General features: G+C 42.0%; 2 protein-coding genes and 3 long non-coding RNA genes across 9 annotated transcripts; 4 read left to right on the top strand and 1 right to left on the bottom strand.

Annotated features, from left to right (window-relative positions):
- The first annotated feature begins 5,777 nt into the window (after positions 1 to 5,777).
- fbxl15 (F-box and leucine-rich repeat protein 15) lies at positions 5,778 to 10,404 on the top strand. Of its 4 annotated transcripts, none has more exons than XM_088323991.1 (4): positions 5,778 to 5,838; positions 6,691 to 6,847; positions 7,922 to 8,424; positions 10,173 to 10,404. In XM_088323991.1, the coding sequence occupies exons 1-4, from the start codon at positions 5,813 to 5,815 to the stop codon at positions 10,375 to 10,377; spliced, it is 891 nt and encodes a 296-aa protein (XP_088180117.1). In that variant the 5' UTR covers positions 5,778 to 5,812; the 3' UTR covers positions 10,378 to 10,404. The 4 variants fall into 4 exon arrangements, with proteins under 4 accessions (XP_088180117.1, XP_088180119.1, XP_088180118.1 ...); XM_088323993.1 differs by having other exon boundaries at positions 5,786 to 5,838; positions 6,636 to 6,847; XM_088323992.1 differs by having other exon boundaries at positions 5,791 to 5,838; positions 6,694 to 6,847.
- A 36,394-nt stretch (positions 10,405 to 46,798) lies between these two features.
- On the top strand, positions 46,799 to 51,441 carry LOC148347886 (uncharacterized). The gene is made up of 4 exons (XR_015847825.1): positions 46,799 to 46,874; positions 47,600 to 47,695; positions 49,676 to 49,800; positions 51,350 to 51,441. It is a non-coding gene; the product is annotated as an uncharacterized LOC148347886 (long non-coding RNA).
- Positions 51,442 to 52,718: 1,277 nt separating this feature from the next.
- On the top strand, positions 52,719 to 53,582 carry LOC148347885 (uncharacterized). Its single transcript, XR_015848181.1, has 6 exons — positions 52,719 to 52,833; positions 52,953 to 53,007; positions 53,099 to 53,174; positions 53,267 to 53,295; positions 53,390 to 53,458; positions 53,526 to 53,582. It is a non-coding gene; the product is annotated as an uncharacterized LOC148347885 (long non-coding RNA).
- Positions 53,583 to 54,142: 560 nt separating this feature from the next.
- Positions 54,143 to 55,326, top strand: LOC148347884 (uncharacterized). 2 transcript variants are annotated; one of them, XR_015848114.1, is made up of 5 exons: positions 54,143 to 54,179; positions 54,287 to 54,329; positions 54,397 to 54,522; positions 54,583 to 54,650; positions 55,274 to 55,326. It is a non-coding gene; the product is annotated as an uncharacterized LOC148347884 (long non-coding RNA). The 2 variants fall into 2 exon arrangements; XR_015848113.1 differs by lacking the exon at positions 54,143 to 54,179 and having other exon boundaries at positions 54,218 to 54,329.
- A 3,607-nt stretch (positions 55,327 to 58,933) lies between these two features.
- LOC148347883 (paired box protein Pax-2a-like) lies at positions 58,934 to 128,214 on the bottom strand. The gene is made up of 11 exons (XM_088324286.1): positions 128,085 to 128,214; positions 117,851 to 117,912; positions 113,528 to 113,706; positions 112,102 to 112,299; positions 103,420 to 103,499; positions 103,240 to 103,359; positions 81,820 to 81,995; positions 76,985 to 77,093; positions 62,392 to 62,493; positions 61,252 to 61,338; positions 58,934 to 59,922 (listed from the first exon to the last, which is right to left on the bottom strand). Exons 1-11 carry the CDS (start codon positions 128,212 to 128,214, stop codon positions 59,846 to 59,848), a joined length of 1,320 nt encoding a protein of 439 aa, XP_088180412.1. The 3' UTR covers positions 58,934 to 59,845.
- Positions 128,215 to 144,074: the final 15,860 nt, after the last annotated feature.

Below are 144,074 nucleotides of genomic sequence, written 5' to 3'. Positions count from 1 at the left end.
CCTTATTTTAATCACAGAAATGAATGAACGAATGAAAACTTGATTCAAACATTAAGATAAAAAAACAACAAAAACAAGAACTCAATAACAAAATAATGTTGCATAATATGTTCGAAAAGGGGTAGTCAGAAGCTCATTTTCCCTATGAAATACACCAATGATAATAACAACAATAGCAATAATATTAATAATAACAGTTATGATATAACAATAGCAACAATAACAACAAAGTTAACCTTAGTTCTAGACGCACTATTCCAATCTCTCGTATCACCCATTTTCTTCATCACTGTATTCCGCCAAGAATGTTTTTTTGTATTTAAATTTGAACAAGTGAATAGTTGGACAATCGTCTTGTTAATTGTTCCAAAGTTTGACTCCGAACACGGAGACACACATACTTTTCCTGGTGGTTCTCACCTTTGGGATTATGAATTTACTACAGCCCCTTAAGTTATAAATTCCCTCTTTCCAAATGCAAATTTTATGGATGTTTTCTGGCACACTGTTGTTGTTGACCTTAAATAGCAGTTGTGCAGTGAAAAATGTTACTAAGTCATGCAATTTTAATACTTTGGACTGCAGGAATAAAATAGGAGTATGATCTCGATATCCTACCCTGTGTATGGTTCTAATTGCAAGTTTTTGGAGGATAAAAAGGGGCTGAGTCAACTTTTGTCATTATTGCCCCAGACTTCAATTCAATTCATGTAAAACATGGAACTGGAGTGCCACGTCCAATTTTGTTGTCACAATATATTCAACCCATTTTGTAACAATGACAATTAAGGTAGATTCTACTCTATTCTATTTAATTGATGAGATTTTCAATACCACATCTGCGTTTTCAAAATATCTGCCGTATTGTATCTTCAACATCCTACACGACATAGTATGTATCGACCTTAAGTGTATTTGTGAAACACAATCGTACTTGTTGCGTGTTATCGGTTTTGCAGAGACGAACGGGACAGGTGAAGAGAGTCCAGTTTACGAGGCGACCCCCCCCCCCCCCCCCTGCGGCTCGCTGATGGCCCGATGACGCGTTCTTCCCCTCATCAAGTGAGTCTGTTTAGTCCTCGGCAGGGAGTGGGTGCATGCGAGCCGTGGAGGAAGCCCATCATGCAATTCCCTCACACAAACAGAGTGAGGGCCAGTGAAACCCAACCAAAAGTTTTGCATCAATTCTTCTTTTGCAAATGCATCCCCCAAAAATGGAATTGTTTTCATTGTTGAGAAGAAGGTTGTCAACTCGTATGCACTGCGATTAGAATAGAATAGAATAGAATCTACCTTTATTGTCATTGTTACAACTCGGGATGTATTGTGACAACAAAATTGGACGTGGCACTCCAGTTCCACATTTTACAGTGAGGATAAGGAAAACAAAGAGATAAAGGCGTGGCACTCCGGGGTAAACATTAGGGCTGGAACGATAATGGAGGCATGAAAGTTTCTCACCCTTTTTGGTCGTCTTAAGTCGTGAAAAGGTGGTGTTAGCATGTATGCAATAGTCAAGTCATTTTTATTTATATAGCCCTTAATCACAAAGAGTCTCAAAGGGCTGCACAGATCAAAGACTATTGCAAACTATTTTTACAGACTATTATGACAGCATCCCCTGATCTGAAACCAACATGAGAGCAAGGAAAAACTCAAAAACCTCAACATGAGGAAAATGAAGAAACCATGAGAAGGGGCCGCACATGTGGCAATCCCCATTTCAGGATGACCAGGCCAAAATGGATGTTGCAATGGAAACTGATATTATACTTGGGAATAATATCACCTAATGGAAGCATGTAAATGCTGAAAAAAAGGGGGCCAAGTACTGAACCCTGCAGGACACCACAGGCCTCCAGATTTCCACAGTTTAGTGTGGCAGATTCCTCCAACGGAAGATATAGTTGAATGTCATCTGTGTAGCAATGGAAACGGATATTATAATATCACCTCATGGAAGCATGTCAATGCTGAAAAGAAGGGGGCCAAGTACTGAACCCTGAGGAACACCGCAGGTAACACTAAAGGGCTCAGATGTCATTTTGCCCTATTTAACACTGTGCGTCCTATCTAAAAGGTAGAATCTGAACCATGAGAGGACGGTTCCTGATAGACCAATCCATTTTTCCAACCGTTCTATTAAGATATTATGGTCCACAGTGTCCAAGGCAGGGAAAAGAAAGGGAGCAGAAGAAAGAAATCCAAAGAGAAATAGAAAGACAGAAGGAGAGAAAAGAAAGTGTGAAGGATAGGAAGAGAGAAAGAGAAAAGTTAGAGCTAAATAAGTTAAAAAGACAGAGAGAGAGAGAGAGAGACAAAGAGCAACATAAGCAGAGAAAAAGAGAGACACAGAGAGTGAAACAGACAGAGATAGAGTGAAAAAAGGGGGTGGAAAAGACAGAGAGAGGGAGAAAAAGGGAAAAAGAGAGAGGCAGTGAGAGAAAAATAGAGAGAGTGTGAGAGAGTGAGGGAAAAGGGGAGAAAGAGAGAGTGAGAGAAAAAGGGAGAAAGACAGAGAGAAAGGGAGTAAGAAAGAGTGAGAGAAAAATAGAGAGAGAGAGAGTGAGAGAAAAAGGGAGAGAGAGAGAGGGAAAAGGGGAGAAAGAGAAAGTGAGAGAAAAAGGGAGAAAGAGAGAGAGAGAAAGGGAGAGAGAGTGTGTGAGAGAGAGAAGGAGAAAAGGGGTGGAAGAGAGAGAGAGAGAAATAAAGAAATATAAGTACAGCATTTGTAAGAGGCACCTGGCTTTGGCAACATCAAGTGGACCTATTTTAACCTGCAGCTTGTTTTTCTCTTGCACTTCTCTGAGTGTTGTCTCGCGGGCCGGATTCCGTCCCTTAGCGGGCCTGATCCGGCCCGCGGGCCGCCCGTTTCACACCTGTGGGTTAAGAGAAGGACGCGGACCTGAAATGTGTCTCCAAAGAGAGAATCACTCGAGCGCAAAAGTGACAACTGGGGTCAGGTAGCAGTCCCGAGAGTAAATGTTGTTGTAGTTGTTGTTTTCTTTCTCCATTTGTGTTTTTTTTAAAGGGCTGGAGGGGAAGTTCTTCTGTCTTCTACTCATTGCCTTTACAAACTAACAGGTGGGGCCACATCATGGCCAATAATCAGCCCACAGCGGGGGTCTCTGACTTTGCCCAAGCTGGGGTCCCGGTGAGGTAGGGCCAAATGGGCTTTTCCACAAAAACATTCAGCTCTTCTCAAAGGGAAAGGGATTTCTATCGATCCGCTAGGATATACGAATGATACAGTAGAGCAGGGGTGTCGAACTCCTTTGAACTCGGGGGCCACACCATAGAACAAACATTCTGTCGGGGGCCGGACGAGTAGACTCAAGAGAAAGAAAAAATGAGAGAAAAAGGGAGGGAAAAGGAGAAAAAGAGAGAGAGGGAGAGAGCGTAAGAAACAAAAGAGATAGAAAAGTCATGAGAGAAAGGGAAAGAAAGGAAGAGGAAGAAAGACATCCAAAGAGAAATAGAAAGACAGAAGAAGAGAAAAGAGAAAAGAAAGCGTGAAGGGTAGGAAGAGAGAAAGAGAAAAGAGAGAAAAGGAAGTGAGAGCAAAAGAGGTTAAAAGCCACAGAGAGAAAGAGACAAAGAGCAACAAAGGAAGAGAAAAAGAGAGACACAGAGTGAAAGAGACAGAGTGGGAGAAAAGGGTTTGGAAAAGAAAGAGAGAGAGAGAGAAACAAAGAGAGAGAGAGAAACAGAATGAAAAAGACAGAGTGGGAGAAAAGGGGTGGAAAAGAGAGACAGTGAGAGAAAAAGGGAGAAAGAGAGAGGGACTGCGAGAGAGAGAAAAGCAAAGAGAGAGAGAAACAGAGAACGAAAGAGACAGAGTGGGAGAAAAGGGGTGGAAAAGAGAGAGAGAGAGATAGAGAGTGAGGGAGAAAGAGAGAGAGAGACTGTGAGAGAGAGAAAAACAAAGAGAGAGAAACAGAATGAAAGAGATAGAGAGTGGGAGAAAAGGGGTGGAAAAGAGATGAGAGAGAGAGAGAGATAGAGAGTGAGAGAAAAAGGGAGAAAGAAAGAGAGATAGAGAGAGTGAGAGAAATAAATACAAGTACAGTGTCTTTATAAGAAGCACCTGGCTTTGGCAAGATTAAGTTGACATATTTCAACCTGCAGCTTGTTTTTCTCTTGCGCTTCTCTGGGTGTTGTCTCGCGGGCAGGATTCAATCCTTTAGCAGGCCTGATTTGGCCCGCGAGCCACCCGCTTGACACCTGTGCAGTAGATGAAATTTATGGTGCCGTGGTACACGTGGAAACGACATCATGAGCCTCACAAACTATTTCCTATTCATCTTGTAATTCACTATTTTTACATAGGAAACGCCACCTCGACTTTTTGTTTTTGTCCTTACTACAAACTTCTTTCACTGACAAACAACCCACCCAACAGCAGCGATATTACAATTAAATAGAATAAAATAGAATCTACCTTTACTGTCATGGTTACCAAATGGGTTGAACATATTGTGACAACGAAATTGGACGTGGCACTCCAGTTTCACATTGAACAGTGAGGATAAAAGAAAACAAAGAAGATATAAAGTTCCCACCGATCCTACGCACGTTGAGTTGGTGCAGCCGCTTTTGTGCCGCGCATCGCGTGTGATACGTAAAAGGGGCGGGGCTGTCGTCTGCCCGTCGTTCCGATTGGCTGAAAACGGCGCCGTCGGATCGATTTTTGTGTCCTACTCGTATGTATAGCGACCTAGGTGTCAAACAGGCGGCCGGCGGGCCAGATCAGGCCCGCCAAGGGATTGAATCCGGTCCGTGAGACAACACTCAGAGAAGCGCAAGAGAAAAACGAGCTGCAGGTTGAAATAGGTCAACTTGATGTTGCCAAAGCCAGGGGCCTCCAACAACTTATATTTATTTCTCTTTTTCTCTCTCCCTTCCTCCCCTTTTCTCTCTCACTCTTTCTTTCTCTCTGTCTCTCTCCCTTTCTTTGTTCCTCTTGGTCTTTTTCTGTCTTTCTACCATCTTTTGCTCTCTTCCTTTTTTTTTCGTTTTTCTCTTTCTCTCTCTCTCTCTCTCTCTCTCTCTCTTTCTCTTCCATTTTCCTTCTCTCTTTCTTCCTTTCTCCTTTCTCTCCTTCTCTCTTTCGCTCTATTTTTCCATTTTTCCCCTCTCTCACTATTTCTCTTTTTATCTCTTGTTTTTCATGCTTTATCTCTCTCTCTCTCTCTCTCTCTCGCTTTTTTCTCTTTCTCCCTTTCTCTCTTTCTTTGTCCTACCTTCTCTACTTCTCTCTCCCTCCCTTTCTCTTATTTCTTTCTCTTATTTCTTTCTCTTTTCTTCTTTCTCTGTATTTCTCATCTTCCCCCCCTCTCCCACTATTTCTCTTTTTATCTCTTGTATTTCATGCTTTCTCTCTCTCTCTCTTTTTCTTTCTCTCTCTCTCTCTCTCTCTCTCTCGCTTTTTTCTGTCTTTCTCCTTTTCTCTCTTTCTTTGTCCTACTTCTCTACTTCTTTCTCCCTCCCTTTCTCTTATTTCTTTCTCTTATTTCTTTCTCTTTTCTTCTTTCTCTCTAATCTACCCTTCCGGCCCCCGAGACAACGTTAGTTCCAACGTGTGGCCCCCAAGTTAAAATGAGTTTGACACCCCTGCTCTAAGTGGTCAATGATGACACACTGTCTCTTTAAAAACGCTCGCTATGCTTTACGCAGACTTTTCCGGTGGTAAAAAGGTTGCAGTTGCAGACGCCGACCTACAGGTGGCAGTAACTCAACGAACGGGATGTTTTAGATAAAAATAGTGGAGTCGACGAGGAAGATGCGTTAGTCGTAAACGCTCAAGTTAGAAATGGAAGACGAGGCAGAAAGTACAACGTAAGAGAGATTTTAACGTATTTTCCAAGGTTTTTGGGCAGGTGAATGGCGAGGCACTTTTGACTATCGTCCCGTTGTTTCATTTGTTTCTAACGAGTGCATAATATACAAGAAATAACTATCTACGGCAGGGGTGGCCAACCCGGTCCTCAAGAGCCGCATGTCCTGCATGTTTTGGAGGTTTCTCAGGTGATGCAAATTTTAAGATTGTTTGCAAGCTGTGCGGGAGCTTGATAATGACCCAGGTGATTAGGATCACCTGTTTTTGAACAGAGAAACTCCAAAAACATGCAGGACATGCGGCTCTTGAGGACCGGGTTGGCCACCCCTGATCTACGGAGATACATAAACCGGTGGCTTGCCAAAGTCCTCCAACGACAAAAAAATATACACGAATATGGGTAGGGTTACTTTAACTTGATTACTTTCAATGACTTTTGATTACTCCAATAGCAAATATGCTAAGAAAAGACAAAAGAAATTAAATATGAATAAAATGACTCCATTTTGTGCAGGCTTGGGGAGTAACGGAACACACGGAACGGCAAAAATGATGTTTGGATTGATTTTCATTTTGTTTCTGTCGCATTTGATGTTCGTTTTGCCGGAGATCAAGGCTAGGAGAGAACGCTTATCACGCCTTGTGAGTCAGCATTTTATTCACGTTTAGTTTCTTTTGTCTTTTATGAGCATATTTGGTATTGGAGTCATCCAAAAGTCATTGAAAGTAATCCAGTTCAAGTAACCCTACCCAACCCTGGAGACAAAGCATAGTTTTCTACGGATGTCGTTTACAGGAGATTAAAGTTCTTCCAGTCCACGGCGTGACTGTCATGACTCCTATCTCTCCAGCAGATGTCGTCTGTTGACTTTACCCTGGGAGGACGTTCTGATCCAACGAATATTATCCCATTTACCTTTGAGACAGCTTGTCTCTTTGCAAAGGGTGAGCAAGCAATTCTGCATGCTCATCAGGCTCTTCTTTGACGAATGCACGGATCTTCAGCTTGTAAGTATTCATGTTCACCAATGTTCCCTCTAAGCTACTACCCAGAGCTTTTCCGCGCACAAGAAAATCTAGCCAGCTCGTGAAAATCAGGGCTCCAAATTGCTAATTAAGAAGCCAATTAAGACAAAGTTACAGTGCATGAAGGTAAAATACAAGGGTTGCCCTAAAGCTGTGTTCTAAATCCGGTATTATGAAGTCAAGGTCGAAATAGAACTAAGTTGAGTAACGTCAGTAGAGTTTTTTCCAGAACCGGCTTCTTTGGATCAGCTCACTAAAAGGAACCGACTCTTTCGGGTCCTAAACGGCTCTTCGGGTTGTTTTTGCTTCTTTCACCCCTACACGACCAAATATGATGTAAGATTGTGCACAAAATGACTTAAAGGAAGGGGGAAATAGAACAAAAAAGAAAAAAAATACCAAAATGAAAAAGTAGTGAAAAACTGGGAAAAAAAGAAACTAAAGGAGAGAAAGAGAAAAAAAGAGCAGGAAAAAAAGCCAGAAGAAAAGAAAGAAGCAAATAAAGGGAAAAAAGGTAATAGAGAACAAAAAAGCAAGAAAAAAGTAACAGCTAGGTAAAAATAAACACACTGGGATTTTTTTAAAAAGGAGAAAAAAACCACGGAAAAAAGAGGAAAAGGTTTGTGTCCGAAGAAGCCGGTTCTTGAAAAACTCTACTGACTTTACTCAGCTTTGTTCTACTTCGACCTTGACTTCAAAATAACGCATTTAGAACACAGCGTCAGGGGAACCCGTGTATTTTTCCCTTCATGCACTGTAACTTTGACTTAATTTGCTTTTTAATTAGCAATTTTGAGCCCTGATTTTTGTACAGTACAAACGTCTTTTGTTCCTTTATCTTCTTTACTTTCTTTTATCCTCACTGTTAAATGTGAAACTGGAGTGCCACGTCCAATTTCGTTGTCACAATATATTCAACCCATGTTGTCACAATGACAGTAAATGTATATCCTATTCTATTCTATTTTCTGAGCAAGAACATAAGCGGAAATTCAAACTGGAGTTGAAGAAGTGTTGTTTCTCGAGGAGACCTTTCAATGTTTTTCCTATTCGCAGGTGGGACCGTACATTCCTAAGGAAGCTTTTCATTCCCTGGTGAAGCACAACACTCATCTACGCGAGCTTTCGCTCCAGAGCTGCTCCTCCTGGCTCGCCGACGAAGACCTGCTGCCCGTCTTCGGCCGGAATCCGCATCTCCGGAGAGTGGACTTGAGCGGCTGCGTGGGCCTTAGCCGCCACTCCCTGGCGGCTTTGTCTCTGAGTTGCGTCCACCTGCGGCATCTGAGCACGGCCGGATGCCATTTTGTGGACGGGACGTCCGTGAGAAGCCTGGCCGACCGCTGCGTCGAGCTGCGCTCGCTGGACCTTAGCGCTTGCTCTCGGCTGAAGGACCGGGCCGTCCGTTACCTGGCCGGCAAGTGTTTTGGCTTAAGCCGTTTGTCTTTGGCCGGCATCGAAAATGTGACGGGGGAATCGGTAGAGGAGGTGGCCAAGAAGTGCAGGGCTCTGGAGCATCTGGACCTCAGCTACTGCCTGCGGGTCAGCGACCGGGCAATCAGGTAGTACAAAAATCATGATTGAATGAATGAATGAAAACTTGATTCCAACATTGAAATAAAAAACAGAACAAAAACAAGAATTCAACAACAAAATAATGTGACAATATGTTTAAAAAGGGGTAGTAAGAAGCAGATGCTTATTTTCCCTACCCCTTCATCTTCCCTATTAAATACACCAATGATAATAATAACAATGGTAATAATATTAATAATAACAGTTATGATATCACAATAGCAACAATGACACAAAATTAACCATAGTTTCTAGGGCAGGGGTGTCAAAGTCATTTGAACTCGGGGGCCACACGATAGAAAAAACATTCTCTTTGGGGCCGGAATAGTAGGTGAGAAACAAAAGAGATAGAGAGAGAATGTGAGAAAAAGACATAAAAAAAAGATGTAAAGAAAGAAATGTGAGAAACAAAAGAGATAAGAGAAGAGAGCATGTGAGAAACAAATGAGAGAAAGAGAGAGCGAGAGAGAATGTGAGAAACTAAAGAGATAGAGAGGGAGAATTTGACAAACAAAAGAAATAAGGAGGGAGAGAGAGAGAATGTGAGAAACAAGAGCTAAAGAGAAAGAGAGAGAATAGAAAGGGAGATGGAGAGAAGGGAAAAGCAAAAAAAGAAACAGCAAAATAAGGTAAAAAGACACAGAGAGAGACAGAGCCGAAAGAGGAACAAAGAAAGAGAAAAAGAGAGAGAAATACAAGTACAGCGTTTGTGAAAGGCACCTGACTTTGGCAAAGTCAAGTGGACCTATTTCAACCTGCAGCTCGTTTTTCTCTTGCGCTTCCCTGGGCGTTGTCTTGCGGGCCACATTCAATCCCTCAGCGGGCCTGATCTGGCCCGCGAGCCGCCTGTTTGACACCTGTGCCTTTAACATAGAAAATATGGTACTCGATAGTCCTGTAACACTGAATAAATACAACCACTCTTAATATTTTTAATGTGAAATATCCATGACGACATGTGCAACTGAGCCTCGTCTGACTGCATGTCACCGGTTGGTAACCAAATCAGTAGCACTTGGCATGGGATTTAAACAGTTGTTAGGGAAAAAACTATATTACAAATGTAGCGTTTACCAAATTGTTCGAATGAGTTATCTGACTCCATTAACCAAATACAAACTTCATTCTCCTAACAATGCATGCTCTTTTCTTAATTTAGGGAAAATATTGACAAGAGACAGGCATTTCCACACACGGGCAGATTTATTTTCTTAAAGTATTTAACTAAGTGAATTCCATCGAGTTTAGCCGAATTATTGTCGAATTAGTCTGATTAGTCTTCGTCGAGCCTCCCGCTCATGATCTCCCATCTCTCTTCTTCCGTCTCTCCTTCCGTCTTCCGTCTTTTCACACGTCGGGGCGTCGGCCACCCCCCATGGGCGGGCCAGGTGCCAGCTTCACCACCTCCTCGCCGAAAGGCGCCGCCATGTCTAAAAAATTCACAACAAGAAAGCTTATCAGCCAAACAATATCACCTTTCCCATGTCAGCCTTTGTCCCCGTTCTTGTTGTTCTTCTGTAAACATCATTCTTGTCTAGGCTACAATGACCTGCCCCACAGCCAGTGAATATCTTTGCTATTTAAATGTAATTTGTATTTGATCGTCAAAAATCCCCCTTATAGTCAAAAATATATAAAATCCTTCACAGTATTAAAGAGAAAATAAGAATTGTCTTGTGTCTCCAGAAGATTTGCTGACCGCCTCAGTAATCTGAAAGTGTCTCATTTATCACAGGACGGTAGCAGAATATTGCCCCAAGCTCCAGACTTTGAAAGTGAAACACTGCCACCATGTGAGCGAATTCAGCCTGGAAGCTCTTCGCAAGCGTCACGTGCTGGTGGATGTCCCTCGGCCACCTTCCAGGGATTGGCTTTTCCTGGACGATCGCGCTTCTTCCGTATGTCACTCTCCGGCTTTAACCTTTGGTTACTCTGGTTGATCAACAAGAAAGGTATTTGGTATGCTCCCTGTGCTTTGGTCTTCTGGAAAGCCACGCATTGAAAAACCAAGGTTTGGGAACAAATCGTGGACGCGCGAGCTATATTTTCTATGGATATATTTCAACTGCGGATCAGTCAAGTCAAATCTTAACAAGGGCTTGGCACGCCCATGGGAGGAGCCGGGACGCCATCTTGCGGGGAGACGTGAGCCGATAAGAGAAAGCTAAAGGACTTCTATCGTGAAGTTCATCAGATTCTGCGATGAACAATAGAAAGTCTGGTATAGACTCCGTCTGCAATGAGAAAGGAGAAAAATCGTCATTCAAGTTGGAACATTGGCTGGGGTTTGCATTTACCTCAATCTTAGATGATGAATTGTTAGGTGGATCATGAGTCACATCCAAGGAAGGACTACTGGTGATATCGAAGTGTGATTATCGTGGAGCAGCCCGAGCAATATGCCTCAAAATATGTAAAACAAGATGCAGGGAGTCTTGGCGTGAGAGGGAGAGCTTATTTAATTATCTCCATCAGCATACGTACAACAGAGGTCTCATTCGTCTTCAGAGACAATTGGCTTTTTATATCCTAATACATCTCGTATTACTTTCGCCCGTCCTCGTCGCGATGACGCACGTGTTTATCTCAAAATGCACGCTACCAGACAGAATGTTTTGTCCTCTTTCCATTTTCCCAATTACCCAATTTCCAAGAACTGTTGGGGTCGCCTTGTCCGCCCGTTCCCCGCCATGAAGAACTTGGCAAAGAAGAATATTATTCCTTGGCAGCCCATGGCGATTATTAATAACATTCGCTGACATTTACACTTGGGAGAAACAAGCCGGGAATTTCCCGTTTTAAACGAATGCGTTCTCCGTATGCTCGACTCCAATAATCAACATGATCTCTGGGAATAGTTTGGTCTTGGTCATTGAACGGGGGGCTTCTCCACTCCCGTCTTCGGCCTGGTGGCTGGTGTCACAAAAAATGGGGAAATGACACCGGCGCAACAAAGCATCAATTGCAAAAATTCAATGTCTTACCCGATGTTGTCGGATGCAGACTAGATGCATTGGACAATGCCTAGAATAGAATAGAATAGAAGCCTAGTCGGGGAGCAAAGTAGGGAAAATTTCTTTTTTCACCTGTGTCACACGGAAGGATACGGTCAACAATATTGAGATTCGAAGTCACATTCATTTGCGACAAGTAGTCTCAAAAGCCTATACACACTACAGCAGGGTTGTCAAACTCATTTGAACTCGGGGGCCACACGATAGAACAAACATTCTGTCGGGGGCCGGACGAGGAGATTCAAGAGAAAGAAAAAGAGAGACAAAGAAATAAGAGAAAGAGGGAGGGAAAAGGAGAGAGGGCAGGAAAAAGAAAGAGAGAGAGAGATAAAAAGTCGTGAAAGGGGGAAAAGAAAGGGAGAGGAAGAAATCCAAAGAGAAATAGAAAGACAGAAGGAGAGAAAAGAAGGGTAGGAATGGAGAAAGAGAAAACAGAGAAAAGGAAAAAAAGGAAGTTAGAGCAAAATAAGGTTAAAAGACACAAAGAGAAAGAGACAAAGAGCAACAAAGGAAGAGAAAAAGAGAGACACAGAGAGTGAAAGAGACAGAGCGTGGGAGAAAAGGGGTGAAGTCAAATTGTCAAGTCAAGTCAAGTCAATTTATATAGCCCTTAATCACAAAAATGTCTCAAAGGACTGCACAGGATTACAGTTACAAAATGACACAATGACCTGATCTTAAACCAGCATGCGGGCAAGGAACAACTCAAAAACCTCAGTGTGAGGAGAAAAGAGAAACCTTGAGAAAGGACCTCACATGTGGTAATCCCCCTTCCAGGATTGACCAGGGTGAATTACAATTAGCATTACTGTACACATAATAGTAAACATAAGGTAAGATAATGAAAATGTCCGGAAAGTGCATGACATCAACGACGCCCCCAGCCTGCAAACCAGTCCAGAAAGTCTATGACGGCCACGACGCTGCCTCCCGTCTCTGCCAGCCGGTAAATGCAGGGGTTGACATGCTGCAGGTCAGACGCCGGTCCGCTGACCCATCCCAAATCATCCTTCTCCTTCGTATCAGCCAGGCAGGCGTCGGAAAGAGACAGGACAAAACAGAATATGAGGTGGGCATCAATCATAAGCTCATAAAAAGAGAGATTGAGAGAAATACAAGTAGAGTGTCTTTGTTCGAGGCACCTGGCTTTGGCAACATCAAGTTGCCATTTTTCAACCTGCAACCTGCAGCTTGTTTTTCTCTTGCGCTTCTCTGAGTGTTGTCTCGCGGGCTGGATTCAATCCCATAGCGGGCCTGATCTGGCCCGCGGGCCGCCTGTGCACCACAGACTATCAACTGCAACCATCCCCTGATCTAAAACCTACACGATGGCAAGGAAAAACTCAAAAACCTCAGCTTGAGGAAATGAAGAAACCTCGAGAAGGGGCCGCACATGAGCTAATCCCATTTCCAAGTTTGAGAAAAATGACAATGTCATATTGATGTCCTATTTCCCATTTTTACCAGTCTTGCTCTTCTTTGCTTCCAACTTTGCATCCCTGCTCAAGTCACGCTTCCTTGACTGGGGAATGTGGACTGAAGCAGTGGCCGCTAAGGAGAAAAAAATGAAAGAGGACATCCATAAAACCAAGTTTAATCTTGAGTCATTACCTTTATTACCTGCAACTGAATCCCGACCTGATCTCGGTCCACCGAACGGGGGCTTCTCCACTCCCGTCTTCGGCCTGGTGGCTGGTATCACAAAAAACGGGGAAATGACACCGGCGCAACAAAGCATCAATCGCAAGAATTCAACGTCTTACCCGATGTTGTCGGATGCAGATTAGATGCTTGAGACAATGCTGTCGTCTAAAAAGACCCAAAAAACAGAAACGAAAAGACAAAAAGTCATTGTTGATCCCCAAAACGGCTGCACCATTTACAGTGTTTACATTTGCTAGCAGTAAACAAGATTTTAGCTCGTATCGCATTTTCCGGACTATAAAGCGTAACTATAAAACCCCAAATTTTCCAGAAATTTTAAACGGTGCCTTATATACGCACACTGACAAATACAGTAGCTAAAATTGGAAATGCATAGCTACAATGAAACGTACTGCATACGGTAACTGTTTTACCTTTGAGAAACCTAGTTTTGTCACGAGGCGGGGTGGAAGGGGCTGTCACGAGGCGTGGTGGAGTGGAAGGAGTGATCGGATCGGACCGGAACGGAGGCAGGAGGCAGGAAGGGAGAACTCAATTGCGTAACGATCCAAAACTTTTATTGACCAAAATAAAAGTTGTCCACAACTCTGGGACATGACAAAACAAACAGTTGTTTCTTCCAACTCAACTAAACTAAACAGGACAAGGCATAACAGAACGGACAATGTTTAAAACTAAAACAGGACAAGGCATAACAGACCGGGGAATGTGTAATGAGCCAGCGCCCGCCGAACCCACAACCCAGCCTTAAGTAGCAGACCAGCAATCAGCTGCAATCAGCTGATCTGCTCCAGCTTGAGTTCGGGGGCGCGGCAGACTTGTCGTCACGGCGACCGTGACAAGTTTAGGAGTGTCCCATAGTGGTTAACATGTTAATTGTTGCTAAAAGGGAAACAAAGGAAGCACAAAACTTCAGATTCAGATCTACTTTATTGTCATTCTTGTACACGTGTATACAGAACGAAATGTCGATACATCTGACTCGCACAGTTTCCTTGAATGTACAAATATACATAAAATGTTGTATTGAGTTGGAGTATTGAAGTACTAATAATATACTAAATAATGATAGCTATGTATAGTATTATACAGTTGTGCAAAGAGTGCAAGAGGAGCAGCTAACCAGATGTGCAAAATGGGCAGTCAGGGAAACAAGTCACAGTTAGATAGCTTAACTGTAGATGAGAACACTATAAAGACCAATGTTGACCGTCTGGAATTTTGTCCCAAATGCAATAAAGCGCGTTCCCTTTTTGTCATATCTCCTCTCTGCGTATTTTTTGGGTCGACGCCCAACGACGATCGCTCCAAAACTAATGATCTGCTTATGAGGTAGTACAGTGAAATATTTGACATCACTTCATTTTCAAACTTTTTAGGTTTATGGCGACTTTATAAGGGTTGAGACCATGGTCTGAATCAACAGACACTTAAGAACAGAAGTCAGAAAAAGAATCCACTTTATGACCATTGTACTGCGACAAAGAAATGACGCTTGCACTTCAGTTGATCAACAAAATAAAGACCAATAAATATCAAGTATTAAAATCTAAAATAGAAACCATACCCAGGTATTGCACCTGGAACCAAAGTCCTGTTCTTTGGGACGTGGTTCAGAAGCGGTACAGTACTTAGAAATGAGCACAGCGACCATTCATGAATGAAATCCTTTTAGTCCATGTCAATTGATGTTGTATTTAAATGTATTATTTTTTTGTGCAACACTAGCTCTTTCTTTAGTTTGTGTAAAGCCCAGGGGGCTTCTTTGGCATGCCCATGGGAGGAGCCGGCACACCATCTTACAGGGAGACGTGGGCCAATAAGAGAAAGCTAAAGGACTTCAGAGGAAGGCTTCACACAGACGCCAACGTCACTTTGGCCGTCTTCGATGGAGTACACTCAGTTCTTCTGTTAGGGCAGGGGTGTCAAACAGGTAATACGTGGGCCAAATCAGGCCCGCTAAGGGATTGAATACAGCCTGCGAGACAACGCTCAGAGAAGCGCAGAAAAACAAGCTGCAGGTTGAAATATGTCCATTTGATGTTGCCAAAACCAGGTGCCTTGAACAAATGCTGTACTTGTATTTATTTCTCTCTTTCTCTCTCTTTGTCTCTTTCTCTGTCTCGCTCTTGCTCTCTCTCTCTCTTCCACAACTTTTCTCCCACTCTCTGTGTCTCTTTTTCTCTTTCTTTGTCTCTTTTCTCTCTGTGTCTTTATGCCTTCTCTCTTGCTTTTCTCTTCTCTCTTTCTCCCCTTCTCTTTCTATTTCTCTTAGGATTTCTTTCTTTTTTCCCCTCTCGCGCGATTTATATTTTCATGTCTTTGGATTTCTTTCTTTCTCTCTCTTTCCCCCTCTCTTACTATTTCTATTTTTTATCTCTCTCTTTGGATTTCTTTCTCTTTCTTTCCCCCTCTCTTACTACTGTATTTCTATTTTTATCTTTCTCTTTGGATTTCTTTCTTTCCCTCTTTTTCAGCCTCTCCCACCATTTCTATTTTTATCTTTCTCTTTGGATTTCTTTCTTTCTCCTTTCCCCTCTCACTATTTCTATTTTGATCTCTTTTTCTTTGGATTTCTTTTTTAATTCGTTTGACTCCCCGTCCTAGATAATGCCGAGTCGAAAATTGAATTATTCTCCTGCCGCCACTAGAGGTCAGTAAAGAACTATAGTGTTGAAGTCCATGGATTCCTTTAAAACAGGGCTTTCAAACTCAAACGGGGCTTCAAGTCAAGTCTACCGAAAACAGATCTAATAACGCAAGTCATATTTTCTTATGTCTGTCAAAAAATCTTTCATTTTCAATAGGCACAACAGACAAATGTCCCCAGGAGAAAATTCCCGATAACATGGACACGAAATGAAAGCAAAAGTGGGCTAAGACGATAGCAATTTTCTCATTTTTTCTAAACTCAACTTCCTTATTAGGCTTGTTTCTGTTTTTCCCGCAAAGGAAATCGAAAAGGAGTTCAGTGTGTTCCTTATTTTCCATCTTGTTTCCTCACTTTTATCATTTGACCCCTTGGACTGTTTTATTCACGACTGGCTAATAATGTTGCAGTTCTTTGACATCCACAACCTTTAGGGCAGGGGTGTCAAACTCATTTCAACTCGGGGGCCACACGATAGAACACACATTCTGTCGGGGGCCGGACGAGTAGATTTGAGAGAAACAAAAAGAGAGAGAAAGAAATAAGAGAAAGAGGGAGGGAAAAGGAGAGAGGGCAGGAAAAAGAAAGAAAAAGAGAGGGAGAGAGCATGAGAAACAAAAGATAAAAAGATGTGAGAGAGGGTGAAAAGAAAGGGAGAGGAAGAAAGAAATCCAAAGAGAAATAGAAAGAAAGAAGGAGAGAAAAGAGAAAAGAAAGCTGCAAAGGGTAGGAAGAGCGAAAGAGAAAAGAGAAGAAAAGGAAGTTAGAGCAAATTAAGTTAAAAAGACACAGAGAGAAAGAGAAAGAGCAACAAAGGAAGAGAAAAAGAGAGAACGAGAGTGAAAGAGACAGAGTGGGAGAAAAGGAGTGGAAAAGAGAGAGAGAGAGAGAAATCCAAGTAGAGTGTCTTTGTTGGAGGCACCTGGCTTTGGCAACATCAAGTGGACATATTTCAACCTGCAGCTTGTTTTTCTCTTGCGCTTCTCTGAGTGTTGTCTCACGGGCCGGATTCAATCCCTTAGCGGGCCCGATCTGGCCCGCGGGTCGCCTGTTTTACACCTGCGATTTAGCGTCTCCTCCACGACTTTATTCATGAAAATATATTTCTGTATTGATTTGAAAAATAAGACAATTATTTATTTAACACAACATGAGACTCACCAAAAGTGGGACGCCTGCCATCTTGCTACTGCGGGCTCAATCAATTTAACGTGCACAGTGGCACAAAATCAAGTGATACAATCAATCAAGGGTCTAATAAGTTGGCAAGGCTTCTAATAATCGATTTGAATAAACGGCAATAGATTTATGCAATTACGCGTGTACTTCCCACGGACGGCAGAATCACTTTTCCATACATTGCTTTCTTTAGCGATCGCTTCCCAATGATCCCTCCACTCTTAACGTCGGGGACGTTCTAAAATAAGCTAGCCGGAGCACAAAGTCGGATTTTCCCTTACAAAATACAAAAACACCATTTTTTTTTTCCAAACGTGTTTATTGATGTAGTTTAACATACCGTATTTCCGCACTATAAGGCGCACCGGGTTATAGGGCACACCCCGAAAAAATAGTTTTTGGTCCAATTTTTGACATACATAAGACGCACCGGATTATAAGGCGCTACAATGGGAACGTGGACAAAACAGTCAGATAGTTCAGTCCAACTTCTTACCCCCTTAACATTCCCAAAGCTTGCAAAGACGCAAATACGTGTCGTAGACACGTGCGGATGCGGTGTCCGTACGATCTCACTCAAATGCATCCTTCCAAATATCATTCGGAAGGTTAAAGTCTTGGGATTCAAGAAATGCCAACCATTCCTTAGTTTCTATTTTCTTTTTCGCTGGCAACTTTACTGTGCATATGACAATAAACACTTGGAATTGAGTTGAATTTAAAAATAGACACTCCATTCCATCCATTATCTGCACCGCTTATCACAGAAACATCGAGTTCAGTCTGAAACAAGATACAGGGATAATATATATAGCCGGAGTAGCTCACCGAAGTCGTTGTGTTCATAATAATGTGCAGCCAATGTCCTCTTATATCCGTGAGTGTAGTAAATCCAGGAAAATAAAATATTTACAAATAGAGTATAGTAAAAAATGCTTTCTGTATGCCGTCAGCCACGTGCTATACGCATTCATCTTTTTCGGCCAATCGCAGGCTTTGTTTTGCCGTTCAAGCCAATGCCAGCCTGTAAATGATAAAAAGGATCCTCCCCTTGACCTCCGAATAACTTTAGCCAATAGTGACTAATTCAAATGATGATTGACACATTGGTTAGGAAATGAAACGCCGGTATATAAATCCCAGCATACGCCGCGGACGACTTCGCCTTCGGGGGAAAATCGAGTCGGCGGCTGCTTGCCTTAGTTGCGAGACTTTGCCACTTAATATTGATCCATATATAAGGCGCACTGTATTATAAGGCGCATGGTCAGCTTTTGAAAAAAATAAAGGCTTTTAGGTGCGCCTTATAGTGCGGAAAATACGGTACTATATTGTACATGGGTTTCCTTATATCATATATATTGTAAATGAACATTCTGTTGCGAGACACTGAGTTGCTCGACATGAATGAGGTTTATTATTAAAAAAAAGTTCAAAAATGAAGTCGCTTGGACGTTCACCGTAGAAGGAAAAAATACATGCAAATAGAATGAAGTAGAATAATACATTTTCTTATTCAAATTATTCATTCATTTTCTGTATTAAATTATTGTCGGTAATATACTGATTAAAGGGATAACCACAAACCTGTCTTTTTTCATTTTTTCTGAACTTGTAATAAAATGCATCAAAGCGTACAGCGCGGCGGGGAAGTGGTTAGCGTGTGTGCAACACAGTTCTGAGGTCATGGGTTCAATTCCAGCTACCAACCTTCCTGTGCAGAGTTTGCATGTTCTCCCCGTGCTTGCGTGGGTTACCTCCGGGCACTCCGGTTTTCTCCCACATTCCAAAAACATGTTGGTCAAAATTGTCCCCAGGTGTGAATGAGTCAGTCTCTATGTGCCCTGCGATTGGCTGGAAACCAGTTCAGGGTGTCCCTTGTCCACTGCCCGATGATGGCTGGGATGGGCTCCAGCACCCCCGCGACCCTACTGAGGATAAGCTGTGCAGATGATGGATGGATGGATGCATCAAAGCAAGTGAGCCTTTCACTACACAACTACCGCATGAAATCTGATGTTTTTTTAAGACCACGTGTATTTCAAATGGACTCAATCAACCCGCCTGTTGTTTTCGGATCAGAATGACTTACGGCGTTTTCATTCATGTTCGGCCATTGCGACTCGATGATCGTATCCAAAGAAAATTCAAAACTATGTTGTGATGGGTTTCTGACACGCTTCTAGCTTTTCAACGACATGGGGTTTGAAGTGTCATTCCTGACCCAGGACATCTGAATTCGGGGTGGGCGGATGGATCCAAATATCGATATTATTGATACTGAGCAAGTACTCAAGGATTGAATCGATACTATTTACCTGGGATCAATACTTGACGCTTCTGCCAATTTCCTCAAAGAGCCACTTATATATGCGGATAGCGGCAGTCCTTTTCTCTCTCACCTCGGGCCCTTGGCATAGATACTGAAATGGAGGGGACCAAGTACTAAGCCCTGTGGAACGCCACAAAAGGCTCAGAGATCAGAGTACTGTATATGTTGCACAATGCGTCTTATCTGAGAGGAAAAATTGAAGCAATGAGAAACCGATCCAGTTTCCCAGCCCCTTCTCGAGTCTTCTTCAATTTCCTCAAGCTGAGGTTTTTGAGTTTTTCCTCGCCCCGTTGTAGGTTTCAGATCCGGGAATGCTGTTATGGTGGTCTGTGCGGCCCTTTGAGACTTTTTGTGATAAAAGGCGTCACAAATAAACAGGGTTGGGTAGGGTTACTTTAACCGGATTACTTTCAATGAATTTTGGATTACGCCAATACCAAATAGAATAGAATATACCTTTAATGTCATTGTTACAACATGGGATATATTGTGACAACGAAATTGGACGTGGCACTCCAGGTCCACATTTTACAGTGAGGATTTAAGGAAAACAAAGAGATAAAGGAACAAAGAAGATGTTTGTACTGACCTTGTTGTATAGGTTTTCGTTTTCCTCCGGAGGGGGGTGTATGAGGGGGTGAGGGACAGACAGAGATGGCCGGATCCAACTAGATGGGCGGATATTCTAATAAAAGACAAAATAAACTAAATATGAATAAAATGACTCCATTTTGTGCAGGTTTGGGGAGTAACGGAATACACGGAACGGCAAAAATGATGTCGGCAAGCTGTTTGGATTTCTTTTCATTTTGTTTCTGTCGCATTTGATGTTCGCTTTGCCGGAGATCAAAGAGATCAAAGCCAGGAGAGAAAGCTTACCACGTGTTGTGAGTCATCATTTGATTCATATTTAGTTTCTTTTGTCTTTTATTAGCAGATTTGCTATTGGAGTCATCCAAAAGTCATTGAAAGTAATCCAGTTCAAGTAACCCTACTTAACCCTGCAAATAAACATGACTTGACTTCATGTAGGCCTAGATTTCTGCTTTCGCTCTGTTCGCGTGTGATCGGAATGATGCATGATGGGAAATCCCCAGGCGGCAGACGCATGCGCACAGTAGCCTCAAAGCGCTCCCTTCGTTTGCAAGGAAAAAAACCATACCGAGATAGAGGCTACCGCGGCGAACTCGTTTGACTCAATCGATTTGTCGTTTGGTGATAGTCTGTGTTGACAAATTTGCGTTTTTCCGTACGGTTTTTCTTGTTCAGGTCTTAAAACGCATCCTAAACCTACTTTGTACGGCTAAAACCTACAGCTTGACGGGTATGGAGGCGCTCAACCCCCCCCCCGAACACGGCAAATATCAGCAGCGCGGGAACATTGACACAGCGCGCTCGAAATCCGATTATGTATGAGCTGAATGGAGTCCACGCTTCCGAGGAGACTCCGTCCTATTAATGAAGGGGACGCCCTCGGGCGCATACCCCGGCCCGCGGGAAGCTAATCTGCCGTGCAAATTAAATCCCGACTCGGTGCGTGTTGAGCCTGCCTGGCTAATGCCGTCCATTAGGCCCTTTCCACTTATTTTGAGATACGCTTGGAGAAGGATCGCCGCTACGCAAGCAGTGGGAGGCAATTGTGAGAAGTTTCTTCCTCAGACCCCTTACCGTTCTTGTGAAATTGCTCTGAAATCCCGATCCAAGACGTAACCACGGTCCGTTAGATGCTGTTCTTGACCCGAATGGACACTTTTGGTCCCTTTTGAAAGGGAACACTCTCAACGTTTTGTCCCATTTATCCATCCATCCATTATCTGCAACGCTTATCCTCAGTAGGGTCACGGGGGTGCTGGAGCCAATCCGAGCTATTATCAGGCAGTGGGCAGAGGACACCCTCAACTACCTGCCGGTCGGTCGCAGGGCACACAGGGACAGACAACTCACCCACACCTAGGGACAATTTGGAATGGCCAATTACCCTGAAATGCATGTTTTTGCACGGGGAGAACATGCAAACTCCACACAGGAATGTTTGATCTCATGACTTCAGAACTGTGACGCATACTATGCTGCCCCCTATATTGACTATTAGCCAAAATAATGTAACGTAGTGCACAAAATTAACATCCATTATTTGCACCACCTATTTTCAGTAGGGTCAAGGGGTGCTGGAGCCCATCCCAGCTATCTTCGGGCAGTGGGCAGGGGACACCCGCAACTGGTGGCCAGACATTCGCATGGCACACAGAGACAGACAATTCACTCGCTCATTCACACCGAGGGACATTTTGGAATGGCCAATTACCCTGAAATGCATGTTTTTGCACAGGGAGAACATGCAAATTCCACACAGGAATGTTCGATCTCATGACTTCAGAACTGTGACGCATACTATGCTGCCCCCTATATTGACTATTACCCAAAATAATGTAACGTAGAGCACAAAATCCATCCATTATCTGCACCGCTTATCCTCAGTAGGGGCACGGGGGTGCTGGAGCCCATCCCAGCTGTCTTCGGGCAATGGCAGGGGACACCCTCAACTGGTTGCCAGCCAGTTGCAGGGCACACAGGGACAGACAACTTGCACATTTTGGAACAGCCAATTAACCTGACATGCATGTTTTTTGGAATGTGGTAGGAAACCGGAGTGCCCAGAGGAAACCCACGCAAGCACAGGGATAACATGCAAACTCCACACAGTAGGTCCGATCTCATGACCTCAGAACTGTGCCACACCTGCGCTAACCACTGTGCCGCTGTGCTTTCCTTGTAATTGTTAAATGCTGCTATTTTTCCATCTATTATCTGCACCGCTTATCCTCAGTAGGGTCGCGGGGGTTGCTGGAGCCCATCCCAGCTGTCTTTGGGCAGTGGGCAAGGGACATTTTGAACTGGTTGCCAGCCAGTCGCAGGGCACCCAGGGACAGACAACTCATTCGCTCATTCACTCCCAGGGACAATTTGGACCGGCTAATTAACTTAACATGCATGTTTTTGGAATGTGGGAGGAAATTGAAGTGCCCGGAGGAAACCCACGCAAGCACAGGGAGAACATGCAAACTCCACAGAGGAAGGTTCGATTTCATGACCTCAGAACTGTTCCGCACACCCGCTAACCACTGCGTTGCCATGCTGCCCTGTTTTGTCCCACCGCAACTAATATTGAGTCATCTGAGTTGGAACACACATAAATAGTTTGTGTAGCATGGGCATCTCCCCCCCGCCCCCCACCTAGCTGGATCCGACAATCTCTGTCTGTCCCTCACCCCCTCATACACCCCTCTTTGGAGAAAAACAAAGCCTGCAACAAGGACAATACAAACATCTTCTTTGTTCCTTCACTTTGACAATAGCATGAAGCCTGACCTGGTCCCAGGTCAAATTTGATCACAATCTGAAAAACTAAACATAATTATTTTGCACATGTTTTTTTAACAGTAGGCCTGGGCGTTTCCAAAAGTGGCCCTTTAGAGACGACCAGTTTACAACCCTAAAACCTTTGAAACCTCTGCCGATTTGACTTTGGGGAATTTTCTTTTTGTTTTTCAATTTTTCCCAAATCAAGCACCATCGCACCTTCGCTACATTAGGGAGCAGTGTAAACCTGAGATAGATAGAGAGATGGATAGAGATAGAGATGGAGTTTTATGGGTTTTAACGCACAAAAATGCGTTTATTCGGGGAATCGACTCCTCGCCCTGAAGAATTCTCGTGCCGACATGATGAGAGGGCCCTATAGTGGATGCAGAGCCGGAGCTAAGGCTAAGCGGCCAACGGCGCTATAAGCCTTCGGTACCGTCCGTAATCATGGTACCAAATAAGAGCGAGGAACTGTCTGTGCTGCTGAAAAACATCAAAGCGTACAGGGAGTGCCGTTTGCCGTGTTTCATGGAAACGTCTAGCATCCCGGACGCTAACGTGAAGCTACCCAGCTTCAGCGATTTTAGGACAGACAGAGACACTTTAGCCTGCGGGTAGCGAAGAGGTGGCGGACTCGCTATCTACGTGAACACGAGGTGGTGTCCCCCTGGGCACAAAGATTTTCAAAGATTTTTGGCCTAGCGTGTGACGTCATCCACTCCGCTGTTGCTAATCGACAACACAGCACCCCGAGGTCATCCTGTTCATCTGTTCATAAACAACAAAAGGATACTGCTGGTAGTGTGAATTTCCCTACAGGGATGAATTAACTATCTATCTATCTAGACATCTCTCTATCTAGACATCTCTCTATCTCTATCTATCTATCTATCTATCTATCTATATCTTTATCTTTCTATCTTTATCTATATCTATCTATGTCTATCTATCTTTATCTATATCTATCTATATTTATCTATATCTATCTATGTCTATCTATCTTTATCTATATCTATCTATCTTTATATCTAACTGTCATGGACCAGAACAAGCACTCGGATCCAATAGCGTCAGTTAAAGGATTTATTTGGACAAGGTTCGGTGGAGCAGGCTTGGGACGTCGTCTCTTGGTAGCCGAAAGCCTCTTTGGACGATATGGCAACTCCGTGGTGAAAACGCGTGACGAGTAACGTAGCAGGTAAGTCGGTGGCCGGGACGGAAGAGTAGATCGTAAACTTTTAACAGACAAGGGTCAGGCAACGAGAATCAGACTTGGAATACACAAAGGGATCGTGGTACCTTGAATGTTGGAGGCTCACTCAGGGAAACGAGGAGTACACTCGAACGTCCATCTCTGGACGCTGACAGCTTATGTAGAAAGCTTCCACCAATCAGGAAATCGCGTTCCAGCACACCAGCTGATTACCTCAGGTGGCTCCAGTTAGGTAATCACGACACTAACTCTTATCTATCTATCTATATCTCTCTATCCCTCTATATCTCTATATCTATCTATCTTGACATCTATCTATCTATCTAGACATATATCTAGATATCTATCTATCCATCTCTATCTATCCATATCCATCCATCTATTTCTATCTATCTTTATCTCTATCTATCCATCTATATCTATCTTTATCTAATTCTCTTTATATATATCTCTATCTATGTCTATCTCTATCCATCTCTATCTCTCTCCATCTCTCTATCTCTACTGCTATCTTTATCTCTATATCTATCTATCTATATCTCTCTATCCCTCTATACCTGTATATCTATCTATCCATCCAGATATCTATCTTGACACCTATCTATATCTAGACATCTATCTAGGCATTTATCTATCTATGTCTATCTCTATCCATCTCTATCTCTCTCCATCTGTCTAACTCTATTGCTATCTCTATATCTATCTATATCTCTCTATCCCTCTATCTCTCTATATCTCTATATCTATCTATCCATCTATCTATCTAGACATCTATCTTGACATCTATCTATATCTAGACATCTAGCCATTTATCTGTTTATCTCTCTCTATCCATCTATCTTTATCTCTCCATCTTTATTTCTCTCTCTCTCTCTCTCTCTCCCTCTACACCAATGGCTGCCTGAGAAGAATGGGTCCTGCTCACCAGCGCTTTCACCTGCCGCCCTCAGGGTGGAGATACCGGTCAATACAGGCCAGGACACCTAGACCGGCCAATAGTCTATAGCCACAGGTTGTAAGGCTATTGAACCCCACCCACCCACACGTACTTAGGACATTAATCACACCCACCCACTGACAATACCCCAACTGCTTGCAGTATACGATCAGAATTCCCGAGAGAACGGTGATGACTGTACGACTAATCGCAGTCTAGCATTAACTGGTTTGAGTTTTTTGGGACCGTCTCTGCAGATCTTTGCGAATGAACGATCGGTCCAAGTTTCCGTATCGGAATCGGTAACGGAATATTCTTAGTCGTCCGTATACGAGCCGAGTCACCGCGGAATCCGATCCGGACGAAACGAGTCCCTTCCACAGCCGACGGAATATTCGCCGTTTATCCGTCACCGGGGCTTCTCCGACAAATAGATATAAATAAAAGCTGGAGTACGTGCACCTCCTTTCGAGCGCGATGAACTGGAAACGGAGCGCCGCGCGATCGATAGTTCCCGTTTGATCCGAGAGTCGGCTAATGGTTTAACCACGACTTCCAGGATTTTTTCCTTTTTCTTTCTTTTTTTTAAATCCGAGGCCGTCGTTTTATTCGACCGTTCCTAAAGACTGTTTGGGAAAAAAACGATATTACAAATGTAGCGTTTACCAAATTGTTCGAATGAGTTATCGGACTCCATTGACCAAACACAAACTTCATTCTCCTAACAATGCATGCTCTTTTCTTAATTTAGGGAAACATATTGACAAGAGACAGGCCTTTTAACACGGGGGCAGATTTATTTTCCCAATTTAATATTAAGTGGATTTCATCGAATTTTGCCAAATTATTGTCGAATTAGTCTAATTAGTCTTTGTTGAGCCTCCCTCTCATTCTCTGATCTGATCTCCCATCTCTCTCTTTTTTCATCTTCCGTCTTCTTTTTCACAAGCTGGGGCATTGGCTCCCCCCCCACGGGCAGGCCAAGAACTCCCTACGTCGCCACCTCGTCTGACCGGTGCGTCACGAAGGCCCCCCCCATGGGGGGCGGGTCAGGTGCCAGGTTCACCACCTCCTCGCCGAAAGGGGCCGCCACGTCTAAAGGAAACTCATATCAGCTCAAAACAATGCCAAGCGTTTATCAAAACAAGGCCTTATTCCCTCGTCAGCACCCCGCTATCAAAATTCCGCAGCCAAAACACTCCGAACTCGAATCGGCCTCGAATTTAAGCCTCCTCTGTGAAAAATCTTTATTGCATTCAATATCTGTAATTTGTGTATAAAATCCCTTATAGTTGAATAAATACAATATTTAAATCCTTCAAGACAAACATTTGAAGCTTGCAAGCGGAATGTAAAACTAATGTGTGTGACACTTTTTGATGCAAACCCACAGAACAAACTGTAAACACACATGCCCATCATTAAAGTTCCCAGAGCAATTTGAAGGACGCTCCATCTATCTAAGTATGGAGGGGCGATTCTGCTAAATGTACATGTAGGAAGAAATCGTTTGCTCTATGAATAAATACCTAAATACATGACCTGTTTTTGTTTGTATTTTTTCATGTATTTTGTCGTGTATTTAGTTTTTTCTCATTTATTTCTGTATTTTGTGCATTTTCGGCGGGCTACAAAAGATTTCTGGCTCCATTCGATGCCTGTACTAATGGCACTCGTTTAAACTCATCCGTCTACATATCTCTAAACTCCACTATGGCCAAACCAAATAGCTGTCTAGAGGAGACCTGCATGGAGGAATGGGCCAAAGTACCAGCAACAAAAGTTACGGCAAAAGTTTGGCCTACGTAGAGCCGACAGAACAAAGTATCGAAATGAAGCTTCGGTATTTATTTTCCATCACCGTTTGCAAATACATCCTTTCAAAATATCGTCTCCCGTGGTCATGGTTTATTGACGTGGCAGGCCTCTCCTATATTGCACAATTAGCGGTTGAATATGTATTGGCCCCAGCGGATGACAGGATTGCTCCTTTCTAGAAGAGAACCGCCATGACACTTTTGAATCGGGCTTCTCGCCTCAAGGCGCATAAAAAGAGAAATGGAGGGCGGTTGACCCCCCCCCCCACCGCCCAGCCCCTGTTCCTTCATCATACAAGCGACAAAAAAACCCAACGAATCAAAGGCAATTCCCAGACGGGTGCTTATATCCGATGCGGCCCGCGAGTTTCCCCCGCCAACAATGTAGCCTTTTATTTGCCGCGCTCGCTTTCGATTTGGGGCCGATGGCAGCTGAAGGAGGCACGTGGGACGCTGTCTCATCACTGACACTTACCCTTCTTATAGGCGGAGGGGGGGAACCCAACCGCTCCCCCCGACCTCCTTCCTCCCGACAGCCCACACTCATCGATCCCACGTACAACCCGATGATAGCCGCGAGGGTTTGGGGCGCACTCATCCCGACAGCGTCTCGAAGAACGTCGCGTGGATTTTACGATCGGTAAAATGAGTCCTCCGGCGTAAGGGTCGGGAACCTACGGCTCGTGAGCCAGATATGGCTCTCTTCGCGAGTACTTCCGGATCCTTCCAATTATCGTGCCGGCGTGATGAGGGGGCCCTATCGTGGCTGCAGAGCCGGAGCTAAGGCTAAGCGGCTAGCGGTATTATAAGTCTTCGGTACCATCCGTAATCTTGGTAAATGTGAACTCTCTACCAAATAAGAGCAAGGAACCGGCTGTGCTGGTGAAAAACATCAAAGTGTACAGTAACATGGAGCTACCTGGAGCTACCCGGCTTCAGCGCTGTTAGACAGAGACACGTAAGCCTGCGGGAAGCAGAGAGGAGGAGGACTCGCTATCTACATGGACACGAGGCGGTGTCACCCTGGGCACAAAGATCTCCATCTGCTGCAGGCAGGGACGTCCAAGTTTTGGCCTAGCGTGTGACGTCATCCACTCCGCTGTGGCTAAACTACAACACAGCACCCCGAGGCCATCCTGTTCATCTGCCAACAATCGACACAAGGATACTGCTGAATTTCCCTACAGGGACAAATAAAGTATCTATCTATCCGTCTCTCTATCTATTTCTCTATCTCTCTATCTCTCTATACACATCTCTCTCTACCTCTCTATCTATATCTATCTATCTTTATCTATTCATACGTCTATCTCTCTACCTCTCTATCCATCTATATATCTATCTGTGTATCTATTTCTCTCTCTCTATCTTTCTCTCTCTATATCCATCTCTCTCTACCTCTATATCTATATCTACCCATACGTCCATCTCTCTACCTCTATCTATGTCTATCTCTCTATTTCTATCCATCTCTCTCTCTCTCTCTATCTCTCTATCTCTCTATCTATCTATCTTTATCTATTCATACGTCTATCTCTCTACCTCTCTATCCATCTATATATCTATCTGTGTATCTATTTCTCTCTCTCTATCTTTATCTCTCTATATCCATCTCTCTCTACCTCTATATCTATCTATCTCTACCTACCCATACGTCCAGCTCTCTACCTCTATCTATGTCTATCTCTCTATCCATCTCTCCCTCTCTCTCTCTTTCTCTCTCTCTCTCTATATATATATATCTATCTATCTTTATCTATTCATATGTCTATCTCTCTACCTCTCTATCCATCTATATATCTATCTGTGTATCTATTTCTCTCTCTCTATCTTTATCTCTCTATATCCATCTCTCTCTACCTCTATATTTATCTATCTCTACCAACCCATACGCCCATCTCTCTACCTCTATCTATGTCTATCTCTCTATCTCTATCCATCTCTCTACCTCTCTATCCATCTCTCTCTCTCTCTATCTATCTATCTATCTAGATATCTATCAAATGTGTACTTAGCAATTACAACCATAAAGCGTGCAAAGCCAAAATGACAACTCGTAGGGTTCGGTCAAGGGCCACGGTCTCCACTACAGTTTCACAGCAACATACGGCGTTTGGATGTACATCGCTAAGGAATCCTTTGTATGGAAGCTCATCAAACAATACATGTTCACTGCAGAGACGCTTTATGTTGAAAACCCACAGAACAAACTGTAAACACCCACGCCCGTCATTAAAGTACCCAGAGCAATTTGATCAGGTGTCCTTTATCTTTTTACTGTATTTTGTTGTTTATTCTGTCGTTCATTTCGCCATGTCTTGTATTTCTTGGTGTATTTTGTCATTTATTTATGAATGTATTTTTGTTGTTGTGTATATTGTCAGGTTTTTCCTCCCTGTATTTTGTTGCATATTTTGGTGTGTATTTTCCCCCCTGTATTGCATCTTATATTTCGTCAGTGTTTCATCATTTATTGATTTTGGTATTTATTTTCTTGTATATCGCGTCCTGTGTTCTATACTGCGTGTGTCATGGTTGCCGTGGCGCCCAATTGGTCCCGCCCTTTTGGCGCCAACTGGGGCTCATTGACCGATTGGCTTCCCTCCGATTTAAGATCATTGCTCTCATTCACCCTTTGTCAGTCCGTCAACGAACTTCTGCACCTGCAAGACGTAGGTTCTGACTCTTTCCGGTATGCTGTTTGTTTATCCTGTCCGGTATCGATCCCGTCTTTTCCGTCCTGTTTCGATATCGGTCTCCGGTCTCCAGGTATGGTTCCTGTCTATCTCGTTCTGTCTGATATATCTCCAGTCTCCTATATCTGTTATCAATCCTGTTCTTTCCGGTATCGACACCCTCTGTCCGGTATCGGCTCGTGTCACTGGTATCGATCTGGTCGGTCTCAGGCTTCCTGTTGTTCCACGCCAGACTTCGGTCTTTCTTCTTCCGCCCAGCGATCGCCGAATCACTGGCGTTTGTGAGAAACGTTACGCATCTGGGTTCTCCTTCTGTTCTGGTGATTGTCGTGTATCCTTTCCTGTATTCTGTCAGGAATTTTCTCATTTCTTTCTTTCAATGTTTATTTTGGTGAATATTCTGTCACGTATTTTGTCCTGTAATGAGTTATTTATTTTCTCGGTTAGTTTTTTCGGGTATTTAGTCACCAGAAAATGGGATTCAAATGAGGGGGCGGGTCAAACCGGCTAAGCTGTTCTCCTATTGGTGGATCGACTGTTTTGTTGAATGACGGGTGATTAGCTCAGGTGATTTGGATCGCTATGTCGTGACAAAGTACGGGACAAAATGCATACATTAACGAATACGCGGCATTATCTATTTTGCTATCGAGCCATTCATTTAAGCGTTTATTCATCGACACGGCATCCAACCTTAGTTTGTGTGTTTACAGTTTAACAAGGCGGACTGTCGGATTTGCGCGTTCCTCATTTTTTGTACTCCCGGTTTGGTTTTTTGCTTTCCGAACGATCGCCTCTGAACAAACCACGTCAAGGATTTCAATCAGACGTTTATGGTTTTTTCCCTAGCTTCCCCCGAATCTCATTATAATAAAAGAGCGTTTTCCAGTCGGACCGGTAAAACGGCGCCCCCTCCGCTTCCCTCCTCCGCCCGTTCATTTTGATTTCAATTAAAGATCCCCAGTGTGACTGTCGGAGAGAAATCGCCTGCCTTTTTAATTAGCCACTGCGAGTTGCTGAAAGCAATTGTTCTGTGGGTTTTTTTTTCCCCCTCAGCGCTTTCCAATTGATGAGCCATTTGAGGGTCTTCCATGCTTTTGCACGTACGCAGAAAACCGCGAGTAGAGATGGGAATTCCCACTATTTTTATTTATTTTTTTCAGCTCGCTGAAAAGAGCCGTCTCTTCGGGTTGTTTATGTTGCTTTCGTCCCTCCATGTGTCATAATTACCCATGCGATTCACCGACCGCCGCGGGTTCCGATTGGCTCCCTGTCACTATTTGAACCCTGTCCTGTCAATCCCCTGTTGTCAGTCCGTCTGCTAACCTCTGTTTTTCAAGGCAAGCCTTTTTCGACCCCTGACTCCTGCCTGTCCTGTTTTTTCTCCTGCTTGTCTCCTACTATGACCTGTTTTGATCCCGACCACGTCTGCTCTCCCGTTTCGACTTACGACCTGTTTTTATTATATCCCGACCACGTCTGCTCTCCCGTCTCGACTTACGACCCATTTTTTCATCCGGACCACGTCCGCTCTCCCGTCCCTGCTCACAACACGTTTCCGACCCCGACCACGTCTCGCGCTCCCAAAAACGAACTGGAAACGAACGATGTGAAAAGGTGAAGCGACTGGAAGCTGTTGAAACGGCACAACGGTGCTTTTTCACTGCGAGTCAAATGAAAATGCTACAAAGGCGAGCTACGAGTACTGCAAGTACTGCAAACCTTTGACAGAGGGTGAAATGATCAGAAAGAATGCCAGGCATTTTCAGCTAATAGTTATAAAAGAAGAAAATCCATCTAAAACGGGCATACTTAAAATCATTTTCTGTAGGCCTTCAAAAATAAGTGAAAATTGTCAAGACCAGAATAGAGACAGGACCCACTTGCGTGCGTTTCTCTTAGTTTTATTGGGAAGAAGGGAAAGGATTGCACACACAGTGGTCGCGGGGAGCAGGTTGCTCAGATGCCGAAGTGGTAGTGTCGAGAGCGGGAAAAACAGGTCAGTAGCCGGGACGGGAGAGCAAAAATCGTGGTCGAGATCAAAAAACGGGTCGAAGCCGGGAAACAGACGGGAGAAAAAAACAGGTTGGAGTCAGGGTGTAAAAAGCTTGCCTAGCGTTGCTGAGGTTCACAGACGGACAGACAAAAGGGCACAGATAGGAGTGGGTTTAAATAGTGACAGGGAGCCAATTAGGGTCAGAGGCAGTTGGTGCCAAAGGAGCGGGCACAGGTGCCTGGCATGAGTAATTTTGGCAAAAATGGGCTCTTCCCATTTGAGAGAAATGTCTGCCAAGAGAATATGACACAGTCAATAATCTCTTAGGAAGGTTCTCCACTTTTGACGTCCTCCCCCCATATTTGGGTCCTCCCCCTGACCCCAGTGTGGCGAACGCCCGGCACAAAGATGCCCACCCGGAGGTTAATGCTCCGGCCCTGACCCCGACCCCCCTTCCGACAAACTCTGTCACCGCCCCGCCCGGAAAAGATGCTCCTCCCCCCCTACGGTTCCCCTACATCGTGTGCTTCTCGACCCGTCCAACTTCAGGAGCCGCCGTCTCCGTCCCGATGACGATTCCCGAGGTACGATTTTGCCGTTTAAAGCTGAGACGGTATGACCATTTTTCCAAAAGTCAAAACGACCGGAGACACCCAAAACCTGGGGTGTCAAAGTCATTTGAACTCGGGGGCCACACCATAGAACAAACATTCTCTCGGGGGCCGGACCAGTAGATTCAAGAGAAAGAAATAAGAGAAAGAGGGAGGGAAAAGAAGAGAGGGCAGGACAAAGAAATAGAGAAAGGGAGAGAGAGAGAGAGAAAGAGAGAGGATGTGAGAAACAAAAGAGATAAAGAGAAATAGTGAGAGAGAGGGAATGAAAGAGATAAAAAGAAATCCCCAAAAAATAGAAGGAGAGAAAAGAGGAGAGAAAAAGAGAAGGGGAAAGCAGGAAAGAGCGAAAAAGAGAGAACAGATAGAAAAAGAAAAAAAGGAAGAGAGCAAAAGAAGGTAAAAAGACAGAGAAAGAGACAAAGAGGAACAAAACAGAGGAAAGGCGAGACAGACAGCGTGAAAGAGAGAGACAGAGAGTAAGAGAAAAGAGAAGAAAAGAAAGAGAAAAACTCAAAACATCTATCTAGACATGTATCTAGACATCTATCTATCTATCTATCTATCTATCTATCTATCTATCTATCTATCTATCTATCTATCTCTCTTGGTATCTATCCATATTGGTATCTATCTATCTAGACATCTATCTTGACATATATCCTGACACCTATCTAGACATCTATCTATCTATATCTATGACACCTGTGAGGTAAACAAAGGCTGGTCCTTGGCATCGGTCACTGGAGGGGTGTCCAGGAACCTGTCACAGACGCTTTTCAAAGTAAAGCTCCTCTAAATTGACTGAATTTTGAATAGGCACATTTTGTTCAGAAACGCGACAAAGTAAACCTCTGAAATGAGTCTCGACAACATACATGAGCAAAAAATTATATTTTAATCGCAAATGAAGACTTTGGGGGGTGTTGAAATTTTACAGCAGGAGGGTCTTGTCACTTCCTGTAAAAGAAGGAAATGTTTGTTCTGAGCCCTTAGAGTGCAGTTCATGGTGGTGCATGTCGTCCAAACCTTTTCAAGATTCAACCAAATTCGGAAAAACGGAAAGGGTCTTGTGTGACAGGGTGGTGAGTCTTTCCTGGTTCTTCCATTTTTTCAATAGAGTCTGTTTAAGGCATAGGTGTCAAAAAGGGCGGCCCGCAGGCCAGATCAGGCCCACCCATGGTTTAAATCCGAGCCAACAGTGAGAGAAGCGCAAGAGGAAAATGAGCTGCAGTTTGAGATATTTCCCCCGGATGTCACACAAGCCAGTGAACACTTGCAAAACAATTGTGGTCATAGTTCTCCATTTCTCTCTGACTCTCTTCTTTTTTATTTATTCCTCCCTCTTTTTCTTTCTCCTGTTCACTCTTTCTCTCTCTTTTTCTCTTTTCTCTATTCCTCTCTCATGCTCTCTTTCTATTTTCTCTTTCTCATTTACACTTTAATTCTTTCTATTTTTCTTTCTTTATCACCCTCTTTCCCTTTTTTATCTCTCTCTCTCACCTCACTTTTTCTTTTTCTCTCTCTCACCTCACCTCACCTTGTCTCTTTTTCTCCTGCTGACTCTTTTTCTTTCTGTCATTTCACTTCTCTTATTCTTTTTATCTTTCTCTTTTTTCACTTTCTTTTTCTCTCTTCATTCATTCAAGTCAAGTCAAGTCATTTTTATTTGTATAGCCCTAAATCACGAAGAGTCTCAAAGGGCTTCACAGATTGTTACAATTCCCCCCTTCTTCTCCATTCACATTTCCTTTCTGCTCTCTCTTTTTCTCTCACTGTTACTCCGTCTCCCTTGTTCTCCCTATCTGTTTATCGCTCTCTTTTCCTCCCTCTCTTTCTCTCTCTTTTTCTCTCTCTCTCTTTCTCTTAAACTTACTAGTCCGGCCCCCCCCCCCACCCCCCCCCCCCCCCCCCCCCCGTGAGATTTTTTTTATAGAATTTGTGGCCCCCGGCTAAAACCAATTTGACACCCCTGTTTTAGGGGAAACCCTTACTGTAGTCTCATTTTTTTGCTATGTGTTTCCAAATACTACAAAAGACTATTTTTAGCGTGTGCGCCTTATAATCCGGCACTAATTACAGTGCGGTAAATAAAACCCGGGGTCTCGGCGAATTGACCAAACAGTAGCCAGGTGTTATGAAGTTAACTTCTGCCCTCTGGTGGTGGCTGTCAGAAGTGTATCAAATACATCAATGACAATAAAGACACTTCTCATTCTAGATCAGGGGTGTCGAACGCATTTGAACTCGGGGGCCACACATTTTGTCGGGGGCCGGACTAGTAGATGGAAGAGAGAGAGAGATGAAGAAATAAGAGAAAGAGGGAGGTAAAAGAAGAGAGGGCGCAACAAAGAAAGAAAAAGAGAGAGAAAGGGAGAGAGCGTGAGAAACAAAAGATAAAAAATCGTGAGAGAGGGGGAAAAGAAAGGGAGAGGAAGAATAAATCCAAAGAGAAATAGAAAGACAGAAGGAGAAAAGAAAGCGCAAAGGGTAGGAAGAGAGAAATAGAAAAGGAAAAAAGGAAGTTAGAGCAAAATAAGTTAAAAAGACAGAGAGAGAAAGAGCAACAAAGGAAGAGAAAAAGAGGGACACTGAGAGTGAAAGAGACAGAGACGGAGAGTGGGAAAGAAGGGGTTGGAAAGAGGGAGAGAAACAAAAGATAAAGAGTCATGAGAGAGGGGGAAAAATGGGAGAGGAAGAAATAAATCCAAATAGAAATAGACAGAAGAGAGAAAAGAGAAAAGAAAGCGTGAAGGGTAGGAAAAGAGAAAGAAAGTAAAGGAAAAAAGGAAGTTAGAGCAAAAGAAGTTAAAAAGACACAGAGAGAGAAAGAGACAAAGAGCAACAAGGGAAGAGAAAAAGAGAGACACAGAGAGTGAAAGAGACAGAGACAGAATGGAAGAAAATGGGTGAGAGAGAGAGAGAGAGAGAGAGAGAGAGGGAATGAGAGAAACAAAAGAGATAAAAGGAGAAAGAGAGAGAGAGAGAAAAAAAATACAAGTAGAGTGTCTTTGTTGGAGGCACCTGGCTTTGGCAACATCAAGTGGACCTATTTCAACCTGCAGCTTGTTTTTCTCCTGCGCTTCTCTGAGCGTTCTCTCGATTCAATCCCTTAGCGGGCCCGATCCGGCCCGCGGGCCGCCTGTTTGACTCCTGTGTCCTAGCTTAAACCGACAGGAAAGGTAAAAGTTCCCTTTCCTGCCCAGTTATTTGCAGGAATGGATTTGCGAGCCCTAGTTTGGAGTCTCGTAAACAAAAGATTGAAATAGAAGAAGAAGAATCCGTCTTGTTAAAAGGCCTTCTGCTCATAAATCAGGCGGCCGCGGCAGAAAGAGGCTTGTCGTTTAAAGGGACAGTGTTTTATTCGACCGCTAGATGGCGTTGAACCAAAAACGAGTGCTAAAAAGAAGCAGAATGCCAAAATGACCCAAAAGCGCAATTGTTTATCTTTTTTCACTTTTTCTTTTCTCATTTTTGCTGCTTTTCTCCATTCTTCTTTTTCTCCCCTTTTTGTTTCCCCTTTTTCCTGTCTCCTTTTTGCGTTTTTTTTTCTCCATTTCTCCTTATCTCCCTTTTTTGTTTCCCCCCTTTTGCCTCCTTTTTGATTTTTCTGTTTTGCTTTCCCCTTTTTTCCCCCCTTTTCTTGTCTCCGTTTTGCCGTTTTTCTCCGTAACTCATTTTCTCCCTTTTTTGTTTCCCCCTTTTTCTCTTTTACTTTCCTCATTTTTGCTGTTTTTCTCCATTCCTCCTTTTTTCCCTTTTTTGTTTCCCCCTTTTTTTTCCCCTTTTCTTGTCTCCTTTTTGCTGTTTTTCTCCATTCCTCCTTTTCTCCCTTTTTGTTTCCCCCTTTTTGCCTCCTTTATGTTTTCTCCGTTTTGCTGTTTTTCTCCATTCCTCTTTTTCTCCCTTTTTTGTTTCTCCCCTTTTTCTTCCCCCATTGTCTCCTTTTTGTGTTTTTTCTTCATTCCTCCTTTTTTCCCTTTTTTGTTTCCCCCTTTTTGCCTCCTTTTTGTTTTCTGCGTTTTGCTGTCTTTCTCCATTCCTCCTTTTCTCCCTTTTTGTTTTCCCCCTTTTCCCCTTTTTCTTGTCTCCTTTTTGCTGTTTTTCTCCATTACTCATTTTCTCCCTTTTTTGTTCCCCCCCTTTTTTTCCCTTTTTCGTCTCTCCATTTTGCTGTTTTTCTCCATTCCTCCTTTTCTCCTTGTTTCCCCCATTTTTTTCTCTTTTTCTCGTCTCGATTTCCCCCCATTTTTGTATAATGTATCATAAATGCACATTTTTTGGACTGACGGGTAAAGTATTTAAAAAATGCAAGTTTATATGATAATACAAGTATTCCTTATTTCAACCTACGCTGTTTGTTTTTTCACATGAATTCTCTTCTTTTATTTTTTTCACCTCAAGGAGGCGCTCAATAATACGCACTGTCCCTTTAAAGTCTGAGCAGCAAAAAATGGAGCAGGCAAAAAGGCAGCTACCCCCAAAGGGACCCTGATCGACACACAAACTCCCTTTTAATAGACTTACACCTCATTTGGCCACTAAAGCTTGTTGAAGGGTCCCCGAGGACCCCGAGGAGGGAGGGTGGGGTGGGGGGGGGGGGGGGGGGCGCTTCGGAGGGAGGGGGGCCCCGCTTCGGAGGGATGGCCCCTCAGAGGTCACTTGAAAGCAGCTGCGGCGAAAGGGGGAGCTCCATCAGAGGATTCACGCCCAGAAGGGGGCCACACTGTGGGGGCCACACTCACTGGGGCCGTTTTAACTGGTCCACTAAAAGGCCAAATCTTTTGAAACGGTAGACCAGGTTTTGAGCACAAGAGGGACAGCGTGTCCTATTTGATCACGAGTTGACGCAGTATTGTGTAGTGCGTCAGAAAACGAGTGGTACGAAGCAAAAGGAAGAATACAAACTACAGGTACTCCAAAACTTACCATTTGGTTTCTTATTTATTTATCCGTTTACTGCATCTATCTACAATATCTATCTATAGTCGCTATCTATCTAGACATCTGTCTATGGTATCTATCTATGGTATTTATGGTATCTATCTAGACATCTATCTAACATCTATCTATGTAGTCATCTAGACATTTAGACATCTATCTATCTAGACATCAATCTGGACATCTATCTAGATATCTATCTATCCATCTAGACATCTATCTATTTAGGCATCTAGACATCTATCTAGAAATCTGTCTGGACATCTATCTATCTAGACACCTATCTAGACACCTATCTAGACATCTAGACATCTATCTATCTATCTATCTAGACATTGATCTATCTAGACATCGATCTAGACACCCATCTATACATCCACCTATCTATCTACCTAGACATCTTTCTATCCATCTAGACATCTATCTATCTAGACATCTATCTGGACATCTATCTAGACATCTATCAAGAATCCTATCTAGACACCTATCTATCTATCTAGACATCTATCTATCCATCTAGACATCTATCTATTTAGACAGCTAGACATCCATCTAGACATCTATCTGGACATTTATCCAGACATCTATCCAGACACTTATCTAGACATCTATCTAGACATCTAGACATCCAGCTAGACATTTATCTGGACATCATTCTGGACATCTATCTAGACATCTATCAAGAAGCCTATCTAGACACCTATCCATCTATCTAGACATCTAGACATCCATCTAGACATCATTCTGGACATCATTCTGGACATCTATCCAGACATCTATCCAGACATTTATTCAGACATGTATCTAGACATCTAGACATCTAGACATCTAGACATCCAGCTAGACATTTATCTGGACATCATTCTGGACATCTATCTAGACATCTATCAAGAAGCCTATCTAGACACCTATCCATCTATCTAGACATCTAGACATCCATCTAGACATCCATCTAGACATCATTCTGGACATCATTCTGGACATCTATCCAGACATCTATCCAGACATCTATCCAGACACTTATCTAGACATCTATCTAGACATCTAGACATCCAGCTAGACATTTATCTGGACATCATTCTGGACATCTATCTAGACATCTATCAAGAAGCCTATCTAGACACCTATCCATCTATCTAGACATCTAGACATCCATCTAGACATCCATCTAGACATCATTCTGGACATCATTCTGGACATCTATCCAGACATCTATCCAGACATCTATCCAGACACTTATCTAGACATCTATCTAGACATCTAGACATCCAGCTAGACATTTATCTGGACATCATTCTGGACATCTATCTAGACATCTATCAAGAAGCCTATCTAGACACCTATCCATCTATCTAGACATCTAGACATCCATCTAGACATCCATCTAGACATCATTCTGGACATCATTCTGGACATCTATCCAGACATCTATCCAGACATTTATTCAGACATGTATCTAGACATCTAGACATCTAGACATCTATCTAGACATCTAGACATTTTTCCATGTACCTAATGCAGTGTCTCATGACTTTAGAAGTCTTGACTAAAGAAGGGATTACAGTTCGTCCCAAAAAGTGAGTCTCGATCAAACATACCAACGATGGCACTTTCTTTTGAATTCCGGAGAAAAAAATCTTTTTTCTCGACGAGCCTCGTTTTCGCGAGTCGATTGTAAAAAACGTACGCTGAGCGTGTTTCTCTCCTTTATGAGGCGCGAGGCGCTTCGGATTTCATCCGGATTTCAATCCCGGATGAATTAAGCTTGTAAAATCCGTCCCGCCGACGATAAATGTCAACGAGCAAACATTCTCAAGGACACTCGCCGATAAACTGAAGCTCGGGCGTATTTATATGCTGTGCTTCGTCTTCTCATTGCCGTTTTTTTTCTCCTTCAATGACGTCCGAACACGCAGAAGCTTCGTTATTTACTTCTCACCAAAAACCACCAAGTTCCGGTGGTCCTCGAAGTCCCTGGAGGAGGAGTTCCAGGGGTGAGGGTTAGACCCTAGGACACGGGTGTCAAACGGGCGGCCCGCGGGCCAGATCGGGCCCGCTAAAGGGATTGGATCCGGCCCGCGAGACAACACTCAGAGGAGCGCAAGAGAAAAACGAGCTGCAGGTTGAAATAGGTCCACTCGATGTTGCCAAAGCCAGGTGCCTCCAACAAAGACACTCTACTTGTATCTCTCTCTCTCTCTCTCTGTCTCTGTCTCTTTCACGCTCTGTGTCTCTCTTTTTCTCTTCCTTTATTGCTCTTTGTCTCTTTCACTCTCTGTGTCTTTTTAACTTCTTTTGCTCTAACTTCCTTCTCTCTCTTTTCTCTCTCTCTTCCTACCCTTCGCGCCTTCTTTTCTCTTTTCTCTCCTTTTGTCTTTCTAATTCTCTTTGGATTTATTTCTTTCTCTCCCTTTCTTTTCCCCCTCTCTCACGACTTTTTATCTTTTATTTCCTCACGCTCTCTCCCTCTCTCTCTTTTTCTTTCTTTGTCCCACCCTCTCTCCTTTTACCTCCCTCTTTCTCTTATTTCTTTATCTCTCTTTTTATTTATCTTGAATCTACTAGCCTGGCCCCCTAACCCTAACCCCTAACCCTAACCCTGCTCTAGAACAGGGGTGTCAAACTCATTTGAACTCGGGGGCCACACCATAGAACTAATATTCTCTCAGAGGCCGTACTAGTAGATTAGAGAGAAAGAAAGAAAAAAGAGAGGGGGAGAGAAAAAGAGAGGGGGTGGTACAACAAAAGGGAGAAAGAGAGATAGAGAAAAAAGAGAACGGGAGAGCGAAAATGTGAGAAACAAAAAAAATAAAAAGAGAAATAGTGAGAGAGGGTTAAAGAAAAAGAGAAAGAAAGAAATCCTAAGAGACATAGAAAGAGTGAAAAGGAGAAGGAGAGAAAAGAGAGGGAGAGAAAAAAGGGGAGAAAGAGAGTAAGGGAAAGCAAGAGAGAGAACGAGAGAAAAGGAAAAAAGGAAGAGAGCAAAAGAAGGTATAATGACACAGAGAAAATGAGACAAAGAGAGAGAGGGAGAGAGCGAAAGCCAGAGATACAAGTACAACGTTTGTTGGAGGCACCTGCTTTGGCAACATCAAGTGGCCCTATTCCAACCGGGGCCGGACGAGTAGATTCAAGAGAAAGAAAAAGAGAGATAAAGAAATAAGAGAAAGAGGGAGGGAAAAGGAGAGAGGGCGGGACAAAGAAAGAAAAAGAGAGAGAGGGAGAGAGCGTGAGAAACAAAAGATCGTGAGAGAGGGAGAAAAGAAAGTGAGAGGAAGAAAGAAATCCAGAGATAAAGAAAGACAGAGGGAGAGAAAAAAGAAGCGAAAAGGGTAGGAAGAGAAAAGAAGGAAAAGGAAAAAATGAAGTTAGAGTAAAATAAGTTAAAAAGAGATAGAGAGAAAAAGAAACAAAGAGCAACAAAGGAAGAGAAAAAGAGAGACACAGAGAATGAAAGAGACAGAGAGTGGGAGAAAAGGGGTGGAAAAGAAAGAGAGAGAGAGAGAGAGAAAGAAATGAAAGTACAGTGTCTTTGTTCGAGGCAACTGGCTTTGGCAACATCAAGTGGCCATATTTCAACCTGCTGCTTGTTTTTCTCTTGCGCTTCTCTGAGTGTTGTCCGGCGGGCCGGATTCAATCCCTTAGCGGGCCTGAAGTAGAGGCTTCCTGGCGGTGTGGACAAAGGTCTGATCAAAACCACTCCTGCCATGTCGTTGTGATTTTTCATACTGAAATCGTTCCCAGAGGCTTGATGAGCTCCTCTTTTTTTTTTTTTAATGACAAGAAAAATGCATAGAAGGGACAATGTTTCTGAAAAGCTATTAATAGGTTACGGCACCGGATTTGAAGTGCGCTATCGTGACTTCCTGAAGTTGAGCGGAGGTTAAGTGGTCCCCGGGCTCCCCCCAAACATGACAGCTGGGGACTCGACTGTTGCTATGGATATTTCCCCCCCCCCCTTAAAAGCCCCCGACTGCTCATTTGAGACCATACAAGTCTTCTCCTCGGTGTGAAGGCGTCACCCCGCTTGTTGTTCTTGCCCAGTTTGAAAGCGCATGGAAAATGGCTCCGGGGGTTCTCAGACGCTTAGCCGGGATTTGGAGCTGGAAGCTTTCCCGGAACGGACTACGGCGCCGTTACCATTGTTTGCTTTCCCGACATTCATTACGATAAAGAAAAGGGTTTTGTGGGAAACGCATCTCCATTTTGTCTAGCATTGTGTGACGAGGATGATTTCGGATTTTTGCAGCTATTTTTAGACGGAGGAAGTAAATCCACATGGTTATGGAAGACCAATCCTGTCCTATGTACAAAGAAATGGAGGAATCAAGAAATAGTTTAGTTAAATGAGATCATAAATATTGGAAGTAATACTTAAAGTAAGTGGATTCCGTGCAGAAAACCACGAGAGAGAAGTAACTTTGGAATGGAAAAGTGTAACTTTAAGATGTTGTGGTTGAGCGATTTCAGGTATAACTGGCAGTACCAGGCCACCAGTAGGAGGGATCACCCGACTGAAGTCCTGAACCTGTCACGCCAGGGGCGTAGGGCACGGCAGGGACAAGGGCAGACGTCAGGTGCAGACCTCTGTCACGGGGTCGCCCAACTGATGTCCTGAATCCGTTGCGGCAGGAGTATGGCGGGGATAACGCGGTAGTCGGACGCACAACTCTGTCACAGGGTATCTCGACTGACCTCCTGAACCTGTTGCGGTGGCGTGGTGCAGGGTTCCGGTTCGCCCCCACACAATCGCCCTGTGTTTGCCTGCCCAGAGCCTGGAGACTAAGAGGGCCGGGAGCACGTGTGGGCTTTAGGGATCGAGCAGGGCGGCCAGGTCATTGGTGGTTTCAGTACCACTGCAGGGTCACTGTGTCCGCTCAGAGGTATGTTGCCTCCTCCCTAGGGGAACCCCATACTTGGTCCCGTCCTCTTGACGGCGGCAGCTCGTGGGTTGCCCCAACACCCAGGTCGGTTTACACCCATCCCTGACCCTGACTCCTGCGCCGTCTTCCGCACGACCGCCTCAGTTCCACTCATAGTCCAGGTTTAGCTGCAGACAGGGCAGAGGACAGTACCCCCATTGGTGCTAGCACAGTCCAGCTGCCCTTGCAAACCTCATCCGCCAGATACGTAATACTTTCCCCGTTCCAGTGGCGTGGGGCTGCGACACCCCAGACAGTTCCGGTTCACCCCCACACAATCACCCTGTGTCTGCCTGCCCATAGCCTGGAGACAAAGAGGGCCGGGAGCACGTGTGGGCTTTAGGGATAAGGGAAAGCAGTCACTCCACTGCGCCGGTGCGGCCGGGTCGAGCAGGGCAGCCAGGTCATTGGTGGTTTCGGTTCCACTGCAGGGTCGCCGTGTCCACTCACAGGTGTGTTGAATCCTCCCTAGGGGAACCCCATACAGCTTGTGGGTCACCTCAACGCCCGAGTCAGTTTGCACAAATCCCTGACCTTGACTCCTGCGCCGTCTTGCTCACAACCAATTTACTTCCACTCATAGTCCAGGTTTAGCCGCAGACAGGTCAGGGGACAGTCCCCCTCATGGTGCAAGCACAGTCCAGCTACCTTCCCCGCTCCTTCAGCAAGGACCTTAAAACCCTGCCGTCCCAGGCAGGTGTCTGCTCCTCGCGTCTGTATGCTTGAATAGGTGCGCTAATTGTCTTAATTTTGACGGTTGTGGTCTTAAAAAGGTCTTAAAAAGTCTTCAATTTGAATGGAGCAATCCTGGGCGATCCCTGGTAGATACAGATGGCCCAAAAAGTTTCCCCATCCCCGAACTTTGTTGATTTATGTACTCGACTACGAGGTTCGGGTCTCGCCAAACTCTGGTCCACCGCTCTTGTTCTAACTTCTCAGGCCCCTTCAAAATTGTTTCCCCAAACTCGAAATGGACGGCTTTGAGCGAGCGTGGCGGGCCCGTCTCCCGGTGACCTCTAATTCCCGGCTTAGGCTGAAATTTGGGCCGGCGTAATGAAAGGATCACGGCGAGACGGCGAGCATGCGATGAATGTTGAAATTGCTTTAGCCGCATCAGAGTACACGGCTCCCACGGATGACTCCGAGGCTCCTTTACGCCCGTGACCCTAATCCCCCGTGATAAATGAGCATTAAGTCCAAGTAATTGCTCTCATGAACATCTTATATCTCTATTTTTCATGGCACCTGCTCTTGACGCTTTTCGGAGGGGAACCGAAACAACCGGTTTTACATTATTTTCCAGCATTCTTCATCGTAGCCTTCTTTGCATGTACTCCACTCTTCCAAAGTTTCACTTAGAACCTCCAAATGATATCATCTTAACCTTCATATAATGCTGCATTATATAGCATTGCGGACCTTTGGTAGTGTACCTTTTCGTTTGTTATCTGGAGAAATTTCACACTCCACATCCAGAAGAACCTTCTGGATCAACTTGAAGGCCAATACTTGCATAACATGCAATATTCATCTATTCTTTTTTTCTTCATTCTCAGATTTAAGCCAGGAGATGGCAGCAACAAATAAAAAAGTTCCTAAGTCCATTTAAGTCGAGTCCTTTTTATTTTTTTGGCCCTTCATCACAAAGAGTCTCAAAGGGCTGCACTGACCACAGACTATTGCAAACCAAAGACCATGATGACACCATCCCCTGATCTAAAACCTACATGATGGCAAGGAAAAACTCAAAAACATCAAGTCAAGTCCTGTTGATTTGTTTGGCCCTTAATCACAAAGAGTCTCAAAGGGCTGCACAGACCACAGATTATTGCAAACCACAGACTATTATGACCACCATCCCCTGATCTACAACGGACATGAGGGCAAGGAAAAACTCAAAAACCTCAACATGAGGCAAATTAAGAAACTTTGAGAAGGGAGAGTCTCTAAGAGCTGCACAGACCACAGATGATTGCAAACTACAGACTATTATGACAGCATCCCCTGATCTAAAACCTACATGAGGGCAAGGAAAAACTCAAAAACCTCATTGTGAGGAAAATGAAGAAACCTTGAGGAGAGAAGGGCTGCACGGACCACAGACTATTATGACAGCATCCCCTGATCTAAAACCTACATGAGGGCAAGGGAAAACTCAAAAACCTCAAGTCAAGTCCTGTTTATTTGTGACGCTCATAATCACAAAGAGTCTGAAAGGGCTGCACAGACCACAGACTATGATGACACCATCCCCTGTCAATATCTTCATGTTGGGGTTTCGAGTTTTTCCTTGCCCTCATGTAGGTTTTAGATCAGAGGATGCTGTCATAAGAGTCTGTGGTTTGCAATCATCTGTCAGGTCCAGAACAGAAACAGGACCCACACACATAACATTCACCACACTGTTTTATTGAAGGATCGGGAAAGATCCGGTGTTTGCTCTCGTACTTGCCATGTGATCTGAACACAGAAGTGGATCTTTGGTGATGGCGGTGTCAGGGATGGAAAAACTGGTCGTTAGGGTTAGGGTTAGAGCAAAGCGCGGTCAGGGTCGGAAACGAGTCGTAAGCCAGGTCGGGATTGTAGACGTAGTCGAGAACAAAAAGGGGTCGTAAGCCGGAACGATAGAGCAGACGTGGTCGGGATCAAAACAGGTCATGGTCAGAGACAAACTGGACCAAAAACAGGACGGGCGGAAGTCATGGTCGAAAAAGGCTTGCCTCGTATAAATAGAGATTTGCAGACGGACTGACAACAGGAGAGTTACAGGCACGGGTGATTCACATCGGTAATCGTGTCTCAGCCAAGTTTTCCTTTGCAAACTCTCAAGATTTCATTATCCCCAAAAAACTGTAGTGACATTTTCAACGAAGTCGGGAACGACCGGAACTCGTGACCGTTTTCCAGGAAGACGCCGGACGGGTTTTGGCAGCCGACAGCGGTTCCTTTCCCCGAGGAGCCCGTCTGCCAATAGCGCTCGCATTAGAGGAAATTTGTACCCCGACCCGACCACGCAGAGACCGAATGCCATTTCTCTGGCTTTGTTTCTTCGTAAATAGCGATCGGGGCAACAGGACATATTCTGTCCGGATATTTCACGAAGATGCGTATCCCAGGAGAGATTGCATCTACGACCTTTGCAAGGTTAGCTCATGAAACGATCTTTGTTTATGATTGAGACAGGATGAGAAAAAGCCACCAAACTATGTCTAAATACCCAGAAAAGGATGGCCAAAGCAACTCTTGAGCAACTCCAGGAGGGAGACAGATTGGAAGCCTGAATTTGTCCTTTTTGCGCCGTCGCTGCTGCTTCGGAGTGCCTGCTTGATGGCCTCCGGTCTTTTCGGGTGACTTGCTGAGGTGCCCCTTGCTCCTGACTCCGTGATGACTTTGCATCAAGTGCATTCTCTCTCTCTCTCTCTCTCTCTCTCTCTCTCTCTTTCTCTCTTTTTCTCTCTTTCTCTCTTTTTCTCTTTTTCTCTCTTTTCATCTCTTTCTTTCTCTTACTGTCTGTCCGTCTTTCTTTCTTTTTCTTTCTTTTTCTTTCTTTTTCTTTCTTTCTTTTTCTTTCTTTTTCTTTCTTTTTCTTTCTTTTTCTTTCTTTTTCTTTCTTTTTCTTTCTTTCTCTTTCTTTCTCTTTCTTTCTGTCTCTCAGTATCTTTGTCTCTTTTTTTGTTTCTTTCTCTCTTTTTTTCTTTTTGTTTCTTTTTCTCTCTCTCTTTGTCTCTTTTTTTTTCTTTTTCTCTCTTTCTCTTTCTCTCTCTCTTGTCTTTGTCTTTATCTCCCTCTCTCTCCTTTTTGTCTCTTTGCCTTCCTCTCTTTCTTTCTTTCTTTCTTTCTTTTGCTCTTTCTTTTTCTCTCTCTCTTTTTTTTCGCGTTCTCTTTCTTTCTCTCTTTCTTTCTCTCTTTCTTTCTCTCTTTCTTTCTCTTTGTTTCTTACTCTCTTTTTTTCTCTCTTTGTTTTGTTTTCTCACTCTTTGTCTCTGTTTGTTTGTTTTGTTTCTTTTTCTTTCTTTCGCTCTCTCTCCCTCTCTCTCCTTCTTGTCTCTTTTTCTTTCTTTCTTTCTTTTTTTTCACTCTTTCTTTCGCTCTCTCTTTCTTTCTCTTTTTCTCTCTTTCCTACGGCGTGTTTTTCTCTCATGACCCCCACCCCGCCCCTACTTTTGGAGCGATTGATAGCCCGAGCCGATGATCTCCAATAGAAAAGTCATTATGGGACAGCGGGGCCGGCGTTGCGGGTCTCCCTTGGCTTCAAGTAATAGATTTTCCGCATCTGGAGAGAGAAAAGGCTTTGCCTTTAATCATTTACCGTCTATAAGCCTCAAACCAAAGGTAGATACAAAGGCTCTTTGAACTCAGCGGGGCATAGTCAACCTATAGGTCAATATTCCGTTTTCAACTTTTGAAGGACACCTCAAACAACCCACCTGATTTGACGATCAAACTCAAGTCAATAATCGAACTTTTCGAGTATTCATAGTGTCCTAGCGATATACCGGTTTTTCTTACCTGTCGTTCAAACAGCCTTTAGATTCCCGGCGGCGGTTTTCCTCACGCTATCCGAAAGACGAATCCGCTCGCTGATCTCGAGCGACAAAGTCTGTTCTTACTCTTCGGCTCAAAGACTCGGAGGGAACATTGCCAGGAACCCAACCGGCTACGAAAAACTGCAGACTTTGAGAGGAGCACCGGTGTATGGGGATACTCCATTGACAAAATAGTGGTGTAAGGGTGTGGACCGAAGTCAGGCAGACCGGGTGGTAGAAGTTTAGGAGGAACTCGGGAAGGAACGCTTTTCCACGATGATATCTCGCCTCCCGTTATTCTCGAGAAACCATAGTTTTACTCTATCCACTTTTGCTTCGATTCCAGGATCGACACGACGCAGTTTTTAATCGCTGTTGGCGTATTTTGTCAAAAAGTGCAAAACCGCATTTTGTTTTCCCGTGGTCCCCGCTTCGTTCCGCTTTCAAGAGGGTTTCTCTGATTTCTTGAGCTGTTCTCACCTCTGTCCTGTCTCATTACAGACGGGACGCAGGGAACATCTCGGCCCGTAGAGTCTAACGGGAGGAGACGGGCGCGAGAGGCCGGCAGCCTTGAGGTGAAGCGCCACGCAAATTCCTTTCTTTCTCAATCTTTTATTCTCTTACTTTCTCTCTTTTGCTAACTCTCTTCTCTCTCACTCTTTTTTCTCTCTCTTTTCCCTTTCTTTCCTCTCTCTTCTCTTCTCTTCTCTTTGCTTCTCTTATCTTAGTGTAACAATCTGTGAAGCCCTTTGAGACTCTTGGTGATTTAGGGCGTCACAAATAAAAATGACTTGACTTGACTTGACTATCTTCTTTTCACTTTCTCTTCCCTTCTCTTCTTTTCCCTTTCCCTTCCCTTTTTCTTCTCTTCTTTTCTCTTCTCTTTTCCTGTTCTTTTCCTTTTCTCTTCTCTTCTCCCGTTCTTTTCCCTTTCTCGTTGGTTCTCTTCTCTTTCTCTTCTTTTCCCTTTCTCTTCCCTTTTCTTCTCTTTTCCTTCTCTCCTCTCTTCTCTTCTCTTTTCCTGTTCTTTTCCTTTTCTTCTCTTCTTTTATCTTCTCTTCTCTTCTCTTTTCCTTTTCTCTCTTTTTTTCCATTATTTTCCTCTCCCTTTCCCTTTTCCTTTTTCTCTATTTTTCTTTTTTTCCATTTCTCTTTTCTTCTATCTTTCGCTTTTTCCTCTCTTTTTTCCCATTTTTCCGAAAAGACAGAATTCACGTAAAGATCCATTCTCCCCTCTGGAACACCGGAAGCGTTCCCTCATAAAACGGACCCGACTTCTTACCTAAATGTGTCTTTATAGAATGATCCCGGCAGCGGGGCCCCCCGAAAATACCCTGCGCCCCCCTTGCTTCTCCCGTTTGTTCCCGGGTGCATCCGACCGCACCGAGCGTCGGACGTAAGTAACCGAGTAGAATTTTCTCCTCACTTGGCTCCGCCCACACAAATGGAAGCTGCCGTAATTTACAATGTTGTTAGGGGGACGAGGGGGGAGGGGGACCTCCCTTATTATTCTTATTATTGTGAAGAAATAGGCCTGAGCGTCCTACGACCTTCTCGGCAAAAACGACACGGGTTCCCTCTCCGGTGCGGCGTTTTAAAGTCAATATCAGCAAGAGATTGAGTAAATAAAAGCAAGCGTGCACGTGAGCTGGAGTTCTTGCGAGAGAGGCGGCAATATTCTATCATGGTTTTATTATTATTAAATATGAAATCATTTATTATATGATTTATTCTGTTATTTTTTTCAAATTCTAGTTTTCGTAGACGACGTGACCTATCATACCTACGTCAATGTTGTCGTGCAAGATTTTTTGTTTTTTCGAGAGAAGCGGCTCATTCGGCTCGGCTCACTCAATAGAGCTGGCTTTTTTGGCACCCGAACGACTCTTCGGATTGACTTTGTGTCTCTTATCCCGATATTACTAATTAGCACGGAACATTAGGCACACAGCGACTTAAGAAAGGAAAAAAAGTGGAAAACGACATAAAAATGTATGAAGAAACAAAACAAGTCATAAACAAAAGAGGAAAAAAACAGGAAGGGAAAAGAGGGAAAAAATGTAATAGTAAAAAGCTAGGACACAAAGGAAAAAAGGCAAGTTACAATTAAAATAATAAAGGAAACTAGAGAACTAAAGAAAAGGCAAAAAATATAGAAAACGAGATAAAAATGTATAAAGAAACAACAGAAGTAATGAACAAGAGAGGAAAAAAAAGGGTAAAAATGTAAAAGTAAAAAGCTAGGACACATAGAAAAACTAGAGAACTAAATAAAAAGCAAATAAAGTTAGAGAAAAAAAAAAAAAAAAAAGAAAAAAAAAAGGAAAAATGTAAAAGTAAAAGCTAGGACACAAAGAAAAAAAAGCAAGTCACAATTAAAAAAAAAAAAGAAACTAGAAAACTAAAGAAAAACAAAAAGGGAAAAAAAGTGACGAAAAAGGAAAAAAAAGGTAAAAAAAAGGGGAAAAATGTAAAAATAAAGAGCTAGGACACACAAAAAAGCAAGTCACAATTAAAATAAAAAAGGAAACTAGAGAACTAAAGAAAAGACAAAAAAGGAAAAAAAAGAGACAAAAAAGAAAAAAGGGTAAAAAAAAGGGGGAAAATGTAAAAATAAAGAGCTAGGACACACAAAAAAGCAAGTCACAATTAAAATAAAAAAGGAAACTAGAGAACTAAAGAAAAGGCAAAAAAAAGGAAAAAGATAGAAAAAAAGAGACAAAAAAGAAAATAAGGTAAAAAATAAAGAATAAGAAAAAAAATCTGGAAAAAAGACATTTTGGGGGGTATCTTGATTTTATCGCCTGTTTGCTGCTAAAACTCTTATTTTGTATTTATGTCAAAGCAGTACGACAGTTGAGGTAAGCATATATGATTTGTGCGGTGAGTGGGTTCAGGTGTAAAGCGGCATTTACTCAATTGATAAAATAAACAAATGACATGTTTTGCCTCTGCTTGCTCGTGAGTGAAGGTGTTTGGAAAATCCCTTTTCATCAAGTGTAGTTCGTTAAAATCCAAGCTAAATATTTGGCGCTGACATTTATTTACCGATTTACCGAAATCGAGAGAAAAATGTATAAAGAAACAACCGAAGTCATAAACAAAAGAGAAATAACGGGAACAAAGGAAAACAGGAAGTAAAAGGGGAAAACAAATAAAAGTAAAAAAGCTAGGACACAAAGAAAAAAAGTAACAATGAATATAAAAACTAGAGAACTAAAGAAAAGGCAAGAAAAAAGAAAAAAAATAGAAAAAAGGAGAGAGAGAAAAAAAAGGTAAAAAGAATAAGAAAAAAGACATTTTTGGGGGTCTCTTAATTTGATTGCCCCTTCGCTGCTAAAACTCTTATTTTGTTTTTCTTTATTTATGTCACAAGTGTCAAACAGGCGGCCCGGGGGCCAGATCAGGCCCACCCATGGTTTAAATCCAGCCCGCAAGACAACAGTGAGAGAAGCGCAAGAGGAAAATGAGCTGTGGTTTGAAATATTTCACCCAAGCCAGGTAACACTTGCAAAACAATTGTGGTCGTATTTCTCCATTTCTGTCTGACTCATTTTTATTTATTTATTTCTTCCTCTTTTTCTTTCTCCTGTTCACTCTCTTTCTCTCTCACTCTCTAACTTTTTCTTTTTCTCTGTCTTGCTCTCTTTCTATTTTCTCTCTCTCATTTACACTTTAATTTTCTTTCTTTATTTTTTTCTTTCCTTTTTTGACCACTCTCTCTCTCTCACCTCACTTTGTCTCTTTTTCTCCTGCTGACTCTTTTTCTTTCTGTCGTTTCACTTTTCTTATTCTTTTTATCTTTCTCTTTTTTCACTTTCTTTTTCTCTCGATATTAATTTCCCTTCTTCTCTTTTCTGCTCTCTCTTTTTCTCTCACTTTTACTCTGTTTCCCTTGTTGTCCCTATCTGCTCTCTCTTTCTCTTCAACTTACTAGTCTGGCCCCAGTGAGATTTTTTTATAGCATTTGTGGCCCCCGGCTAAAACCAGTTTGACGGTTGAAATAAGCATATCTACATTTCATATTGTTGACGTCGGTTCAGGTGTAAAGCTGCATTTTCTCAATTGCTAGAATGACCCAACAGCATGACGTGAAGGTGTTTGAAAAATCCCTTTTCATTGGCAATTATAAATGACAAAAGCATCGTCGTTCAAATCCAAGGAGGAGGAAATTCTCCCGGGTGGCGCCGTCTTCCACTCGAGCGTGGAACTGACGTGCCCTCTTCTTCCGCGTTGCCCTGCTCTACCGTTTCTCCGTCTCCCCTGACAAAACACCGGAAAGTCCCCCGAGGTCAGGTTACACGCTTCGATTCTTCTCCACCTCTTCCCGTTGTCTTCGGTCCTCTGCCCGTCACCTGTTCTCCCGTTCCTAATTAGTCACGTTAAATTAATCATGGGCGTCGTCTTCCTTACAGGGTACGCCCGCGAAAACTCACGTTCCGAAAACTGGTTTGGGAACAGATGGGTACCGTTTCTTTAAATGAGATGAAATGCAGGTTAAATCTATCTATATAGAGTGGCTTGCGAAAGTATTCGGCCCCCTTGAACATCGTGCCACATTTCAGACTTCAAAGATCAAAACAGAAAACTGTCATTTCTTGTGAAGCATCAACAATAACAATCACACTTTATTGGATAGTTTCAACTTTTTGAACAAATAAAAAAAGGAAAAGTGGCTGCGCAAAATAATTCTCTACCTCTGGAGGGCGTGATGATTTCTATTCGGATCAAGTGCTATGCTAATAAGGTCATGAAGGCGGTGATATCTTGGGTGGCTTTGGGTCGTTTGAATGGGGAGACAGGTTTGATTCCCAGCCATCCTGAGTAGAATGTCAATATGTCCTTGGGCAAGACACTGAACCCCTAATGCCCCTGGTAAGCAGGTAGGTCACTAGGCATGGCTGACTTCGCTATCGGTGTGAGTGTGTCAATGGGGAGAGTGTGAAGTACATTGTAAAGTGCTTCGGAGTTCCCCGTGACTGGTTACAGCGCTATATAAGCAGTCTGTTTACCATTTAAGGAAATGAGTTGTTCTGGTTTGGGTTGACAGGTGAGCTACGTCGGAAAGGGTTCGACAGAGACAAACCATGATACTTGAGGACATCGTGATAGTAGAGGACACCAAGTAAGTAGAGGATACCATTATAACACCATGAGAGTAGAGGACACATTAATAGTAGAGGACACCATGATAGTAAAGGGCACTATGATAGTCAAAAACACCATGATAGTGAAGGACACCATTATAACACCATGATAGTAGAGAGCACCATGATAGTTGAAAACACCATGATAGTCAAGGACACCAAGATAGTAAAGGACACCATTAAAGTCAAAAACACTATGATAGTAGAGGGCACCATGATATTTGAGAACACCATGATAGTCAAGGACACCATTATAACACCATGATAGTAGAGGGCACCATGAAAGTCGAGAACACCATGATAGTCAAGGACACCAAGATAGTAAAGGACACCATTAAAGTCAAAAACACTATGATAGTAGAGGGCACCATGAAAGTCGAGAACACCATGATAGTCAAGGACACCATTATAACACCATGATAGTAGAGGGCACCATGATAGTTGAAAACACCATAATAGTCAAGGACACCAAGATAGTAGAGGACACCATGATAATCAAGGACACCAAGATAGTAGAGGGCACCATGCTAGTCGAGAACACCACGACAGTTAAGGACACCAAGATAGTAGAGGACTCCATGATAGTCAAGGACATCAAGATAGTAGAGGGCACCATGCTAGTTAAGGACACCATAATAGTCAAGGACACCATTACAACACCATGTTATTCAAGGACACCATGATAGTAGGGTTCACCAGAGACAAACCCAGAAGATGAGAAGCAGGATCTAAATGAAGCCCCATCATTCTATGTTCTGTTTAGTAAAGCGACACCGACGTGACGGAGCGCTCCGTCCCAGCTGCTCGCCGTCCTCCTGTTACGCCCAAACGTAGCAGCAGCAAGACAAAAGCTCGGATGAAATATTTAAGAGCGCGACACAAACGGGGAAAGATCAAACTGCTCGGCTCGATCGGCCGATCGGATTTCTCTTAAGGAAAGAGGCAAGGACCGGGGAGAAGCGAGTCCTTTGGAAAATGAACCCTGGACGGTGGGGGGAGGACAAAGGACAGACAAAAGTCATAGAAAATGTTTCACGTGTAAAAAGAGAGGACAAATAGCGCACTTTTTCTCAGTGTTCTCATGTATTTTTTCCCCTTTAACCGTGTTGCCAGAAACATTGACAGTGTCTGTCGCGCCTGCGTCCACCAGAGGGCGCCTATTCGGTTCGTGACCGGGGACAGGTGTGTCCAATCACCCGCACCTGTCCCTCATTAGACTGACCCTTCATAAGGACATTTTGGACACTGTGTCAAGCGATTTGCAATTCTTTCCCCTTTTTGTAGTTTCATTCCAATTCATTTGTTTTTTGTTTCTGGTTCTTAGTTTTCCTCTTGCGTTTTTGGCTTTGGTGATGATTTTGTCATTTTTCAGCACATCTGACTTCAGGTAAGTCAATGTTTCTTAATTATAAAGAAAAGATGTGGATTATATTTTTAAAATCAGCTCGTCTTTTCTTTTTTTTTTTTTAGTGACCAAAGACACCATTTTGCTCTTCATTTTTTGAGATTATTGGGAAGCCGTAGCAGCAAGATGGTGAGCAATGACGTCATCTGCCTTGAGGTGAGGCCCATTTGATGCAAAATGAATTCAAGTTTCTTCATTTTTTTTTTTTTTAGTTTTTAAATTTGGCTTGTCTTATCATTTTTTTCAGTGACCAAAGGGACCCATTTTTCTCCATTGGGAAGCCGTAGCAGCAAGATGGTGAACAATGGCGTCAACTGCCCTAGGTGAGGCTCATTGTCTGCAAATTGAATGCAAGTTTCTTCATTTAGTTTGATTATTTTTTTCAAATTGGCTCGCTGTTTCTCATTTTTTTCAGTCTTTTTGAGAAGCCGTAGCAGCAAGATGGTGAGCAATTAGTCATCTGCTTTGAGATGAGTCTAATTTATTGCAAAATGAATGCAAGTTTCTTCATTTATTTTGATTATTTTTTTCAAATCAGCTCGCTGTTTCTCACTCTTCATTTTTTGGAGTCTTTTTGAGAATTTTGGCTACCCGTAGCAGCAAGATGGTGAGGCTCATTTTACGCAAAATGAATGCAATGTTCATCATTTCTATTTTTTTCCATTTTTTTTCAGTGACCAAAGACAACATTTTCCTGTATTTGAGTCTTTTTGAGAACCCGTAGCAGCAAGATGGTGAGGCTCATTTTATGCAAAACGAATGCAAGTTTCTTTTGTTTTTATTAGTTTTTAAAATCAGCTTGTCTTTTCTTATCAATGTTTTCAGTGACCAAAGACACCGTTTTGCTCTTCATTTTTTTGGAAGCCGTAGCAGCAAGATGGTGACCAATTAGTCATCTGAATGGAGGTGAGGTTCATTTTATGCAAAAAAATTGTTCTGATTATTATTTTTTTGAATCTGCTTGTTTATTCTTATCCATTTTTGCTTTTCATTTTTTGAGTGTTTTTGGCTACCCGTAGCAGCAAGATGGTGAGGCTCATTTTACGCAAAATGAATGCAATGTTCATCATTTCTATTTTTTTCCATTTTTTTTCAGTGACCAAAGACAACATTTTCCTGTATTTGAGTCTTTTTGAGAACCCGTAGCAGCAAGATGGTGAGGCTCATTTTATGCAAAACGAATGCAAGTTTCTTTTGTTTTTATTAGTTTTTAAAATCAGCTTGTCTTTTCTTATCAATGTTTTCAGTGACCAAAGACACCGTTTTGCTCTTCATTTTTTTGGAAGCCGTAGCAGCAAGATGGTGACCAATTAGTCATCTGAATGGAGGTGAGGTTCATTTTATGCAAAAAAATTGTTCTGATTATTATTTTTTTGAATCTGCTTGTTTATTCTTATCCATTTTTGCTTTTCATTTTTTGAGTGTTTTTGGGAAGCCGTAGCAGCAAGATGGTGACCAATGACGTCAACTGCCTTGAGGTGAGGCCCATTTTATGCAAAATGAATGCTAGTTTTTTCATTTGTTTATTTTCCTCAATGTTTTCAGTGACCAAAGACAGCATTTTGCTCTTCATTTTTTTAATTAGTTTTTACAATTGGCTCGTCTTTTCTTATCCATTTTTTTGGAACCTGTAGCAGCAAGATGGTGAACAATCGAATCATCTGAATGCAGGTGAGGCTCATTTTATGCAACATTTTTTTGGATTATTTTTCTTATCATTTTTTTCTTCAGTGACCAAACACACCATTTTTTTGCGAACCCGTAGCAGCAAGAGGGTGGACAATGACATCTGCCTTCAGGTGAGGCTCATTTTATGCAAAACATGTACCCATTATCCAAAAAAATCCCCATCCGGAATACATGGGCCCATTCATTCTATTGGTAGTCATGGAAACGAGGGCTTTTCCAGGGTGGCTTGAGGGGGCTTGACCCACATTACCTTTAACCATGGGTAAATGGTGAATTCCAAAGAGTGTATGCTAACTGCTATGTGCGCTGCTAGCATAGCCAGCCCAAGTATTAGCGCAAGCTGGCTGTAAACACTGTCAGCAGTGCTAACTTCTTCATGCCCAAAAATTTTGGGAATGGCTATATTGTAACAACTTCATATTTACAAATAATGCTAAATGGGTTCATACTAAAAAGTGATGCAAACTAAATGCTAACTCCATGTTAAAAAAAATTCGGTGATGGCTTTATATTAACAAACTACAGAACCAAGTTTAAAAAACTTTATGCTAACAACGCAACCCTACCGGTTCTCTACAGACATCTGCCGCCGGGAATGGTCTAGTCTTTTCTCATTTTTGAGAACCAATGAGTCATCTGAATGGAGGTGAGGCTTTTATTGCAAAATGAATGCAAGTTTCTTTTATTTTGATGATTTTCTAAAATCACCTAGTCTTTTTATCCATTTTTTCAGTCACCAAAGACACCATTTTGTGAACCCGTAGCAGCAAGAGGGTGAACAATGACCATCATCTGCCTTGAGGTGAGGCCCATTTTATGCAAAATATGAAGTTTGTTAATTTATTTTAATTACCGTATATTCCGCACTATGAGATGCATCTAAAAGTCTTAATTTTTTTTCAAGAGCTGACCATGCGCTTCATTTATGGATCAATATTAAATCGCAAAGTCTTCGTACTAACTAGAAGCCTCTGACTAGGTTTTCCCCAATGAATGCTGGGATTTATTTACTGGCTTTTCATTGGCTAACCAATGTGTCAATCATCATTTGAATTCATCACTATTGGCTAAAGTTGTTTGAAGGTCAAGAAGTGGAACCTTTTACAGGCTGTCAAAACAGAAAGACTTTTTTTAAACTCACGGATATAACACAACCACTTTGGTGAGCTACATATTTTCAGACTAAACTCAATTCCAAGTGTTTATTGTCATAAGCACAGTAAAGTTGTGAGGCGAAAAAGAAAATGTTGGCATTTCTTGAATCCCAAGTGGGTAATAAGTTTAACTAAACTATTTGGTCCACATTGTAGTGCGGAAAATATGGTAATTTTTAAAATTGAGTTGCCTTTTCTATTTTTGTCAGTGACCCAACACACCATTTTGCAAGAATCTGTAGCAGCTGCCTTGAGGTAAGGCTCAAGTTCTGCAAAATAATTGTTAATCAATGACGTTAAAGTCATTCTATGCAGGCAATGTTCTTTATAAAAATTGGGCCAATTTTAAGTATTTTTAGAAACCTGCAGCAGTCATATTTTGTGCCAAAATGTCTGCATACCCCAGAAAGAAAGAAAGAAAGAAAGAAAGAAAGAAAGAAAGAAAGAAAGAAAGAAAGAAAGAAAGAAAAGAAAAGAAAGAAAGAAAGGAAAGAAAGAAAAGAAAGAAAGAAAGAAAGAAAGAAAGAAAGAAAGAAAGAAAGAAAGAAAGAAAGAAAGAAAGAAAGAAAGAAAGAAAGGAAAGAAAGAAAGAAAGAAAGAAAGAAAGAAAGAAAGAAAGAAAAGAAAGAAAGAAAGAAAGAAAGAAAGAAAGAAAGAAAGAAAGAAAGAAAGAAAGAAAGAAAAGAAAGAAAGAAAGAAAGAAAGAAAGAGAAAGAAAGAAAGAAAGAAAGAAAGAAAGAAAAGAAAGAAAGAAAGAAAGAAAGAAAGAAAGAAAGAAAGAAAGAAAGAAAGAAAGGAAAGAAAGAAAGAAAGAAAGAAAGAAAGAAAGAAAGAAAGAAAGAAAGAAAGGAAAGAAAGAAAGAAAGAAAGAAAGAAAGAAAGAAAGAAAGAAAAGAAAGAAAGAAAGAAAGAAAGAAAGAAAGAAAGAAAGAAAGAAAAGAAAGAAAGAAAGAAAGAAAGAAAGAAAGAAAGAAAGAAAGAAAGAAAGAAAGAAAGAAAGAAAGAAAGAAAGAAAGAAAGAAAGAAAGAAAGAAAAGAAAGAAAGAAAGAAAGAAAGAAAGAAAGAAAGAAAGAAAAGAAAGAAAGAAAGAAAGAAAGAAAGAAAGAAAGAAAAGAAAGAAGAAAGAAAGAAAGAAAGAAAGAAAGAAAGAAAGAAAAGAAAGAAAGAAAGAAAGAAAGAAAGAAAGAAAGAAAGAAAGAAAGAAAGAAAGAAAGAAAGAAAGAAAGAAAGAAAGAAAGAAAGAAAGAAAGAAAGAAAGAAAGAAAGAAAGAAAAGAAAGAAAGAAAGAAAGAAAGAAAGAAAAGAAGAAAGAAAGAAAGAAAGAAAGAAAGAAAGAAAGAAAGAAAGAAAGAAAGAAAGAAAGAAAGAAAGAAAGAAAGAAAGAAAGAAAGAAAGAAAGAAAGAAAGAAAGAAAATTTTTAATTGTCATGAAAGGCATGACTAAGAGTGATAACTGCCACAAACATGAAAGAACTCCTTTATTTACACAAGGGGAAATAAGCCAACTGCATAGTGTTTGTACACTGTCCCTTGATTTGGAACCATCATAAAATAACAATTATATCATCAATCTGTAAATAAACAACCTTGTCTTTGGCGAATGGCTCTTAGTTTTTACTCAGCCACAGAAAATAAAAATCCGCCTAAAAGAATGTCAGACTTTGTTCTTGGCGGGTGGGAATGGTTATTGAATCTGGTCCTGCCAAAGACTTTAAGTGAGGAAAAACCTGATCTCTAGTGCATATCGTGGGGTGTCAGGGGCCACGAGATGGAACAAATGTTCTCTGGGGGAGTGAGATAAAAAAGAAAGTGAGAGACGTCATCAAATGGACATATTTCAACCTGCCGCTTGTGTGCTCAGCCTCGTCTCCTGTTTGACACCCCTTTTTAAAGGGACAGTGTGTATTTAAACATTAAATCCTCCTCTGTACCTATCATATTTATATCCCATGTTTTCCAGTCACGTATTTTACTCTGATACTGTTTTGATAAATACCTTTTTGATCCATTATCACAAATATTTTTTTCCGAAATAACATCATCAGAGCTAATTTCCCATATCAATATGAGTATACCACTTCATACATGCCTTCCACCCTCAGTTACTAAATTTTCAGGGCTGATTTTTGTCCTAAATAACAAGGTGCAAGTAGTTGTTTCGTAAAAATGTCACCAAATAGTGCAAACCATAAGGTGTTTTTTTTTTTGGAACCTTTGGCACAGAGAGAGAAGGGGAATGCTTTCCACCCTAATAAGCTGCTACCTAAATCGATAATAAATGTCTTGTTTTAAAAAAACAATATTCACCCCTTTTCCCCAAAAATATGAATACATTATTTACCAAACGGTGGTGCTAATTCAATGTAGTCCATCATTTTTGGGTCCAATCTTTAAATCTAATAAACATTCCCACTGTACGAGTGAATATACTCTAAAAACTCACCCTTGTGTTGAATTATTGCTATTTTTCTGCAGCTGTGTGGTTTGTAGCGGTCAAATATTCAATAAATCAAGTACGTACTGGTTTTTGGTGGCATATATTGGTCCAATAATACACACTGCCCCTTTAAATGCCAACCTTATAGCATATATGCATGGAAAATGAGAAACAACATAGTGCAAAATCAAGAGATGTAAAGAACAGGAAATTCAGCCCTTTAAAACTGTGCTTCTCAACTGGTGGGTCAGGATCCAAAAGCGAGCCGTGGACCTGTTCTTGGCAGGAGAAATAAGCCAGAGTACATGGGTTGAAATGTTTAAGTCAATGTTTGGAGTGTCTGATAAGCAAAACCTTATCAACACGAGTTAAATTAATTACAGCAGGCTGACACGCTGGCATTTGAATTTTACAATTCGGTTATTACGTCCATGTATTAGAAGTACAGCTATGATTTAGTATACTTTACCTTTATTCTGTATCATTTTTTAAATTTTATTTTTGGTTATTTGGTGTGGGAGATAAACTCCCAAAGGGAGATTGTTGTGGATTAACGGAGTCGGAGCTTGAAATAATGAGGACACATTTGTTTAAGACAGGAAATTCCAGGCTTGTTTCCCCAGAGTTTAAATGGCAGCAACAGCTTACAAGCTGATAGGAATTTGGCTGTGTCAGGCCGACTCCAACGATTTTATTGAAAATTGTGTAACATTGGAGAATCGAAAGAAGACGAAAATATCATGGCCAGGGGACGCACTAAGCAACATATCGAACTCCTTAACAATAAATGGCCATACTAAAATTAGAATGAGCCCAGGTTTCCCTTCTCTATTTGGGTCCCGAAGTTGAGAAGCACTGTTTTAAAAAGGAAAAATAAACGGTAACAAAAAAAACCATACCTCATTGGGTGCCATCAACGGCGATACACGTCAAAGTTCCATTTTACAGTAATACATCCTCTTGCTCCGTTGGCGACTCGCAGCAGTTTTTTTTTTACCTTTTTAACATGTTGATTGTGTATCACAGAGTCCCCGTCTTCTCACGGCCTTCAGCCAGGCAGGACCATGAGTGGAAAGTACGGCGGGCATTCTCCTTTTCGCTCCAATATTTTGAGGGACAGCGTGTCATATAAAAACTCGTAAAATGAGAGTTATATAGACTCAAAGTGATCATTGTTTTTTCGCCCAGGCTTTTCGTGGACCAAGAATCAAACAGAGAAATTAGGAAAAAGGAAGCAAGAAAAAGATTAAAATAGGAAAAAAAACACAAAGAATATAAACAAGAAATAGAAGAAAAAAGGAGAATAAAGTCCAAAGAATACAGGCAGAATAAAAAAACAGATGAAGGGAAAGAGTAATAAAGATGAAAATAAGAAATCAAAGAAAAGAGAAGAGAAAAAACAGATGCATAAAAAGGAAGGAAAAAAAGAGAATAAACAAAAGAATACCAAGGAGAATAAAGTAAAAAAAAGGGGGTAATAGATTAAATAAATATTCCTGACATTAGAAAATCCCCATTTCCAAGATGGGTTTCCTTTCCTTGAATGAATCCTTTTTCACCACTAGAAGGCGCCACACACACCGTCCCTTTAAGCCAGGAGCAAAGTCCGCCGCCACGTCCCGAAAAGTTCCGGCTCGGAAACGCCGAGCCAAAGGAATGTACAGTGTGGACGGCCGCTCCCGTCCAGAGTCTCGCGGGCGGATTCCGTGGTAACTAGTGGCGGTCGTAGCCGGCGGCGGCGGCGGGCGGAACGGAACCTCTGGACGCCGCGCTATAATAATAAGGGGAACCTGAAATTTAACAGAATTGGCATCAATTTTAAGAAAATAGCATTTAGCATCATTTGTTAACATTTAGCAGTTAGTGTGAAGCTCTAACGATTAGACGTTATCACAATTTTTCAGCAAGTAGCCATTAGCATCATTTTTAAGAAAGTATCATTTAGCATGTAGCCGTTAGTATCATTTGTTGACATGAAGCAGTTAGTATAAAGCTATGACTATGAGACATTATCATAACTTTTCAACATGTAGCTGTTAGCACAATTTTTAATAAAGTAGCGGTTAGCATCATTTGTTAACATGAAGTATTTACCATGTAGCAGTTAATATAAAGCTATAACAATGAGACAATTTTTCAGCATGTAGCTGTTAGCATCAATGGCCATGATCTAACTGTTAGCATGTAGCCGCTAGCATAATTTATAAGAAAGTAGCAGTTAGCCTCATATGTTAACATTTGGCAGTTAGTATGAAGCTATAACGATTAGACGTTATCACAATTTTTCAGCATGTAGCTGTTAGCAAGTAGCCATTAGTATCATTTTTAAGAAAGTATCATTTAGCAAGTAGCTATTAGGTTCATTTGTTAAGATGAAGCTATAACAATTAGACGTGATCATAAATTGTCAAGATTTAACTGTTAGCATGTAGCCGTTAGTATCATTTGTTGACATGAAGCAGTTAGTATAAAGCTATGACTATGAGACATTATCATAACTTTTCAACATGTAGCAGTTAATATAAAGCTATAACAATGAGACAATTTTTCAGCATGTAGCTGTTAGCATGTAGCCGCTAGCATAATTTAAAAGAAAGTAGCAGTTAGCCTCATATGTTAACATTTGGCAGTTAGTATGAAGCTACAACGATTAGACGTTATCACAATTTTTCAGCATGTAGCTGTTAACATAAGTTGTCAAGATTTAACTGTTAGCAAGTAGCCATTAGCACAATTTTTAAGAAAGTAGCAGTTAGCATCATGTGTTAACATGAAGCAATTAGCATGTAGCAGTTAGTATGAAGCGATAACATTTAGACATCATAATTTTTCAGCATGTAGCTGTTAGCATAAATGGTCAAGATTAAACTGTTAGCAAGTAGCCATTAGCACAAATTTGAAGAAAGTAGCATGTAGCTGTTAGCATCAATGGTCAAAATTGAATTGTTAGCAAGATTATTTGATTATCCTCTAAACGTTTGGAGGCTGACTCCCTTTTGGTGATTGAGTGAATGGGTAGAGTGTGAAGCTCATTGTAGAGCTCTTTGGGAGCTCTTCATTGACTTGAAAAGCCCCGATATATACATTGGTCAACACGCTAAGCTAGCCGCGCTACTCACTCAGTAACGCGGGATTGCCGAATCGCCAGGCTTCGTTGTAGGCGGTGTATTGCGGGTGACTGTAGGGGGTTCCCGAAAACTCGCTCCCTGCAAAACGAGACCGGCAGTTAGCGCCTCCTACAGGGCAAAACATGTTATTACATCCCAATATTTCTTCAATAAGCAAAAAATGCAAATCACATCGATCAAAGAGGCTGTATTTGAAATAAGCTTCGCTCTACTTAAATAACAATAAGGATATTATTGATAATAATGGTCCACCCTCTTGCTGCTACGGGTACCTAAAACCATCATCGAGGCTGGGCAAAAAATGTCAGTGAATGAATTTGTGCCTTTTGCCCACTTTGAGGGTTTGGTTCGTATTCTTCCGTGCGCTATTTTGCACTCGTTTTCAGAGAAGCTCCCTAATGACTTCTTTAATTGTTTACTTTCTTACTCTTTTTTTCACCTACTCTTTTCCTCTCCTTTCTCCATTTCACTCTCTTTTTCTAAGTCTTTCTCTCTCTCTCTCTCTTTTTTACTTTTTCCCTTTCTCTTTTTCACTTTTTCTTTTCCTTTCTCTTTGTTTCTCTCTTTTTAATTTACTCTTTCTCTCCTCACCTTTCTTTATTTTACTCTTTTTCTAGGTCTGTCTATTTTTCTCTCTTCTGCTATCTCTTTTCCTTTTCTCCCTCCCTCGCTCTTTTTAATTTACTCTTTATTTCACTCTTTTTCCAAGTCTGTCTATTTTTCTCTCCTTTTCCCTTTTTTCCTCTTCCTTTCACTATCTGTTTTTGTTACTACTTAGCGCAAAAAGCTCCCACTTCGATATGCATTTCCAAGAAGACACCTTATTGCAAGGGCATTACCAGGAGGGCAAGTGCCCACTCAGAGAAATGTAAAGGTGAAAGCAGTCTAAAAAAAGGGGAAAGAACTACAATAAAAAAGGAAAAGGGGAAAAAGAAGAAACTTATAATAGAGCCATAAAAAATGAATAAAAGAAAGACGAAGGAAAAACGAAAAACGCTAAAGAAAAGAGAAAGCTAGGAGAAATAAAGGGTCAAAAGAAGAAAAAAACAAATTCTCACAGTCCTTTGTAACTGACTGTCATGAAGGCATTATTTAGCGCCTCCTAGTGGTCAACGGTAGAACGGGATTTACCAGGAACCATTCCAGCGAGGGTGGATGTGGGGTAGCTGCCCTGGCCCGTGGGGGGAACGTGAGGGGGGTACCCGGGTAAGGTGGTGTTGGCCATCTCCCGACCTAAGCGCACAAAACACACAAAAACAACCGCTTCAACCCTAAGGAACCTTCTGAAACGGACTGCGATTAGGTGGCGCTGTTTCGCTCGCTCGAGAGCTCCGAAACAAAATCCCATCTTCCGAAAAGCGAACTCGCTATAACTCGACAGACTTGATTGAAATATTATCGGTTGGGGCTAGCGAGGAAATGCTAACGGCTACATGCAAAGAAGTATTGGTCGCAGCTACACGCTAATGAGTTGTGCTGAGAGGTAAATGCTGATGAGTCACGCTCACCGCTACTTGAAATCAAGACTACCGACATGCTAACGAGTTATGCTAACAGCTAACCAAACATTGCTTACAAGTCACGCTAACGGCTACATGCTAAAGACCACATTCTAACATGTTAAACGGCTACATGCAAATAAGTATTGGTCACAGCTACACGCTCATGAGTAGATGCTATTCGGGTCATACTGACGGGTTCGTGCTAGCGAGAAGATGCTATCAAGTCATGCTAGCAGCTACATGCTAACAATTAACTATTGTCATGCTAACGGATACATTCTAGGGACTACATGCTCATCAACTTGTCTGTTTTTTTTTGTTTGTTTCCTGTTTCCAGTTTGGACATTTGGTTTGTTACTTTGTGCCTGGCATTTCCCTTTACAGTTTTCGTAGGTTTTTTTTCTTGTTGGAATAAGTCTGGTTTGATTATTTTTTTTGTTTGTTTCCTGTTTCTGGTTTGGACATTTGCTTAGTTGTTACTTTGTTCCTCGTTTTTTTCCCTTCAGTTCTCTTTTTAGTTTTTTTCTGATTTGATTCCTTTTTGTCTTTGGAATATGCTTTTTGTTTAGTGCTCCCTTTTTTTGTTTGTTACTTTGTCCCTGGTTTTGTTAATAAATACCATCTCATTTCGGGGCTCCTTAGTACCCGCTTTCCTTCACTAGCGTTTGCGTCCTCCCCAACATACCTTTGGCGTGAATAAACGATCACATCCGATTTGTTATTAGTTTGCCACTCTTGGTTTTAAAGAAGCGCATGAATATTCTGGACACGGATTGTGTTACGCACACAAAAACAGAGCGTGTGATCCAACGAACGAGAAGATCCTGCGTCGATTTTTCCGGGAATCGGACCCGGCTAGCGGCGTTTCTGGCTTTATGCTGACAAATTGAAAAAAAATGGCCGTCGATCAGCAGTCTATACAACCGGGCTAGCCTCATTAGCCGCGTCCTCGCCTTTTGTTTCCTCCTCATTAAAAGAGGGCCCTGGTTCTATTAGTGCCCTTAGTTTGATTACCGGAGAATGCTGCTACGCTTGAGTCCATCCAGCGACTGTTCAAGACCGCAAAATTGGCAACGCGACAAATCCGGTAACCGGCCCAGAGCATATAGCATTTATCGATATCAAAAGACTATTCAGTGACTTGTATCACACCAGCATTCTCTTTAGCTGATGTCATGGTTTGTTGAAAAAGCGCCAGGGAGCCACTAGGGAGTGCCAAAGAGCCGCACGCAGCTCCAGAGCCATTTGTTTACCAATTTTGTTGTTATCATTCTATGTTGTTTTGACACCAAATCCAGCTAAAAACACTTCTAGGGGTCTTAAGTACTATTGTGTCCATTCTACCAAAAATCAGTTCAGTGGTTTTGGAGTCTATAAGCCCCGTACGGACACACGCACGCAAATTAAGATTTATATTATAGTCTAGACTAGAGATCTCTGCTTAAAAATGATGACTACAAGGCCGTATATTGAAAGGATTTGAAATAGAGCGACATATGTGTCTAATTGTCCTTCGTTGTCAGGCTGAATCTTAAAAGGTTGTTTTCCTGACCTGAATTCAGCACTAGGCCACTAATGTACAAGAAGTTGGACCCCCCCCCCCAAAAAAAACATTCACAATTATGAATTATCCTGAAAAATGTGTCACATTTTCGATACCCAAAAGACAATGCTAATTTCTAACCAATAGAACAAGAAATTATAGCCTCAGTCCCTTCCCGGACCCGAAAACAATCCACAGAGAACCCACCTGTGTCCGATTTAATTGATGAATTTCTTTTCAATGAAACGAGCAGCTATAAGATAGCTATTACCGGGCTTCCCAGTTTGTTTGCATGCAGAAGGTCATGCCCACCCAACACACAAAGCCCTCCCCAACCTGGCCCCGTGTTAGCATTTGCTGTGCGCTGTCTGCTCAGAAAACAATGCATGCTACGTTGATATCAATGACCAAATCTAGAATAGTAAACCAGGGATAACTGAAGCATGAAGTAGTCAGGGATAACTGCACTGCAGTGGTTCTCAAAGGCGCAAATGACATATCCAATACACCAGGGGGCAGTGGCGTTCTCAGTGGCATTATGTTTAGTTTACAAGCTAAGTATAAGCATCAGTATGAAGTATAGACATGAAATGTAATAACGATAATAATATAAAATAATATTTCACACAGATGCAGAAACAGGCAAAGAGAGAAAGGGTAAAGGTCCATTAAAAGTCTCCTCCCGTAGCACTTCACTGCCACCGCGGAGGGAGACGTTGATCGTTTGGTAGCGGACAGCATGAGGCCAAAAAAATAAAGCCTTCAATTGAAGATATTCCAACCCATTTGTGCAGATAAGACACAAAACGCAAATATTTGGTAATGACAGAGGTGATAAGTTAACTTTCGGTACTTTTTCTCCTCACCCATAGCGAGAGAGGATTTCTTCTTCCAAGTGCTTCCAAAACTCACAAGATTCCTGGGAAAACCTGTCACGGTTGCCATGGCGCCCAATTGGCCCCGCCCATGTGGCGCCAGCTGTGGCTCATTAACAGATTGGCTTTCTGTCTTTTTAAGCTCAGTGCTCTCACTCTTCCTTTGTCAGTCCGTCAACAAACCTCTGCCCTGCAAGACGTGGGTTCTGACTCGGTCCTTTTTTCCTGTTGGCATTTCCTGTCTGGTATTGTTCCCGTTTATTTTGTTCTGTTTAATATCAGTTTCCAGTTTCGTTCCCTGTCTAGTTGGTCCTGTTGATTTTCGATATCCGGTTTCGATATCAATCCTGTCCGTCCCGTTGTTTAATATCGGTTTCCAGTTTCGTTCCCGTCTAGTTTGTCTTGTTTAATTTCGATATCCTGTTTTGATATCAATCCTGCCTGTCCTGTTGTTTAATATCGGTTTCCAGTTTCATTCCCGTTTGGTTTGTCCTGTTTAATTTCGATATCCTGTTTTGACATCAAACCTGTCCGTCCTGTTGTTTAATATCGGTTTCATTCTTGTTTAGTTTGTCCTGTTGATTTTGGATATCCTGTTTCGATATCAATCCTGTCGGTCCCGTTGTTTAATATCGGTTTCCAGTTTTGTTCCCTTCTAGTTTGTCCTGTTTAATTTCGATATCCTGTTTTGATAGCAATCTTGTCCGTCTTGTTATTTAATATCAGTTTCCAGTTTTGTTCCCTGTCTAGTTGGTCCTGTTGATTTTCGATATCCTGTTTTGATATCAATCCTGTCCGTCCCGTTGTTTAATATCAGTTTCAAATTTCGTTCCCGTCTAATTGGTCCAGTTTATTTTCGATATCCTGCTTTGTTATCAAACTTGTCTGTTCCATTCTTGTTTAGTTGGTCCTGTTGATTTTCAATATCCTGTTTTGATATCAATCCCGTCTGTCTCGTCCTGTCCGGTATCGACCCCATCCGTCCGATATCTACTCGGGCGATCGATATCGATCTCGTCGGCCTCCGGCTTCCTGTCGTTCCGCACCAGACCGCTGCCTAACATACACGACTCCCCATTTCCCGTGTGAGAACGTCACGCGTTTGGGTCCCGATCTTGTTCCGGTTCATGACAAAGGCAACAAGAAACAAGCGAAAAGACTCACAAAGACGAAACAATCCCGGAAAGTTCAGAGTCAAAGGAGTGCGCGGTAGCATGACTTTATCTTCATTTGGCAGCGACGCTAGGCTATTAGCGGCTGCCTCTTTAGCGAGCTGGACGCGGCCTAGCGTGACAGGGACACCTTCCTATTCCACGCAACAACCGCAAATCTTCCACCCCTGTCTTTGAAATCTTCGCCAAAAAATGACGGGGGAGGGGGGAATCCCGGCATCCTAATGCACCACGAGGGAATAACCGGCTAGCCAAATTGCTTGAAATCCCAAAACGGCGTCTCAAAGTCACTCTAAAGCTTCCTTTTGTTCGACTTCCTCTCAAATAAAAGTACGTCGCCAACCTTCTTCGAGCGGATGGCCTGGAGAGGCACGGGCGCCACCAGGCTGCACTTGCCCAAGACACATCACAGGAAACGGTGCGAAAGGGATCCCACCGACCGACCGACCATGTTAGTATTATCTTATTTCCAGGTGAATTATTGGAAGGAAGGTTCAATAGATTCAGAAATAACCTTTTCCTAGAAAATGACAATGACCCAGCACAGGTCCAAGGGCACTTCAGCTGTCCCACGGGCCCCACGTTGGAGAAAACTCATGAGAATTTCTTACAGTCATACAGAAAACCTACTTTTACCCCCCCCCCCCACACAAAAATATCACATTTTTTACTGTGAGTTAATTTTGAGAAATTGTTAACTATTTTTTAATTTTGTGTTTGTTAATTTTTTAAACATTTTAACTGATAAAGATGTGATTCATCTAGATATTTTATTTCATATTTAATACTAAGCATTTCATACAGATGCATATCGGATTCATTATGAGTTACAGCATGGGTGTCAAACAGGCGGCCCGCGGGCCAGATCAGGCCCGCTAAAGGATTGAATCCGGCCCAGGAGACAACACTCAAAGAAGCGCAAGAGATAAAAAAGCTGCAGGTTGAAATATGTCAAATTGATGTTGCCAAAGCCAGGTGCCTCCAACATAGACACTCTACTTGTATTTATTTCTCTCTCTCTCTATCTCTCTCTTTTCCATCCGTTTTCTCCCACTCTGTCTCTTTCACTCCCTGTGTCTCTCTTTTTCTCTTCCTTTGTTGCTCTTTGTCTCTTTCTCTCTCTGTGTCTTTTAACCTCTTTTGCTCTTACTTCCTTTTTTCCTTTTCTCATTTTTCTCTTTCTCTCTTCCTACCCTTTGCGCTTTCTTTTCTCTTTTCTCTTCTTCTGTCTTTCTATTTCTCTTTGGACTTCTTTACTCCTCTCCCTTGCTTTTCCCCCTCTCTCACAACTTTTTTTTTTTTGTTTCTCACGCTCTCTCCCCCTCTTTCTTTCTTTGTCCCGCCCTCTCTCCTTTTCCCTCCCCTTTCTCTCATTTCTTTATCTCTTTTTCTTTCTCTTGAATCTACTCGTCCGGCCCCCGACAGAATATTTGTTCTATCGTGTGGCCCCCGAGTTCAAATGACTTTGACATCCCTGAGTTACAGTAACAGAGAAAATATGATTTTTTTTCCCCTCCATTTTTTTGGATCCGTGATTAATTATGATGAATTGCCAGAAAACACGTTTAATCGCAGTTTTCATTTCACAACACTCTGCTAGATACAAACTGTGAAATATCAAGGAAGGTTTCAAATGTCTTCCCTTTAAAAAAAAAACTTATATTTGTGGATCGTGACTTACGATAATTAACTCATCAATTGTCGAAATAATAAATAAAGTATACGCATAAATGATTGATTTAATACAAAAATATAGATTTTTTAAAAAAATCTTCATATATATAATGTGATTCATTAATGACGCATATATTTAATTTAAAATCGAATTATTTTAATTTGATTGTTAATGCAACATCCATTTTTAGATTACATATGTTCCACTCCAGTCCTGTAGGTGGCAGTAATGCAAGTGAAATAGATATGCGAACATGTTGGATGACACCCCATTTTTGTTCATTTTTCAAAATTTGGAAATATTCCGCTTTCAAAATAATGAGTTGGAACGATTTGATGTCGTACAAACAAGTGAGCTGCGTTTAAAACCAAAGAAAGAAAGAAATGACAATGAATACTACGTACAATACACGTATCTACTAAGTTTTCAAAACCCCCGTCATTTTTCGATATTATTTGTTGTATTCTCTCCTTTTTACTCAATTTATCTAGAATGTTCTGCAAACCTCAGCGTATACTAGGCAAGCCTTTTTCGACCCTGACTCCCAACTGTATCGTTTTTGCTCCCGTCTGTCTCCGGTTTCGACCCGTTTTGATCCCGACCAGGTCTGCCCTCCCGTCCCGGCTCACGACCTCTTTTTGTCCCCGACCACGTCTACTCCCCCGTTCTGGCTTACGTTTCCGTTCCCGACCGCGTTTTTACTCTCCCGTCCCGACTATCGACCTCTTTTTCCGTCCCTGACACCGTCATCGCTCGCTACGGAAGATCCACTTCCGTGTTTGGATCGCAAGCTGAGTACGAGAGCGTCTTGCTTCAGCGAACACCGAATCGTGGGCCATGCCCTTCCTCTTCCCTTCAATAAAACTTGTAAACGGCGTCGGAAGCGGAAAAAAAAAAACGGGTCAGTTGCCGGGACAGGAGAGCAAAAAACGTGGTCGGGATCAGAAACGAGTCGAAAGCCAGGAGAGAGTAGACGTGGTCAAGATCAAAAAATGGGTCAAGGCCGTGAAACAGACAGGAGCAAAAACAGGGTCGAAAAGCTTGCCTAGAGTAAACAGGTTCGCAGACAGACCGACAACAGGTGACGGAAAGGAGTGGGTTTAAATAGGGACAGGGAGCCAATCAGAGTCAGAGGGACCAAAGGAGCGGGCACAGGTGAATCATATCGGTAATCATGACACCTTAGCCTCAGAGTGTGGAGTTTGCATATTCTCCCCGTGCCTTTCCTCCCACCCTCCCCAAATCATACATGTCAGGTTAATTGACCGTTCCAAAATGTCCCTAGGTGGGAATGTCTCGGCATATCTCCTGCCCACTGCCTGACGATAGCTGGGATGGGCTCCGGCACCCCCGCGACCCTACTGTGGATAAGCGGTACATGAATTCTGAAAGTCAAAATAGAACGTGCGATAAAATCTTCTGCTTTTTAATGCGGAAAAGTTGCTTCGTATGATTTCTCGCTATAGGATTCAATTTCATTTTGAATCCAATTCCGATTGATAGTATGGATACTCATCTCTACCCGTAGCCTTTCTTTTTCCGTACGGTGCTTTTGTGTTTTCTCCCAGTGGTGTATAGCGCTCACGGTGACTCTCATTGATACGCGCTTGAAAAGGCCTTTAGAGGCCTCCATCAGCGAGCCGGGCAGGGAATCAAACGCTCTCTTTTTCGTCAGTAGGCGCGACGGAGAAACCCCCCTTCCCCCCCGAAAGAAGAAAACCACCTCGGCTCAGGAAGCCCGCATTGAAAAGTGGACAATCGGCCGTATCGAAAGCATCTCGCCATTGACTGCACCCGCCGCAGTGAAGCCCCTCACCACCGAGGGAGCCCATTTCGATTCCGAGCCGGGATTCTTCCGACCCGAAGGTTTCCCGTCAATAGAAATGACCTGACAATATGCAATTATCCTAGACGGGGCTTCATAGGGCTATTTAATGCGGAGAGGAAGGGGCCAAAAGACTCGCTTCTGAATTTCAATGTAAATGGTCTGCATTTCTATAGCGCTTTTCAAGTCGATGAAGACTTTCCAAAGCGCTTTACAATATGCTTCACACTTACCCATTCACACACACACACACCAATAGGGAGTCAGCCTCCAAACGTTTTGAGGATAATCAAGATGCTAAATGGACTGCATTTTTCTATAGCGCTTTTCAAGTCAATGAAGAGCTCCCAAAGCGCTTTAAAATGTGCTTCACACTTACCCATTCACAAACACACTCACACACCAATAGGGAGTCAGCCTCCAAACGTTTTGAGGATAATCAAGATGCTAAATGGTAAGTGGTAAATGGACTGCATTTATATAGCGCTTTTCAAGTCAATGAAGAGCTCCCAAAACGCTTTACAATGTGCTTCACACTTACCCATTCACACACTCACACACCAATAGGGAGTAAGCCTGCAAACGTTTTGAGGATAATCAAGATGCTAAATGATAAATGGACTGCATTTATATAGCGCTTTTCAAGTCAATGAAGACCTCCCAAAGCGCTTTCCAATGAGCTTCACACTCTATCCATTCACACACACACACACACACACACACACACACACACACACACACACCAATAGCAGCGTCTGCCATACAAGGCAATGAAGTCATGACAATCCTGGCAAGATAAAGTTTCAAATCAGTTTGAATTCAAAACTACTATCTTCCCCCTCAGCATCCACCTGTTACTCCACTTGGCCAGCTCCCGTCACAACAAATGTAAATTTGATGTTATCCCACAGAGTTGTACTTGAGTTGGTATAGCAAAGATAGAAAACCTCTGGCAACTATAGAGATATGAAAAAGTTCCTCATCCTTTTGGAATTTTCCACTGACTCACACAATGCCCCCGACCCTTCTTTTGTCACCGACCGGTTTTGGATTCGAACTGCCTACGTTTGTTTACGGCCTCAAGTCGAAAAATGTCAAATGCGTTATAAAAGGTTTGTATTGTGAGGGTCGTGCATGACTCCACATTTCCCGGAAAATAAAAGCCTCGTGTGAGAACATCACGCGTTTGGGTCCTGATCCTGTTTTGGTTCTTGACACAGTCCTTTGAAACATCTTGCGATTAAGGGCCAAACAAAGAAATGGGACTTGACTCTCCAGCTGTTCAAAGTCTGAATGCTCGGTCTGGTCAATGAAACGAACAGGCAAAGTAACCAAGAGTTAAGAAAAAAATGAGATGATGTATAATTGTTTTGTAGTATATTTTCCGGCTGATTTCGGACCCTCAAACGATCCTTTCTTAGCCGAGCCTTCCTCTAATACAGGGGTGTCATACTCATTTGAACTCGAGGGCCACACGACAGAACAAACATTCTGTTGGGGGCCGGACTAGTAAATTAGAAAGAAAGAAAGAGAGAAAAAAAATGAGAGAAAGAGGGAGAGAAAAGAGAGAGGGTGGAAGAAGAGAGAAAGAGAGGCAGAGAGAGCGTGAGAAACAAACGAGATAAAAAGAGAAATAGTGAGAGAGGGGCAAGAAAAAGAGAAAGAAAGAAAAGGAGAGAAAGAGGGGTGAAAGAGAGAAGGGGAGAGCAAGAAAACAAGAAAGAGAGAAAGAGGAACAAAGAAAGAGAAAAGATGACAGAGAGTGAGCGTGAGAGAGAGAGAAGAGAGAGGGAGAGAGAGCGTGAGAAATAAATGAGATAAAAAGAGAAATAGAGAGAGGAACAAAGACAGAGAGAAAGAAAGAAATCAAAGAAAAATAGAAAGAAAGAAAAGGAGAGAAAGAGGGGCGAAAGAGAGAAGGGGAGAGCAAGAGAAAGAGAGAAAGAGACAGAGGAACAAAGAGAAAAGATGATAGAGAGAGAAACAGGGGGATGTAGAGAGAGAGAGAAAGAGAAAAAAAGAGGGAAAGAGAGAGGGAGAAACAAATGAGATAAAAAGATAAATAGTGGGAGAGAGGCGAGAAAGAAAGAAAGAAATCAAAGTAAAATGGAAAGAAAAAGAGAGAAAGAGGGGTGAAAGAGAGAAGGGGAGAGCAAGAGACGGGGAGAGCAAGAGACAGAGAGAAAGAGGAACAAAGAAAGAGAAAAAAAGACAGAGAGAGAAAGAGAGGGAGAGAGAGAGAGAGCGTGAGAAAAATGAGAGAGAAATAGTGAGAGAGGGGGAAGAAAGAAAGAAATCAAAGAAAAATAGAAAGAAAAGGAGAGAAAGAGCGGTGAAAGAGAGAAGGAGAGAGCAAGAGAAAGAGAGAAAGACAAAAATAAACAAAGAAAGAAAAGATGATAGAGAGTGAAAGAGATAGAGATTGAAAGAAAAGGAGAGAGAGAGAAAGAAATACAGCATTTGTTCTTTGGCAACATCAAGTGGACATATTTCAACCTGCAGCTGGTTTTTCTCTTGTGCTTCCCTCGCGGGCCAGATTCAATCCCTTAGCGGGCCTGACGTGGCCCGCGGGCCGCCTTTTTTTTTGACACCCCCGCTCTAATAGGATAAACGGAGGACACAAAAGATTTCATGAATCAAGCCTAATAGTTGATGCAAATGAGGCGGGCGTAAACATCAAGGAGATCAATGACCAGAGCGAGGGAAGACGTTCCGAGCGCCGACGCAAAGTCTTCAATTTCCTCCTCTTTAGAGACGCATCGTTTCCGATGGGCCGATCCGCCGAGCCTCTTTAAACCCATTTGGAAGGAGATTTCTTTTGACTTTCAAACAAACCCTACCCTGTGAAATCCATCGTCAACAATAGGCTTGATTTGATTTAAGAGCTTTGATTTAAGAGCTTTGATTTAAGAGCCTCAAAGCTGGATTTGGGTTTGCCAATGTCGCGTTTGGAAAGGATTAAATATGACTTTTGCTTTTCACTTAAACGCGTCGGAACAAATTGAGCGGTGTTTTCGTATATCTCAAATGTATCAAATGCTGGCAAAATACTCTTTAAAGGCCCGCGACCCTACTGAGGATAAGCGGTGTAGCTCATGAGATGAGATGACTCTTTAAAGGGACAGTGTGTTGTCAGGATTACTGCTGTGACTCAGCTGTGCCCGCTCCTTTGGCGCCAACTGCCGATTTGCTCCTGATCAGTACTTGTACCGCTCCCATCCGTCCCCTGTTGTCAGTCCGTCTGCGAACCTCAGTGTATACTAAGCAAGCCTTTTTCGACCCTGACCCCCACCGGTTTTTGGCTCCCGTCTGTCCCACGACCTGTTTTTGATCCTGACCACTTCTCTCTTGTCCCGGCTTTCGAATTCTTTTTGTCCCCGACCACGTCTACTACTCTCCTTTCATGGCTTACGACTCTCCTGTCGTCAGTCCGTCTGCGAACCTCTGTTGATACGAGGCAAACCTTTTTCGACCCCTGACTCCCGCCTGACCCGTTTTTGCTCTTGTTTATCTCTGGCTATGACCCGTTCTGATCCCGACCACGTCTGCTCTCCCGTCCTGACTTATGACCTTTTTTTGTTCTCGACTACGTCTGCTCTCTTTTCCTGGCTTACGACCCGTTTTTCGATCCTGACCACGTTTTTTGCTGTCCTGTCCCAGCTACCGATCCGCTTTTTGCGTCCCCGACACCCTTCTCCACTTCCGTGTTTGGAGCACAATCCGAGTATCAGAGCGACCTGCTTCCTGTGGCCAGCCACCACCGGATGGTGGGTGCAACCCCTTCCTTTCTTCCATTAAAACTTGTGAGAAACGCTACGCATCTGGGTCCTGTCTCCGTTCTGGTCCTGACACATTTAGTGTCACGTTAAACAATTTTTTTTCGAATTCTTTGTAGCCCAAGGAGCATCCTCGAGTGCAAAAAGTAAATTACAGGATAACTTTATTTATTATTTTTTTCTGCTTTATTCTGCTAGTTTTTTTTTTTCTCCTTTTTTTTTTTTTAACTATTATGCATTCTTTACGTTATATATTGTTTCTTTAATTTGAATAAGAATAAAACAAACCTGTACAGTCTTTCAATGTCAATGTTGTATCTTCTCTCCTTAGTTTGAGTGTCTACTATACTATAAATTGAGCATTTTAGCTCCGATTTGGATTTGAAATTTGGAGCGGCTCCCCTGTTCTCCTTGCACGTTTAAAACCCGTCGACGTCTTCTGTCCTTATTCGGAGTTTGAGCGAGGTATTTCAGGAGTATTTCTTAATTTGCTAATCCGAGCTAATCCTAATTATGTACAGCCGATTTCAGGGGTGTCAAAGTCATTTGAACTCGGGGGCCACACGATAGAACAAACATTTTGTTGGGGCCGGACGAGTAGATTCAAGAGAAAAAAAGATAAAGAAATCAGAGAAAGAGGGAGGGACAAAGAAAGAAAAGAGCGTGAGAAACAAAAGATAAAAAGTTGTGAGAGAGGGGGAAAAGAAAGAGAGAGGAAGAAAGAAATCCAAACAGAAATAGAAAGACGGGAGGAGAAAAGAAAGCGCAAAGGGTAGGAAGAGAGAAAGAGAAAAGGAAAAAAGGAAGTTAGAGCAAATGAAGTTTAAAAGACACAGAGAGTGAAAGAGACAGAGAGTGGGAGAAAAGGGGTGGAAAAGAGAAAGAGATAGAGAGAAAGAGAGAGAAAGAACGAGAGAGAAAGAGAGAGAGATGGGGGAAGGAAGAAAGTGAGAGGAAAAAAGAAATCCAAAGAGAAATAGAAAGACGGAAGGAGAGAAAAGACAAAAGAAAGCGCCAAGGGTAGGAAGAGAGAAAGAGAAAAGAGAAAAGGAAAAAAGGAAGTTAGAGCAAAATGAGTTAAAGAGAGAGAGAGAAAGAGACAGAGAGAGTAGGATAAAAGGGGTGGAAAAGAAAGAAAGAGAGACAGAGAGAGAGAGAGACAGGGAGAGAAATAAATACAAGTACAGTGTCTTTGTTGGAGGCACCTGGCTTTGGCAACATCAAGTGGACCTATTTCAACCTGCAGCTTGTTTTTCTCTTGCGCTTCTCTGAGTGTTGTCTCGCGGGCCGGATTCAATCCCTTAGCGAGCCTGATCTGGCCCGCGGGCTGCCTGTTTCACACCCATGGCCTACTTCTTAAGTGAGATTTCCACAAAAGAGTCGTCATAAACTCGGAGTAACCTCCACAACCAGCGGACGATATTTTAATTAAAGTCATATCATGTTTGCCAATAAGCATCTTGATTATCCTCCAAATTTAAGTGAAACATTTTGCTAATCCGAGCAAATCCTAATCATGCACCGCCTACTTCTTAAGTGAGATTTCCACAAAAGAGTCGTCATAAACTCGGAGTAACCTCCACAACCGGCGGACGATATTTCAATTAGCCGGGCGATCATTAATTGTGACGGGGAAAGCGTCGGGCGGCCAGATTGGAAGGAGGCGGTCGTGATGGAGGCGAGAGTGGGGGAAGAGAGAGTGGGGGAGGACGCCGTTCGCGGGGGTGACACGGGAGGGCGAAGTAAATGATCACGGTGTTAGAGCGAGGCGGTCGAGGTGCCAGAGCGTATTTACCGAGCCGCATTACTCGTGTTCCCGGAGCGCTATGGCCCCCCCCCCCGTCCACGAGCCTTCCTCCCTCCTCGGTGACAAAGTGAACAAATCACGGAGGCGACCGACCGACGGTCGAGCGGCGGTGGCGCACCCCCTCGATGAATCCCATCTCGCGACACCCAAAAGACCTCGTCGCCCTGCTCCGATTTCCCGGCCGCTCGCTCAGCAAATCGGCGCTCGGACCGCGGACGCTAACGCCCCGGGATAAACGATACCCCCGTTTACTCGATTCTGTATTCTTTGCCGAAGGTTTCAGACGGTCGCGCGGCGACGACCCGAGCAAGTGCCAAATTCCGTTTCGAAATGTTGATTCCGTTTATCGAGTCACAAAAAAATCTGCAAAAAAATCGGAGTTCGATTCCACAGGCCACATTCAAAATGTCCACCAACGTCTTGAATCAAGAAATCGCTTCAATGGAATCTGTTAGACAACCTAAAGTAGGACCACGAAATCTCAAAAACACAATTGACACGTCACGATCCAAAGAAATTCCGAAAAAAATTTGAAAAAAATCCGAGGTTGCAAAGCAATTTCCAAGCCTGAGAACCACCGTCAAAGCCGTTACACAAACATGGACAGAATCGAGAAAAGTGGCAAACCTTCCCAGGAATGGTCAAGCAACCAAGATAACTTCAAGGAGTGAGACAACGGATCATCCAAGAGGTTATGAAAAAACTCAAAAAAATTCTCGGTTATAAGAAAGAAACTGGCCAAAAACGGCAGCCAAAGCTAAATATCATGTTTGCCAATAAGCATCTTGATTATCCTCAAAATTTGAGTGAAACATTCTGTGGACATACGAGTCAAAAATGGAAATTTTTGGAAGGTGTGCAGCCCGTTACATCTGACGTTCAAATGGCAGAAGAACTTGATGCTAACTGTAAAGCATGGTGGTGGCAGTGTCATGGTCTGGGGATGCTTTGCTGCCTCAGGACGACGTTCTGTGGTGTACGGAATCACGAATTCTGGCGTTTACCTAAAGATCTTGAAGTAGAATGTCCGTGCCCTCAAACTCAAGCGCTCTTGGATCACGTGCAGCACAATGATTTAAAACACCAGCACCACCTCTGATTGGCTACAAAAAAAAGAAGGTACTTAAGCAACTCAGACGAAGTCAGGCTTTAAATCCAATTGAAACGGGCAGTCGATGCTAAAAACCCTCCAATAAAGTCGATTTGAAGTAGTTTTGCAGGGAAGAATGGGCCAAAATTCCTCTACTATTAGGTTCAGTTACATTTTGACATAGGGCCACTTTCGTTTTGATTTTTGTGTGGCATAATAAATGGAATCAAGATTTCAAAACTGCATATTGTATTTCCTTGGGTTGTTTGTATCTATATAAAATTTGGATTGATGACCTGAAACCTTTGTGAGTTATTAATATGCGAAAAACACAGAATTCAGGGAGGGGGGGCAAAGACAGCATTAAAAAAGCTTTCACACTGGACTTGTTGGTTTGAGTTTTTTATGTTCACACTGTTCCGTACAGCGGGGGGGGGGAATTCGGTGGTTTGATCTTACCTACAGGGTAGCTTTGCGAGACGCTGGGGCCCAGATCCGGGTTGGACGCCAAACTGGGCTTGACTTCCTCCAGGCCGGGGTTGAGGCCGGGCAGCGAGTACTCATTACCCTGCGGGGGCGCACAAAGGAACGGTTACGCAACCGGACAGGACACTCAGGCCAAATATACGTTTGTGAGAGGGCATTGTGCAAGTTGAGGCCGCGTAATCACGTCATTAGGAGACGGAAAATGGAATTTTATTACGAATTATAGGTTGAGGAAACCCTTAAGCGCCTGGGTGGTCGGGGCACCGATGAGGGCGCAACTCTGGACAGCTTTCTCTACTGTAACCAGGAGTATCAGCGGGTTGTCACGTCATTAGGAGACCGAAAATGTCATTTTACTACAAATAATAGGTAGATGGATCCCTTAGGCGCCTGGCTGGTCGGGGCACCGATGAGGGCGCAACTCTGGACAGCTTTCTCTACTTTTCCTGGCCTGTTTTTTGGGTGGGGGCAGGGTTGGCACCAGCTATTTACGTTAGATTTTTGAGTCTATTATAATTTCATGAAGAGACACTCTAGAGACAGGGAGAAATGCGGCACACACCTGGTAGTAACCTCCATATCTTTAGTGCATTGAGTTTCAGGTAAAAGCACTTCTCTCTCTGTATTTTATATTGCAGCCAAGTGGCTAACAGGAGTGGCTAGAGAAGAAAACAGTGGGGGGAAAAAACTGAAGATGTCGGAGTCACAGGACTTGGCGACCATCACATGGGGGGCTCGGCTTTGGTGTGGTAGCATAGCATAATCCTACATTCTCAAATTAAAATTGACTGGGAGAAAGATTTCTTTCATCGCCTTCCGATCAAAAATCAAACGATACTTTTTACCCATAGATCTAGATTTACATTTTGGTATTTTTATGGAACTTATCCGTTAGATTTTTCTAAATGCTATTTTGGTTCATTGTCCATTTATAGGTGTCAAACGGGCGGCCCGCGCCGGACAACACTCAGAGAAGCGCAAGAGAAAAACAAGCTGCAGGTTGAAATAGGTCCACTTGATGTTGCCAAAGCCAGGTGCCTCCAACAAAGAAGCTCTACTTGGATTTCTCTCTCTTTCTCTCTCTCTCTAACTCTCCCTCTCCCCCTCTAACACTCTCTCTCTCTCCCTCAAACTCTCCCACTAACACTCCCTCTAACTCATTCTCTCTCTCTCTCTCTCACCCCTTTTCTCCCACTCTGTGTCTCTCTTTTTCTCTTCTTTTGTTGCTCTTTGTCTTTTGCTCTCTCTCCCTTTCTTTCTTTCTCTCTCTATCTCTCCCTTTTTCTCTCTCTCTTCCACCCATTTTCTCCCACTCAGTCCCTTTCATTCTCTGTCTCTCTTTTTCCTCTCACTTTGTTGCTCTTTCTCTCTTTCTCTCTCTGTGTCTTTTAACCTCTTTTGCTCTAACTTCCTTTTTTCCTTTTCTCTCTTTTCTCTTTCTCTCTTGCAACCCTTGGCACTTTCTTTTCTCTTTTCTCTCCTTCTGTCTTTCTGTTTCTCTTTGGATTTCTTTCTTCCTCTCCCTTTCTTTCCCCCTCTCTCACAACTTTTTATCTTTTGTTTCTCACGCTCTCTCCCTCTCTCTTTGTCCCACCCTATCCCCTTTTCCCTCCCTCTTTCTATTATTTCTTATCTCTCTTTTTCTTTCTCTTGAATCGACTCGTCCGGCCCCCCGACAGAATGTTCTATGGTGTGGCCCCCCCCCCCCAGAGTTCAAATGACTTTGACACCCCCGAGTGAAAGCAACCTTGATTTTTGAATGAAAAAGAATGAATTTGTCTCCCATAGCATCTGTTAGCACGCTTTTTCTCTCCTTTTAATGAGACGAGACTTCCGGAGCGGGAGCACATTTTATCCGAGGCCCCGCCGGGGCCCCCGTCCCACGGGGTTCGGGCAGGGGGGGCCGCGGCCGTGACCCCGCTCTCGTCCGCTCCCGTCCCCGATAAACTCTAATTGTCTCCTACGACGGTCGGCCGAGGCCGGGTCGGACGTTCGGCTCGGACGGGCAGGGGTTTTCTCATGCAGATCGGGAGGCGGCCCCCGTCAAAAAAGGAGCGCCACATGGCGAGCAGAAGTCTGGGAGGGGGCCCGCCTCGCCAGAATGGCTTTTTAATGCCCAGACACTGGGCTAATAGGGCCAGGTTTTGCAGGGGCCCCCCACAAAAGTGCCCTGATTAATACGCCATTGAATGAAAAGTGATTTCCTTTTGGAAGCCCCTCCCCGGGTTCACACCGAACGCCTTTTAATAGTGGCCCCGCCGCTCTTTGCGACGGGGAGTCATTTCCAATGGGTTTTGCTATTGATCTTCCCGTAGAAATCAGTTTTATAATCAGCTGCAAATTAGGCCTTCTTCTGGAGGTGAGGCCCGTCCCGCTGATTTATGGCCCGCCTAATTGGCCGTGATCCCGGAGAAATTCAAATGAACTCAATTAGGGACCGCGGCATCGTAGTTTTAGGGAGGAATTATCCCCGGTGTTTGACGCTAAAAAGAATGTAAATAAAGGTTATCGGCGGTCGTAAAACCGCAGTTTTTATGATGCAGCATCGGGGGGCGCTTCGCTGCCATATGGCTCTCTTCTTCTTCTGCAGTTTTGAATGATTTTAATCATCGACGCCTCGTAATCCTGGCTTTATACCCTCAATTTCTCGTTTTTTTGTCAATGTGGTGTCTTGCGCGATTGCAAAACCCAAAAAGGCGATCAAAATCGGCTTTCTCGCTGTGTGATCTTTGACCACTAGATGTCGCTGTATTGAATTGAATGGTCTTTACTGTCATTGGAGCCATATTAGAAAAGTGAGGAGTGATAAATGATAGGGGAAGGAAATATCTTTATTTTGGGGGCGGCAGTAGGATCAAGGGATCCCGGTTCGAATCCCGGCTCGTCCGTGTTACATGTCGAAGTGTCCTTGGGTAAGACACTGAACCCCTAATACCCCTTATAAGTCATTGACTTGAAAAGCGCTATATAAATGCAGATCATTTCATTTCGATATAGATAGATAGATGTCTAGATATAGATAGATGGATACCATAGGTGGCATGGATAGATAGATGTCTAGATAGATATGGATGTCTAGATAGAGAGATGTCTAGATAGATAGATAGATGTCTAGATAGATAGATACCAAGATAGATAGATCGATGTCTAGATAGATAGATAGATAGATGTCTACTGTATGCAAATGTGGGGGTGGGGTTTAATGTGGGCACAAAAAAAGGCTTGCCATGTAAAAACAGAGATTCGCAGACGGACCGACAACCGGGGATTGACAGTAAAGGGTTTAAAGAGTGGGGAAGCCAATCTGTCAACAAGCTGCAGCTGGCGCCACAGGAACGGGGCCAATTGGGCGCCATGGCAAATTTTATGATGACTAAGAATTATTTTGAAAAAAAAAAAAATCAGACCGAAGACAAACAAACTCATGCGTGTCTCATCGGTCATCATGATATATATGATATATTTATCTTCACAAATTTGGGATTTTCTTGATTAAAATCTCTGAATTCAAACATTATAAATATTACCGTACAATTACTATGTAACAAAAGCAGAATGAGGCAAGCAGTTCTCTTGCCTCAGGGCAGAGAGTGATAGTGAGACCATGGATTCTAATTTGGTGTGCACCTCAGGCTCCAAATACTCAAATAAGTGAAAGGATTTGCAAGCTAACAGAGCCATCCAGTAATTTTTTCACCGGTTACGACCCGTTTTTTGATCCTGACCACATATGCTCTCCCGTCCCGGTTTCCGACCCATATCTGACCCGACCACGATTTCGTTCTCCTGTCCCAGCTATCAACCTGTTTTTCCCTCCTTGCTTTCTGCGCATCCCTTCCTCTTTCCTTTCATAAAACTTGTGAGAAACGTAACGCAATTGGGTTCTGTTTCCGTTCCGGTCCTGACACACTTGATGCTTTTATGGAAAAAAAAACGGACTAATGAGAAGCTTATTTTTCTTTTCAATGCTACTGTTCAAATCAAATGATGAATATGATTTAGATGGATTTATTCAGATTATCTGACTGTGCCTCACTGCACAAAAACCGCCGTCAAAATCTGCCATATTGCATCACTTAGCTCATTTAAGAAAATAATCAGGTTACAAAAAAAACAACAACCCACAGAAGGAATTTTCTTCTTCTCTCTGGCGAATCTAGGCACAAGGGGTAGGCTTTTGATTCATTTCCTGTTGACATACTGTTATTCTCAATTATAGGCCGAGCGAGGAATGTGTTTTTCACGGCAAAATCAATAAGGAGTGGGAGTTTTCAAGCTCATTCCCTCCTGCCGCTTTATCCTCATGGTGGCCATCTCAGTCGGCTATAATTAGCCTGGTGATATGGAGCGCCGCCATGTTTTTGAGGGGGGAGGGGGAGGCTTTTCCTGGCCTACCCATGGGAGGAGCCGACATGCCAGCTTGGGAAAAAGGCGTGGGCCGGAAGGACTTGAGAAGATCGGAGAACGAGAGAAAAGGCTCGACGAACAATAATTCGTCTCATTCGGCTAATTCGATGGAATTCACTTGGTTAATTTATTTAAGAAATTAAATCTGTATCCGTGTGGAAATGCCAGTCTCTTGTCTGTCTTTTCACAAAAAGAAACCAGCATGCATTGTTAGTTGAACGAAGGTTATGTTTGGTTAATGGAGTCAGATAACTCATTCGAACAATTTGGTAAACGATACATTTTAAGATTTCATTCCTAACGACGTATGAGGCCAAAGTATGAAAAAACCCCTCAAGACTTATAGCCCGAAAAATACGGTAACATTTCTCATTCTCAAGAAAAGGAAAATTGTCACCAACCTGTTCGGGTTTGACGTGGTCGGAGGCGGGGAAGCCGTCCGGGTAGGAGGGGCGTTCGAAGACCCGGTCCAGCGCTTCCAGTTGCTGCTGGGTGAAAGCGTCGGCCCTCAGATGTTTCCGTAAACTCTCCACGCTAGCCTGAGAATCACTGTTTGGCCCAGAGACGTCTGAACCATCTACAAGGAGAGAGAACCACAGTCGACACCATGGCCCCGCTAACCGAGACGGAAAATTGCCCTTGGTCCTTTCGACCGGATTCCCTTCCATCGTCTTTAGAAACCCCGTAGATATAGCGCTCCGGGGTAAACGAGAGGAAAAACGCAAAAAGCGCTTAGAGACCGGCCAAACTTATAATAAATGTGCAATTTTTCTGAATGATGCAATCAAAAGAAGTGCAATAACATTTTACCGCTCCGAAATCCCCCCAAATAAGTCACATGCTAAAGAAAGTGGCTGATTTTAATGAAGAAAATGCAAGAATATTTATGGAATTTTTTTTCTGTGTGTGTTTTTGTTTTGACATTTCAGGATTTTATTGCGACTGGTAGATAAGATGATAAGAAATGTCCAAATCTTGGACCATTACATTTTTTTTGTTTTTTTTTGGGATTCATTTCTTTCTGTATACTTAAATCCAAGTCATGAACCAGATCTGGATCAGGACCCAAACGCGTGACGTTTCTCACATAAGCCTTTTCTTTTACAGGAAACGGGGAGTCATGCACGTTAGACAGCAGTCTGGCGTGAAATGATGGGAAGCCAGAGGCCGACGGGATCGATACCAATTGCTTGAGTAGATATCGGACAGATAATAATAATAATTTCCTTTGTATTGTCATTCTTTGTAACAATGTACACAGAACGAAATGTCGATACACCTGACCCGTTGTAGCGAGTCGATGCAGCCGCAGCCAACAGAGGGCGCCGCCATTTTACCAATTAGGTAGATGGCGTCGATACCACACAGGACGGGACAGACAGGATTGATATCAAAACAGGATATCAAAAATAAACAGGACGAACTAGACCGGAATGAAAACGGGAGAGTATAATAAACAGGACAAAAATAGATGGGAATGAAACTGGAAATGGGAACAATACTGGACAGGAAACAGGACAGAGTCAAAACCCACGTCTTGCGGGGCAGAGGTTCGTTGACATACTGACCAAGGGTGAGGGAGAGCACTGAGCTTAAAGAGACAGAAAGCCAATCTGTATCCAGCGAGAGCAGCCCTCCCTCTCTCCCTCTATCAATAAACTTGTGATTAACGCTACGCATTTGGGTCCTGATTCCGTCGGTTGTGAAAATCCCCTCAATTTATTCTACATAATCAAAAAATAAACATTCTATATCTATCTATCTATCTATCTATCTCCCTTGGTCATATCCCTCAAGAAAGGTGACCGACAGCAAGACAAACACATAAAATAACAAAGAAAATAAAAGGGAAAAAAATAGCAAAAAAACACACACAAAATTTTTTGGACCACGGCCAACCCAAGGTCCAAAATTTTTTAAACATAAATAAATAAAAATAGAAAATAATACATACAAATTTGACATTTTACAATTTGTTTTGTGCGCTGCTGTTTTGGTTAGCAAATGTAAAAAAAAAATAAAAAAAAATAAACGATAAACAATGGCCCTCATAAACAGAAATGATCACTGTCTCATGAACCGGAGAGGAGAAAAGAGACTTATGGATGACCCGTCCGTTTGTCGTTTTGCGCAAATAAAATAGAGGAGTTATAAAAACCTTCACCCCCCCAACACTCTCTGCTAAACGAAAATCACGGACTCTTTTCCAAATCCGTCCTTCTGAATTTGCCCGGGATGATCTTCTCCCCTGCGGCCGGAACGCCATGATGTAGGATGTGCAAGCGTTTTATCGATCGTCTGATTTTGCGGCGAGAGGGAACTCGAACTCCGAATCAACATCCTGCGCCTTTAATAGTCTACTTAATCCCGCCTTTTTGCTCCCCCCGAACGCAATTCACTTCATCAATAATGGCAGTTATCAGGAGGCTTTTTTTTTTTTTTTTAAATCTCCTTAGAACAGAGGTGGGCGAGTTCCGACCCGGTGTTACGCTGAAATATGTCCCCCCCCCCCGGCATACGTCCCTCGCGCAAACATCATTAAAACGACTTTGTATCTCTTTTTTTTTAGGAAGGTAATAGACAGGGTTCGAACACCGTTCAACTAGCCAAATTATAGCATGTTTTAAAGACTTTCCAAGCCACTTTTTGTCATGAACCAGAACAGGGTCAGGACCCAAACGCATGACGTTCTCACGCAAGCTTTTATTTTATGGGAAATGGGGAGTCATGCACGTTAGGCAGCCAGTCTGGCGTGGAATGATAGGAAGCCAGAGGCTGGCGAGGTTGATACCAATTGCCCGAGTTGATAATGTACAGATGGCGTCGATACCGGACAGGACGGGACAGACAGGATTGATATAAAAACAGGATATTGAAATTAAACAGGACAAACTAGACAGGAACGAAAACTGGAGAGAATAATAAACAGGACAAAAATAGACGGGAACGAAACGGGACAAAATAAACAGGAACAATACCGGACAGGAAATACCAACAGGAAACAGGACAGAGTCAAAACCCAAGTCTTGCGAGGCAGAGGTTTGTTGGCGGACACAAGAAAAATGAGAGCACTGAGCTTAAATAAACAGAAAGCCAATCTGTCAATGAGCCGCAGCTGGCGCCACACAGGCGGGGCCAATTGGGCGCCATGGCAACCGTGACACTTTTGCAATTTCTCCAGTACCTTTAAGAAAACAAATCCTACGTGAATCATGTATTTAATGCGATTTTCAATCTTGTGTGAATCGCAACTATATGTAAGAGAAATTTCAGCCCGCACAGATGTTTAAATGAGAGTAATACGTAGCTTTCATTTTCAGTTGCAGGAAGTTCTTTCTGTTACAATTTACAACTGGAAAATGCTACCTTCATTTTCTGCATGAATGTCCATAATTGATACGCAATCCTTCTACACATTTCATCGTGTCCCTGTTTACATATAGCATGCACTTAGCCTCTTGGGCACGACCCGTAGGGGGCGATGACGCTTCTTACGTTACAAAATAATGTCAGCTGACGTTAATCACGAAGGAAGAAGAAACGCAATGGCGGAGCAAAGCAGCTAGAGAGCAGTGTCTGTGTCATTTTTAGGGAGACTTGTTGTGAAACATGGCATCACTTTCAAGCATTTACAATCACTTCATCCAAAATTCAAGCAATTTTCATTTCTTGAAAATACATCCTTAGAATTCAAGAAATTCAAGATTTCAAGCACTGTTATGAACCCTGAATAGAACCGGAAAGCAAAGAGTATTTGCATCTTGTATAGAATTGACTTTTAAGCGTGCTGAAAATTTTTGCTTTGACGAAACCACGCCCCCTTTTCTCACCAATCAATGGACACGTTTCAAAACAGTTATCTAAATATGACACTCATTGATATTCAAAGGCGCAAAAACTGTGCTTTACAAAAACCAAAGACCCCTTTCCAGCCTAAAATCATCACCGTATCAGCACAAGTCATCATGATACGGTAGGAGTTGGAATAGAGCAAGCGTAGATTTCCATGGTGAGTTACGTTTTTGGAGTCACACTTTACAAAAACAACATGTCCGACTGTTTTGTGTAGGGATGATAAAATGATTGCTTCCTTTATGTTGATGGCTTTGATCATGAGAATAAAGTTGCCGTATCTTGCTGCTTGCACATGCTTTTTGTTTAGTTGAGATGTAACTTTCTACAGGACACAATGTTTTTCTGACAACAGGCTGCTATAAAATGAGATGTCTTCAGCCTTTCTGCCTCCGACTCTGATTGGCTCCCTGTCCCTATTTATACCCTCTCCTATCTGTCCCCTGTTGTCAGTCCGTCCGCGAACCTCAGTTAACACTAGGCAAGCCTTTTTCGACCCTGACTACCTCCTGTTTTTGCTCCCGTCTGTCCCCCGGCTTTGACCCGTTTTTGATCCTGACCACATCTACTCTCCTGTCCCGGCTTTCGACCTCTTTTTGTCCCCGACCACGTCTATTCTCCTTCCCTGGCTTACGACTCGCTTCCGACCCCAATTTTGCTTTCCTGTCCCTCCGGCTACTAACTCGTTCTTCCGTTCCAGACACCGCCATCGCTCGCCACGGAAGTCCCATATCGGATCGACCTGCTTCCCGCATCCAGCAATCGACTAAAACTTGTGAGAAACACAACGCATGTCTCTGTTTTTTTTCAGTTGCAGGAATTTCTTCCCGTTACAATTTACCACTGAGAAATGCTACCTTCACTTTTCGCATGATCGATACGTAAACCTCGCACTAAAACACAATCGATAATGCCCTGTTTAGGTGTAGCATGCACTTAGCCTCTCGGGCGCGACCTGTAGGGGGCGATGACGGTTCATAGAACAATGCCTTACAAACTAATGCCAGCTGCAGTTAACCACAAGGGAAGATGAAAGGCAATGGCAAAGCAAAACTGTGTCAACGTCATTTTTAAGCAGACTTGAGAAACATGGCAACATTTTTTAAACATATACAAGCACTCCCCCCCCCAAATTCAAGCACTTTTCCATCCTTGAAAACAGCAGCAAAATTCAAGCATTTTCACGGATTTCAAGAGCCCGTACAAACCCTGCTCCTTATATGGATAAGGAATTGCTCGTCATTTTTAAGAAGATTTCTTGAGGAACATGGCAACAAATCTAAGCATTGAGAACACCCAATTCAAGTATTTTCAAGGATTTCAAGCACCCGTTCGAAACTTATGTACTATATCCACCGTCAAAATAAGTATTGTGGATATTTATCGATGAGAGCAGCGACGGAGTCAATTGAAGTTGACATGGAGGGAGCCTGCACCCTGTCAAATGGGATCACTTCCCCGGCAAGACGACGCCTCTCTGCAGGCATGCCACCGCAGAGGGAGCTTCCTAGCCAAACGCTAGGTCACAACAATAAAGGAAAGACGTAATTATTGTGCTCTGAAGCCCTTTCACAATAAAAGCGCTGACACGACAGCTTACCGATCCTAGGTCATTGGGGCTTTCTAGTAAAATGATTTTTGTGTGGTCGACTGAGTTGATTTAACCCCACTTCCAATTATTTCGTGTTGGGAGTAACACGTAACCAAGGAAACCCATTACTTCTTATTCATTACATTTTGTGACTCAACTGTCGTAACGCCGTTACTTTTTAAAAGCAGACCATGGATTATGTCTACTGTGCTTCGATGAATTTTCCTGCGCTCGTGAAAAACACGGAATAGGAAGGGTGGGCGTGTTAATAACTCAAAATACACCTGAATACGGGTACGGTGACAGTGTTTCAAGCACAGAGTAGGAGATGGTGTAATTTCTCCTAACTGATATTCTCCCTAGCGTTGATATACTCACATCTAAGCTGTGTTTACCACTCTAAATGTACTGAAATCGAGGGATTGGTGTATATGCACGTATTTATTTGTGTGTTACCGAAGGGGGAGGGGCGTGGCTTAAACAGGAAAAACAATATAAACGAGGTAAACTTGAGCACAGAATTTAACAACTAACTAAATACTTGTCTTCAGTAACTTGCCCAAAGCTGTAATAATGGGGCAACATGATTACTTTTTAAATGAAGTAACAAGTAACTGTAACTAAATACTTGTTTTCAGTAACTTGCCCAAAACTGTAATAATGGCGCAACGCGATTACTTTTTAAAAAAAGTAACTGTAACTAAATACTTGTCTTCAGTAACTTGCCCAAAGCTGTAATAATGGGGCACTGTGATTACTTTTTAAACAAAGTAACAAGTATCTGTAACTAAATACTTGTCTTCAGTAACTTGCCCAAAGCTTTAATAATGGGGAAACATGATTACTTTTTAAACGAAGTAACAAGTAACTGTAACTAAATACTTGTTTTCAGTAACTTGCCCAAAACTGTAATAATGGGGCCCTGTGATTACTTTTTAAACAAAGTAACAAGTAACTAAATACTTGTCTTCAGTAACTTGCCCAAAACTGTAATAATGGGGAACTGCGATTACTTTTCAAACAAAGTAACAAGTAACTAACTAAATACTTGTCTTCAGTAACTTGCCCAAAGTTGTAATAATGAACCTGGTAATAACATAGTAATAAGCTATAATTAGAATAAGTTGTTATTGGAGAACAGCGCTAATTGGCTCATACCTCACTGTGAATGTGTAAAACTGGAGTGTCATGCCCAATTTCGTTGTCACAATATGTTAACTCATGTTGTAACAATGACAATAAAGGTAGATTCTATTCTATTCTAATTAGGAACAAAAACTAGCACTTAGCTGGAAAAGACCCCCGGTTTAGGTAATGGAGTAAGAACTGTCCCCCTAAGGCGAGGACCCCCGCCCTCACCCGAACGCTTCCTCGTGGAGATAACGCGCGGTCCCGCGTATGCTCCCTCGATCCCCGACGTATCGTTTTCCGTTCCCGAGAGGAAATTCCAATCAAAACTCATTTGCGTGGAATTAGAAGACGGCTGTTATTTTCTCCGCGCTAATTCAATCTTTGGATGATGTCAACAAACGAAGTCTGCGATCTGTTTGTCCTGTTCAAAATCCGGAAGACAGACTTTGGACTAGGACAAGAAGGTTTGACCGTATCTCTTCCATTTTAGCTAACCTGCATTTGAAGGTTCTACAGGAACCCCTGTTCAGAAAATGCCGGTCAACTCTCGACTCCGAGAGCCAAGAAGAAATCTGCTAGCTCGTTCTCCATCCGTGCCCCGGTGCCGTGGAATGCTCTTCCCCCCGAGATTCCATCTACAACTTAAAGGATTGGATACGATTGACTTTCCGTTTCCGACATAGAGACTGTAAATAGAAAAAGGGAAAGTTGACTGCGAGGGCACCCGCTTCCTGGACAATTGAAAAGTCTTTTCTTCCACAAAACAACTGCATCTGATGAATTTGCCAAGCGACTGTGGCGGTTTTCAAAGAACCTTTCAATAGGTACTCCCAGACTACAAAAAAGCTAACTGGAAACGAACGCTGTGAAAAGGTGAAGCGACTGGAAGCTGTTTAAACAGTACAGTAGCGCTTTTTCACAAAAACCTGCGAGGCAAAGGAAAATGCCGCTGAGGCGAGCGACGAGTCGGCTTTGACGAAAGCGGAATTAATCAAATACCCTTTAAAGCACAGGTGTCAAACAGGCGGCCCGCGGGCCAGATCAGGCCCACCCATGGTTTAAATCCGGCCCGCAAGCCAACAGTGGGAGAAGCGCAAGAGGAAAATGAGCTGTAGTTTGAAATATTTTCACCGGATGTCACCAAAGCCAGTTAACACTTGTAAATCAATTGTGCTAGTATCTCGGTCTCTCTCGGTCTCTCTCTCGGTCTCTTTGACTCTCTCTGACTCTCTCTCTCTCTCTCTGACTCTGACTCTCTCTCTGACTCTGACTCTCTCTCTCTCTGACTCTCTCTCTCTCTGACTCTCTCTCTCTCTGACTCTCTCTCTGACTCTTTTTCTTTTTCTCTTTTTTCACTGTCTTTTTGTCTCTCTATTCATTTCCCCCTTCTCCATTCACATCTCTATTCTGCTATCTCTTTTTCTCTGTTTATCTCTCTCCCTCCCTCTCTTTCACTCTCTTTATCTCCCTCTCTCTTTCTCTTCAACATACTGGTCCGGCCCCCGTGAGATTTTTTATAGCATTTGTGGCCCTCGAGTTAAAACCATAGTCGACCCTTGGAATATTTGGAGCTTACCAAATATGGCCCCCTAGGCTTTCAGAAAATGTTGGACACCCCTGATTACCAGTCAACAACTCGAATGCAACTAAAAGTGTCGAATGCTGCGTTCGATCGTTTTCATTTGCAATTTGATTTGTGACATTTCCATAAATCTTCCGCCATTTTGCCATCACGGTTCACTTCATCGCTCATCTTCCGGTCGGTGCCCGGCGACGCTCTCGCAGATGAGGAATAATGAATCTGGCCTCATCCTGAACCTGAGATCTCATCCATCCATTCTCCCCGCCACGCGCTAGCCCATTTAGCGAAATATGATCGCCTCCTTAAACATATAGCCTGTATTTAACCCTTTATTGACCACGGGGGCGCCGGCGCCCTCCTTTGACTCTGTGGGCTAAAAAGGTTCAAACGGTTCCTCAAAGACAGAGAAGACGGGCTTTGGATAAAACCCGAGATTTGAATCAAATGATATCAAAGTAATTCTCCAGAACACCCACCGGGTGGCATTTACTTCCCACAATGGGTAATCTCTATTGGTAGTGGAGGGTTGGATGAAGGAACACGTTTGTCTGGAGCTGATCGATCTTGGCTAGAATAAGTAAAGCCATTTTTGTGATCTATGACCAATTTAAAACAAATCCTTGAAATACTTTTTTTAGTTTTGATTGTCAAAGGGGCAATGAGTTGGAGGATCAACATGAAACAAAAACTTTGACAATATTGTATAGGATAAATATACGATTTCAACTGGTATAGTTTTGAACTCCGATGCACGGTTTCTCTAGGTTCTTCTCTCTCCATTCTCACATGTGATTTTTTGGGCCGTGTTGATGACTATGTTTTTTCCCGTCTGCCGTCCTGCTCCCAGCCAACCGCACAGAGATGCTGTATGCCAGGATGCTCTCCATACCAGCAGTATGTCAGTTTGCCAAGCCACATTTAATAGAATTCTTGCAAACAGAATTTTTACTGATTATGAGTTTCAGTGTTTGCTGCTTTTACTTGATAAGAAAGAAAACAAAATGGCAGTCAGCCTAGAATAGGATGTGTCCACAGGGTAGGACGTTTTGGCAGAACACCGGAGTCAAAAGCCCGACAAGCCGCATAGTGTTCTGCCAAAACGTCCTAAAAATACTTTCAAAAATGATACTTTGGAAATACTCCAAAAATACATTTACACAAATGGTTCAAAAATACTACTATGAAACCTGTTACGATTACCGATGCGAATCACCTGTGCCCGCTCTTTTGGCATCAACCACCGCAGGTTCTGATTGGCTCCCTGTCACTATTTGAACCGAGTCCTGTCAATCCCCTCTTGTCAGTCCGTCAAAGAATCTCCGTGTATACAAGGCAAGCCTTTTTTGACCCTGACTCCCACCTGTCCCGTTTTTGATCCTGTTTGTCTCCGGCTACAACCCGTTTTGATCCTGACCACGCCTGCTCTCCCATCCCGGCTTATGACCCGTTTCAGACCCCAACCACGTTTTTGCTCTCCTGTTCTGGGTACCGACCCCTTTCTCAGTCCCTAGCACCGCAATCGCTTGCTACGGAAGATCCACTTCCGTGTTCGGATCACAATCAGAGTACGAGAGCGACTTTCTTCCCGCGTCCAGCAGACACAAGATCGTGGGCGCAGCCCTTCTGCTTGCCTTCAATAAAACGAGAAACGTAACGCGATTGGGTCCTCTTTCTATTCTGGTCTTGACCGGGGGTTGCACAACTACAGTATTTACTGCAAAAAATACTCCCAAAATATGACACAAATACGACTGTGGAAATACTGGAAAAATACTACAAAAATATGACAGAAAATACGACTATGAAAGAACTACATAAAACGTGAACATAAATATTACGACAGTAAATACTTCTACAGAAATATTATGACAAAATTATAACTACAGTATTTACTGCAAAAAATACACCAGGAATATGACACAAATACGACTGTGGAAATACTGCCAAAATACTACAAAAATATGACAAAAAAATACTACTATGAAGGAACTACATAAAACGAGAACATAAATATTACGACAGTAAATACTTCTACAGAAATATTATGACAAAAATATAACTACAGTATTTACAGCAAAAAATACTCCAGAAATATGACACATATACGACTGGAAATACTGGCAAAATACTACAAATATATGACAAAAATTACTAATATTAAAGAACTACATAAAACGAGAACATAAATATTACGACGGTAATAGTAAAAAAATACTTCTACAGAAATATGATGACCAAAATATAACTAAAGTATTTACTGCAAAAAATACACCAGGAATATGACACAAATACGACTGTGGAAATACTGCCAAAATACTACAAAAATATGACAAAAAATACTATGAAAGAACTACATAAAACGACAACATAAATATTACGACAGTAATAGTACAAAAATACTCCTGCAGAAATATTATGACAAAAATAGTTCAAAAATACAACTAAAGTAATACTGCAAAAAATACTTCAGAAATATGACACAAACTATGGAAAAAATGCCAAAATACTACAAAAATATTGCAAAAATACTACTATGAAAGAAGTACAAAAAAACAAGGACATAAATATTGGAACAGTAATAGTACAAAAACACTTTTACAGAAACATTATCACGAAAACAGAACAAAAATAAAACTACCATATTACTGCAAAAATGCTCCAGAAATATGACACAAACAAGACTATGGAATTACTGCCAAAATACTACAAAAATACTATGATGAAAGAACTTTTACAGGAATATAATGACAAAGGTAGTACGAAAATACAACTACAGTATTACTGCCAAAATACGACAAAAATATTACTATGAAAGAACTAGAAAAAACGAAAATATAAATATTACGACAGTAATAGTACAAAAATACTTCTACAGAAATATTACGACAGAAATAGTACGAAAATACAACTACAGTATGACTAGCAAAATACTACAAAAATACTATTATAAAAAAAACTACAAAAAATTAGAACACAAATATTATGACAGTAATAGTAAAAAAAACTTCTACAGAAATATAACTACAGTATTCACTGCAAAAAATACTCCAGAAATATGACACAAATAAGACTATGGAAAAACTGCCAAAATACCACAAAAGTATTGCAAAAATACTACTATGAAAGAAGTACAAAAAAACGAGAACATAAATATTACGACAGTAATAGTACAAAAATAATTTTACAGAAATATTATGACCAAAACAGTACAAAAATAAAACTACAGTATTACTGCAAAAATGCTCCAGAAATATGACACAAACACGACTATGGAATTACTGCCAAAATACTACAAAAATACTACGATGAAAGAACTTTTACAGAAATATAATGACGAAAATAGTACGAAAATACAACTACAGTATGACTGGCAAAATACGACAAAAATATTACTATAAAAAAAACGACAAAAAACTAGAACATGAATATTACGACAGCAATAGTACAAAAATACTTCTACAGAAATATTATGACAAAAATATAACTACAGTATTTACTTCAAAAAATACTCCAGAAATATGACACAAATACGACTGATGAAATACTGCCAAAATACTACAAAAATATAGCAAAAATACTACTATGAAAGAACTACATAAAACGAGAACATAAATATTACGACAGTATTAGGAAAAAAATACTTCAACAGAAATATTATGACAAAAATATAACTACGGTATTTACTGCAAAAATATTCCAGAAATATGACACAAATATGACTGCCAAAATATGACAAAAATACTACTATGAAAGAACTACATAAAAGGATAACATAAATATTACGACAGTAATAGTAAAAAAATACTCCTGCAGAAATATGATGACAAAAATATAACTACAGTATTTACTGCAAAAAATACTAATATATAAAATAATATAATATAATATAATATAATAATCTAAAATAATAGAAATATGACACAAATACGACTATGGAAATACTGCCAAAATACTACAATGAAAGAAGTACAAAAAAGGAGAACATAAATATTACAACTGTAATAGTACAAAAATACTTTTACAGAATTATTATGACAAAAAAAGTACAAAATTAAACTACAGTATTACTGCAAAAATGCTCCAGAAATATGACACAAACAAGACTATGGAATTACTGCCAAAATACTACAAAAATATTACAAAAATACTACGATGAAAGAACTTTTACAGAAATATAATGACAAAAAAAGTACGAAAATAAAACTACAGTATTACTGCCAAAATACGACAAAAATATTACTATGAAAGAACTACAAAAAACGAGAATATAAATATTACGACGGTAATAGTACAAAAATACTTCTACGGAAATATTACGACAGAAATAGTACGAAAATACAGCTACAGTATTACTGCCAAAATACTACAGAATTACTACTATAAAAAAACTACAAAAAACGAGAACATAAATATTACGACAGTAATAGTACAAAAATACTTCTACAGAAATATTGTGAGAAAAATAGGACAAAAATACAACTACAGTATGACTGCCAAAATACTACAAAAAATAGTACTATGAAAGAACTACAAAAACAGGAACATAAATATTACGACAGTAATAGTAAAAAAACACCGCTACAGAAATATTATGACAAAAATATAACTACAGTATTTACTGCAAAAAATACTCCAGAAATATGACACAAATACGACTGTGGAAATACTGGCAAAATACTACAAATATATGACAAAAATACTATTATTAAAGAACTACATAAAACGAGAACATAAATATTACAACAGTAGTAGTAAAAAAAATACTTCTACAGAAATATGACAAAAATATAACTACAGTATTTACTGCAAAAAATATGACACAAATATGACTGGAAATACTGCCAAAATACTAGAAAAATATGACAAAAATACTACTATGGAAATACTGCAAATACACAACAGAAACGTAACAAAAATACTACAGGAATATTACAAAATACTACTATGCACATACCACAAAATACCAGTGCAGAAACGTGACGGATCCACTCCGAGACAAAGCGAGAGTAGGACGACAAAACGGCGCGATAGCAGCTCTTTAATCTTTACGGCGACCCGGGTGGGCAAAGGGGGGGTTGCCCACCCATGTTGATACTCTCCATACTAGCTTTCCTCCGGGACGGCGTCCGTTCTAATACGTGTCACTTGAGTACCCCGGGCCCCGGACGGCCACGGTCACCCAAGGAGCCGACGACGGCCGCCTTTTAATTTGCCGGCGATAATGGCTCTGGTGACACCCGTGTCCCCCGAGCTCCTCTGGCGCCACCTCCGCGTACATAAACGCGTGTCACGGGGCATTATCCCAACCTCGTCATTTTTAAGGGCACTGCTGACGGGGGGGAAACTGACTTGGCGCAACGCCAGGGGGACCGATACTCCAGCGCTCGCCTGGCCTCCTGCCAGTAGGGGGACTCGTGGAGAGGGGTGCAACTATTTGGAGAGGGGCAGGGGTACACTTGGTTTAAAAATATTTGCTTAAAGGGGTGATCCAGGAGTCCGATACCATTTCCATTCATGTACATTACACACTTTAATAGTGCTTCCATTATTTTCTGTCACGTCCCCCCTCGGAAGAAGAAATCCTCTCACGTTTCCCCAAAATCGATTGTTTTATTTTTAAGTGATCGCTGTCATGATGACCGATTGGCTCCCTGTCCCTATTTAAACCCAGTCCTGTCACTCTCCTGTTGTCAGTCCGTCTGCGAACCTCTGTTGATTCAAGGCAAGCCTTTTTTGACCCTCTCTTTCTCTCTTCATACCCTTCACGCTTTTTCTCTTTTCTCTTCTTCTGTCTTTCTATTTCTCTTTGGGTTTCTTTCTTCCTCTCCCTTTCTTTCCCCCTCTCTCACGACTTTTTATCTCACTCTCTCTCTCGCTGTCTCCCTCTCTCTCCCACACCTTTTCTCCAACTCTCTGTCTCTTTCACTCTCTGTGTCCCTCTTTTTCTCTTCCTTTGTCCCTCTTTTTCTCTTTCTCTCTGTCTTTTTAATTTATTTTGCTCTAATTTCCTTTTTTCCTTTTCTCTCTTCCTACCCTTTGCGCTTTCTTTTCTCTCCTTCTGTCTTTCTATTTATCTTTGGATTTATTTCTTCCTCTCCCTTTCTTCCCCCCCTCTCTCTCTCACACCTCTTCTCCCTCCCACTTGGTCTCTTTCACTCTGTCTCTTTTTCTCTTCCTTCGTTGCTCTTTGTCTCTTTCTCTCTCCGTGTCTTTTTAATTTCTTTTACTCTAACTTCCTTTTTTCCTTTTCTCTCTTTTCTCTTTCTCTCTTCTACCCTTTGCGCTTTCTTTTCTCTCCTCCTGTCTTTTTATTTCTCTTACTCCTCCCCTCTTTCTTTTCCCCTTTCTTGTGACTTTATCTTTTGTTTCTCCCTCTCTTTCCCTCTCTCTCTTTTTCTTTCTTTGTCCCGCCCTCTCTCCTTTTCCCTCTCTTTTTCTCTTATTTCTTTATCTTTCTTTTTCTTTCTCTTGAATCGACTCCTCCGGCCCCCGACAGAATGTTTGTTCTATCGTGTGGCCCCCGAGTTCAAAGGAGTTTGACACCCCTGGGTTAGACGCTCGCGGAGTTCCATTGTAAATGAAGTAACTAGGGGCTGTAACCAATTTCTGTTTTTTCAATAATTGGTCATTGTGCATTATCTATACGCCATCATTTGAGACCCTTCTTTTGAAAAGGACTGGGAATACCGACTCGGCAGAATGCCCAGGGGCATATCCTCAACCGCTTTTTTTGCCGCCTCCTGTTTTTCTATTTTTTTTCCTCCCCGAGCCGCTCTAATGACCGCTTCGGCCATAATCGTCACGCGACTTACCGAGTTAAATGAGATCTCGCCGCGACGGCGGCGTTTACAGCTTAGCGAGCGCCGCTCGACACGTCGCCACCGCGTCGAAGCGTTAGCCGGGGCGGATAGCAACCGGAGGCGTTTGAGGGAAATTGCCTTCCGAATGCCGTTCAAGCGCCGCTGTTTGATTGCGATCATCATCGGGGATAAAGGACCAGGCACTCATCTACACATCAAATTGTAATTCCATAATCCATTATCTCCACTGCTTATTCTCACCGGGGTCTCGGGGGCAACACCCTCAACTGCTTGCCAGCCAGACAACTCACAATTTGGAGACACTCATTAACCTGTTCTCGGAAACCAGAGTTCTCGGAGGAAACCGACAGGGAGAACATGCAAACTCCGCGGGGGGAGGGCAGAGTCGAACCTTTGCACCGTGGGTCATGTGTTACCCTAGAGTGCCGAGTCTGATCTCATTTCATACAATGTTTCACAACGTTGATATCAATGACAATAAAGACTATTCGATTCCTCTGATTGGGTCAAAAATGGCCCAATCCCTTCCTGGATTGATTGGTACAAAACAACCCAATCTTTTAGGTCACGTCGAGTGCTATAGCCCCCCCTAAAGGAGGAAAAAGATACAAGACCATTTCACAATATTTACACATCTTTTGAGTAGTAATATTGGAATGGAGAGAGCACAAAACCTCTGCCACTTCTAAAGACTTTGCCCCCCTCTAAATCGTTGGGATAAAGAAGGAGAAAACTAATCAGAGAAGCAACCAACAAAACAGTTTGGTCAAATGAGCCCAAAAATGAACTTCTTGGGCTGAATGCAAAGTGTTAGCATTGGCATGAGAGTAATACTGCACATCGCTATGAAAACACCAACCCCGCTGTTAAACATGGTGGTGGTAACATCATGCTCTGGGGTTTTCTCTCTCATTCTCTTTTTCTTTTTGTATTTTTTCTTTCTTGTTTTCTTACTGTTTTTCCCTCTTTCTCTCTTTCTCCGGCTCTCTCTCTTTTTTAATTTCTCTCTTTTGATCTTCCTATCTTGAACTTTCTATCTCTCTTTTTTTCTCACTCTTTCTTGCCTTAATCACTATTTATTTTTTCCCTTTTATCTTTTGTCTCTTTTCTCTCTCTATCTCTCTTTTGTGTCTTTTTCTTTCTTTTTTCTCTATTTTCTTTCTTGTACTTTTCTCCCTATTTTCTATTAATATCTTGTTCTTTTCTCTCTTCTCTTGTCTTTTGTCTTTCTCGCTCTTTCTTTCTCTCGCTCTTGTGTCTTTCTCACTCTCTTCTTACTTGTCTTTCTCTCCCTCTCTTTTCCCTTATATGTTGTACTTCTTTCTTTTCTATTGTTTATTCTCTTTCTCTCTTTCCTTCTTGTCTCCTTCTTTCTTGTCTCCTTTCTCGTCTCTTCTTTCGTTTTTTCTTTCTTTCTTTCTCTCTCTCTCTTTCTTTCTTTCATCTCTCTCCTCTTTCTTGTCCCTCTTCTCTACCTTTCTTTAACTCGTCTCCATCTTACCCAATCTTCCTTCAATGGCAATCGGGATGAAAATATGCAGCTTCCATCATTCAAGACATTACACTTGTTACGGAGGAGGGGGCTTCACCCCATCTCTTCCCTCTTTCCTCTCACTATCTCTTTTCTTTCTTTTTCTCTCATGCTCTGTCATTCTCTCTCTCCTACTCTCATGTTTCTTTGTTTTTCCTCTCTCTCTTTTTTTCTCTCTCTCTTTCTTTCTTCATTTTTTCCTCTTTCTTTTTTCTCTCTTTCTCGCTTTCTTTCTTTCTCTCACCCTTGTCTCTTTCTCACTTGTTTTTCTTTTTCTTTCTCTTTCTATCTCGTCTCTTTCTTTCTTTCTCTATTTTTCTTTCTTTCTCTTTTTTTCTTTCTTGCTCTCTTTCTTGTCTTTTTCTTTCTTTTTGTTTCTTCTTCTTGCTCTTACCCTTTAATATCCCTCCGTCCCTTCAAATATGTACCTTCCATCATTCAAGACGTTACACTTGTTACGGGGAGGGGGCTTCACCCCATCTCTTCCCTCTTTCCTCTCTCACTCTGTTACTCTCTCTTTTCCTTCTTTTTTCTTTCGTGCTCTGTCATTCTCTCTCCCCCACTCTCTTGTTTCTTTTTTTCTTTCTTTTCTCTCTCTCCCTGCATCCCTCCCCTCGATGATGTCATTCGGGGTGGGAAACGTCACGCCGGCTTTTATATCTCTTCCAGGAAATCTAGCTTTGACAGGTCATTAGTCATCCCCGGTCGCCCCCCCCACCTCCGAGCGCCCCCCACCTCCTTTCCGACGCTAGCATAAAAACATCAATTCCCCCCCGCCGCTCGCCTTTGATATCCGGAACAAAGACCATGTTATTATCAACGACCCCCGCGTTCTTATGATACATTTTTCATGACCGAATTTGAGCACTTTTTAAAGGGGCAGTGTGTGATATTGAGTGCCTCCTAGTGGTGAAATAAACTCTTCGTTCGGTTAAAAAACATTCAAAGTGTTTCTTTTACATAGCGGAATCCCTGCATAGTAGTCTCCAACATGTTTGTCTGGCATCTTGCTGCTAGGCTGTCCTCTGTGGCACTGGTTTTCCTTAGCATTAGGCAATAGAGCAGGGGTGTCAAACTCATTTGACTCAGGGGCCACACGATAGAACAAACATTCTATTGGGGGTCAGACTAGAAGATTCAAGAGAAAGAAAAAGAGAAAGAGGGAGGGAAAAGGAGAGAGAGCGAGACAAAGAAAGAAAAAGAGAGAGAGGGAGAGAGTGTGAGAAACAAAATAAATAAAAAGTCGTGAGAGAGGTGGAAAAGAAAGGGAGAGGAAGAAAGAATTCCAAAGAGAAATAGACAGAGAGAGAAAAGAAAGTGCGAAGGGTAGGAAGAGAGAAAGAGAAAAGAGAGAAAAGGAAGTTAGGGCAAAATAAGTTAAAAAGAGAGAGAGAGAGAGAGAGAGAGACAGAGAGAGAGAGAGAAACAAAGAGAAAAAGAGAGACAGAGAGAGAGACAGAGAGAGAGACAGAGAGAGAGACAGAGAGAGAGACAGAGAGAGAGACAGGGACAGAGACAGGGACAGAGACAGGGACAGAGACAGGGACAGAGAGGGACAGAGAGAGACAGAGAGAGACAGAGAGAGACAGAGAGCGACAGAGAGAGACAGAGAGAGAGAGAGAGCAACAAAGAGAAAAAGAGAGACACAGAGTGCGAGAAAAGAGGTGGAAGAGAGAGAGAGAGAGAGAGAGGCAGAGAGAGAAAGAGACAAAGAGCTGCTCTCTCTCTCTCTCTCTCTCTCTCTCCCACTCTGTCTCCGTCTCTTTCACTCTAACCTCTTTTGCTCTAACTTCCTTTTTTCCTTTTCCCTCTTTTCTCTTTCTCTCTTCCTACCTGTTGCGCTCTCTTTTCTCTTTTCTCTTTCTCTCTTCCTACCCTTTGCACTTTCTTTTCTCTTTTCTCTCCTATCTTTCTTTACTCGTCTCCCTTTCTTTTCCCCTCTCTCACGACTTTTTATCTTTTGTTTCTCACGCTCTCTCCCGCTCCCTTTTTTTCTTTCTTTGTCCCACCCTCTTTCTCTTTTCTTTCTCTCGAATCGACTCGTCCGGCCCCCGAGAGAATGTCTGTTCCGTCGCGCGGCCCCCCGAGTTCAAATGATTTTGCCACCCCTGCTCTAGAGCGCAGCAGCACGAAGTCAACCTATCCTTTACGGAAAGCAATAACCGGAAGCCGCGGGCCGAGGAGAGCGCCTCGGTTTCAGGAAAGGAGAAGCGACCCGGTTGCCCGGCTACATCATCTTGACACGTAATTACCTAAAGGCCTTTAATCACTTCCATAAAGATTAATTGCAGGAGACAACGGTGGAGGTCGTGCCTTCAAATCAAAAAGGCTCCTTGGCCGATTGACGCGGTGGTGCGGTGGAGTCACGGTGTTTTATTAAAGGTTCCGCAACCGCCGTGTCTTTTTAAAACACCGGCACCGCGTCCGACGAACGATGCTCACTATTTTGGCGCGGGAAAAATCTGTTTATAACCCAGAAATGGAAATGAATGTCCTATTTTGTTGGCACTTTGAGGTCACAGGATGGCTTTTAGTCCAGAGGGGAGGCCTGACAACTCAGGACAGGTGTGCTCAGTTCAAGCCCTGGTTGGGGCCCTCTGCTAGTAGGAGGCATATCTGATCCTAACAGAAAGTTCCTTATTTCAGAACGAGAGCTAATACCCTGGGTGCGTAGTTATTTCCGTCCTCGAAAAATCAACATATGATTTACCCGGAGGGTAAGCAGACTGCGGCCTGCGGGCCGAATCCAGCCCATCAGGCTGTTTCATCCAGGCCACCGAACGAAATTGGTTAAAATATAATACTATATATAATTCCAAATAAAGTAATAATAAAACGTATTTTGGGGTGGCGACTTCAGATGTCTACAACCAAAATTCTATTACAGAAATACTACGAAATTACTATAAAACTAAATATCAAATTTAGGTATCGAATACATTATTTTGCTGTCATTCTAAAGGGTAAGAAAATACCATAGAAAAACTACCAAAATACAACACCAGTCATTCTATAAAAAATACTATTATAGAAGTATCACAACAGACATACTGGAAAATTACAACTACAGTACTATTACAATAATACGACAAAATATTACAGAAATACTGCAAAATCATTACCATGGGAATACTTTAAAAATAACTCGAAGAATATAATACTACAATAGTATTTGGACTAAAAAATATAATTCCAGAAATATTATGACAGAAATAATACAAAAATCCTACAAAAATACTATTACAGAAGTATTACAACAAACATACTGGAAAATTACAACTACAGTACTATAATAGTAATAATACTACTATGGAAATACAACAAAGATATTACAGAAATACTACAAAAACACTACCATGCGCATACTTTGAACATACCTCTACAGAAATACTACAAATATAACACGACGATAGTATTTTGATTAAAAATATGATGACAGAAATATTACAAATATACAACCATAGAAATATAACAAAAGAAATACTACAAAAATACCACTACAGAAATATTACTGCAGATTTTATACAAACATTCTACGATGGAAATACTACAAAACTACTAATGCAGAAATACTACAAAAATGTCAAGATTACTGATGTGAAGCACCTGTGTCGCTCCTTTGGCACCAACTGCCTCGGACTCTGATTGGCTCCCTGTCCCTATTTAAACCCAATCCTTTCTGTCACTGGTTGTCAGTCCGTCCGCGAACTTCAGTGCACTCTAAGCAAGCTTTTTCGACCCCGACTCCCACCTGCTTTTGCTCCCGTCTGTTTCCCAGCTTCGACCCATTTTTTGATCTTGATTTACGCTCACCTCCTGGCTTGCGACTCGTTTCCGATCCCGACCACGTTTTTGCTCTCCTGTCCCGTCGACTGACCTGTTTTTTTCCGTTCCCGACACCGCCATTGCTCGCCACGGAAGTTCCACTTTCGCGTTCAGAGCAACCTGCTTTCCGCGCCCAGCGATCACTGGATCGTGGGTGCAACCCTGTCCTGTTTTTTGCTCCTGTTTGTCTCCCGCTATGACCTGTTTTGATCTCGACCACGTCTGCTCTCCCGTACCGAATTACAATCCGTTTTTGATCCCGACCAGGTCTGCTCTCCCGTCCTGGCTTTCGACTCGCTTCCAACCCCGACCACGTTTTTGCTCTTCTGTCCCGGCTACTGACCCGTTTTCCTCCCCTGACTCCGCCATCTCCCACCACGGAACATCCACTTCCACGTTCGGATCAGAGCGAACACCGGATCGTGGGTGCACCCCTTGCTCGTTCCTTCAATAAAACTTCAAAATGTTACGCGAGTGGGTTCTGTATCCGTTCTGGTCCTGACAACAACATTTTCTTCAATGAACGGAACCGGACGATTACAGCTCAATGATTCTAAAAACATGTTCAGCTTTATTTCATATCGTATATATTTTATATTTATCGTATATGTTAAGACACTAATCGTTTTGATGCTTTCTTCCGCCAGTCAGAAAACAAATATATATAAAACAAATCTTATAAATTGTACAGTTTTCCTAGAAAATCCATTACCGGTGAGCCATTTTTGCAACCGGTTCGTTGGGGACTGAACGGTGCTCTTGGTTACCAAATCAGATACCTGACATAACTCCTTTGGAGATAATAGATCAGAATTAAGATCAAATAGTCAAGGTAACAAAATCAGAAGCCCTGTACTGCAACGAGAAACAAAAAGCGATTGTATCCTTTAAAAAAGTAATAGATTTTAATTACAATTGACTTCAGAGCACTGATAACTGAAAAACTAAACAAGTTCTGAGGTCCAGCGGATTCATACCAAAGTGGAACCTTCAGGGACAAGCCAAACACCGAGCCGTGAGTCTGAAGTTCCTTCAGGAAAACACAAACTACTACGTACGGATACACAAAAGCAATTGTCCTTTTCAAGAAATCCAGACCAAATCTGAAGAGTCAAAGGTACAAAATAAGAAGCAACCCCCCCACCAGGTCACAAAAAACAGCAATCTGCGGAAAAACCCTTGATCCCACACTGCAAAACGTAGGACCGCAGTAAGACTCTCTAAAGTCTATCGTGTATAGCGCTACCGCACTACCCCAAAAAGAGATCATCGGCTAGACTCCACCATAGCTGTAAGGTTTTTAAGATTAATGGATCGTGACAGAGGGTATAAAAGCGGAATGGTTGAGGACACCACCCCGCGACAAACCCCTAAGGCTCCGGTGATGTATTTTGGGAGGAATACACCAGACACGTCGCTGTAGGCTTTACAGTAAGGAGTACGTGTGTCTTTTAAACGAAAACGCAGGTAACAGTAGCGAGACCCTACCTTCGTCCCTTTTCCTCTTTTCGCCGTTGGATCTCGGAATACCCAGAATGCCGTTAATGGAGTAGGATCCCGCAGGGTCGTTGGAGGCGCTGCTCACGGGCGGAGACGCTGCGTTTGGCACTGAAACGGTGGAGAAAGTCATCAAGACCTGCTGAGAGTCCATTTCAGAGTAGACGCTACCTATGGTATGCCCTGGCGCAGACAGGGACGTCCCGTCGGGCGAGGGATGGAATGGCTGCTGCACTTTCGTTCGGATAATCCTGGAAAACAAAAATGGGAAATCTCATTAAGATCCAAGCCGCATTCCACGATTTTCAGGTCATCTGTGACTGTCCCAGACCCGACTCTCACTTTTTAGCCCGTCTCCCCCCCGAGTCTCTCTAAGACCACTGCGGAACTACCTCCCAGGGAGTCGGGCATCGAACGGGAACGTCCGGGATGAGGCCACCCGGGCAAAGAGATGCAAATGGAGAGCTATAAATTACATGTGACAGGAAAGCAATAGTTCCTTATTGGCCCCCGTTCCTGGCCTGCTTCGGATTTGTTCCGTCTGATCGACGGCCCTGGGGAGAAGGCGGCCGCTCGCCGTCGTTTGTAAAATCTCAAACGACTTATCAGTTTTTCGTTTCTTCTGCTTGTAACGGATGTTTACTTGAGTTTGTTGGACCCGAGACAATTTTAGGGGACTGGCTCATGTTCCCGACTCTTAAGTTTTGACTGTTATTTCAGCTTCCTTTGCCTTTAGACTTCCTTGATAAAAAGAATTATGTTTATTTTGAATTGAATCGCATTGTATTTATTGTCCTTTACATAGACGGTGTGAAACAATCTATGCGATGAGACTGGACATGGCACTCCAGGGCAGAAACGCGTCATATAGTTTTCAATGAGAAACAAATGAAAATACTGTCAGGATAAAAGGAAGATGACAACTGCCTCGGACGCTGATTGGCTCCCAGTCCCCATTTAAACCCACTGCTATCTGTCCCCTTTTGTCAGTCCGGACGCACTAAGCAACATGTGATAGCTCTGACGTGATGCTTTTGCTCCAGAGGGTATAAGAAAACTGATTGTCTCTTAGACGAATGAGAACGCTGTTTGACCGCTGACGTCTCCCTCCCTCTCCGTCAAACTTCCCTGTGCTTTTGTGTATATTTTTGGGGCGAGGCCCAGATACGGTCTGCTCCAAAAACTCCCACCTGTTTTTTGCTCCCGTCTGTCTCTGGCTACGACCCATTTTTGATCCCGACCACGTCTGCTCTCCTTTCCCGGCTTACGACTCGCTTACGACCCCGACCACATTTTTGCTCTGCTGTCCAGGCTATCGACCTGTTTTTCTGTCCCTGACACCGCCATCGCCTGCTACGGAAGATGCACTTCCGTGTTCGGATCACAATCAGAGTACGAGAGCGACTTCCTGTACAGGTCTTCCTCTTTCCTTTAATAAACCTTGTGAGAAACGTAACGCAATTGGGTCCTGTTTCTGTTCTGGTCCTGACAGAAGAAAAAAATATTTAATATATAGAGATTGGCTTAAGTTGTAAAAATAGAGCAATATTCATCAATAGTGCAATGAAAAGAAGTGCCATAACATTTTCTAGCGACAATAAATACCAAAAGGGTCTCAACCTGTGGCTCCAGAGCTGCTCATGGCTCTTTAGCACTGTCCAAGTGGCTCCGCTGCGTTATATTAAAAATATTTGAAAATGGAAAATGATAGGGGAAGAATACGTCCGTGGAGAACAAACATGACAAAAACATTTTCCAATGCTTTAAAATGAATAGAAAATATGAACTTTAATGTAAGAATTCCCGATTTATTTTTTTAATTTTTCAGGTGGCTCTGGACATATTTGTTTTTATAGTTTTTTGTTCCGTCACGGATCTTTCTGTCATGATTTTCGATGTGAATCACCTGTGCCCACTCATTTGACAGGTTCTGATTGGCTCCCTGTCCCGACTTAAACCCATTCCTGTCAGTCCCCTGTTGTCAGTCCGTCTGCGAAATCTCCGTGTATACAAGGCAAGCCTTTTTCGACCCTGACTCCAGCCTATCCTGTTTTTGCTCCAGTTTGTCTCCGGCTACGACCCATTTTGATCCCGATCACGTCAGCTCAGCCGTTCCGACTTTACAACCCCTTTTTGTTCGCGACTACTCTCCCGTCTTGGCTTACGACTCGTTTCCGACCCTGACCACGTCTTGCTCTCCCTGTCCTGGCTACCGACCAGTTTTCTGCCCCTGACACCACCGGCTACGGAAGATCCATTTCCGTGCAGCCTTTCCTCTCTCTTTCAATGAAACTTGTGGTAAACGTCACGCAAGTGGGTTCTGTTTCCGTTCTGGTCCCGACACTTTTAACATCTTGGGTTGCCGACCCCTGCCTTTAAGTAAAATGATCCTATTTTCTCCAATGCTAATTTCCAGAGATGCTAATGCTACTGCATCATTAATTTCACCATTTGAGGCGCTAAAGTGAGGGAATAATCCTTATCAATTCAATTCCCCCCTGCAAACAAAAAAAGACCTTCTCACAATTTAATTGGGATTGAAAAAGAAGAGTGGAGCGCTTATTATTATTATTATTTTTTTAACGGCGTTCATAAATACCTCTCGGACTTATCGCGCGTGCCCGGCCGGCCTTTTTAAGCGAGCACGGAGCATGAAATGAATTTCCTTCAGCCCTTTCTTATTTAAAAGATGTGTGCTTCCACGTGTGTCTGTGTGTGGACACAATCTTCCTCATTAAAATGGAACGCCTTTTATGGAAGAGCGCGTCTTAAGCAAAGTTCATCAGTAGGAAAAGGCATCCGTTTTTTGGAGATTGTGCAGTATATTATTAATAAAATGACAGGGAGTGACGAGTTCTAGCTTTACAATTATTTTCATTGAACTCTGGGCCTTTCTTGATAGTTCACTGGCTTTTGTTGCCAACTCATGACAGCAAAATATATCCCTATGGGCAAATCTATACCTTAAATCAGTGGTCTTCAACCGTTTCTGCACCGAGAACCCGTTTATTGTCTGACATTATTCTCGTGGCCTGGCCCAATGCTAACATTAGCATGCTAACGGCAAAAATTATGCTTCTGATCGTATTAATCATGATAAGTCTAAATCCATCATCCAAAAATTGTACCAAACAAGTCCGGGTCAAGGACCAGCTACGGCCTGTGATCAAATTTTAACTCGCCTGCGGCCTCTGTCATAAATTGAATAATATGTGACCACCCAGTAATGTAAATTAAAAAATGAAAGTTGACTATGAGGGCCGCCGCTTCCAGGAGAAGTATAAATGGAGGTATTTTTTCACCGAAATCCAAAAACAGTTGCCTAATTTGCCAAGAGACTGTGGCTGTTTTCAAAGAATACAATATCAAGAGGGACTGCCAGACGACAAAAGAATAACTGGAACGTTGTGAGAAGGTTAAGCAACCGGAAGCTGTTTTCACGAGAACCGGCGAGTCAAATGAAAATGCTACCAAGGCGAGCTACAAAGTCGCGACGCTGCAAACCTTTCACTGCGGGTGGATTTATTCAAGAGTGTTCAAAAAAAGCCAGGCCGACGAGTCGGCCCTCACAGATTTTCAGCTAACCAAATCTGGTCCCCCGTTTTCTCAAAAGTTTGGACACCCGTGACTTAGAACAAATACCGAAATAAAATGAACGTAAACAGTATTGTTTTCATAGTTTATGTAGTCGATAAATGATTTTAATCATGACACTGTAAAAATAGTGTGATGGTTTGAATGAATCTACAGTAATGCCTTTTCATATGTCATCTACATCCTAAGTGAAAATAATAACAATAGTACATTCTTTTTCAAACTGCCTTTCCGGACAGCCAAGTGGTCTGTACACCGGATAGAAAGAGTAATATCGAAGAGAAACAGAAATAATTCCAAACTATAGGTAGAAAAAAAGAAAACTTAAGTACAATAGAAAAGAAGGGACTATTTGACAAAGAATAGCATACAAACGAATGCCAGCTGCTGTTAATCACAGGGGAAAAAGAAACGCACTGGACTAGCAAAGCCGCCAGAAAGCATTGCCGGCGTCATTTTTAAGCAGACTTGAGAAACATGGCAACAATTTTCAAATATTTACAAGCACTTCTCCCCAAAGTCAAGCACCTTGAAAACAGCACTCAAATTCAAGCATTTTCAAGGATTTCAAGAGCCTGTACAAACCCTGCTCCTTTTTTGACCAGAAAATTTCCTTAAATAGTCATTTGCATTATAGTGAGAATTGCTCCTAAAAATTTCTGCCGTCTTAAAACTCTAACATGCCTTCTTTTTTCGCATAAAACGATCACAACTGTTCATAATTCGCCCTGCTTTTGCATTACGTACAAAACAGGGGTGGGCAAACTACAGCCCGCGGGCCTCATTCAGTCCGACAGACGTTTTCACCAAAAAGTATAAATATAATGACAATGTATAATACTACATAAAGTACTACTAATAAAAACGAAAAGGTTTTTTGGGTGCTAGCTTTCCACAGACAGACTGAGATCATTTCTTCCTCATGGCATGAGGCTCTTGAACTCCACCCGGGGGAGTAAAAGCCCACATTTGCATATTGCCCTATTTTTTATGACAGTGTGTATTTTCCGTAGCACTATTTAAGTACTCTATAGCAACACGTTACGTTGGGTATTTTTGTATCCTATATCTTTTATTTTATCATTTTATTTTATTTTTCAACAAAAAGAAAACTATCCATCGATCTATCTTTGTCCCAGCTGTCCCTTAGTGTGTCTACTAAGAAAATACTAAAAAACGAAATATAAATTCAGTGCTTAAAACAGGGACCTATCATTCTGAGAAAGAAAAATACTATTATAAACAAATACTACAAAAATATTACCAAACTAAATTTCAAATGCAGTGCTTATTATTTCCGTTGTATCCCAGAAAGAAAAAATACACCAATACCACAAAACTACAGAAACACAACTACGGAAATGACATCAAATGCTATTATGGAAACTGAATAAAACACTACTATGGAAACTACATAGAAGGCTACTATGGAAACACTAGAAACGCTACTACTGAAACTCCTTAAAACGCGATAAGGAAAGTCCTTAAAATGTGACTAGGGAAAATACATAAAACACTACTAAGGGGACTACAATTTCTAGTGTTACTACTACTGAAACTCCTTAATACAATGGAAAAGAAAATATGAAAAATGCTACTGGGGGAAATACATAAAACACCATGAAGGAAACTCCAGAAACACTACTAGGGGGACTGCAGTAATGCAACTGCAGTAATACTACAGAAACACAACTACGGAAATGACACAAAATGCTATTATGGAACCTAAATAAAACACTACTATGAAAACAACATAAAAGGCTACTAGGGAAACACTAGAAAAGCTAATACTGAAACTCCTTTAAACGCTATAAAGAAAGTACTTAAAATGCGACTAGAGAAAATACATAAAACACCACTAAGGGAACTGCAGTAATACTACAGAAACACAACTACAGAAATGACATAAAATGCTACTATGGAAACTGAATAAAACACTACTATGTAAACTACATAAAAAGCTATTAGGGAAACACTCGAAACACTACTACTGAAACTCCTTAAAAAGCGATGAGAAAAGTACTTAAAATTCAACTAGGGAAAATACATAAACACTACCAAGGGAACTGCAGTAATACTACAGAAACACAACTACGGAAATGACATCAAATGCTATTATGGAAACTGAATAAAACACTACTATGGAAACTACAATTTATAGCGTTACGACTACTGAAACTCCTTAATACGCTGAAAAAAAATATGTAAAATGCTACTAAGGAAAATACATAAAACACTACTAAGGAAACCCCAGAAACACTACTAAGGGAACTACAGTAACACAACTGCAGTAACACTACAGAAACACAACTACGGAAATGACATGAAATGCTATTATGGAAACAGAATAAAACCCTAATATGGAAACTACATAAAAGGATACTGGGGAAACACTACTACTACTGAAACTCCTTAAAACACTATAAGGAAAATGCGTAAAATGCGACTAGGGAAAATACATCAAACACTACTAGGGAAACTCCAGAAACACTACTAAGGGAACTACAGTAACGCAACTGCAGTAATACAACAGAAACACAACTACTGAAACTCCTTAGGACGCTATGAGGAAAGTACTTAAAATGCAACTAGGGAAAATACATAAAACACTACTATGGAAACTACATAAAAAGCTACTGGGGAAACATTAGAAACGCTAACGCTACTGAAACTCCTTAAAACACTAAGGAAAGTCCTTAAAATGCAACTAGGGAAAATACATAAAACACTACTAAGGGAACTGCAGTAATACTACAGCAACACAACTTTGGAAATGACCTAAAATGCTATTATGGAAACTGAATAAAACCCTACTATGGAAACGACATAAAAGCTACTAGGGAAACACTAGAAACGCTACTACTGAACCTCCTTAAAACGCTATAAGAAAAGTACATAAAATCCGACTAGGGAAAATACTTAAAACACTACTAAGGGAACTACAGTACTGCAGTAATACTTCAGAAATACAACTATGGAAATAGAATAAAACCCTACTATGGAAACTACATAAAGCCTACTAGGGAATCAATAGAAATGCTACTACTGAAACTCCTAAAACGCAATAAGGAAAGTACTTAAAATGCGACTAGGGAAAATACATAAAACACTCCTAAGGGAACTTCAGTAATACTACAGAAACACAACTACGGAAATGACAAAATGTTATGATGGAAACTGAATAAAACACTACTATGGAAACTACTATTTATAGTGTTACTACTACAAAAACTCCTTAATACGCTACAAGGAAAGTACTTAAAATGCGACTAGAGAAAATACATAAAACACTACTAAGGGAACTGCAGTAATACTACAGAAACACAACTACGGAAATGACAAAAAATGCTATTATGGAAACTGAATAAAACACTACTATGGAAACTACATAAAAGGCTACTAAGGAAACACTAGAAACACTACTACTGAAACTCCTTAAAACGAGATAAGGAAAGTCCTTAAAATATGACTAGGGAAAATACATAAAACACTACTAAGGGAACTACAATTTCTAGTGTTACTACTACTGAAACTCCTTAATACACTGAAAAGAAAATACGTAAAATGCTACTAGGGAAAATACATAAAACACCACTAAGGAAACTCCAGAAACACTACTAAGGGAACTACAGTAACGCAACTGCAGTAATACTACAGAAACACAACCACGGAAATGACATAACATGCCATTGTGGAAACTGAATAAAACACTACTATGGAAACTACATAAAAGGCTACTAGGAAAACACTACTACTACTGAAACTCCTTAAAACGCTACAAGGAAAATGCGTAATATGCGACTAGGGAAAATACATCAAACACTACTAGGGAAACTCCAGAAACACTACTAAAGGAACTACAGTAACGCTACTAATACTACAGAAACACAACTACTAGAAACGCTACTACTGAAACTCCTTAAAACGCTATGAGGAAAGTACTTAAAATGCAACTAGGGAAAATACATAAAACACTACTATGGAAACTACATAAAAAGCTACTGGGGAAACACTAGAAACGCTACTACTGAAACTCCTTAAAACGCTATAAGAAAAGTACGTAAAATCCGACTAGGGAAAATACATAAAACACTACCAAGGGAACTACAGTACTGCAATAATACTTCAGAAATACAACTATGGAAATGACATAAAATGCTATTAAGGACACGGAATAAAACCCTACTATGGAAACTACATAAAGGCTACTAGGGAATCAATAGAAATGCTACTACTGAAACTCCTTAAAACGCAATAAGGAAAGTACTTAAAATGCGACTAGGGAAAATACATAAAACACTACTATGGAAACTACATAAAAAGCTACTGGGGAAACACTAAAAAACGCTACTACTGAAACTCCTTAAAACGCTATAAGGAAAGTCCTTAAAATGCAACTAGGGGTAATACATAAAACACTACTGAGGAACTGCAGTAATACTACAGAAACACAACTACGGAAATGACATAAAATGCTATTATTGAAAATGAATAAAACCCTACTATGGAAACTACATAAAAAGCTACTAGGGAAACACTATTTCTAGTGTTACAACTATTGAAACTCCTTAAAACGCTATAAGGAAAGTACGTAAAATCCGACTAGGGAAAATACTTAAAACACTACTAAGGGAACTACAGTACTGCAGTAATACTACAGAACTACAACTACGGAAATGACATAAAATGCTATGATGGAAACTGAATAAAACACGACCATGAAAACTATGTAAAAGGCTACTAGGGAAACACTAGAAACGCTACTACTGAAACTCCTTAAAAAGCGATAAGGAAAGTCCTTAAAATGCGACTAGGGAAAATACATAAAACACTACTGAGGGAACTGCAGTAATACTACAGAAACAACTACGGAAATGACAAAAAAATGCTATTATGGAAACTGAATAAAACACTACTATGGAAACTACTATTTATAGTGTTACTACTACAAAAACTCCTTAATACGCTACAAGGAAAGTACTTAAAATGCGACTAGAGAAAATACATAAAACACTACTAAGGGAACTGCAGTAATACTACAGAAACACAATTACAGAACAGAATAGCATATTTAGAACTTGAAACATAAACCTAATAATATATGAGGTCTCATTTTTTAAAAAACAAATATAAAAAGGATATATATTGATATATTTCTTCCATTAATGAGAAAAAACTGTATAGATCTCCAGGACCTGACTCCAAATAGAAGACCCCCATGCTTGAAGAAAACCAGCCCCGCCCCCCCGCGTGTGGTACCGGTTTATGGAGGAGACGCTGGGAACGGTGTCATTATCGCAGATCCCCTCGGCGAGGAGCCGGTCCCGGATCTCCCAGGCGAACATGGTCGGGTTCTGTCTCTTGTAGTCCGCGATTTTGTCCACCACCTTCGGCGTGGCCACTTTGGGCTTGGAGCCCCCGATCACGCCCGGTTTGATACTGCCCGTCTCGTAGTACCTGAAAAAGGGGAAAAAACGGAATGTTTTTCTGGCTTTTTTTTTTCGTTAACGCACGCCACCAGGGGCGTCGCTTTGGCAGGGACGGAGGGGACGCGTCCCCACCGATAACGAGCGATCTTTATTTTATGCACGCGCGATCATTTAAAAAAAAAAATGCGAAAAGTCCTCACTCGTATCGAGCAGTTTTGTCCCGCTAATATTTATTTAATCCTCAGTAGTTTCACAACGCTTTAATTATATTATTTTAATATGTTTATTATCCTTTGTTTGTTTTTTACTTATTGCATCTCTTCATTTGTGACCTTCCATACACCAAAATTATTGTTGTAAATGGCTTACAGAAATAAAGTATATTGACAGTGATATTAACTCATTTAATAATCATAATTTTAAGATTTTACAAATAATAATAATAATAATAATAATAATAATAAATATTTTAAAAACATGTAAATTGAATTTAAGAAAAAAAAAAAGCAACCAGCAATTAACCAAAGTAAAGAAACAAACATTTGCACCAAAACATTTGTAAAATAAAAACGCGATACAAAAAAAAAATAAAAAAAATGCCCCAAGGTAGTATGCTGGAGCACAAGCTAATATCCACCTAACCCTTTTTTAAAACTAATTATTTTTATTTAAAATTATGAAAAATATATTTAAAATTGGGGTAGGTCGACCAAACACATTCCTGTTCTACCTAATAAAATAATCATAATTATAACACTAAATAGATTAATTACTCGTCAATTTGCAGGGTTTTTATCGTCAAAAGCAGAAATTCACATTAGCATTTCCTCTTGTGCAACAATAATTAAAAAAATCAATTAAATTGTGTCCTCCTTTTATGTGTTTTTATGGCCTTTTTATTTAGAACAGAGCACAAAAACTTCAATCGCTAATTTATAAAAGGAACCAACTTTATATTTACACACACAAACAAAGAAAAAACATGCTCAACAGGGGCGTAGGTTTGGCAAGGACAGAGGGGACGTGTCCCCACCGCCATCAAAAACAAACATTGTATTTATATTATCAATTAAAAACCATGCGCTAAATCCTCATTGTACAAAACAATAATATAATACACATAGGAGCAAAGGGAATAGGTTGAACCCGTTTAACGCAAACGGAAATTAATTTCGAACGCTAGAATAACGCTTTAATGTCACAATTAACGACTCTAAACGACAAATGTCAAAAATGGAAGCTGGCGGCCGGTTTACCTGCCGAGGATCTTGCTGACGCAGCCGTGGCTGACGCGCAGTTGCCGGGAGATGTCGCAGGGTCGAACCCCCTGGTGGGCCAGCTCCACGATCCGCTGGCGCACCACGTCCGGGAGGGGTCTCCCGTTAACGAAGACCCCGCCGAGCTGGTTCACACCCCCGTGCCCTACGTGGGAGACAACAGCAGCACGCGCACCGGCGCACTAACATTACACAAAAGCCGTCGACCTGAAATATTGCCCCCCCTCCCCAATATAAACATCTCGAAAATTTCGATAGAATTCCTTTTAAATTTTACTACCAGGCAACGAAAATAGACGCGTTTCCCCCCTTTCCTAGCTCCTCACATATTGTATTTAATCTTAAATAATTGAGAATATTTCACATTACGGTGCTCTTTTTTAGCTAAACAAAGGGGGAATCGAATCCTGCACGTCTAAAATAATTACACTGATATACATTTTTGCACACTATGCGATAATCGTGCAACTTTATACACTCCCATTTTTTTAATCCGTCGTGCAGCCTTAGCATTACATTTTAGAGAGTAAAAAGAGAAAGGGATGGGGAAAAATATACCCTCAAACATTAAAATATACATCGGGATTCAAACAATTTCTAAATGGACTGCAACTGTAAATAAACACATTTTATATCATAATAATTTATTTCTTAACAATATTCACCCTTTTGCATATATTTGACCCTTTTCTCTCCGATTTTGTTATACGTGTATTATAACAATAAATTCGTTGTTCATTCATCCATTGGAGAAGAAAAAGAGTCTTTATTGTCGTTAACATAAAATGGCAATGAGATTTTCTTGACAGTGTTTACGAAAGAGGTTCAAAACAGGATCCAATAACATAAAATAAAAATAATAGAATAAAACAAGATAAAATAAAATAAGATACAATACAATAATATATGTCTATATGAAAAGGAAAAGACTATACGTATATTCTGTGTTTTTAATGTACATCAGGGTGCGTTGTAAATTCATTTAAATGGACTAACAAATAATCGTTATAATGATATAAAATATGATTAAGTGTTAAAATATTTGATAGAAGTTTTTGGGGGTCTCTTATAAGCCTTAAGCTTTAACCTGTCATCCCTTTTTTCTTTTCTTGTGATTTTTTTTAATCTTGTGATGTTTGTTGCAACATAACTGAAAGAAAAATATAAAAAAATAGTAATATAAAACGAGTTAACCCCCGTGTAGTCCTCAATTTAAGGAGCATCTTTGTAGAGAAATGTAAATATAATTACTATTTGATTTTTAAAGAAAATGGATCACATTTGAGGGTGAAATGAAATATTATTTAGGGGATTACTTAAAAGAAACCACAGCCCCTGCGCGTAATAATCAGCATTTTTCACCAAAGTGATGTTTATACTTACGGTGCATGGCCGCGAAGGGGTCCGCCTTGCAGTGAATATCCATCGGAAAGCAAAATAAGGAAAAGAAATCAACCCAAGTCGCCGTGTCGCCTGCTTACGATGTCAAAAATGCCGGGAAGAAAAATGATAATAATAATAATCACGAAGCTCTCCGGACCACGCCACACTGAGGCCAACTTTGCCTCCTCTCCTCTTCTCCGTGCGCTATTATGCAAACGGTTAAAAGAAGAAGAAAATGTTCTTTTTCTCCTTCTTTTCTTCAGCGCTAAAGTTGCCGGTTCGAGTCCGCTCGAGGGGGCCGGCAGGTGCGTCAGCCCCCCACCACACACACCTCCCGGTTTTGGGGTTCAGCGCCGCAGAGCTGGCGGGAGGCTCATGGCGAGAACATCGAGGGGTCCTGTGTGATCGGATTCGGGTACAGGTTCCCCCCCCAACGGTCCGTGCGCGGCTGCAGGCCTCCCCTCCTTACGTTCCCGATGTGCTCGCGCGGAGGTTTTGCACCGGCAATGATGCCCGCCCGCGTCGGAGGTTGCGTTTCTCTAAAAGCGGCAGGCGCGCATACTCATCGACGAGCGCCCCCTCCCTCCCCTGTTTTGCACCCCCCACCATGATCACCCCCACCCCACCCCCTTGTCAGACAAAGGCGAAAAAGTCCACATGAAGTCTGATTCAATGACAGGAAGTTCATGACCAAATATGGACGAAGCCAAAGTTTTAATCGAAATTCATTTTGTCATTCGAGCAGAAAAAATATATTATTATTTCCCTCAGCGTGTGTAAATAACTGTGAAACATTTAGAACAAAATCACAATTGTGTATTTCTAGTCATTGATGCATTGAATTTCATTCACAGGAAGTGCATGACCAAAAATGGAAGCAATTTCAATCGAAATTGAGTTTCTCTGTTGAGTCTAAAAAAGGCGATTTATTTCAGTCAAAATGTTTGTACAATGAGCCTAAAACATCGATTTATTTCAGTAAAAACGTATAAATAGTTAAGATTTTGATGGAACATTTAGAACAACATGGCAATTGAGTATTTTTAGTTCTCAATGAATTGAATTTCATTTACCGGAAGTAAAAGACCAAATATGGAAGGAATTTCAATTGAAATCGAGTTTGTATAATGAGCCTAAAAAGGCAATTTAATTAGGTCAAAATGTATAAATAGTTAAGATTTTGATGGAACATTAAGAACAAAATCACAATTGATTATTTCTAGTCATCAATGAATTGATTTTCATTTACAGGAAGTGCATGACCAAATATGGAAGCAATTTCAATCGAAATTGAGTTTCTGTGTTGAGCCTCAAAAAAGCGATTTATTTCAGTCAAAATGCATAAATATTTAAAATTTTGATGAAACATTTAAAACAAAATCACAATTGAGTATTTCTTGTCATCAATGAATTGAATTTCATTTACAGGAAGTGCATGACCAGATATGGAAGAAGCGAGGAAAAAATACATAATAACTACAATAAATATGTCATATCGATAGCACTTTCCTTAACACAATCAAACAAATGTATAATTATGTAATATAATAAACGAAATAAATGAATGAATACATATTTTTTGTTGCACTATTACTCCAATGCGATATTTTCCTTTGTATTCTGACAATTTAGGCCAGTTTCCAAGCACTACCTATGGATGCAGTCGTTCCTTTTTTAATCTTATTTTTAGTCTTTCTTACGAGTTTATCCTGTCTTTCTGGAGTGCCGTGTCTAATCTCGTTGCAACGATGCGTCGTTATCAATGGGGATAATGACACATTTCATTCTATTTCAATAAAGGTTTCAAAAAAGAATCCTAATCATCGAAATAGTTTCTTTTTTTGGGAGAGAGTAGTAGTTAAGGTCATATTTATCAAGTGTTTTCTTATTGTATTTATCATAACTTATAAACAACACCTTTAATTTGCTTTTTAAAATATATATATAGATTTTGATTAATGTTATTGGAATATTTTTTAAATATTTAAACAATTTAGATATGTTAAACCCTTCCAAAAAAAAGAAGAGAAAACAATAAAAAATAAAAAACACAACACACATTTTTTGGCTAAAATAAAATAAAAATATCACAAAATTATAAACTTTGAAATAAAATATTATGATGTAACAAAATATATACAGCCCAACATCATATGATTATTCATTCACATATAAAGAAATAATCCCCCCTAAAAGTTACAAATATACTCCCCCAAAACACTGTACACATTTTCATATATTCCATAAATCATTAAAACGTATTTAAAACATATTTAGAACGATAATACAATCTAAAATCTGACATTAATATGATGGAATATAAAAAAATAACACACACAAAAGGCCTAATGCAATAATTAATAAATGATTGATTCGGAAAGAGGGAAATGATAACTTCAAAATTCATCACCCCAAAGGTGAGAACCACCAGGAAAAGTATGTGTGTGTCTGTGTGCGGAGTCAAACTTTGGAACAATTTACAAGACGAGATCAAACAATGTCCAACTATTCACTTTTAAATGGGAAAAAAGAGAAAAATGGGGTATGAGTGATACCAGAAATTGGAAATACTGCGTATCCAACTATAGTTAACCTTCTTGTTATTGTTACTATTATTATATCAAAACTATTATTATTAATATTGTTGTTATTATCATTGGTGTCACAATGATATTTAGTGACTAGTAGGATTATGACGTTAATAGATGGGTACTACGATGATTAGTGTATAAAATATCTGACTATTATTATTATGATTATGTATATCTGTAAAGGTATTTAATAGGGAACAACATGGTATGTGACATTATTTTGTTATTGAGTCATTGTTTTTGTCCTGTTTTTATTTTTTAATGTTCGAAATCAAGTTTTCAGTCATTCATAATTAGAATGACTTTCTCCTGTAATTGTGCCAGTACCTTTATTGTCCCGTAGATGGCGATGTAGAGTTTCAAAAACGAGGATCCCAAACTTGGTGCGGCCTCATCTTGAAATAAACCGAAAAAAAAAGAATGAATTCGCTGAATGAATATTTCAGAGAGGGAATAATCTCCTTTTAATATGCAAATGAGGGATGACGCCAATCAATATTCTCTTATTTTCCAGTTAATATTTAAAAAAGCGCATCCAGGCTCGTTGTGTTGCGACCGCCCCCTCCCCTAGCGAGGTTTAGATGTTTTATTTATGTTTTAGTTCTTGATTCGTATTTTTCTGCTATTATGATTTGATCGTTAGTGTTTTTGGCCAATATGTTGCACTATAGGCTGTCATTTCACACTCGGTTGCGCATTTCCCTTAAAGCAACATCCCACTTTTGATTCCATTCCAAACCCCCTCCCTCGCTTAAGAAGACCCTTCCTCTTGCGGACCCTCCCCCCGGAAAATTAGCATTTAGTGAGACAAGACGTTGGGTTTTTTTTGAGGTTGTTATATTATTCGGATATTAAGGGGAGGTTCTAGGAGGGTGGGGGGTTGCTGTGGTGATCACTGACTCGAATCCGTCCATTATCTGCACCGCTTATCCTCAGTAGGGTCGCGGGGGTGCTGGAGCCCATCCCAGTCGCAGGGCACACAGGGACAGACAATTCGCTCGCTCATTCACACCTAGGGACAATTTGGACCGGCCAATTCACCTGACCCGTTTTTGGAATGTGGGAGGAAACCCACGCAAGCAAGGGGAGAACATGCAAACTCCAGGAGGCAGTTTGTTTTCATTTATTGCTGAATCATTTTTAAATCCACTATTTGTTCACATAAAAATGAGCAAAAATATAAAGAAAACGTCTCCGGTATATCAGGAAGGTCATTTATTTTAATCAATTTCAAATTGGGGATTGTCATGAACCGGAACAGGACCCAAACGTGTGACGTTCCCACACAAGCTTTTTATTTTACAGGAAATGGGGAGTCATGCACGTTAGGCAACACTCTGGCGTGAAATGATAGGAAGCCAGAGGCTGACCAGATCGATACCAATTGCCCGAGTTGATATCGAACGGATGGGGTCGATACCGGACAGGACGGGACAGACAGGATAGATAATGAATCAGGACAACTAGCAAATATAATAAACAGGACAAAAATAGACGGGAACAAAACTGGAAACCGAAATGAACCAGGACAAATTAAACGGGAACAATACTGGACAGGAAAATAAGTTATTAATATAATTTCCCTGTCTACCTCATAATTAATATATAAAGGGTAAAATAATAGGAAACTGCTGCCGGGTAGATGAATGTTAAAGGTTTTTGGCTGACCAATGGAATAAAAGGAAATATACTGAACAAGGTCATGCTTTTATTATGGAAATATAATATCGGGAAATTTCCTGCGGCACACGACAAGGTTTCCCGGCACACTAGTGGGCCCCGGCGCACTGGTTGAAAAACACTGCAGTTTGTTTTCATTTATTGTGGAATCATTTTTGAATACACTACTCATTCACATAAAAATGAGCAAAAAAAATGTAAAAAACGTCTCCAGTATATCAGGAAATCCGTTTATTTTAATTAATTTCAAATTGGGGATTGTTTATGAGAGTGTGATGAACTGGAACAGGATTTGGACCCAAACGCGTGACATTCTCACACCAGCTTTTATTTTACGGGAAATGAGGAGTCATGCACGTTAGACAGCGGTCTGGCGTGGAAAGACAGGAAGCCAGAGACCCCAGAGATCGATTCCAATTGCCCGAGTTGATATTGGACGGATGGGGTCGATACCGGACAGGACGGGACGGGACAAACAGGAATGATATAGAAACAGGATATCAAAATTAAACAGGACAAACTAGACAGGAACAAAAACTGGAGAGAATGATAAAAAGGACAAACTAGACGGGAATGAAACGGGAAATCAATATTAAACAGGACAAAATAAACGGGCACAATACCAGGCAGGAAATATCAACACGCAACAGGACCGAGTCAGAACCCACGTCTTGCCGGGGCAGAGGTTCGTTGACGGACTTACCAAAGGTGAGTGAGAGCACTGAGCTTAAATAGACAGAAAGCCAATCTGTCAACGAGCCGCAGCTGGTGCCACACGGGCGGGGCCAATTGGGCGCCATGGCAACCGTGACAGTGAAATTGAATTCATGTAAATAACTACAAGATGTGTAAATATGATTTTCACCCAATTAAGACACCCAAGTTCTCAAATGAACACATGATTATTCCCAATGAAATAAAAAAGACCTTTACATCAAAATATTGCAATACTGAATATATGACAAATATATACCAAAATTAACATTTTTACAAGAAAAATAAAAGGTTTTTGAAGAATGCATATTCAAACACACAAAATGCACAAATTGAATTACTGCTGAAATATCATCATTTAAAAAACTAAATTCAGTGCTCTCATTCTTCCTGTGTCAGTCCGTCAACGAACCTCTGCATTGCAAGACGTGGGTTTTGACTCAGTCCTGTTTCCTGTTGATATTCCCTGTCCGGTATTGTTCCCGTCTATTTTTGTCCTGTTTAATATCGGTTTTCAGTTTCGTTCCCGTCTAGAATGTCCTGTTTATTTTCGATATGCCGTTTCATTATCTATCCTCTCCTGTCCGATATCGACCCCATCTGTCCGACATTAACCCGGGCAATTGGTATCGATCTCGTCAGCCTCTGGCCTCCTATCATTCCGCGCCAGACTGCTCCCTAATGTTTATGACTCCCCATTTCCCGTAAAATAAAAGGCTCTTGTGAGTAACGTCACGCGTTTGGGTCCTGATCCTGTTCTGGTTCATGACAGGTTTCATAATCCAGGACAAATAAAAAAAAATAAAATCAATATTTACATTAAAACAAATCCTTCGATATACAATAAACACAGCACCAGTCCCTTAATTTCCTCTTTTATTGAATTATTTAAATAATAATATTGCTTATTTTTATTTTATTTATTATATTTTATCTCGTAAATTAATTTTTGCACCATCAGGAGGGCACCTTTTCGTTTGGTTGTGCATTTCACATATAACAATGAAAATAAATGACTTTCGATCCCATTTTTTTCTATTCTATTCATCCATCCCTCCATTATCTGTAGCGCTTATCCTCAGTAGGGTCACGGGGCAGCTGGAGCCCAATTCTAGTATTCATCTCTGAAATATAGTTTATCAATAATACACAATCATAAAATATACATGGGATACAATATATGGTCTCAATCATCCAACCTCTCTACTTAAACACAAGTGTCGTGCAGTCGGGGAGGCAGGGTGAGACTGTGCCTCACCTGTCGTCAGGAAACGATCACATTAAAAGTATATTTCACATTTACCTTCAATTTTTTCCATTTTCTTTTTCAAAATGGCAGAATTTTCATATTATATTTTCAACATTATGAATACAATTTGTGCGTATTGATTCTCATTTGGCTTCAAACAAATAGTGGTACTATTAGCAAGCCAACAGAAAGTTAACCATCCAGCGAGTCATTTCCTCGTTGTTTCATAAAAGAGGAATATTTTTCAATTTATGCTTTTATTTCTTTTCATTGAAAAAAAAAAAGCATAGAGTTAATTTACCAGTTTACGGCCTAAGCCCCTCGGAAGGCCCGATTTCAAAAAGCTAAATCAGGCTAGTACTCCAGGTAGAGGTAAGATTTATGGCCCGAGCCCGAACCCGAACCCGAACCCGAGGCAATTTCGGGCCGGGTCGGGCCCTGAAATGTCAGTCATACGGTCGGGTCGGGTCGGGTTCGGTCCTGCTTTTTTTTTTTTTTTTTTTTTTTTTTTTTTTTTTTTTTTAAATTAATTAATAATGTGTTAAATGTTCATTAAAAATATATACTTAAACCATGTATGGATACTAGACCAAGGAATACTTGTTATAAAATAAATAATTTGGATAAAACGGAGAAGGAGCTGTAATCGCTATTTTTCCGACTCCTATGGAAATTCCTCCCCCCCCTCCGATTTTAAATGAAAAAAACAACAATTTGTTTACACCGCGGGATCCAATGCAACCAGGGTTTCATTCACAATAAAAAAGACATTACATACGGATATTATAGTAAATCAAATAAACATTATTTGTGTACAATTAGTTGTGGTTGCGGAAATCATAGCGTACAGTGACGTTGGTGACTTTTCCATCCGCGTTAAAAAAACGCATTTTGTAAAATACGATCGCGCTTTATTGTTTAAATAAACGCGATCTCCCAATGATTATAATTAGCTCGCTTTATTTTGTTTTAAAGCGTATTATATAGAATACGATCGCTTTTGTCGGAAGCGTACATTGACGTTGGTGAGATTTTCATCCGCGTTAAAAAACGCAATCTGTAGAATACGATCGCGCTTTATTGTTTAAATAAACGCGTTATATAGACTAGGATCTCCCAATGATTATAATTAGCTCGCTTTATTGTTTTAATAAGCGTTTTATATAGAATACGATCAGGGGGGGATGAATTTGCATAGGAGTCGGCACAACACGTCAACATCCCCTCTCAATGAAAGTGCTGCGCTAAAATCTTAAAGGCGTACGACTACTGCTGCTGTGGATTATGGCCCAATGATCAAGTCGTCAAAATGACGGACGCCTTTAAATGTTTTCGCTACCTCAAAAAAAAAACCGTCAATGACAGATTGCAGTGCAGACACAGAAATATAAAAGATGTAAATGTTTATACAGTTTTATTTAACTTAGGCCTAGATGTTGTAACAAAAGGCAGAGTTTAATTTGTTATCATAAATCACCCCTCCTTATAAATAAAATATGTCATTTCGGGCCCCCTCGGGCCGGGCCAGCAAATCCAGTTAATTAGTCGGGCCGGGTCCGGGTCGGGTTTAATACCCCCCGGGCCTGCGTCGGGTTCGGGTGCTTTTTTTGGGCCCGATCTTACCTCTAACTCCAGGTGCTGTAAATCAATCATTTGGCGCACGCTCTACTGCGACAGCACCGATTGCCACTAAAGCTATAATTCCTTCTCCGAATGGTGAAAACTTCAAAGTATATTACAATGCATTGAGACCGTGTGCTAATAAGTTCACCAAAATTGTACATCCACCTGACTTCTATCCATACAATGGCAAGATTTAGTTTTTTTATACATCATAAAAACACTTTTAGAAACTTACGGTATTGCCTTCTTAATCTTCCAGATGGATGGAGTTAGTTTGGACATGCCTGTCAAACATTTTGTGAGACTCCTCATGGCAATTCACTCAAACAGGAAGTGACACCGATGACCCGGAAGTAGTATTATTTCACAGTATTTTTCAGTTTATAGTGAGAAATGAACACAGAATAGCTATGTTTCTAGCTATGCATTTAAAAAAATGAGTGTATTTATGAAAGGAATTCATCGCTTTTTCGTGTTGAAAAAATAACTTTAAAAAGAAATCTTTTTATTAAATATAATTATAATTTCATATAATTAAATGTTGAAGTGCCCTTAGGCAAGACACTGAACCCCTAACGCCCCTGATAAGCAGGAAGGCCACTTGCATTGCTGAAGCCGCTATTGGTGTGTGAGTGTGTGTGTGAATGGGTAAAGTGTGAATTAGGTTGTAGAGTGCTCGTCCCGGGATCGAGAGGTTGCAGGTTCGATTCCTGACTCCTCCGGGCTAAATATCAAAGTGACCTTAGGCAAGAACCCCTAACGCCCCCGATAAGCAGGTAGGCCACTTGCATGGCTGAAGCCGCTATTGGTGTGTGAGTGTGTGTGTGAATGGGTAGAGTGTGAAGTGCATTGTAAAGCGATCGTCTCGGGTCCAAGACGTCACAGGTTCGATTCCCGACTCCTCTGGGTTAAATCTCAGAGTGTCCTTAGGAAAGACACTGAACCCTTAACGCTCCTGATAAACAGAAAGGCCACGTGCATTGCTGAACCCGCTATCGGGGTGTGAGTGTGTGTGTGTGTGAATGGGTAAAGCGTGAAGTAGGTTGTAGAGTGCTCGTCTTGGGATTGAGAGGTTGCAGGTTCGATTCCCGACTCCTCCGGGTTAAATCTCAAAGTGTCCTTAGGAAAGACACTGAACCCTTAACGCCCCCGATAAGCAGAAAGGCCACTTGAATGGCTGACAGTGTCACAACCAGCACACAGGGTGGACCCAATCGCGTAACGTTTTCTCACAATTATATTGGAGGAAAGAGGAAGGGCAGCGCCCGCGATCCGATGCTCACTGGACGCGGGTAGCAAGTCGCTCTCGTTCTCGGATTGTGATCTGAACACGGACGTGGATCTTCCGTAGCGAGCGATGGCGGTGTCAGGGTCAGAAAAACGGGTCGGTAGCCGGGACTGGGAGAACAAAGCGTGGACGGGGTTGGAAAAAAGTTGTAAGCCAGAACGGTAGCGTAGAGGTAGTCGGGGACGAAAAGGGTCGTAAGCTGGGACAAGAGAGCAGATGTGGTCGGGATCTTAAACAGACGGGAGACAGACGGGAGCAAAAACGGGACAGGTGGGAGTCAGGGCCGAAAAAAAGGCTTGCCTAGTATACACTGAGGTTCGCAGACGGACTGACAACAGAACAGGTAAGTGTGAAGCGCATCGTAAAGCGCTTCGGGAGGTCTTTCGGTGACTAGAGCAGAACATTTGCATGTATTAAATTCTTTTTTCACCTTGAGCACAGTGGAACTTTCTTTTTTTAGTTTATCGGCTGTAGCCAATCACGGGGCCCAAAGACCTGAAATTTGCATAGGAACATGAATAAACATTTCAGTCCCCGAACCAATCTTTCCCACCTTAAGACCTGAAATTCCCTGTCTGCCTTCATTCATTATGCAGATTTGCACCTCATTAAATTTGCCCCGCAGTCCTCCGTTAAAGAAGAACAAGAGAAAAAAGAATGGTAGTTTATCATACGGGGATTTGAACTTGCGTGCCACTCTTTTTTCGGTCAATGCCAAAAAAAAATCAATTTCCGACTCATCCGGATGAAATAGGGTCTCAGACGTGGTCAGGATAAAAAAAAACCAGTCGAAGCTGGGGACAGACGGGAGCAAAAAAACGGGAGAGGTGGGAGTCAGGGTCGAAAAAGGTACTGAGGTTCGCAGACGGACTGACAACAGGGGACTGACAGGACTGGGTCCAAGAAGGGACAGGAAGCCAATCAAAACCTGCGGCAGAGTGTCGACCTGAAATTGAAAACTTTTCTGTTCTATTTGTTAAGCTTCTATAAAGACACCTAGGTGCTATTTTTTTTTTAAAAAGAAACATCGGAATGGGTGTTTCCTCAACTGTTCTCTGGTTGATAAATGGTAGTCTATATATACATCTACAGTAGTGTCATGATTACTGATGGGAATCAGCTGTGCCTGTTCCTTCGGCAACAACTGCCTCGGACGCTGATTGGCTCCCTGTTCCTATTTAAACCCACTCCTTTCTGTCACCTGTTGTCGGTCCGTCTGCGAACCTCAGTTTACTCTAGGCAAGCTTTACGACCCTGACTCCCACCTGTTTCCTGGCCTTGACCCGTTTTTTGATCTTGACCACGTCTCCTCTCCCGGCTTTCGATTTGTTGCTGATCCCGACCACGTTTTTTGCTCTCCTGTCCCGGCGACCGACCCGTTTTTTTCCGTTCCCGACACCGCCGTCGCTCGCCACGGAAGTGCCACTTCCGCGTTCAGAGCGACCTTCTCCCGTGACCAGCGATCACCGGATCGTGGGTGCAATCCTTTCCCTTCTTCCCAATAAAACTGAGAGAAACGTAACGCAAGTGGGTCCTGTCTCTGTTCTGGTCCTGACAGGTAGCTTAGATGGGTACCTGGCTTTGGTGACATCCAGTGGACATATTTAAAAATGCAGGCCTTGGTTGCTCATTTTACCCTTGTGTTTTTTTTTTAAATCTGTTGTTTGACATCCCTTGACTAAACAATAAGCGACATCTAGTGGCCATTTGATGTGAGTGCAGCCCAATTAAATTCAAGATTCCTTCATTACTGATTAAACTGTCAGTTTTTTATTTTTTTAGACGCTATTTCGTTTAACAAATAAAAAAGGTTTTTAGAGATTTTCTTGCGGAAAACCCGATTTGGCCCCACCTCACGGGGACCCTCATTTTTCGGCCCCCGAGTCCATTCAGTCAGAGACCCCTGAAATGCTGCAGCTGCCTCTCATGGCGAGTCCTGAGAATGGGGTCCCGCTGTGGATGAGCCCGAAGGGGTGGGGGGGACCCCAAACCGAGGGGGGGGGGGCCCTAAACTGAGGAGGGGTGGCCCCCAGCTTGTGTTCGCATGTGCGCAATATGGCCGACAGAAGCCGTATCCTCGCGGGGGCATAATGAAGATGTGGGGGGACATTCCGGCCAACAATCCTCCCCCCGTTTGGGTCCGCTGTCTTCTAATGATTTTTCGAGGATTTCTGCAGTAGTATTTCCATAGTATTTCGACCCTATTTCTGTAGTATTACCGTAGTTATATTTTTGTAGTATTTATATAATAGTATTCACTGGGTCTCTCAGTAAATCTTTAATATTATGTATTCATATTTTTGTAATATTTATGTAGTAGTGTTTTGGGGGTATTTATGTGGTATTTTTGGAGTATTTCTGTACTATTAATGTGGTTATATTTTTGTAGTATTTAAGTAATAGTATTTTGGGTGTCCCTCAGCAGTTGTTTGGTAGTATTTCTCCAACATTTCTGTTGTATTGCTGTAGTTGTATTTATTAAATAATTCTGTAGTAATTCAACAGTGATATTTTTGTAGTACTGTAATTTTGTAGTAATATATTTTGGGGTATTTAATAAGCATTATTGGGGTAATTCTTTAATATTATGTAATAATATTTTATAGTATTTATGAGGTTGTGTTTTTGGGGTATATAAGTGGTATTTTTAGAGTATTTCTGTAGTATTACCCTGGTTATATTTTTGTAGTATTGAAGTAATGGTATTTTGGGGGTCTTTCGGTAGTTTTTGGTAGTATTTCTGTGACATTTATGCGGTATTGCTGTAGTTGTATTTTTTTTAATAATTCTATAGTAATTCTACAGTTACATTTTTGTAGTACTGTGTTTATGTAGTAGTATATTTTTGGGTATTGAAGAAGTATTTATTCTTGTAAATCTTTAATATTATGTATTCATGTTTTTGTAGTATTTATGTCGTAGTGATTGTGGGGTATATAAGTGGTATTTTTAGAGTATTTCTGTAGTATTACCCTGGTTATATTTTTGTAGTATTGAAGTAATGGTATTTTGGGGGTCTTTCGGTAGTTTTTGGTAGTATTTCTGTGACATTTATGCGGTATTGCTGTAGTTGTATTTTTTTTAATAATTCTATAGTAATTCTACAGTTACATTTTTGTAGTACTGTGTTTATGTAGTAGTATATTTTTGGGTATTGAAGAAGTATTTATTCTTGTAAATCTTTAATATTATGTATTCATGTTTTTGTAGTATTTATGTCGTAGTGATTGTGGGGTATATAAGTGGTATTTTTGGAGTGTTTCTGTAGTATCACTGCAGCTATTTTTTGTAGTATTTAAGTAATAGTATTTCGGGGGTCTCTCAGTAGTTCTTTTGGTAGTATTTCTCTAACATTTCTGTGGGATTGCTGTAGTTGTATTTTGTTTAGTAATTCTACAGTGATATTTTTGTAGTACTGTATCTATGTAGCAGTATATTTTGGGGTATTTAAGAAGTATTGTTGGAGCATTTCTTTAGTATTTTTGAAGTAGATTCACAAAAGTATTTTTGTAGTACATCTCTTGTATTTTTGTAGAATGACTTAAGGTTTATTTTGCAGTATTTTGGGGAGTATTCCTGCAGTATTTCTCTAATGATATTTCTGTAGTATTTTGTAGTATGACTATGGTTTTATTTGTATAGTAGTTCTGCAGTTTTGTTTTTATAGTATTTCTGTAGAATTTTTGTAATATTTCCCGAATAGTATTTCTGTAGTATTTTGTAGTATGACTATGGTTTTATTTGTATAGTAGTTCTGCAGTTTCGTTTTTGTAGTATGTTTGTAGAATTTTTTTCCCTAATAGTATTTGTATAGTGGCCTGGGCCCCGCCCCTTTTGACACGCTCCACGGAATCAAGCTAGCGCTACGTCGGAAACGGCGCCGTTCCCGCATGACGAGGGCTATAAAAGAGAGTACTTTTGGCTTTTTTCGTATATTTTTACGACAGGGATGATGTCGTTGCAAAAGAAGTGCCCCCTTTTAAGGCGTCTCGCCGTGAAAACGCCGACCTTGATGCACGGTGAAGCTAACACCCCCCTCTTTGTCCCCGGATTGTTTAGTGCTCGTAAAGAAGCCGGTACTTTGGAACGGGGCTCTTCTTCTCTGGTACGTTTTGCAGTTTTGTCCCGGGGACTCCATTATCCCCGGAGCGTTTCGTGCGGCCAGACGCTCTCCGGTGATGTGTGGCGCTTACGGTGTAAGGTTGAACTTTAAAAAATGGCCCCCGTGTTAGCGTGATGTTATTGCCGCCCCTCCGTGTCTCTTCCCGCTTTATTGTCATTGCTTACTTCTGCGGCGCAAAGGCCGAGGCCGTAAAAAACCTTTTATTTTTTTTACCTCGGGGGGGAAAAAAGTACTTGAACGCATCGTATGCGGTATACTAGAAAGCCGCGGTGGAAAGCGTTCTGGCATAAGGCGTATAGGTGGGGTAGGTAGGCAGAGTAATCAACACAACCCAGAAGGTCATTGGCTGCTCTCTTCCCAGTCTGGAGACCATTGTCGGCACGGGTAAGAAAAGCGGGTCGGATCAGGGCTAAAATTTACTGTTTGACTCAGCTTGGGTCCTCCACTCCTCCTTACTTGTGCTCCTCTTTCACTCTCATGTCCTTGTCCTCCTCTTTCGCTCTCCTCTCTCGCCCTTCTCTTTTATCTCCAATGTCGTCTTCTTCTGTCATCCTCCTCTCTCGCGCTCCTCTCTCGCTCTTTGGTCCACTTCTCACACTTTATCGCCCTCTCGTAATCCTCTTCTCTTGCTCTCTGGTTGTCCTTCCTCAGCTTATTATCTCCCTCTCTTTCGTCTCGTCCTCCTCTATTTGCCTCTTTCATCCTTTTTTTACTCTTTCCTTCTCATCCTCTCTCGTGCTCCTCTCACATCTTCCCCATCTTGTCCTCATCATGCATCCTTGCCCTGCTCTCTCATCCTCATCCTACGTTTTCCTCTCTCATTCTCCTCTTTCGTCATCCCCTCTAGTCCTCTTCTTGCTTTCATGCTTTCATCTTTCGCTCTCCTCTCTCGTCCTCCTCTGTCGTCCTCCTCTGTCGTCCTGCTCTCATGCTCTCATCTCTCGTTCTCCTCTCTCGTTCTCTTCTCTTATCCTCCTCTTTTTTCCTCCCCTCTAGTCCTCGTCTTGCTCTCCTGCTCTCATCTCTCGTTCTCCTCTCTCGTTCTCTTCTCTTGTCCTCCTCTTTTTTCCTCCCCTCTAGTCCTTGTCTTGCTCTCCTGCCCTCCTCTCTCGTTCTCCTCTCTCCTCCTCCTCTCTTGTCCTCCTCTCTCGTCCTCCTCCCTCGTCCTCCTCCTTCGTCTTCCCCTCTACTCCTCGTCTCGCTCTCATGCTCTCCTCTCTCGTCCTCCTCTCCGACCGCGTCTCTCTCGCTCGCTCCCCCCGTCCCGTTCATTAGCCGCGGCGCCGCCGCGATGGCGCCATATGACGCCATCATCATCTGTAATTAAACTTTTGCCGGTTTAAATATGAAAAGCCGGCAAGGGTGTCGTGCTAAACGAGGTGGCGCCCCCTCCTGTTTCACAGTGGCAAAACATCCAGTGCTCGATGAACTGGCACTCTTGACAAAGAAATGGAAATATTTACATGAAAAGGCAGATGATTTTACCAAAAAGCCATTTCCGCAATATTAAAAGTAACATTTACAAAAAAAAACCAAAATTTCCAGTTGTCATCTGGTGTGACTTGAGGATCCATCATTCCACCCTGATAACAAAACCCAAACAGGAAAATTCCACTTCCACTTCTCAAATGTGTCAGGAACAGAACGGAAACAGGACCCAATTGCGTAGCTTTTCTCACAAGTTTTATTGAAGGAAAGAGGAAGGGCTGCCCGCGAAGCAAGTCGCTTTCGTACTTGGATTGTGATCCGAACACGGGAGTGGATCTCCCGTGGCGAGCGATGGCGGTGTCAGGGACGGAAAAACGGGTCGGTAGCCGGGACTGGGACAGCAAAACGTGGTCGGGGTCGGCAGCGAGTCGTAAGCCGGAACGGGAGAGAAGACGTAGCTGGGCACAAAAAGAGGTCGTAAGCCGGGAAGGGAGAGCAAACGTGGTCGGGATCAAAATGGGTTGAGCCGGAGTCAGACGGGAGCAAAAACAGGACAGGCGCGATTCAGGGTCAAAAAAGACTTGCCTTGTATAAACAGAGGTTTGCAGACAGACTGACAAAATGGGACCGACAGGACTGGGTTCAAATAGTGACAGGGAGCCAATCAGAACCCGCGGTGCTCGGCGCCAAATGAACGGGCACAGGTGAGCAACATCGGTAGCCATGACAAAATCAAAAGATTTTGCAGTTTAAAGCAGAGATAGTAAAATATCTTCACCTTTTATTTCCCCCAAAAGAAAATGACCTAAAGTACCATCTATATAAGCCTACACGTCTAAGCAACCCCCCTAGAATCGCTTTAAAATAGCCAAATACTGAAACAAATTCAAAATATTCCTAAAGCATCTTCTTAAACATCAACAGAAGCAAATATGTGTCTGTACCTTGTCACCAGTCAGTGAAATATGTTATGCCACATATCATAGGAACGCCTAAATACAAGATATGATGACCATCATGATCAGTCTTAAACAAGACACCCAAAAACTATAAATGTCAGGACCAGGACAGGAAACAGGCAGCAGAACCCACTCGCGTAACGATACTCACAATTTTAGTGAAGAAACCCTTGTTTGCACGTTTTTTTGTTAAAGCCTGTTAGTTCTGTCTTGTCCCTGAGTTTTGGACGACTTTTATTTTGGTAAATAAAAGTTTTGATCGTCAACGCAATCGAGTTCTCCCTTCCTGCCTCCTGCCTCCGTTCTGGTCCGGTCTCCCACGTGACAGTAGATCCCTATATGTTATTTTGTTACAGTGGTATACTCTCAGTCGGTAAGGACGTCATCTGGTTGCTACTCCGGGACTTTTCTATTTTCACCGGTGGTTTTTGTCCCGGTTAACCACGATCACCGAGGGATCGCTGCTATATTAAAATGACTAGTAACGGTCACTGATGACTTCTTTTCGGTAATGCGGCCAAAAAAATGGGTGCCGGTCCCGCATCTTCCCTCCCTCGGACGGGAACATCCGTCACCATCTTCTTCTGCGGTCACGGCATCGAGCGAAAGTACTAAAGCGTGCGAGCACGTGGACACGGCACACATGGGCGAACTCTACAACGGCGCTCGTTAACAAGCAAATGGAGTCGGGGCGTCCCTCCAAATTCAGACACACGGCCCACCAAAATGCCAGACTTTCCAAAAAAAGGAAAAAAAGGAAACAAAAAATATAGCCTTTTTAATCATGTGCTCGGCTTAACATTATTCCGGGTGGGTTTCAGTCGATCAACCATGCTCGGGGTGTCTGCTCAGGCACACAAGTGCCCGGGATGCACTGTGAAGCCGTGATTTTCCATTGGGCCAACAGAAATCATCAGCCAATCAGAGGGTCTTAAAATTTAGGTCAGGGAAATGTGACCCACCTCCATGTTAAGACACAGGTGTCAAACAGGCAGCCCGCGGGCCAGATCAGGTCCGCTAAGGGATTGAATCCGGCCTGTGGGACAACACTCAGAGAAGCGCAAGAGAAAAACAAGCTGCAGGTTGAAATATGTCAACTTGATGTTGCCAAAGACAGGTGCCTCTCACAAAGACACTGCACTTGTATTTCTCTCTCTCTCTCTCTCTCTCTCTCTCTCTCTCTCTCTCTCTCTCTCTCTTTTCCACCCCTTTTCTCCCACTCTGTCTGTGTCTCTTTCACTCTCTGTATCTCTCTTTTTCTCTTCCTTTGTTGCTCTTTGTCTCTTTCTCTCTCTGTGTCCTTTTTTCCTTTTCTCTATTTTCTCTTTCTTCATGCCCTTCGTGCTTTCTTTTCTCTTTTCTGTCTTACTGTTTCTCTTTGGATTTCTTTTCCCCCTCTCTCACAACTTTTTATCTTTTGTTTCTCACGCTCTCTCTCTCCCTCTCTCTCTCTTTTTCTTTCTTTGTCCCGCCCGCTCTCGTTTTCCCTCCCTCTTTCTCTTATTTCTTTCTCTCTCTTTTTCTTTCTCTCGAATCTACTAGTCCGGCTCCCGACAGAATCTTTGTTCTATCGTGTGGCCCCTGAGCTAAAATGAGTTTGACACCCCTGTGTTGAGACCTTCCTTAAAGCACAGCGTAGCAGCAAGATGACAGACAAACAAGGCGGTGACCCTTGGTAGAGATTCCACTGTCAAGAGAAAAACCCATTACTCCACTTATGACTTATAAATTAACATCGGTATCATAGAGCAGGTATTTTTGCCTAATATTCAAATCATGGGCGTAACCACCACATTTTTGGGGTGCTCAAACACCCCCAAATTCAACCCAAGCCCCCCCAAAACTCTCTTTCCTCTATAAAGGACGAGAACGGCTTAAATATAACAAAAAAAACCCACAAAATTTTCATTTTTTTTTTTAAGTAGAAGAAGAAGACGTGGTTTTATCTTGACCACGTCTACTCTCCTCTCCTGGCTCTCGATGCGTTGCTGATCTCATCCAGGTTTTTTTGCTCTCCTGTCCCGGCTACTGACCTGTCTTTTCTGCTTCGACCCGTTTTTGATCCCGACCCCGTCTACTCTCCCGTCCCGGCTTTTGACCTTTTTTGTTCCCGACCACGTCTACTCTCCTTTACTGGCTTACAAGACGTTCTGACCACCATTTTGCTCTCCTATCCCGGCTACTGACCCGTTTTCCGTTCCCGACACCGCCATCGCTCATCACGGAAGTGCCACTTTCGCGTTCAGAGCGACCTGCTCCCTGGATCGTGTGTGCAATCCTTTCCCTCCTTCCCAATAAAACTGAGAGAAACGTACGCAAGTGGGTCCTGTCTCCCTTCTGGTCCTGACAGAGTGACCGAATTAAGTAAGGTCGAGAGAGGTAGGATTGAGAAGAGAGAGAGAAAACCTACAGAGAAACAGGGAGCATGCTCCTTATTATTTTGCCGCACGTTGTCATTCAGGACCCAAAGCCGTCCCGGTTCCATCACGCCTCGGCGATCCCGACAAAAACGGGGACTCGTCCGTTTTGAAAAATGCTCTCAGTCACGCCGCCAACACCTCGCATCCTTCAGGAACAAATGGATCTCCCCGTCGTCGGTCTCAAAGTGAAATTGATCACGTTTTGAGAGCGCGGAACAGCGAGAACGTGAATATTCCAAAAAAAAAAAAATGAACAGTGCCTCCTTCAGCGCATATGAACCTTCCCACCCCTTTTGGAGTCGGCCATCGATATTCACTCCTTCTTCATTGACGCTGGCAGCAAATTTGCGGATGGATGTTCTCCTTTTGTCCCCGACCGTGTGAAATGAGAACAATTCCCGCTTACTTGTTATGGACTCTGGTCACATGTCACTTTAATGATGGAGAAATGTTCAATTTAGGACGGAAAAACAGGTCAGTTAGACGGGACAGGGAGAGCAAAAACGTGGTCAGGGTCAGAAGCGAGCCGTAAGCCAGGAAAAGAGAGTAGACGTGGTCGAGGACAAAAAGAGGTGGAAAGCCGGGACGGGAGAGTAGACGTGGTCAGGAATAAAAACAGGTCGAAGCCAGGGAACAGACAGGAGCAAAAAATGGGACAGGTGGGAGTCAGGAACGAAAATTGATAGAAAGAGGAAGGGAAGCGCCCACAATCCGGCGCTTGCTGGACGCGGGGAAGCAAGTCGCTCTCGCAATTGGATTGCAATCTGAATACAGAAGTAAATCTTCTGTAGCGGGCGATGGCGGTGTCAGGGATGGAAAAACAGGTCGGTAGACGGGACAGGAGAGCAAAAACGTGGTCAGAAACGGGTCGTTAGCCGGGACAGGAGAGCAGCTGAGTCTGGATCAAAAACAGGTCGTAAAACTGAGTGGTGGGAGACGATGAGGACAGAGAATTGTATATTCTATTTTGTTGCAACATCGCCTCCCAAAACCAACAGATTACCTGAAAAAGAAAGAAACAGATGACAGCTCGAAGCCAAACTCAAATAAGAGACTCGTCCACAAGATCACTTTCTTCTTCAGTCAATCATATTGTCAGGACCAGAACGGAGAGCAAGACGTGATCGGGGTCGGAAACGAGTCGTAAGCCAGGACGGGAGAGTAGACGTAGTCAGGGACAAAAAGAGCTCGTAAGCCGGGATGGGAGAGCAGACGTGGTCAGGATCAAAATGGGTCGAAGCCGGAGACAGACGGGAGCAAAAATGGGAGTCAGGGTCGGAAAAGGCTTGCCTCGTAAAAATTGAGGTTCGCGGACGGACTGACAACAGGGGATTGACAGGACTGAGTTCAAATAGTGACAGGGAGCCAATCAGAACCCGCGGCACAGGTGAGTCACATCAATAATATTGACAGTATTGTATTACTTAAGTATTTTTTTGGTAGTATTTCTAGTATTTTTTCTAGTATTTCTGGGGTGCTATTTCTGTTGTAGTATTTTTATCATAGTAATACAATTTTTGTTGTATTTCTATGCAATTTTTGGGGGGAATTAAAGCAAAAATAATATGTGAGGCCTCTGGTTTTAGGCACTAAATTTGATATTTAGTCTTGTAATATTTTCGTCATACTTCTGGAGTCGTATTTTTGATGAAGACACACGAAGGGATAATGGATCTAACATTTTTGTCAGTAGCACTTTGTTAACCGTTGTCTATATTGTCGTTGGAGCATTTTGCTTTAGCTGGATGAAAAAGCGGGTGGTGCTTTGCCCGCCCTCACCAAACGGAATGGCGGGAGGCCGGGACCGATCCGTCACGGCTTGTCGGCAGCTGTTGGCCATTTTCGGGCTGCCCGTCGACAGCCGGCCTTACAAATTGCCCCGTAATGGGGCCGAACGAGACCCCCACCGACGACCCCCTTCGGTCCCAGACGCTCGCCTCCTCGCAGCCTTCTGCTCGCCACCTCTTTGGACATCCCCGGGACCCTTCCCCTGCTTCGTCTCTCAAGTACCCCGGGCCGTTCCGGCGCACTCCGGTACGGTGACGGTGTTTTCGCAGGCCTCACCGAACGGACCGATCCGTCACGGCTTGTCGGCAGCTGCTCGTCATCCCCGGGACCCTTCCCCTGCCCGGTCCCTCAAGTACCCGGGGCCATTGCCGGCAAATGGGATTATTATGCTAACGCGCTAACGGGCTAGTTAGGCCTCTTTCCCTATTGGAGCGGGATGATGATGGTGATGAGCATTGGCGCCATCTTGGCTCTTGTTTAAAGCCAATGCGCCGTTACTGCTTTTCAGAAGGTATTCACTCATTCTAACACAGGAAATAAAAAATGTACTTTGAATAAAAAAAAAAAAGTGATGGGTCCCGGGGACTCGCATGCTCAAAAATCTATGGGTCCTAACAGAGATCTATGGCTCCCCAAAATTTTGTCTTATCGAAATTGTTAATCGGCGACAAATATATCATATAAATCTATATATTCATCTGTTTTAATCATCATGGTTTATTGGTAAATCAGTTATCACTTTAAGATTTTTCAGTTCACAACACTATTGTACATTATACAAAATAATATTGCTGAAATAATTATATGAATCTATATTTTCATTCAGTTTTAATCATCACAGTTAATTGGTAATACAAAGCAGTTATCACTTCAAATTTGTCAGTTCATATATTCTTTGTGGTTGCTTCTCAAGGTCCAATCCATTATCATCCTCCTCATAGCGTCACCAGGAATAAAATTAAGTCCATTTTGGCAGAAAAGTCCTTTTCTTGCTTAGGAGTATTATTTTGTTTATTTTCTTTCGTCCAGTCGTTCGCTTCAACACACGTGTTTTCCTTGCCTGCGCGATCTTCTGAAGAATTTCTCCGCCGTTTTTTCGTGCCGGAATTATTGCCGTTGTTACCACTTTCTGTGTTATGTTTCGACTTATTACCGACACTGAAGAAATGACCAATTTTTTATTGATTTGCACCTAATACCAACTGTTTTTTTTCAATGGATTTTATTATTTATTATTTCGAGTGTCTACTATTTTTAACTTCTCACTCCCTTTGAACCCACGTTTAACAAGGTTTTAAGGGGATTGGTTTTTGTTCAAAATTTTGATCATACCGTGTTGGGTGAGATAGTGGGTAGCTTAACCCGGATGCTAAAATGTCTTCCCGTCTCTTTCAAATCATTTCAAAATCAAAAAATGAAAAAAAGGAAATTAAACTTCTCACTTCAAAAGCACGTTCGACATGGTTTTAAGGGGATTGTTTTTTGCTCAAAACTTTATTCACGAGGATACTGACCAGGTAGCTAAATCATTTGAAAATCCAAAATGAAATAAAAAAAATCAATGGATGTCTTCTCTCCTTATTTAGTGTCTACTATTTCTGTAAACTTTTAACTCCCTTTGAACACACATTTGACATGGTTTTAACAAAATTGTTTTTTGTTCAAAACTGTGATCATATTGTGTTAGGTAAGACATTTACTGGGTAGCTTAAATGTCTTCCCGTCTCTTTCAAATCATTTCAAAATCCAAAATGAAACCAATAAATTCAATGGATGTCTTCTCTCCTTATTTTGAGTGTCTACTTTTTTTTTAACTTCTCACTCCCTTCAAACACACGTTTGACATGGTTTTAACAGGATTGGTTTTTGCTCAAAATTTTGATCGTACCGTGTTCGGTAGGATAGTCACCGTGTAGCTTAATCGGAAGCCAAAATGTCTTCGCACCCCTTTCAAATCATTTCAAAATCCAAAACGAAACAAAGAAAATCCATGGATGTCTTCTCTCCTTGTTTTGAGTGTCTACTATTTTTTTCAACTTCTCACCTCAAAAACATGTGCAACATGGTTTTAAGGGGTCTGGTTTTTGCTCAAAACTAGGATAGTGACCGGGTAGCTTAACCCGAAGCTAAAATGTCTTCCCGTCTTTTTCATATCATTTCAAAATCCAAAACGAAACAAAAAATCGCGTCGAGCGCTCGATCGGGGTCAACGGCACGACGCGTGCTCAAAGGCAGCCCGGAGTCCCGATGTGATTTATGACCGGGCCGGCCCAACATATTATTAGGAAACCAGTTTATTACTTTCCGAGCGAGTGTGACAAGCGCCGTCGCCTAATTTGTTTCGGCGGAAAACATTTCCAGAGCCGCGAGAGTCAATAATTACAATTCTTGCGCACTCATGACATTAATATCGTTTTTGTTATCGTCGCAGTCACTTGTCAGTGAGAGTCTATTTAAAATGGTGTTAGACATCGAAGGAGAATGAGCTGTTTTCTCCTCCCGTGTGTTAAAATCAACATCCGGGTCGAGAGACTAGATGAGGAAAAACAATGGCGGTCCGAGTTTAATTGTTATAAAACGAAGAAGATAAAAAGCAGAATATATTTCAAGCCGGTGTGTCACGGTTGCCGTGGCGCCCAATTCGCCCCGCCCGTGTGGCGCCGGCTGCAGCTTGTTGACGGATTGCCTTCCCCACTGTCCTGTAGATCCCCTTTTGTCAGTCTGTCTGCGAACCTCTGTTTTTCAAGGCAAGCTGTTTGTCGACCCCAACTCATGCCTGTTTTGTTCTTTGCTCCTGTTTGTCTCCCGCTACGAACTGTTTTGATCTCGACCACGTCTGCTCTCCCGTCCCGAATTACTTTCTGTTTTTGATCCCGACCACGTCTGCTTTCCCGTCCTGGCTTACGGCTCGTTTCCGACCCCGACCACGTCTTGCTCTCCCAGTCTCCCCAGGGTCGAAAAAGGCTTGTCTAGTGTTAACTGAGGTTCGCAGATGGACTGACAAAAGGGAATGGATAGGAGTGGGTTAAAATAGGGACAGGGAGCCAATCAGAGGCCGGGACAGTCAGCGCCAAAGGAGCGGGCACAGGTAATGCATATCGGTAATCATGACAGACTGTCTCTGATATATATTGTTTTCTTTATAAAGTCTATTCTTTATCCTGGAGCGCCGTGTCTAATCTAATACAACGTGGATATCAATGACAATAAAGACAATTCAATTCCATTTATTCATCAACATACTTTTTCGATTTTTTAACGCGGCAAAAAAAAAAATTTTATAAACACGTATGCAAAGTTTGAATCAGTATTTCTACATTTTTATTTTCAAGGAGCACCTTGAACCGATCTACACGGCGTCCCAAGAGACAATTCCCCTCCCCTCCCCTCCACAGCCTTCCTGAAAACGGGCCTATTGGTCGGTAACATCCAGGAAAGCTTACGTTAAATCAAGATAAAAGACTGGAATGGAAAATAATAGAGCGAACATACCCCCGGACGGCCCCGGGGCCCCTAATGGAAACACATGGCTGACACTTGGCGCCGTTGTCAGCAGACACTATGAAACGGGCATTTTTTAATAATTTGATATGCGAATTTAGCATATGTCATGACGAAGATGCATGACCTTTCTCCATTTTAGATATAAAAATGAATACAACTCAAACGGTATGCCCCCAAATTCAATTCAAGAAGAAGTAGCGCTAACCTATTCCACTTCAATTCCGTTTTATGAATATTTTCCTCGGGGAGCGCCACCGCCGCCACCAGGGGGGGAGGAAAGATAGAAATTTAAAAAAGATAAATAGCGTCATTAATCTAGAACATTTTTCTTCCATTATCTCTGAAAATGAGCATTCCCCCCCCCCCCCTTTTTCTTTTTTCCCCGTTTGTAATTAGCTCCTTTCCCTTGATTCGCAAGCCAGAAAATGGCCGCCTTCGGAAAATTAAGAGTGCGTCATTAAGTGGGAATGGCCGTAATATCATTTATCTTTATATATATGCGTTTGACAAGACGCAGCCCTTGGATGTCGGTGGCGCTTTTGTTTGAGGAGGAGGAGGAGGAGAACAGATCTTTAAAAATGCTATATTTATCCTACTGATGCCGCTTTCAATTTCTGTCCTCATGTGAAAAGAAGAGAAACTCGGGACTACATTGTAGTGCGCTTATCTAGTAGCCACGGCTAACAGTACGATAAGATATTATTAAACCCACTCCTATCCGTCCCCCTTTCGTCAGTCCGTCTGCAAACCTCAGTTAACACTAGGCAAGCCTTTTTTGACCCAGACTCCACCTGTATTTTGCTCCTGTCTGTCCTCCGGCTTCGACCACATCTACTCTCCCGTCCCGGCTTTCGACCTCATTTTGTCCCCGACCACGTCTACTATCCTTTCCTGTCATTTGACCTGTTTCCGATCCCGACCACGTTTTTGCTCTCCTTCCCGGCTACTGACCTGTTTTTCCGTTCTCGACACTGCCATCGCTCGCCACGGAAGTCTCAAAGTTTCTTGAGACCAAACTTTGTTCTTTCGCTTGAAGTTCTTGACATTAGTTCAAACTTATAATTTGCATACAATGTCATGATTACCGATGTGACTCAGCTGTACCCGCTCCTTTGGCGCCAACTGCCTCGGACTCTGATTGGGTCTTGATCAGTACTTGTACCCAGTCCTGTCTGTCCCCTCTTGTCAGTTTGTCTGCAAACCTCAGTGAACACTAGGCAAGCCTTTTCTGACCCTGACTCCCACCTGTTTTTGCTCTTGTCTGTCCCCCGGCTTCGACCGGTTTTTGATCCTGACCACGTCTGCTCTCTTTTCCTGGCTTACGACTCGCTTACGACCCTGACCACGTTTTTGCTCTCCTGTCCTGGCTACTGACCCGTTTTTCCGTCCCCGACACCGCCATCGCTTGCGTTCGGAGCGAGCTGCCTCCCGCGTCCAGCGATCCCCGGATCGTGGGTGCCACACTTTCTCTTTCTTCCAATAAAACTTGTGAGAAATGCTACGCAAGTGGGTCCTGTCTCCGTTCTGGTCCTGACACAGTCCCAAGTTATAATGTAACATCCTATATGCCCACATTTCTTGGGTAAATTTTGTGTAAATTCTAACTATAACCTTATCCTTCTTGTTTTATAAGCTTATCTTCTCTGTTCCTTTATCTTCTTGGGTTTTTTACCTCACCGTGAAAGTGTGAACCTGGAGTGTCATGCCCAATTTCGTTGTCACAATATGTTAACCCATTTTGTAACAATGACAATAAAGGTATATTCTATTATATTTTATTCTAACAATAGTGCAATATTTGTGAATAAAAAAGAAGAATGCATCGTAGCAAAGAAAAGAAGAGTAAGAACATTAAACAGCAACAAACCAAAACAAATATAAGTCGAAAGGTACATAGTTTTAGTTTCCTGCAATAACAAAAAAAAAAACAGAAAAGAAAAAAAAAAGTCGAAAAAAATGTTTTACAGTTGCGTGTGTTCGTTTAGGGTTGTGATGGCCCTGAAAGAAGAAGCCGCCTTGAGCCTGCTGGTTCTTGTTTTTAGGGACCTGTCGCAAACCAATGTTAAAACTGGTTTGAAATAAATTTGATGAGTCATTGCTGATATATCTTGTATTTGTTGCCTTTATAATGTATAACATACGTATATATATTGCACACATAATTCCAAATACAGTATTGCTTTCACACTATTTTTTTTAGCCAAGACGCACGTCCGTTAAAAATGAACTCCCATCATTTATTATTTTTTTTGTAGTATTTTGAAGCTCAAATTATTATCTTGTTTAAATTAGCAGTATATTTTTGTTTCCACCATTTGTGTCTGAGGAGGTCATACTGATTATTCATCTTGTAAAATAATTGTGTTTTCAAGTTTCTTTATTTTTTCATAACAACAATATTTAAAACCAGCAAAAATGATCCAGTGGTGGAACAAAAATCTTTTTTTTTCTTTCCCTTTTTTAGTAACATACAAAAAACAATCAGCAAAATTGTCTACACTATTTTTCAGTTTATTTGATACGTTTGACCAAAGCTAATTGAGATGCAGGGTTGGGTAGGATTACTTTAACTGGATTACTTTCAATGACTTTTGGATTACTCTGATACAAAATATGCTTTCATACTCATCTCATCTCATCTCATCAGCTGTACCGCTTATCCATATTAGGGTCGCGGGGGGGCTGGAGCCCATCCCAACCATCTCAGGGCAGTGGGCCGGGGACACCCTGAACTGGTTGCTAGCCAATCGCAGGGCACACGGGGACAGACAATTCGCTCATTTACACCTAGGGACAATTTGGACCAACCAATTCACCTAAAATGCTTGTCTTTGGAATATGGGAGGAAACCGGAGTGCCCAGAGGAAACCCACACAAGCACGGGGAGAACATACAAACTCCGCACAGGAAGTCTGGAGCTGGATTTGAACCCACGCAGGAGGTTCCCACGACCTCAGAACTGTGCCGCACATGCGCTAACCACTGCGCCCTGCTGCCCTAAATATGAATAAAATAATGACTCACAACACGTGGTAAGCTTTCTCTCCTGGCTTTGATCTCTTTGATCTCCGGCAAAACGAACATCAAATGCCACAGAAACAAAATGAAAATCAATCCAAACAGCTTGCCAACATCATTTTTGCCGTTCCGTGTATTCCGTTACTCCCCAAGCCTGCACAAAATTTAGCACTTTTATTCCTATTTAGTTTCTTTTGTCTTTTATCAGCATATTTGGTCTTGGAGTCATCCAAAAGTCATTGAAAGTAATCCAGTTCAAGTAACCCTACCCAACCCTGTTAAGATGAATCTCATTACTTCCCCTTGCCCCTAGCCACTTTGTCTCATTTTGAGTAGCGTGAATGTGCTTTGATTGAAGTTTGGCTTAAATGACACCAAACAGCCCATCCTCGCAACGCCTCGAAACGAGTTTATACTCACTGCTAGAAATTCGATTGCGCTTTTCTCGCAATAAAATAAAATAAAAGCCGAAAATAACATCAAGAAGCCTGTCGGTGATGACTCCAACGATGACAAATCGTCACGTTTGGCTTTTTCTCTCGGTTCCCCGGCCTGGATCCCCCCAAGGATCGTCCCCGTTTTCTCCCTCTGCCCTCGTTTCCTATTTAGAAATTCTATGAGCCGCAAACCTTAAAGAATATATAAGACGGGGGGGACGGTGGGGGGGCGCATCCGACCTGTTTATGCCGAGCGGGGGAAGATGATAGGCTGTCGGGCCCCCAGCCAGGAAAAGGCCCCCGAACGAGGCCGGCTATCCTTTAAATTGCCGGGGCGATAGTTGCAGATGATACCGGGAATAAATCAGAGCGCCGTGGCGGAATATTTCATTTGTTATCCATATTCCTTATGGGCAAAAAAAAAGGGGGGGGGGTTTGATAGCCAAATGTAAAAGCGCCCTTTACCCCCCCCTTGCATTTTCAGCCGCCCCCGATTTTCAGGAGTGAAGACGAAGAGCATGCTGGCTGCCGGCCTGCCAAAGATAAATGCGGCAGGCGCGGACGATGACTGCCGGTAATCGTACACGATTTATATTTTATTCCTGTCCAGCTTTCCAATGAACAGATAGGAACGTTTTTTTTTTATCAGCGCTAATGTCATTTCGGTGTTAAGTACGGTGTACGGCTTAAGATAACCGGAAAAGATGGATTCTGTTCTAGGTAATGTAGCAGATAGTAACATTTTGCGAATAATAGCCTGAGACATGCAATGAGCTTTCTGTCCGGTGAGGCACAGTCCAATGTCAGGACCAGAACAGAAACTGAACCCACTTGTGTGACGTTTACCGCAAGTTTTATTGAAAGAAAGAGATTGTGATCCGAACACGGAAGTGGATCTTCCGTAGCGAGCGATGGCGGTGTCAGGGGCGGAAAACTGGTCGGTAGCCAGGACTGGGAGAGCAAGACGTGGTCGGGGTCAGAAACGAGTCGTGAGCCAGAACAGGAGAGTAGATGTAGTCGGGAACATAAAGGGGTCGTAAGCCGAGATGGGAGAGCAGACGTGGTCAGGATCAAAATGGGTCGTAGCTGGAGACAGACGGGAGCAAAAACAGGACAGGTGACAACAGGGGATTGACGGTTCAAATACTGACAGGGAGCCAATCAGAACCCGCGGCAGTTGGCGTCAAATGAGCAGGCATCATGACACATATATTGGACGTGCACCAAGAGTATTACGGCCCGACAGGACCCATCTGCTCTCCGGTCCCGGCTCATGACCTCTTTCTGTCCCTGACTACGTCCACTCTCCTGTTCTGGCCTATGACTCGTTTCTGACCCTGACCACACCTTGCTCTCCCAGTCCTGTCTACCAACCCGTTTTCCGTTCCTGACCCATTTTTCCACCATTGCTGGCTACTCAAGATCCACTTCAGTGTTCGGATCAGAGCCGGAGTGCGAGAGCGACTTCCTCCCTGCGTCCAGCAAACAAAATAAACGGGCCAACATCTTAGTCATCATTTGATTGGCAGAGGAAGAAAGTCATATATGAACTCTAGCACACGAAAAATTATTTGACTCTAAAAATCCTCATCGCAACCTCTGTCCAGCTCCTTTCGTTGCTCGTGCAAGAACGTGACATTTTTAGACTCTTCCTTCTTTTGTTTTTTGGGGGGTTTGTGTTGCCATTTGACTGTATCCTCTTACTTTCACCATTTTCATCCTAGGATGAAGTCACTCTCCACCCATCCTAACCTTCACCTCCTTTCATTCAGCGTAATGCACTCTGTGGCCAAAACACTGATAACTGAAAAACCCCACCATTCAGTCTTTTGAATCAAATAAACAAGAAATAGCTTGCCTTGAAAACCAGAGGTTCACAGACAGACTACAGATCTACAGGACAGGGTTTAAATAGTGGGGAAGCCAATCCGTCAACAAGCTGCAGCCGGCGCCACACAGGCGGGGCCAATTGGGCGCCACAACAACCGTGACACACAGGCTTAAAATATATTCTGCTTTTTATCCTCTTCGTTTTATAGCAATGAAACTCGGACCGTCATTGATTTTCCTCATCTAGTCTCTCAACCTGGATGTTGATTTTAACACACGGGAGGAGAAAGCAGCTCATTCTCCTCCGATGTGTAATTCACTCTGTGGCCCAAACACTAAAGATAACGGATAAAAGCAGATTGGCACCGTGGGAAAAATAGGCTCTTTGAACTCAGTTGGGCATTGTCAACACATCATATAAAATATAAAACATATTTCCTTGTAATGATTTTAGGGAGACCTCAAACGACGCACCCCAACATTCAGTCTTT

This window comes from Urocampus carinirostris, chromosome 19 (genome assembly GCF_059441175.1).
Source record: "Urocampus carinirostris isolate Australia breed hairy pipefish chromosome 19, RoL_Ucar_1.0, whole genome shotgun sequence".
NCBI classification, from domain to species: domain Eukaryota; kingdom Metazoa; phylum Chordata; class Actinopteri; order Syngnathiformes; family Syngnathidae; genus Urocampus; species Urocampus carinirostris.
The sequence above is the reverse complement of the archived record's forward strand: the minus strand, read 5'-3'. Positions and strand labels throughout refer to the sequence as shown.

What these genes read in the sequence shown, in the direction of transcription:
- fbxl15 (XM_088323991.1), top strand. Translation starts at nt 5,813, where the DNA reads ATGGAAGACGAGGCAGAAAGTACAAC. An exon ending in GACGAGGCAGAAAGTACAAC is followed by an intron (nt 5,839 to 6,690) that starts GTAAGAGAGATT and finishes CTATCTCTCCAG; the next exon opens with CAGATGTCGTCTGTTGACTT. An exon ending in GTCAGCGACCGGGCAATCAG is followed by an intron (nt 8,425 to 10,172) that starts GTAGTACAAAAA and finishes CATTTATCACAG; the next exon opens with GACGGTAGCAGAATATTGCC.
- LOC148347883 (XM_088324286.1), bottom strand. Translation starts at nt 128,214, where the DNA reads ATGGAGTCCCCGGGACAAAACTGCAAAACGTACCAGAGAAGAAGAGCC. An exon ending in AAAGAGGAAAAGGGACGAAG is followed by an intron (nt 81,996 to 103,239) that starts GTAGGGTCTCGC and finishes CTCTCCTTGTAG; the next exon opens with ATGGTTCAGACGTCTCTGGG. An exon ending in CTCGCAAAGCTACCCTGTAG is followed by an intron (nt 62,494 to 76,984) that starts GTAAGATCAAAC and finishes TTGTGCGCTTAG; the next exon opens with GTCGGGAGATGGCCAACACC.